Raw genomic sequence first — 144,179 nt, forward strand, 5'->3', positions numbered from 1 at the left:
AGTGACTTTAACCTTTCTAATTTATTTCTTCTGGAATGTGTTTGTTATTCCATATATAACAACATATTGTTGTTATTACAACAATCCAATGGATCTGAATCCTGCTGTAGTGTTCCTGCAGGGAATTCCATCCATCTTAAATAGAATGGCTGGAGATCTGAGAGGCTAGATAAGGCAGACAGGGATGTAAATTGGGCCTTCCAAAGATTGTCCAAGATTAAAATCAAGTGGCTGCATTGTGGTAAAATCTGGTTGTTGATACTGGTAGGACTAAGGCTACGTATATGTATAGCCTGCATAGGCAGGAGTCATAAAAGGGTAATGCATCAAGAAGACATAAAAAATATATTTTCATTTCAAATGACAGCTTAAGCATTTCTCCATGTAAATTTAAATGACTATGATAATCATAGATGTACCATTTACCTTGTATTGTTGTGCCTTGTATTGTTTCCAATGTTGTATTACAAATAATGGCTACAGAGGGTGCAAAAAGACATCTTAATATTTGTGTTATTTCATGAGAATAGAGTCCCTGGGGTAAAAGTTCAAGTCAAAGAATATGAAAATTGTAATGACACATATACAGTAGTGTCTAACTGCCAGACTCACAACAATTTAACTTACTACATTGATGCTTGAGATGGCCCATCTCATTCCTTCCTCCACCTCCCTTCTTACTCTTCAATCTCAGTTTGATAAATATCTAAAATGTATAAAGAACTCATGCAAATCAACAGCAAAGAATCCAAACAATGTGATTAAAAAAATGGGCAGAGGAACTGAATAGACATTTTCCAAAGAAGACACAAATGGCAGGTAAATGAAATGAGGTTCAATATCACTAACCATCAGGGAAATTCAAATCAAAACCACAATAATATATCAAGCCACACCTGTTAGAATGATTATCAAAAGGACAAGAGATTACAAGTGTTGGTTGAGATGTGATGGAAATGTAAATTGGTACAGTCACTATGGGAAACCAGATGATCCAGTAATCCAACTTCTTGGGCATATATTCAAAGGAAATGAAAACAGGGTATCAAAAAAGATATCTGGACTCCCATGTTCATTACAAACTTATTCAAAATAGCTAAGATATGGAAATGACACAAGCGTTTGTCAGTGGATGGATAGATAAAATTTGTGGTGTATCTATACAATAGAATAAAATTCAGACATGAGAAAGAACATCCTACCATTTGCCACAACATGGATAGAGTTTGAAGCATTATATTAAGTGAAATAAGTCAGAGAAAGACTGATACTGTATGACATCATTTATATGTAGATTCTAAAAATGCCGTAGAAACAGAGACTAGAATGGTGGTTACCAGGGGCTGGAGGATTGGGGAAAAGTGGAGATGTTGGGCAGAAGATACAAACTCCAGTTCTAAGGTGAGTAAGTTCTGGGGATCTCATGTAAGGCATGGTTAAGAAAGTTAATAATACTGTACTATGTACTTGAAAGTGGTTAAAAGATTAGATCTTAAATGTTCTCATTACAAAAAAGGAATGGCAATTATGTAATGTGATGCAGGTGTTAGCTAACCCTATGGTGGTAATCATTTTGAAACGTGTATCAATAACCTTAATACCTTAAACTTACACAATATTATATGTCAATTATATCTCAATAAAGCTAGGAAAAGTATTTCTATCCTTTTGTGAATTGTTGATTAGTGTGGAAAATATCCAATCCTTAATAATTTGACTCAATCCACTCAATAATTATCTCAATCCACTATCAGACTTGTAGTAATATTGCTTTCAGTTTTATACTTTGCTTTTTAATATGAATTATGTTATCTTTATAGAATAAAAATTATTTTATGAAGTCAAATTAATGACCATTTCCTTTATTTCCTTTAAATAAGGCAATTAATCACAGGTAATAATGCAAGGTCCTTTAAATAACTTGAAGCTACCATTACCATCATCATGACCACCACCACCATTTTAGTTTGGAGAGTACAGAGTGGAAAGTGAAACTCTACCTCAATCCTTCTCCCTCATCCAAACCCAAAGCAGAGGTAATAGCCAGCAGTTTTATGTAGATCCTTCAAAGCTCTTCTTTTACATAAATTTAAATCTCTGTTGTTCTCAGCCTTCTCATCCTTTTGGTCATTGAGCTCAGTAGAGGCAACTTTAAAAATACATTTGGAATTCTCTATTTTTTGTTTCCTTTCATTTTGTTTTCTAGTCTCGCAAATTCCACTCTGTCTTCCCAACAACCCATTGTATTCACAGTGGTCCAAAATGATCATTTTAAGTTGTACTTTCCTTTAAAACCATTGAGTGGCTTTCCATTACAATTAGGTATAAATAAGCATCTTTTGCTAGCTTATTAACGCAGGGTTTGGCTATTGTCTGTCTCTGCAGCCTCCTTCATTGACTCTTGTGCTAACCAACACTATTTTTATTTTTCAGACCCTTGAAGCTCTTTTCCAACTCAGAACACACATTGTTCCCTCTCCTTAAGGTTTTTTCCTTCCCCACTTCCCTTGCCTAGCTAACTCCTCATCTTTCATGTTAAATATCACTTCTTCTGATGTGTCTTCCCTCAGTTTCCCCAATATACATAGTATTTCTCTTTTGGCACTTATAATTTTTCACTGTAATATTGATATAAATTGTTAATAACCACTTGTGTAATTATTTACTTAATATTTATCTCCCTCAGGGGTGCCTGAGGGACTCAGTGGGTTAAATGTCTCACTCTTGATTTCTGCCCAGGTCATGATCCCAGGGTAGTGGGATCAAGCCCTGCCTCGTAGGGCTCTGTGCTGAGTGTGGAACTTACTTAAGATTCTCTCTCCCTCTCCCTTTGCTCCTCCTCCATTCGCATGCATGCATGTGCACACACTCTGTCTCTCAAAAAAAAAAAAAAAAGTGTCTCCCCCAATAGACCATAAGTTCCATGAGAGAACGTGTCTGTCTTACTCACTTATTGAGAGGGGAATATTATCTAGGAGAGAACACCAGGGAGACTTCTAAAATGCTGAAAGCATTTCATATTTTGATTTGGGTGGTGGTTATGTGATTGCACATGCTTATTTTTACATGTGCACAAGTGAATAAATTTGTAAAAACTCTTAAGTTTTATAAAGTTTCTCATGTATATATGTTATTCCTAATATTTATATTTTCTTCCATTTAAAAGTTTAATAAATTAAATCAAAGATATGCACTTTGAAAGTTTCTCATAGTACATATCAGATTGTCCTTCAAAAGCTGCAGCAATTTACATTTCCACTAACAGTATATAAGGGCACTCTTTTATCCCCATGTCCTCATCAATGCTTTTTCCATCAATATGACAAGTCAAAGACAATATCTCACGGATGTTCAAATTTGTTTCCTTCATTATTGGCGAAATTGAGCTAACCCATCTGGGATTTATTTAAATACATAAGAATTAATTTTTTTTTCCTATCCAGTGTTTCCAGCACCATTTAGTGAATAGTCATTCCTCTCCTCTTTAAATGTTATGCCATTAATATTTATCATATTTTTGTGATGTCAATGACCTTGATAATATAATAAATTCTTGTGTACCGGAGGATCTGTTTCTGAGATATCTGTTCTCTCTATTCATTTGTCTCCATATTGTTGCACCAGCACCATGCTGATTAAATTAACATAACTTTTTAAAAACCTCATTAATCTTCTTTTTCAAATGTAAAAAGAATCCAGATACTTCAAATGATATCTAAAATGGTTTTATCAGAGGGCGTCTGGGTGGCTCAGTCAGATGGCTCAAGTTATGGTCCCAGGGTCGTGGGATTGAGCCCTGCTTCAGATTCTGCACTGAGCCATGGAGCCTGCAGGGGAATCTCTATTCCTCTGCCCCTCTCCCCTTGCTTGCACTCTCTCTATTTCTCTCTCAAAAAATAATATTAAATTAAAAAATCAGAAATCAGTTTTAAAAAATACCAAGGTTTTGTTCTGCAATTCACCTTGAGTGGGGTTCCTCAGGGAAACAGATATCAAGATGGAGCTTTGCGTGCACCTAGTTTAATTGGGAGTGCTCTGGGAATAATGCGTGGGAGAGACTGGGTGAGGGGTGCAATGGAGAAGCTGAGCTGCCACGAAGTTCCAACACAGGCTTCAGTTGATCCCTGAGGGAGCTAAGTGCTGAGATGATACTGCCAAACTGACCAGGATTGAAACAAAAGTGCTATATCAACCAGTAAATGGTTACAGGCTGCCTCCAAGGAAGAAGTATAGTGGTCAAGGCCAAGGATATTTCCTGGAAAAGAACTCAGCTAGGAGCTGACAGTACCACAGTACAGGCTGTGTACCACAGCATCCACTACACAATTTTTATAATACCACTTCCTCTTTCAGGAAAGTGATTAGCTTTTCCTTGTATTCAATTATTTTATATTTTAAATAATGCACCCAGGCTAAAAATACAAAAACAAACAACTGGAAAAACACAGTCACTTTTCTGTGCAGTAACTGGTAGTCAAAAAATAAACTCAGTAGCCTGAAATAATGAGTCAAATCAACAAGTGAACTTAAACAGTGGCCATCTCTTACCCAACATTAGCTAGAAGAATACTGTGGTTCTTACAACAAAGCACAACAAAACAAAAGCTAATCCTTCCCTTTGCTTCACTTTGGTTTTTCCAAACTCTTCATCCTCCTTGAGCTCCAAGTCAACTTCAAGACCTTCTCTCATTCTTCCTGCTCACACTGTGCATCTTTTGACGCAGCTGACCACCAACACCTGGCATTTGTCCGTCCAGTTGTCTACTGAGCACCTCTTTCATGTCCGTGTATCTTTTGTCCCCAAACCACATCCCTCCCTGAGTCTCTTGCCATCTCCAACTCTGGTCTCATAACCATCTTTCAGTTTGTGGTCAGGACCTAGCACGTCTACGTGTTAGGTAAGTCTGAACCTGCCTCTTGTTTTTATTCTCAATGCTATGGACAGAGTTCACATCAACACCATTTGTTAAGTGGACTGGTGTTGTAGACTTCTAACTGAATTCTGAGTTTCCAATCATTCCTATTTATAACCAATTATGTTACTAACAAACAGTCATCACCACCTGTGCTGAAACACTTTGAAGACTTATCTATCCCTCATAGAATGAAAGTTAAGTGTATTTAACATGAAATGCAATGCTTTGTGTACTTTCGGCCTCACCTGACGTTTCGTTCTATAGCTTTGTTGGGCCACTTGCATTCTCCTTCTTGTTTGTACTGCTTCCCTATGTTTCCTTTCTCTATCTATAAATGTAATTCTTTTCCTGTCCCCCCTAAAGACACTGTATTTATCTTCATGATTCAGCTCAAATGCTACCTCAGTGAAGTATTCTTGGATTTCTATGGCAGAAATTAATTGTGCATCCTTTTATTTCCCATAGTGCTTTGTTTATACCACTCTTACAACATGTATCTTGTTCTTACATATTTAGATGTTAGTGTGTTTCCCTGACTGGATTGGGTTTTAGAAGGCAGAAGCTGCTTATGTTGTTCTTCTTTGTATTCTTCACAAAGCCTAGCTAATACGAGTCTTCACTGAGCAAAATGTATGGTTGTGGAATATAATTCTGGCATTTAAAAAAATAAGGAGACAATTCTCTCATTCACTTGATTCACAATTGGCCAATACGGTACTCGCCAATATGGTAGCTACTAGCAGCATGTAGCTATTTAAATTTAAGTGGATTCAAGTGAAATGAAATGAAAAATTCGATTCCTCACTCACATTAGTCACATTTCACAACCTTTATAGCCACATGTGACTAAGGGCTACCATACTGGACCTCACAGATATGGAACATTTCTACCATCACAGAAAGTTCTGTTGGGCAGTATAGTACTCTACCACATTTGCACCAGAATGCTTTCAGCTACAAGTCATACAATACCCAACTTGTCTTAATTTGGGTTCCTCAAAAATAGACCCTGAGACAAGGTCTTATGCACATAAAATTTATTTAAAAGGTGATCCCAGGGGCGCCTGGGTGGCTCAGTCGGCTAAGCGTCCGACTTCGGCTCAGGTCACGATCTCACTGTCCGTGGGTTCGAGCCCCGCGTCGGGCTCTGTGCTGACGGCTCAGAGCCTGGAGCCTATTTCAGATTCTGTGTCTCCCTCTCTCTCACCCTACCCTGTTCATGCTCTGTCTCTCTCTGTCTCAAAAATAAATAAACGTTAAAAAAAAATAAAAAATAAATAAAAAAATAAAAGGTGATCCCAAGGTCAAGGAAAGCAATTTGAGGGGAGAAAAAGTGAGCAAAAGAATGGAAATAAGCCAGCAAAGATTGTGTTACTAAGTGGGTTTCTACTTTGGGCTATTGGGACTCTGCTGGACTCCTCTGAGAAATGGTGTAGAATGCATTTCAGAAATGCCCCACCAGACTGTGGAGTGGCTTGATCCCCAACTCCATTAAATCCCATTCTTTGTTGATTGAGGGGGTTAGAAAGCAGCGGCTAAAACTTATCCTCTCCCATCTCATCATTGCACCTTCAGGAAGAGAAGAGGTGTAGGAATTTGAGATAGAAAAACATCAGAGTGTTGACAACTAGCTGTTATAGCAACAGATCATTTCAGGTGGGCAGAAGGGATGGGTTGGGGAATCAACAGATTCTGCTACACATTTAAATGGAGCTTAAGCAATGACTACAATTGATTATCCTGCATAAGAATGTCTGGAAAAGGGAAAAATGAATGTTTGTGAATTCAGTGGTTTCATGGATAAGGAGCTATGGGTTGGTGGCCTTACAATAACCTTGATTTTTCTCCTGCCATCATCTCTAGTTCTCTGTAGCAGGTTCAAACTTCACAACTTCAGAAACAAGCTTCCCACAGACAGGATAGGGGTTAAACCTAGACTTGGGAGTTTTCTAAAAGCTTTTTTTAATGTTTTTTTACTTAGAGAAGAGAGAAACAGAGGTGCGAACGTGGGAGGGGCAGAGAGAGAGGGAAACACAGAATCCAAAGCAGGCTCCAGGCTCTGAGCTGGAGCACAGAGCACAGAGCACAGAGCACGACACAAGGCTTGAACTCACAGACTGCAAGATCTTGACCTGAGTCGAAGTCAGAAGCTTAACCAACTGAGTCACCCAGGTGCTCCTAGGGTCTTTTTTTTTTTTAATTTTTTTTAATGTTTATTTTTGAGAGAGACAGAGTGTGAGTGGGGCAGGGGCAGAGAAAGAGGGAGACATAGAATCCAAAGCAGTCTCCAGGCTCTGAGCCATCAGCACGAAGCCTGATGCGGGGCTCGAACCCACAAACTGTGAGATCATTACCTGAGCCGAAGTTGGAAGCTCAATGGACTGAGCCACCCAGGCGCCCCTCCTAGGGTCTTTTCTAAGGAGTAAGAACTTTTTAAAAAGCCCCCCTAACGACTTCCTTTTATATCTCAGTGGCCAAGACTCCATCACATGACTGTGAAGAAGGCAGGGTAATAAAATTGCCATGATTGGCTTAAACTTGTTAATATTCACCTCTTGGTTTTGGGGGTAAGGCTGAGGGAGGCTGCCTTTCTTGAGCACACCACCCTCCTACACCAGAACCAAACAGGCTTCTGCTGGCAAAGAGAAGGGTCAACAGGAGTGGGAATGTGTACCTAGGCAAGAGTCTGTCAATGATATAGACTCCAAATTTTGAGGATATTAACAAAGTCAAGGGAATCTAGTAGAAAATGACCAGGATTTCCAGGGCCTGGAAACTATATCATATTTGAGTAAATAATGGAACCAGACACAATCCAGAGCTCTAATGTCATTACATAACTGAACCAATCCTTGAATTTTCCTCTCTAATAGATAGAATATAAAGCTTAAAGGATATCATGATAGCTATCATTTAATATTTGAAGAAATAACATTAGATAGAGGATTAAATTTAATTGTGATGCATGAGGGGACAGAGTTAAGACCAGTGTAGAAATTAGATTTTTTTTCATATATTGGACAGACAGTTCCCTTTAAACAATTCATAAAATAACATGATTAAGGAAAGTAATATCCTCACCAATGAAAACTCAAGCAAAAGCAGAATCATACTAACAATTCACATTCCAGGGCACCTGGGTGTCTCAGATGGTTCAGCATGTGACTCTTGATTTCGGCTCAGGTCACGATCCCAGGGTTGTGGAATGGAGCCCCATGTCAGTCTCTGTACTGAGCATGGAGCCTGCTTAAAATTCTCTCTCTCTCTCTCTCTCTCTATTTCTCTCTCCCCCCACTCTGCCTCTCTTCCCATTCATGCTGTCTCTCTTTCAAATAAAGAACAATTTATATTCCAATAGTGCTATATGTATAAAAAGTATAAATTTAATTTATACTTTCATATATTTATATTTATAATTTCAAAGTATAATTACATTTAACTAGCCTCAAATCCTATAAGGTGGTAATGCATAGAGATACTATTATTTCTGTTGTCCTTACTTAGAGAATAAAACTCCACAGGCTTAATGTTGCTCAAGATCAGGGAGCTAATAAATGGCATGGCTGTGATGCACACCCAAATTTCCTGATTCAAAACCATTGGCAATTCCTAAAACCTTATAACTATTAGGTTTGGTTCTACTGCCTTATTTCTTACTATTGGCAATCTGTTCCCAGGAATGCCCATCACTGTCCTCTCTCCTCTAGATAACTTAAACTTAGATTTCTTGTCCCTGCTGCTGTCTTTCTATATCTTGTGGATTCTGCCCGTAATCCCCTTTAGCTGGCGATGTTTTATTTGGTATTAGTCACTATGTAGATTTTTGCCTTTTCCAGTATGCTATTGGGTCCAGTTTGTGAATAAACAAAAATAGAGCTAGAGAAAGTCAATCCTGTTTCTCTCCTTGATCAATCTGAATTTTCTTTCTTTCGTGGAGTGTTCTGGTGTATTTCATGACTCAGTGGAACACAATAAACTCTGTCATTTCCTTTGTATTAGGTATTAAGGATTAGAACTATTGTTTCAATTACCCCCTCTTCTGCTTTTAACTTCCTTACTGGGGAAAATCCAGTGACTTCTCTATAGCCAGCACTCAATGAATGCTCAGTGAATTCTCTTAAAATAAATTATGGAATTCTAACCTGAGTTGTGAGAGCTTTTGATCTACTTCTGGATGTTGCTTTTTGGTTCTGTTTTTTACATTAGCACAAATGTACTGTTTCTCTAGTTCTTGTGTTGAAAATTTTAACAACCACCAGGTCTCCCAGCTCTGTAGGATTCGAAGCAACTATCTCCAGTTACCAAAAATTAAAAGTTAAAAAAGAAATTTTAAAAAGAAAAATATTTTGTATCTCAAATATGCTTGATGCAGGATTTTTCTTCAATTCCTCATGTGGACCAATTTTTAGCCAGTAAGAATGGTTGTTGATATTGTTCTGGTGACTTCAGTTTGTGTTATTTGGGAGCTACTCCAAAGAATGCCTAAGAATTCTTAACTCCAGAAAAATAGCAAAATAATGTCAAAAGATACAGATTAGGTAAATGACTTTACAATTGCTGTCAGGATGGTTGTTTGTTTCATAATGTTCAGTTCGATCCACTATTTCCTACTAATTAGTGCTTTATTTTGCATTAGCAGTAACAATAATAATAATAAACAACAATACTGAATAGTTATTAAGAGTTTACTATATCCGACACTGGATTCTGAGCATTTTATAAATTTTATGCAACAACTTTGTCAACAGAGTACTATTGTTATTCTCATTTTACATATTTGAAAACTGAGACAGAAGAAGGTTAAGGAAATTATCCTAAGTCACACAGTTATAAAGCAGCAAAGCCAAGATTGCCAGCCAGCCAATCTAACTAAAGAACCCAAGTGCTTAATCCCTATGTTTTCATTATTATTATTATTATTATCATCGTCATCATCATTAATTGTGCTCACAAAGTTGAAATTTTTAGAGGGCTGGCAGGAAAGCATAAAAAAACCCCTCATTTCTTATAATGCATTAATGTATTTCTTCATTCCCTTCAAACAAACTCTTGGTGTTTTAACTTGCATGTTTAAGTATTGTCCAACTTTATTTCATTTCTATAAATTTCTACTCCTTGCTATCTACCTATAGAATATATGTGTGTGCGTGAGTGTGTGTATATATATATATATTCTGTATATATATAATGTATAATGAATATAGAATATATATATATTCTGTATATGTATAATGTATAATTAATATATATAATTTACATATGTATACGTATGTTTCATATTGTTATATTAGCTATATGATATTATATATACATATATATTATATATACATATAATAAATTGTTAGGGTAGGTATTTCTGAGTAAATTCTCTGTTCAGACTTTAAAATCTTTGAGTCTAGAGACTGTGCCTTGTGAATTTTCTGAAGGGCTGACTTGACCTGTCTTTGAAGGAAGTGCAAACTAAGAAGTAAAAGCAACTGTGAGGAACAAAACTAACCAGAACAGTGAGGAGAAGGATTCTTAAGGACAATAAAAGACATGTGAATAAAGGAGATAAGAGGTTTAAATCACAAGCCCTGAAGGAGAAAAGCAATTGAAGTAGTATAAATATAGAGGGAGTAAAAAATTAGGAATGTTTAGATGCTAATCTATAGGGCCAGAAATTCCAGATTAATTTTTATAAATTAGAGGAAAAAATTCAATTTCTACAAAGAGATACAGATCTATACAGGAAAGAAATTGAGATTATTACTACAGAGTCTCTGAACAATGAAGGAATAAAAGGAGCAAAAAGTCAAGGAGATGGATACAGAAAAAGTGTGGCAAAGCAATGAAAGAAAAACTAGAAAGAAAAATATTGAGGGAGCAATAGTCACAGAGAAATTCCTATGGTTTTTAATGACACAGATACATAAAATGTGAGAGAAAGGCGGCAGAGTTGAGTCATTCCTACAGCTGGCTGCTGAAGTAAGGCTGCAATGTTTCTTTATTATGACAATTGATCGGCCAGATAAATTATGATTCAGTAAGTTACAGGTGTGGGAAATGGAGTGGAAACGTACAAGGGACTCAGCAAACTGTAAAACTGCAGTGGCTTTATCAGTGGACTCCTGTTGAGTCCATCTAGTTGATGAACATCTCTATCAGCCAGCAAATATAAATGACTTATGGGAATAATATTTCAAGGCATAATGACACAGCTATATCTAGTATTCTTCTAAGATCTGGGTTATTAAATATTAAATATCAAAGCTGTAAATTATAGTAGCAGCTTTATATAACTAAATTAAATTCAAACAAAACCTAATTTCCTTAATCATTGGCTGTAATCCTCCAGGAACATATGCTATTAACTCAACTACAAATGGCACAGAAATTGTATGACTTCAGTTAAGTTATTTGATATCAAATTCTAATCCAGGGCAGACTTCTCTGTAAATCTCCTACAGGGATTTTAATACTTCTACAATCATATTGGCTTTTTTTACAGAGTAACTAATCTTTTCATACTCTTATTTCTCACTCCTTTATCCAATTTCTTTTTCTTTTTTTTTTCTCTCAGAGCACATTCTAGGTCAATTTTTTTAAAACAAATGTCTTGTGGAATTAAAAGAATAATATTGAAAATTATCACCAGAACTATCATAACCTTAGATCCTGCACAGAGAACTAATTAAACTTAACTGGGAGTATTTACAGATCCAATTAACTGTCTGTGGCCATGTATGTCAGTGTAAACCCAAAATAGTAAACAAATGATCGGTATAAGTTGCCTCATTGTCCCCATGGCCAAATGTTTATTATGGAGTTTGTTCAGTGAGGAAGTGCATTGTGTCTATTGTAATTATGAACAAATGGTTTAAGTGAATTTATTTTGTGCTCTTCTTGGACAAATGTTAGCCATCTTTTTGAATAGTCCATTATGGGCATAGACTAAATAAATATATGATTAAGAATCTAAAATTGCTTCAAGTAAAAGAGTTTGAAGGGGAGAGAGGAATCAGTTCATATTATGGGGATTTACACAGCAGTAAGGAGATGAGAGCCTTGGCCAAAGTGGATGCCTGGGAAATTTGGGCTTCTGTTCATAAGCAAGGTAAACAGTGATGTGAGGCATGGAGAAATTAGTCTTGACAGACACTAAGAAGGAGGATGGTAATTAGTTTAGGCTTTAATCCGAGATGTCAGGCTTCTTGAACGTGAGGATGGGGCAGTCCAAGACTGCCTTGAATTCAGCAAGATGGTAATTCAAGACAGTGGGCAGTTCTGTGAGAGGGGAGGCTTGCTTTCCCCAAGACTAAAAGGTCATACCTATCCCCTTCTGCATCTGTATGCTGAAGATTCTTAAATGTCATTTTCCCTAGCCCAAACTTTCCCAGCCTTAGGGTTTCTCCAGACTCATTTTTGCTTGCCTATTTATATCTTCACTTGGATGTCTTATAGGAAAATCAACAAGAACATGGATCCTATCACACTCAGGGTCTCATCATGAAGCAGATGGAACCCTCAAAAGGTTAACTGAGACAAGCCTAATGAGAAACAGTTTACAAAGGTGTTGGTAAAAATAAGAGTCAATACAAGGTGCTAAAGCACCCGGGGATTGGTAACATTGGGAAGCTGTTATCTCCTTCAAGCTTACATGTAGGAACAAGGACAAGAAGCCCAGACAAAGCTTTGAGCCATGAAACAAAGTCCATCAGATTGAAGCAGCAATCCCAGAAAGAGTCACTGGTAGAAATGGGGTGACACTGGAAGGAATCAGAGGGAATAAATTCTTTTAAAATAATATAAATTTTATTTTCTCCTGCCTCTTGCTGTTACCTCACATATATGCATCTGTGATATCTATCATCTATCTATCTATCTATCATCTATCTATATAGATTTATGTAGAGAAAGAAATTCTTCATTCATATATGTACATCTCTATATATGTCCATGTAAGTCCACTTTGTTCTGTATTTAAAGTATACAAGCATCAGTGTTTTTACTGGTTACTATAAACAACTGTGTTGGGGACTGGTTTTGAGCTCTTGCTTCTCCTAGGGTCCCTCCACTGCCTAACTACAAGCGTTCCCAAAGGCTAAATCCTCAACCCTCTACTCTTTCTCCTTACCTCCTATTCCCAGAATTCAACTATTGTCTTTATACTACTGTGGGTTCTGGCGTCAAGGCACAAGTTTTAGTTCACAGGGATAGTATTTGATTAGGAGTGCAGAATTTAAAATTTTTTTAACGTTTATTTATTTTTGAGACAGAGAGAGACAGAGCATGAATGGGGGAGGGGCAGAGAGAGAAGGAGACACAGAACCGGAAGCAGGCTCCAGGCTCTGAGCCATCAGCCCAGAGCCCGACGCCGGGCTCGAACTCACGGTCCGTGAGACTGTGACCTGAGCTGAAGTCAGACGCTTAACCAACTGAGCCACCCAGGCGCCCCAGGAGTGCAGAATTTAAAACAAGGTCCTCTTTTGCTATGAAAAAGTGTAGAATTAAAAATTAAATAGACTCACTTTTGCCCTTTCTTGACTAAAACTGAAACAACCCAAACGAAAAAATAAAAAGATAAAGGGAGCAGGTGGTCCATCAAAGAAGTAGTAAAGGGTCTAATATATATTCTTAAACGAACCTTGGTTTGCTCTATAATCTTTTTTTAAGTTTATTTATTTTTGACAGAGGGAGAGAGAGACAAAGCGTGAGTGGGGGAGGGGCAGAGAGAGGGAGACACAGAATCCGAAGCAGGCTCCAGGCTTTGAGCTGTCAGCACAGAGCCCAAGGTGGAGCTCAAACTCATGGACTACAAGATCATGACCTGAGCCGAAGTCAGACACTCAACTGACTGAGCCACCCAGGCACCCTATATAATCTTAAACAAGTTTTGATCAAATGTGTTTTAAGATGTAAGAAACTCAAATGTTGCCTGGACTTGTGGCTTTTGTAGCTCTCCAGTTTGCAGATAAAGTCACCAAAATTCTTCCCTCAAGTCCCTGAGGGCAGGTGGATGCCCTGCATATCATTTGTACTTTATTGAGTGTCAGTGTCCTTTCGACAGACTGGGGCTCCTGCTCTGGCTACTCATGTGGTGGTGTTGATCACCTGCTGATATCCTCATCTGGAGCATCATCAGGTGCACACAGCCTTTGGAGCTCCATCGCCACTTGCCTTTGGCTCTTTGGTTTTCTTCCAAAAGATAGTAGGAGAATGCCTTTCCCTTCTCACACCTATGCTTCCAGGTGATGTGCCATGGTGGAGTGACCTGTTTCCTTAGTGATGGCTGGTTGTGGTACTCACCCAAAGCATGCAGGTGACTCAGGGCGGGAGTTACAGAACCACCTTGTAGAGCACACAGGACTGTTCTTCCCTCACCTGCTCAGACTGTTCATCTGAGTTTGACTCACAGAGCCAGAAACCTTCATCAGTTTTGGCGAATGATTTCTCTCAGGGCCCTCCTTGTAGTAGCTCTCCTACCATGTGTCTCTCATTTTACACTCACCTCCCATCAAACTACATCCCTGCTGTGTATGGAATTCAAGTTTCTGAGACTTATGGGTCCCACAGAAGCCTGGGGCATGACTAGGTTTACTAGTGGGGAATGTGCAGTGTGAGAGTAGGGTAGTAAGGGAAGAATAAACAGTCTCTTTTTCTCCAAAGGCAGGAGAACAAGTTTCCTTGGGTCCAATTGGAGTGAGACTGGGAGCTGGGAGTAGAGGCAAAAGGATACAGAGGGAGTTTGAAATGTGGAGGAAAGGGACCTGTCATCTACCTCTGATGCTAACATGCCCAAGCCTCAACTCTGGCCTCCAAATTTCTTGATAGGTTTATATGGTCAGCCATACCAAGATCTTCTTTTATCACAATCTATGTTTAGCTAATTCCACTAAGGATATCTTCATATGTGAGTAAATTTTCAACTCTTAGTAGTTTTAGAAAATGATAAAAATTGTCTTAAATGTCCTTGATTCAAAATTGGATTGGATTGGATCATAGGCTATTTTTGAAGTTTCTTGAACTTCTTGTAAAGAGTACCACTGTCTGTTAACCTGCTCCCTACTGTTTCCATTCATCATTCATCACTCATTTTACCACCACAACCTTGAGAATTTGTTGTCGTCATTGTTGTAGAAGTTGATAGAAGTTAGTAACTTAGCCGTAGCTGTGTTGATATATGATTTTTCCTAAGGGTCTATGGGAAACATAGGCAGCATTGGTGTAATTCTTAGATCTTGGGCTTGTTAAAAAATTCCAATTTTTCCCCCTATATTGAGGGTTTGAAAAGATGAAACACTAAGAATTACAGTCAATTTCATACTCAATACTCAATTGAAGAATATTATGGGCTGAAAAATTCTGTACCAGAGGCTTCAAAGAAAAAAAAAGTGGGTCATTTTAAAGACATAAAGCTTGCCTATTCCATTAGGTAATTTGGCAAGTCCAAATAGCTGCAGCCATTGCTATGAAGTCTCCACAATTTTCTGAAGAGAGTTACTCTTCAAACCACAACTGCTGTTCAATAAAAAGAAAAGATTCTGTAGCCATGGAATTTGTGCAATATTTCTGCTTTATCAACTTTTGATATAGAAAGAGGGGGAAAAAAAACCCTTTAGTTTCCCCAAGGAAAGTCTGTACCAATCTATTAAATGAATCTAACATTGTACCTATTGGAGAGTTCAGAAATTGTTTCACAGAAAAATTGTATTGCTTTTATTTACAGTTTCATAGGCCATCTCCAAAATCTATGAATGCAGCACAGTGAAAATTTGAAACACCTAGTGTTGTTATAGACCAGACTTTGTTTGGCTTTTCCGTAAGACATACTGCATAAAGGTGTTATATTAACATTGAAAGTATTTCAAGAGCTCTCTCTTCAACTTTGTCAAAAAATAGTCCAAAGAATTAAAACCACCTCCATACAAACATGGGCCTTGCAACAAATTAGAAGTTGGCTCTGTAACTATAATTTAAGTAAATTTTAAATTACACACACACACACACACACACACACACACACACTGTCTTTGATGGCAAATTCCTCAGACCTAAATCACACTTTTTATAACCCAGCTGGTGGCATGAAGTCGAGATGTCAAGGTGATCAAACTAGGGCATCTGTTACTCCTGGTGATGGCCAAAGATGATAAGTGCATCATTCCCACAGCCAGAGAGGAATAACCTCCAATTAAGCCTATTCACATAGCTGGGCTCTCTGCTTGACCCTCCAAATAAGCCCTTTAAAATCAGTTTTTTTTTACCATGACAGCTTAAAGATTCAGAAGAAGGGGACACCTGGGTGGCTCAGTAGGTTAAGCATCCAACTCTTCATTTTGGTTCAGGTCATGATCCCACGGTTTTGTGGGTTTGAGCCCAGCATTGAGCTCTGTGCTAGCAGTGCATAGTCTCTTTTGGGTTCTCTCTCACCCTCTCTCTGCCCCTCCCCCACCTAATAAATAAATAAAATTAGAAAAAAAAGATTCAGAGGAAGAAATACTCTATCCCTACCCTGGAACCTAAGGCACTCACTAGAACAGTACCTGAGGATGGGGATAAAGTGTGTCTTTCCCCATTTTATCTACCAGGCTCAACATATGGTACACACCCCATAATATTGACTGACTCTTCTCTTTCATAGTCATCCTCCTACTATTAGAAATTTTGTTGAAGAAACATGGGAAGATTTAGAAATTTATAATTTGCAATCCAGCCCTCAAAATACCAGGAAAGTATGTCTTCAGATACCCTTTATAAAAAAAAGCCTCATTTAGGGTTTGTGCCCAGACTGGAAGTTTAATGGAATGGTTTAAGACATACAGACAATAATTGGACTGATATACTTCAAATAAATTCCCTCTTCTGTGAGAGTAACAAATATCTCAGGTTAGGCTTGATCACTGTAGTAGTCAGCTCAGGCTGCTGTGAAAGATAACGCACACTGGGGTCTTAGACAACAGAGTTTTACTTTCTCACAGTTCTGGAGGCTGAAAATCCAAGAACAAAGTGTCTCCAGGGTTGATTTCTGATGGGACCTCTCTTCCTGGCTTGCAAATGCCACCTTCTTGCTGTGTCCTTACATGGTCTTTCCTCTGTGCATGTACAGATTGAGAGAGAGAGAGAAAGAGAGAGAGAGATCTGGTGTCTCTTCTTCTTACAAGGATACCAGTCCTAACGGATTAGAGTCCCACCATTATGACCTCATTTAACTCTAATTCCCTCCTTAAAAGTCTTCTCTAAGTACAGTGACATTGGGGATTAGGGTTTCAATACAGGAATTTTGAGGGAATTCAGTCTATAACATCTAACTTCCCAAGTACTTAAGTTATGAGATATCAAAGAGAAGAGTAAATATCACTCAAGGGCTTTGTTTCCTCTTCTGGGAAAAGGGTTAGAGTATTTTGGGTTGTACCCAGGATAGTTATATTGTGTTAGGTAGAAGAACGATCTTGCTATTTGCCTTATTTTAAGATTAAGTATGGTTTAAGGAGAAATGTCAGGGTGACAAGTTGACAAGGGTGGACTGGTGGTGACTAATTAAAAAAAAATTCTTAAGATTTATTTATTTCTGAGACAGAGAGAGACTGAGCATGAGTGGGAGAGGGGCAGAGAGAGAGGGAGACACAGAATCAGAAGCAGGCTCCAGGCTCTGAGCTGTCAGCACAGAGCCCGACGCAGGGCTCGAACTCACAGACCACGAGATCATGACCTGAGCTGAAGTTGGACGCTCAACCGACTGAGCCACCCAGGCGCCCCTGGTGGTGACTAATTTTATGTGTCCACTTGAATGGGCCCAGATTTTTTGTCAAATCAAACATTATTCTGGGTTTTTCTGTAAGGGTGTTTTTAAATGAGATTAACATTTAAGTTGATAGATGGAGTAAAGCAGATTGCTCTCCATAATGTGGGTGAGCCTTATCCAACCAGTTGAAGGTCTGCATAGAACAAAAGGCTGGACCTCCCTCAAGTAGGAGTGAATTCTCCTGTCTCATGGCCTTCAAACTGGGACATCTGTTCTTCCTGGTTCTTTAGCCTGTCATTCTTTAGATTCCAACTGGGACACAAACTGTGCAGATTTTAATCTTGCCAGCCTCCATCATCACACAAATCAGCAGTTTATAATAAATCTCTTTATGTATTTTTTTCTGGAGAAGTTGACTGATACAATAATCCCTACCTTTCAAAGGTCAGCTATCTCCAACTTATTGTCATTTAATCGTGTATGCACACATTTATTGTAAATGTCTCCTATGTAGTCAGGGTTACAGTTTGTTGTTGCACAATTTAGGAATCAGAAAATCATAGCCATAGTTCTTACAGTTTTCTGACTCCTAATTTGAGTCGGAAATTTGAGTGATTACAAAATATTCAAATGATGACAAAATATTTCCTAAATTCTCTAATTTACTGGCTGCATGACCTAGCATGAATTGCTTATTTTTTTCTGAAATTCAGTTCCTCATTTGGAAATGGGGATAAAAATACATCCCAGTTTTATCTCATGAAATCACTTTAGAGTCTCATGTGAAAATTCTTCTGAAGATACAAAGCATCATCATATGATTGGATGTATTACTATTACTGCATAATACACATGTTCATTTGTTACTGTACGCTGATCTTAAATTTAAAATTCCCAACTTTAGGAAACAGATCTTATTATGAAAAACTCTTTTGGTTAAACCAGGGATCATATGCTGCTACCCTCCATGCCTACTCTTTGGCAAACATATCAAACCTACCAACAAGGCACTTTCCCACAGAGCTTGTGAAGAACTTTGGGATTCTTCTAATGTCTCCTATTCCTGGCAGACACTATCAGTGGACCTGAGTAGGCACACAAGTTGATACCTTGCTGTCATCTCTGAATTAGTTACAAATCCAGCAATTCTGCAGCCCAGCCTGCTCTGTCAAAGGAATGTGTAGATTACTGTTAATTTATGTAATGCAATATGGATCTGTGGATGAGATGGAGAATATATATCCAATCTCAGTGACTGCATTTAGCAATAAGAATCATAACTTCTTCATCTGCTTTGCAGCAAGCACAACCCCCACCATCTTTAAACTTTGTGGTCAGAAATGCAGACAGGTCAGCTGTCATCTGCAAATTTCATTGCAAATGGGAGTTGTCTTTGTAGAAGAGAGTTGTTTGAAAGGGAACAAGAAATCGGATTGTGTGCCAAGAGAAGAAAATAAGCTAAATTATCCACATTCCTCACCACCTTTTTCTCACCCTCCTTCCCCATTATAGGTACAACTAGTCCTTCTGGGGATGTTTTCTCAATTCTTCTTCAGATTTCATAGAAGAAACCTGAGGTCTGTGATTAAAGTAAGCAGAAGGTTTTATGTTTCTTTTGTCACTGAGTCGTAGAGAAGAAACAAAACAAAACATGTTCAGCTCAATCTCAACCAAACCAATCACATAGCTTTATTAAACATAGCATCAACAGAAAGAAAATATGAAGTCCTTGCCCAGGAAGGATGGATGCCAAGAACAGAGTAATTTTCTGGCTATGTCCTTGATATCTATAAATTTTATTCTTTGTGCAAGTCACTACGTTCCTATATAGCTGTTGATATTAGACATTGGGGGAAACTTACAAATGGACAGTGAAATGCATTAGGGATTACCAGATGTTAGCTAGCCACACTCCATGAGAACCCTATTCACATCTGTTTTTGACCTCCAAAGTACATAAAGCACTTTCTTTTATCTTCTATTATTCGATCTCCTTATTTTTGTGGCCAAATATATATTGGATGCAAAAACTTTTTCAGACCAAAACTTGGCATGTGAACTCTTGATTTGGCTGCAGTTGGGTTACCACCAATTTGCAAAATAAAGTATGAATAATAATCCAAGCTGTAAGAGTGCAAAGTAAAATAAATCTTTACTTTACCATCTTATCAGAGAATATAAATCAATCTGGCACATACGTCAACCTTAATTTCTGTGTAAAGGTTCCAGATGTAGTTATGATTCTATTTTATAAATATAACCAACATGTTATATATAATGAGAATTAAAGACCCCATGGATCTCATGAATGGCCCTTTCCTTATAAACACAATCTAAACCCAGAGCCATGGAATTCTATTGAGCTCACTTGACAGTGTTGCCTCCACACAGGTTTTCCTCATCTCTATTCCTGCCACTTCCTCAATTCAACTTCTTTCCCCTCTCCTTATTTCCTACTGTGTCTATGCCTCCTCCCTACCTGTGGACAAGAGATTAGCCCTTTGGAAAACAATCAGGGACACAAAGGGAATTGTTTTTAGAACACATATCTACAGAAATGATCTATGATGTTGGCCTCTCCCATGTTTTGTATCTCAAAACAGCCTTCAATATTAAACTCTTGCTTACTGGTTTGGAAACCAGAGCCCTTAGTTATACCAGAACCTGCCACTGCTACTCTCCCTGCCTGGCACCAGGGCAGCAGCATGGGGCTCTCTGCCCACTGGGGCTTTCTGCCCACTGTGTGCAGGCCTTGCATACACAGGCCAGGCCACCAGGACGCTCAGCCACACTCAAAGTTGAGAAAAAACCCACTGGCTCCCACCTAGTATGTATCTCCCACTTACTGTGGTACAAGCGCTTGGCCTTCTTTAGGGCCACAATAGCCTTTGAGAGCAAAGCTCTTATAAGTGAGGACAGGGAGGCTTAGAGAGTTAATGTACTTGCCTGTAGTTAACAGAGGTAGGTTGGCCTGATCCCAAAGCCCATGCCTTCAACATGAACTGATTCCCTCCTGGCCACATTAGAAGCAATCCCTTCTAGCCATTCTTCCCATTTCTGTAATCCTTGGTCACTAGGCAGAAGGCATCTCCACCTATCTCCTCTTCTTGCTACATTTCCATCCCTTACTGCCTTGCCATTCTGCACCCCCGACAGCACCAATACCCAGGATGCATTCTCCTGGCACCCCATTGAGTTCTTACCCTCAAGTATTATTGAAGTCAGTGTCACCTGGGTTGAACGGCCTCTGCCTCTCTCAACTCTCTGGGCATCTCATTTTATTTACTCAGAAGCTTCATACATTGATTGGTCTTATTTTCTACTAAATTTTCTTTTAAGAGATTTCTTTTTACTTGCCCTTATCCCTAGAGAGACATCAAATGTCTTGCTACCTCAATTTTCTTTTAGTCCATTGGCTTCTTCAATATCCCTTTTTGCCCTGCCGATTCTGGACTTTACAGCTGATGACTGAACAACTGATACCAGCCATTCTTGGCTCCTTTATATCCCTATAGTCTGCACATCCTGCCTGGGAGTACTGAACCCAAGATCCACTTCCTCTGTACCTTCTCTACACTTGGACAGCTGAACGCTGCCAAAGGAAATTGCTTATTCCCCTGTTTGTGTTCAGACCAGCTCAGAATTGTTCACTAGCCCTTTATTTACCTTTTCTTACATTTGACTTTTCCTTCAGCCACAGTCCAAATCTTTATCACTCTCCCCAAGTTGCCCACTCAATTCAGCACACGGTCTCAGATCCTACTTCACTGTGATGACTGGTGTCCTCAAGGCTGATCTCGGCTGACTTCCCATTGCCCTTCAACCCCTGCTTTATCTAAACTCACACACTTCCTTCCTTCCTTGCAATCTCAGAGGACAAATTACTTCTGCCTGGTATCCCTACCTCCTTTCTCTCCATCTGGCTAACTCCTCAATTATCTTCTAAGGCATCTAGGGTGGTCATTCTTCCATGAAGGATTCCTTAAAATTGGTCCTGTAGTTGGGCTAGGTGCCTCTCCTTGGAGCTTTCTCGGCACCTATGTCTGCCCCTGTGCTTGTCAGGTTCTAGGGTAAAGCCACTTGGGTGTTTGCTTCCTAGACCAGGATATGAAGTCCTCAAGGTTAGAGACTGGGTCTGATCCCCTTTAAATCCTCAATGCTTCCTGCAGACCTGTCACATAAAAGGGGACACAGTTTTACTTACTTGTTTTTGTTCTCAAACTTCCTTCTTTAACTTAGCTGGATGTGTTTCCTTAAGAGTTTTAAGACTCTTAAGGAAACAACAACAACAACACCCCCACCAGATCAACAGACTCACTAAGGAGACTGTCTTATGCTTTTACATTTTATTTCTATTAAAAAGAAAGATTATATACATAATTCACTATATGATATATATTATGTATGTACATATTTATACACAAACACATGTATATATTCATATTTCTTAGTACTTTACATGCAATAAAAAAATATTTTCTTTCACATTCTTACCACCACGAAAAACTAAATGAGTTGTGATTTTGGACAAGTCACCTGCCCATTCTGGGCCTCAGTTTGCAAAGTGAGAAGAATGATAAGCTCTGTGGTCTCCTCAGCACTGAGATAATTTTGTCGATGACAATGATAATAAAGCAGAGATTCTAGTTATGGGAGATGACAAACGAATAATTGACTCTGCTATTCTGAAAGTATTCTCACATTATCACATAATTCCTTTATCTGATATTTTTAAAGTGAGAATTTGAATTTTTAAGCTACTTTGAAATAAAATGAAATAACCAAATAAAATATTATAAGCATTTTAAAATAAACTTTTTAATATTGTAATAGTTTTAGATTACATAAAATTTTCAGGGATAATTCAAAGACTTCCCATATACCCCTCATCCAGTTTCTTTCTTCCTAACAACTTATGTTACCATGTTACATTAGTCACAACTACAGAACCCACATTGATATATTACTAGCAATCAGACTGTAGACCTTATTTGGATTTCACTAGTTTTTCCAGCAATATGCTTTTTGTCCCCATCCAAGGAACTGCATTACATTTAGTTATCTTGTCTGCTTCCTCTGGTCTGTGAGAGTTTCTTAGTCTTTTGCTTATTCTTCATGACCTTGACAATTTTGAGAAATACTGGTAGGGTATCCAACAGAATGTCCCTCATTTTGAGTTTGTCTCATGGTTGGACTAGGAGTATGGGCTTTGGGGAGGAAGACCTCAGAGATAAGGTGCCATTCTCATCACATCACATCAAGGGCACATACTATCATCATGACTTGGCATTGTAATGCTAACCTTGACCCCAATGTATTTTCACAGAGCATCTTCATGTTCATTTCTTCATGTGATTCTTTTCAGGATCATGGAGTGTGCAAGGCTGGCCCTTTCAGCTTGATTTTACAAAGAAAGACCCCAAGGCAGGGCTAGAACTAAGGCATTAGGACTGCCACCTCATCAATCTCTTCACGGCACCCTACCCACCTTCTAAATCATATCTAGAAGAAGCATTTATAGGAAGTAACACATTACAATGCTTTTCAGTGTAAATTCATGTTAGTGTTCCTATGGTTAATAATTTCCATGATTAACGTGACCCAGTAATTCCACTTCTTGGTATTGACCAAAGAAAACAAAAACACTAAACCAAGAAGAGACGCGTCCCTCTGTGTTTATAGAGCAGCATTATTTACAGTAGCCAAAGTATGGAAGCATCCTAAGTGTCTATTGATAGATAAATGAATAAAGAAGATGTAGTATATATTCACAAATATTACTCAGCCATAAAAAATGAAATCTTGCCATTTATAACAACATGGATGGATCTGCAGGATATTATGCTAAGTGAAATAAGTCAGATGAAAAAAAAATTATCATACGATTTCACTTATATGTAGAACCTAAAAAACATACCAAGTGAACAAACACAAAAAAGTAGAAACAGACTCACAAATACAAAGAGCAAATTACTGGCTGCCAGAGGGAGGTGCATAGGGGTATGGGTGAAATAGATGAAGTGGAAAATAAGGAACAAAATTCCAGTTATAAAATAAATAAAATAAAAAGAGAGAGATGGAAACAAACCATAAGAGATTCTTAAATACAGAGAAGAAACTGAGGGTTGCTAGAGGGGTGTCGAGCAGGGGGATAGACTAAATGGGTGATGGGCATTTAAGGAGGGCATTTGTTGGGATTAGCACTGGGTGTTATACATAAGTGATGAATCACTAAATTCTGTTCCTGAAATAATTATTACACTATGTTAACTAACTTATATTTAAATGAAATTAAAAATAAAATAAAATAAAATAAAATAAACAAGTCATTGGAATAGCAAGTATAGCATAGGGAATGTAGACAATAATATTGTAATAACTTTGTATGATGACAGATGGTAACTACAATGACCAGGGTGAGCACCAAATAATGTATATAATTGTTGAATCACTGTGTTGTACACCTGAAACTAATATAATATTGTATGTCAACTACACATCAATAAAAAAAACTTAAAATAAGTTTTCATGATTAAATACTATAGAGTATATTCAAATCATAGCTGTAACCGTAGGCTTGTTTGAAAAAATTTAAAATGGGTCAAAATGCCCACTTAAATGAATCAAGTACATGAACTACATAAACTAAATATCATGATATAAATTCATGTTTTGAATAAACTTTCTTTTTCAAGCTGATTATATTGTGTTTGATAGTCATACTTTACTTTTGTAAATATTCAGGCTTTCTTACCAAACCCCAAAAATCATTCAAAAGAAGGTTGTTTTCTCATCCATAAAATAAGCTTGTGATTACAAAAGGATGTGACATTTTGTTTCAGAACAAAAGTGTGAATCACTTTTCAATCAGATGGGGAGGGAACCTGATAACTGTCTCTCTGAAGACACTAATAACAGCAATAATAAAGATCACTTTTTATAATTATAGCAATAATAATAATAATAATAATAATAATAGCTAACATATTTAGCTCTGCCTGTGAGGCAGGCTTTGTGCTAAATGTCAATCTCATTTCATCCTCAAAATCTATGGATTAAGTCCTACTAATATCCTCATTCTGCCAATGAGGAAACTGAGGCTCAGAGAGAGAAACCTACCCACCCACGTTTACAGATATCACATGCTTGAAGTGTTTAGTTTGCTCAGGCTACTGTAACAAAACAGCACAGATGGGGTGGTCTAAAGAGTAGACATTTACTTTCTCACAGTCTGGATCGCAAAAAGTCTGAGATTGGCAGGTTGGGTTTCTTCTGAAGCCTCTGTCCTTGGCTTGCAGATGACTGCCGTCTTGTTATGTCTTCACATGGTCTTTATTCTGTGCTTGTGCATCCCTGGTGTTTCCGTGTGCCCAAATTTCCTCCCTTTAGAAGGACACTAGTCAAATTGGATTAGGACCCACCTTAATGGCTGCGATTTTATTCAATCACCTCTAAAGATATTATCTTGAAATCCGGTTACATTTTGAGGCACTAGAGGTTAGGATTTAATATGCAGACTGGGGTGGGGGGCATAATTCAGTTCATAATAGGAGCTGTGATTCAAACCCAAGACCTATGACTCCAGAGTCAAAATCTTAATTACTCAGCAATCCTGGCAGATGAGTCTCACACTATTCCAGGCAGTAAAAAACACCAGCATTGTCAGACTTGCTGTTATCTTCACAACCAACCATGCAGTGACTCCACTTATCTGTCATCTCCTTCAGGAATGAGGCCTTGAGCTCATACCAATGACATTTACCAGCTTTATTACTTACCGTATCATTTACAAGCAGCTAGCCCTAGAAGAAGACCCAGCTATGGTATCTACCAGCTGGGCAGTCACACAACTCTGTTTTAAGGTGTTGTTTATTCAACCCTCATGCATATCTTCATTTATTTATTCAACAATTATTTACTGAGTGCCTGCTATATTTCAGGCATTTTTATAGGCACTATTGAAATATCAACCAATTTAATCCTTACAATAAATACAAAGGTACTATCATTATTCTTATTTTATAGAGAAGAAACCAAGGCTCAAGGAGATTAAGTAATTTGCCTACAACTGCATCACTTAGGAGGTGAAGCCAGAGCCTGAAGAAAGCAGTTTGAAGAAGGCAACCTTCCTCCAAGTCCTTCACCTACACTTTAGATTTATCTTCCTTGCTAGCTTTTGAAGTGTTTGAAAAATGGGGGGCCTGGGTGGCTCAGTTGGTTGAGGGTCATGATCTCACTGTGATCTGTGAGTTCTGTGAGTTCTAGCCTTGTGTCGGGCTCTATGACGACAGCTCAGAGCCTGGAGCCTGTTTCGGATTCTGTGTCTCCCTCTCTCTGACCCTCCCCCGTTCATGCTCTGTCTCTCTCTGTCTCAAAAAAATAAATAAAGGTTAAAAAAAAATTTGAAGTGTCTGAAAATTGATAATTACCACTGAAATTTACTTAATTTTTTAAAGAAGAGTAATCATTACTATTACTGCTAACTTAATAGAACTCTCCTTTTGCTCCACTATTGTACATAATGTGAAACAGTTGCTGTTCTATTTAATCCACATATTTCAGAACAGCCAAGAAATCTGAGTTTTTGGATTCAAATTTTGATCTAGAAACTAAGATTTCACCTTTGAAATGGTAGAATTAATTTTTAAAAACAAAGAGGACACAATAAAAACAGTACTGGAAAAGTGTGAGGGGGTGGACCAGGACTTTTGAGGACTTTCAGGAAGATAGAATTGGACAGGCAGGATTGGTGTCAGTGGAGAAACCAGAAGGGAAGAAAATAGCCTGAGCTAAGCAGAAGTGAGCACAGGCTTTCTGTGAGAGCCCCATAGAAGCTGAAGTCATACCAGCAAGAGCAAACAGAAGTTATTCTCAAGGGATTTACACATTAACTCTACTCAGGACAGTGGAAATGGTTGAGGATCTTCTCTGCTTCCTTACTCAGAGTCATTGATGATGTCAAGCTAAAATCTGAGAGCTGTACTTTTGAGAAAGATGGGAGTGGGGTGAGACTCCTAGTAAAAGTATAAAGAAAATCAGAGCATTCATGAGGAGTGGATATGGATATTCACAGTAGCCAGGGCTGGGGAATGACATAGAGAAGATAAATCAAGGATGCTCTATCAAGGACTGAATGAATACCCTAAGCACCAGCTCTCAGAGGAACTCTCCTTACCTTGACACCACAGTCTGCTTCTCCTCACTGAATCCCACAGGGAAGCTGATCTGACAAATGTATCCTGCCCTAGTCCTTAGGTCCATAACCGACTCTCTCATTCAGTAGACAGCAACTCAGAACACCTCTACCAAATTTGTCTCCTGGCCAGCCTAGTTCATTGTTTGCAAATATAAATAGACAACAAAGAATCATCCTATTTTTTGAAGATCACCAGATTATAAAACCCTGAAAGTGAAAGAAGGAATGAATAAAAACTGAGCAATCAATGAAGTGAAAGCAGAAATGATCATCAGGAAAGATAAAATTATGAGTAATAGTAAAGGAATTTTAAAAGCTATTGCATCCATCAAATGATAACAAGCTGCTATGAAAAAAATGGGATATCAATTAATTAATCAGTTAATAAGAAAGGCTTGTTACAAAATAAATGGGCCAAAAGAAACACTGATAGAGTTGAACAATAAGATAAAATCATCCGAAGATTAAGTCAGACATCGGGAAGAGAAAGTTAGGAAGCTCTATCAGAACATAGATCAAAAAGACAAAAATGGAACATATAAAGCATTCCAGAAGGAGAAAACAGAAACAATAGGGAAGAAATTATCAAAGAAATAACAGAAGATCGACTTTCCTAAATAAAGAAACAAGACTAATCTGTAGGGTAGTGTAAATGGAAAAAGTCCAATATCTATTACACACATTCAAATGATAAACATTCCTGGGATTTGAAAAAATCCTAATAATTCCAGAGATTAAAAAATACTTATCTACAAAGAGAAGACAATGAGATGTACATGAAACTTCCTATCAGTAATACTGGATTCTGAAAAATAATAGATGTTCTCAAAGTTCTGAGGAAAACATACATTGCATATGAAAATTACATTGAATACTAACTACATATTTTAAATATTTTGTGTTGATTTTCAGTTTTTAAGACCAATGCAATATATTTAATTATATCTAGGGAGCAGTATGTTGTTTCCATAGACAACATCATCTCTAACAAAACTTGGGAAGTAGAGGTGGATTGAAGAAGAAAGAAAATATTGTGGGAGTATCAGACTCCCCAGCTTTCAAATTTTGTGAGTTGGCAAATTAAGAAACAGAGAAATATAAGGTATACTTTAAAATATATAATTGTAACTGCCAAGAAAAATGCAAATGGAAGGTGTTAATTGTGAACAATTTCTCTGGGGAGTGGAAGTGTACTTTCCTACAGTGTATGATTTTTACCATGCATCATGTCATATACATACATACATACATACATACATACGTATGTATATGTGTGTGTATGTATATGAGTGATGTCTAAAGACCAAAATGGAGCCAAGGGAGGAATGAACATTAATTGGAAGCTGTGGCTTTTGAGACCCAACTGCAGCTTTGGTGGCTTCTGGAGGCAGATGTGATTTTGGATTGCATTGCTGTTTGGAGGCCATAATTTCAGTCCCACGCTGGGCTCTGTGCTAATAGCTCAGAGCCTGGAGCCTGCTTCGGATTCTGTGTCTCCTTATCTCTCTGCCCCTCCCCTGCTGGCACTCTGTCTCTTTCTCAAAAAGAAATAAAAACCTTAAAACAATTTTTTTAAAAAAGCATCACTCTTGACTTCTGCTTAGGTCCTGATCTCATGTTTTGTGGGATCGAACCCCTCATCGGGCTCTGTGCTGACAGTGTTGAGCCTGCTTGGGATTTTCTCTCTCTTCTCTCTCTGCCTCTCCCCTACTCATGCTCTTTCTCTCTCAAATAAATAAGTACACTTTTTTTTTATAAAAAGAAAGAAGAGTAGGATTTTTTTTAATTGCTTGTTTTCTTTTTAAAAGATGTGTGATCTATTTGGATTGGAGATCTCAAGATAGTTCTCAAAGCCTCCAGTCTTCTAAAATGAGCCTAGGAACAATATTTTTTAAAATAATCTTAAAGTTATATTTAATGACAATTTTGTTTTTCAGACCCCCAGGTAATGGAACTTAGACTGAATCTAAACCTTCAAATCAAGAAGCAATATAGATGTTTGGAAGCTAGCAGAGCAACTCCCTTCCTTGGTAAACCCTTCTCCTGGAGCCCTTCCCAGGAAGCTTGAGAAAGAGGAGAGAGGCAGCCAGGCCCTTCCATCCTCCCGTGAAGACAAAAATTTCACAGAACATGAACATCAAGCAGGGCCACTCTGTGAGGCTGATGGAGTGAGACAGAAGTAGGATTACTGGGCAATTTTGTCTGAACTCAGACAAAATATGAACATTGCCCAAACCATGGAACTGACCTAACTGACCCCTAACTAAATAAGCTTTATTAAGACACCCCATCATAGAATTAACCCCACTTCCTGGGAGCATCCAATTAGAGTAGCACCCCACTTTCTTAGCTGTCCTCAAATCACTGAACAGAAGTTCAAGCGCTAATAAGTGAGTCCTTTCTAATGCCTTCTTCCTGAGATGCCCTCAGTTCTCCCCAGACTGTGCTCTCTTTCCTTCAAAGAGCAGTAAACCTCACTTGTTCAGCAACAGATGTGTTCCTGGTGGCATTCTGCCGGGATTTGACAGGCCTTGCGAGGGTCACATTCATTGCTCCACTCTGAGTATTAATTGTCTCAGATCGTCAAAGACCAACTCCCAGAACTAACTTTCTTGGTCCAGGCAAGAATCATCAGTGATTACCAAGCACGTCTTAGCTGCCAGGTTCTTTATATGGATTGACTCATTTGATCCCCACAATGGCCCTATGAATTGATGAGTTTAGTACCCCATATACAGATGAGGAAACTGAGGTACAAAGTTTATAGCACTACGAAGTGACCGAGCCAGGAGTCTAAGACAGCCTGCTGGCCTGGCTGTAGGGCACCGGGGTCCACACCACCCTGCCCCCCACTGCCCTAGTGCACAGTGCTCTTGTGTGCCACTGAAGAGTGTGAGGTCACTGGTCACTGTGCTATCTGCCTACAATGAAAAGCACTATAATAGGCGATCCCAGAGATTTCACTGCTGGGTTCCCTGGAAGATATGGAAGAATGCACATCCACAGGGTGAAGAAAATCTTCCTAATAACAGTTATCAGAAATAACTGAGCTTCTAAGCAACTGGATTTTTTTTTCACCTAATGAACACATGAATCATAGAATTCAGAATTTGCAAACTAATTTTAAGAAAGGTATGGGATGATTCTAAGCTGAATAAACCTAACCAAGAAAAATGTTCCTTTTGTGTTTTTCTCTCAATTTTACTAATGCAGTTGAGAGAACATTCCTGCTTGGTAGTAACATGACTACCATTTATTTTTCTCCCCAGAAAGAGGGGTGCTGAGGTACAAGAGCCTTAGAAGGCAGTACTTAATACTTAGTGAGATTCCAATAACTTAGTTTCATTTTATTTTAATTTTGTAATTACCTTCCATCTATGGCCTACTATACTGTTTTTTTTTCCATTTATGAGTGATATAAAGTTTCATTGAAAATTATTTCAGTATAAATTTGAGTTCATTTAAATAAAAATGTAAAATAAATAGTGATACAGGTGGTAGGAAACCAAACAGGAAAACAAAAATCATGGGGCACCTGGGTGGCTCAATCCCTTAAGCATCCGACTCTTGATTTCTGCTCAGGTCATGTTTCCTGGGATCCAGCCCTGTGTTGGGCTCTGCGCGGCAGTGTGGGGCCTGCGTGGGATTCTCTGTCTCTGTTTCTGTCTTTCCCTCTGCCCCTCCCCTGCTCACACTGTCTGTTTTTCTCAAAATAAATAAATAAATAAATTAATTAATTAATTAACTAACAAACTTAAAAACCTTTTTTTTTAAATCATGAAGGTGTTTTGGGAAACCCTGACTTCAGTGTCCTCTTCGCCTTGGATGCTGGAACACCAGAGTTTAATTCATTGGTCATTGATCCCCAGGGCGCAGTTCCCAGCTGCATGAATTTCTCCCTCCAGTCCAACTCTTGTCTTTATCTTCTACCTCCTCCCTCACTTTCCCCTCTGTCTTCCTGTCTTACTACCCTCCCTCTTTCAGATGAAATTAGTGGAGGCGGGCGTGAGAGTAGGGACGACTTAATAAAGAACATCCCTTTGCTTTGGTAACACCGTGCCCAAAGACTGCAAGTGACCTGGACCACCTGCCCCCTAAATGCGGTGCGGGGAGCTCTCAGAAAGCCCCGGCGGATTCCCTCCCGTCCCGTGAAGTTTTCATTCTCCAAGCGGCGCAGGAACAGCGTTTCTAAAACTGCTTGGACAGCGGATTCTTTGGCCCTCCTGGGTTCCATCTCAGAGTCACTGTGAGAGCGTGTTCCTGTAAGAAGAGTGAGTGAATTAAACCACTTCGGCAGAAGAGCCAGGGAGCAGATGCCGCAGATGTGGCCCCCTTCCCTTTCCAGACTCTGTAGCACCTGGACCTTCACTCCCCTCCAGCCCTCGGAGAGTTTGGGGGAAGCCCCTGCGGGTGGGATGGGCTTGAGGGCCGGGATGGAGCCTGACTCCCGGGATTGGGAGGGCAGTGGGCAGCGCTGGGGAATAACGCCCCGGACCCGGAGCCCCGGCGGCACAGCCCCAGACTTCCTGGAAAGCCCAACAGTCTAGACGTGCTGGGTTTAGATTCTCCCCTCTCCGAGAGTTCTCAGGAAGTTTGGGGGAGGGGCGAGCCGCTGTCTCCCCTTCTGGCGCGGGAGGCTGAGCCGGGACTGCGGCAGCGGCGGGTCTCCAGCTGTCACGTCCCCGCCCACGGGCGGGCTCCGGGGCTCCCGAGGGGGGCGGCCGGGCGCGGGCGGGGGGCAGCGGCGGGCAGAGCGCGCGGGCCGGCATGGAGGGACTGGTCCTGCTCAACGCCCTGGCCACCCGGCTGCTGTTCCTGCTGCACTCGCTGGTTGGGGTCTGGCGAGTGACCGAGGTGAAGAAGGAGCCGCTGTACTGGCTGCTCGCGCTGCTCAACCTCTTGCTCTTTCTGGAGACTGGGCTCACCCTCAAGTTCAAGCGCGGCAGAGGCTACAAATGGTGAGCGCACCCCGGGAAAGGGCGGGCGCGCGGAGTCCCTGGGCGCTGTGCCCTACAGCTCGCGGGCAGCCCAAGAACCCATCTCCCCGCAGCCCGCCGATTCCTTACTCGGGTACGGACCCTCTTTGTCCTCGCCCGGAGCTTCCTAGGAGCGCGAGACCTTGCGCATCTCTGGGACCCGCCGGAGTACCTCGCGGTCCCAGGGCTACACAGGGAAGGCTCAGTTGCTGCCCGGTGTCACCCGGTCCCAGGTTTGGTAACTTGGGAGATATGAAAAAAGAAAGGAGGCGCTTGCCTGCTCTACAGAAGGTGCTCCAGAGAGGGGGAGTCGTGCGGCAAGGGGGTGTTAATATGCCCTGCTCCCTGGGGTGTGCGAGTGTGCATTCGCATGCAGGTGTGGGGATGGCTCCAGAGAGGGGGAGGTGTGGGGCAAGAGGGTGTCCATGGGCCCTGCTCCCTGGGCTGTGTGCGTGTTCATTGGGGAGTCATGGGGCAAGGGGGTGTCCGTGGGCCCTGCTCCCTGGGGTGTGTGCGTGTGCATTCGCATGCAGGTGTGGGGATACGTTTCGCTGGGCACCAGCGACTTTTGTGAGAGCTTGTGTGCATAGAACAATCTCCCAGGGTGAGAAGTCCCTCGAAGCACTTCTGTGCCTCTTCGCTTCCTTTAGCCGGGGGCCCTGACATGGCACCCGCTTCAGGTGTCCTGGTTCCTTCGGAGCTTGGTTAATGGTAAGTTCATCTTGTCAAAGAAGGGTTGCCACGCAACCTCAACCTGCAAGAACTGCCTGACGTTTTATTTGCTCCCTGAAGATTTGAATGGCAATAGAAGAATTGAGAAAAAGATTATTTTGCCATTTACAAAGAGTTTCCACCTCCATCCCTCCACTCCCAGGAGGTTTTCATCCCAAAGTTCTCCAAGTTAGGCCTCTTCCTATATTAATTTTTAAAAACTAAAATTATGGTCACATAAAAATTCAGTAAAATGTATGCTATATACATTAGTAAAAACAAAACAAAAACAAAACAAAACAACAAAAACCACCAGTAAGTCTGTGTTTTCATATGTCGATACTTTTAAGAATACCTAATCTACAAGAAAATATTATTAGTCAATTCAAATGTTACATACACGATGGCATTATAGTTAGCCACCAAATTAAGGGGGAAGAAAACCCCTCTCTATAGTTTTATAGATTAAGCTGCAAAAGGCTGTGTATTTCGTGACAGTTCAAGGATGAGATCCTGTTGTCTCTTAAGATGATGTGAATCTTGCTTAAATTTTCCACTGTTGAAAAATTTCTGGAATTATCAATGAGAAAATTATTCAAGTAGAATCCTAATATAACAAAATAAGGATTGGAATGTTACTACCCCTCCCTCTCACTATGAACAGCTTGTTAAGCAGGAGAGATTTGAGGTACTTTCCAATGTACCTTTTAAGAACCTCAAAAAAAATGGCATTAGCTTCCCCCAATAAGCCTTAGGGTTAAAGAAACAGAAGCGGAGAAAAGTGTTCACGCAGCAGGTCATGTGAGATTTATTTAGTTTTTTACTGATCAGTTTTAAGATGCTAGGGTAGAAAATACCTTCTGTAACAGGAGCATGAGGTCTGAGGCTGAAAAGTGTTCCATGAAAGATAATCTTGTCACCAACTATCACAGCTTCTGGGAGAAATGTCAACCTTAGAGGAAGGACCAACTCAACCAGCCCTAAAATATCCTCCCTCAACATACTCCCTCCAAATATACTCCCTCCAAGAGTAAACCAGAGGCCTTAGCTCATGTTAAGTCAAAATTCCTCTTCAGTTGTATAGAAATACTGTAGCCAGTTGAAACTTTACCCCCATGTCTATACCATCATTGGCAGCTGATTCAGACTGGTATGTAACTTACCACTAAGAGAGGAAAGAGATTGGGGCAAAAATGGGTGATCAATGTGTAGAGTTAAATAGGGAACTGGGGACGTAGTCATGTATGGTCTCAAGATCAGAAGAAAAATGGAGTAATGTGGGCTTTCCCACTTACTTGCTTTGAGGCGTTGAGCAAGTTACTTAACTTCTCTCACCCTTAGTTTCCTCATCTATAAATACATATAGGTTGTTATAAATCAAATGAAATGATATATTTGATAGTCAATGAATAAAAAAGGAGTGTTTTTTTCTAGATCCTAGGGTTTTTCTTCTTTTTCTTCTTATTATTAAAAAACACTTTGTGTCAACTGGACACATTTTCTGTCTGTACAAGTCCAACAACTTTACTTGAGGGACTGGCCAATAAACCATTGATTCAGAATCAAAAAGTAAAAAAAATATTCTCACCTTTATTTCAGAACAGTCCAATGATGTATACTGTGTATTATAGCACTAATTCAGAAAAATTGTGCTGGCTCCATATCTAGACTAACATTTTAAAATAAACAAAGAAAACAGTAGATTTGGCTTATAAAACTTCAGGAACAAGTGAGTCCTTATAAATAATGTAAATAGAAATGTGATTGATAATGCTTTGTTCTACTGATCTTACCAAATGCTTTTTTCTATGAGTCTGCAAATGTGGTCATTTTTTGTGGTGGACAAAGTTCACACACTATTCTGTCAAAAGGAAAAAAGTCAGAAGATGGGATGCTTAAAAAATATAGAAAAATATAGAAAATTATCCCTGATATAACATGGTAACAATGAAAAAGGATTTGATTTGGGACATATTTCTTTTCTGGGCTGAAGTTTTCTGAGTAAGGCAAGGCATAGTTTTTGTTATATTAGATTGTTAAAAAACAGTTTCAATCAGAAAATCAAGACTGATGAAATAAAAAAAGAGATAAGTACATGTTATGACAGTGTCTATATCTGTATACAGGAAAATGCAGATCTATCCATCTATCCATCTATCTACATGCAGATCTATATGTTATATGCTTTTTGATTCATTGGCCTTACATTTTAGAACCTACCCTATAGATCCAAAAGTACTCATATGTAAAGGCATATGTACAAAATATTAATTTCCATTTTGTACATAGAAAATAAAGCTAAAAACAACCTGATTATCTATCATGACTGTTTGAAAAATTGTAATATACTCACACTATATATAGTTTACTGGTATTAAAAATAATGAGCTAGAGTTTAGCTATTGACCTAGATGGATGTCTATGGTATGTTGTCAGGAGAATAAAGTTACAGAATTATGTGTATTATAGGCTAAATTTTTAAAAAACTTGTTAAAGAATTATCCTTTGTATCAATTGAATAATTATCCATTTATAAGTCAAGAAGAAGAATAAGAAGATGAATCCTTCCCATACTTAAACTCAATCAACCAATAAAATAATGCCTGAATGGTAGATTAAGGTCTGTATACACAAGAGGTGAATGATTCTTTTCTGGAACATCGGATCCATGAACTCCATTAGACTACTCAGAGCTAGTTTGAACATTGTTCTTTTTACTAAAATCTGCACGTGGCCCCAAGTAAATCAAACTCACAGAAATCATGGAATGATACATTGAGCTATAGAGGAAAATGTGAACAAAGTTTCCTAAAACATAGCAAACATATTACACTTGTCCAAAGAATGTTTCTTTAGCTATCCTTTGGAAAGGAAACATGGAACTAGCACTGCTGAGCTCAGCTGTCGGGGGACAGCAACATTACATCAACACTAATAACTTACAGTTGGACAAGTTTAATGTGTTGGAATCCTATAGAATAGAGAGGGCAAGCCAACGGACACATCCCCTGTTAAGCTCAATAAATGTGTGCTAGTAGAATTCGCTCCTTTTCACCTGGTATTTATTGATTTCATGTGCATATTCACTTATATTTCTTTAAGATGGAGACTAGTATCACTTGCTGTATTGTTTCTTGATTTTATTCTCTATGGTCCAGTTAACAATTCAATAGATCCATGAATTACCATTTAGGTAAAGTCAAGCACAAGACGATGTTTCTGTTGATTTTTTGCCAATACCGATCAGGTATTTTTCAAGGGTTAGAGAAATGACCAAGACTGTGACAAGTTTGAAGCCTGTTCACATGAAAGCAGGAGGTATCTAAGAATAAATAGAAATCTAAGTTTAATTTATTGGTAAAAGTACAGAATTTTAAGCACTGAGCTTTCTTCCTCAGAATCCTAAGCATATAAGGTAAATATAATTGAGTTAATAAAATACCTCACTTATTTGGTCACCTTTCTTCATTATCTCTCTTTCCTTTTTCCTTTATTGAGTTTAATCAGATGTCTGTTTGTTGAATCACCTAATAAGTACATGCAATACTATGCTAGACACTGTGTGAATAGGCAAAAGAAACTGAAAACAAACACACTTGAGATTTTAAAATAAAGGGTAGTATTTTGATTAAGTGCTCAAATGTGTGGGAATAAGAATAATTATGAATATTTAGCATTTGTTGACGTGCAGGCTCTTTTAAGTGTCTTACACAGATTAGCCCACATGACCCTAATAGCAACTACAACGATTTTCTGTTTCTCTGTTTTCCCCCATTTTTAGATGAGGAGACTGAGGCACAGAGCTGTGAAATCAACTGAAGGAGGAGAGGTATTAAGAGTCCAACAGTTTAGAGGAGAAAAGATGTGACGAAGTGTACTGGGGATGGGGTGGGTAGAGACAAGCGATGTCATGGCATTTGAGCTGGATCAGGAAAAATGGGTAAGAGACAGGAGTGCAAAGGCTGTGTAGGTAAAGGACATCCTGAGGGAGGTGAATGTAGGGAGACTTGAGCAGATTTCTCCGGAGGAAGCACACAGCCTTATCATTCTCGATTCAACAAAAATATCTGAAACAGCCAATATGTGTTAGACATTGAGTGTCAGGAATATGGAAGTGAATAAAACGGGTGAAATCCTGCCCGGAGGGAACTCACATTTGGTCAGGGGACTCAGAAAATAAGTAAATAATAAACAAGTGAGCTAGTAAGTAACAAATGAGTGATCAGAACTCTGGAGGCTTGAGTGGCAGGAGTTCCAGATGGATGAAGCAGCAGGGGAAGATTCCAGTGGGTGGTCAGAGCCTCACTGGGGAGGCAGCATCTGAGCTGAGTCTGTTAGGAGGAAAAGCCAGTGTGGGAAGAGCCAGGGAAACACAAAAGAGAGAGGGAAGAGTTAAGTGTGCCCTGGGACATTTCTGACATACCCCCAGAAGACAAATAAAACCTGCTTTCTTTTCTACTCTTCCTTATCTCTACTCTTCCCCATGTCCTTTGCCAACACAGAAAAATTCCCTCTGGATTTTATACTGTTACCATATCTTATCTGAAGCATCATGTGTTAGCAAATATCTGGGTATCTCCGAACTCAAAATAGGAAAGATGAATTAAGAATCAGAAGGGATTCTATCCTAAACTGATTTCAAATTCAAACCAATTTTGTAAAAAACAAAAACAAAAAACAAAAAAACAAAAGCTCAATGAAATCTGTTTTGAATACTCAATTGTATTTGGAAGGTTCAACAGCAGTGATGGAAACCTAGACTTGACAGATGCCATATGAAGCCTGATCTTGAAGGAGTCTTGGGTAGTGTAGGAGAAATTCTTTGTCTGATGTAATTCTGTAGTGTTCGACAAATTGTTCATCAAAATTGTTTACAAAAATGCCAGCGAGAAAGTTGGGAAATAAAAGCAATCTTCTCCTGCTCATCTTTTTGGCTATCAGAGAGGATGAAATAAAAGGGTTTAGAAGCAGACCCTGTGATTTCCATATGGCCAACTTGCACACTGGAAATTCTCCCTGCAGATAGACTATTTCTTTTATTGTTTGCACTTGCTGTCCCGATTTCCTGAAACCTCTCTTTAGCTTTTTAGTTATTCTAGTAACACTTCCGACAGTGCACTGGGTTTATCAGCCCTGTCCGCAGTGTGTATACAGTTTTACAATACTTGTTGTCTTCACATGTGTTTGTGTGTGTGTGTGTGTGTTTTATATCCTGAACCTTGAGCCCAATGCATGAGGATGACTTAAATTTGCATGTTTTTGGAGGCACACATTGAATGTTAGCAGCAAATGACTTTGTTTTTAGTGATCTGAGTCATAGGTTGAGAAGAGTCTTACCCTCACTTGAATTAGCCGTGCTTCACTCCCAAGAAAAAGGCGTATTCTCTTCTTTTATTTCACAGTGGACTTGGGACGAAAGCAATAATTGTGTCTGCATAATTAATAATAATTCTAAAAGAATGGGACCCCCAGGAAACTGAACCATTAAGTGATGCCCATGCTTTTTCCATGAGTATGTTCAACTGAGACATTTAGAACTGAAAATTATGGTTATAATATTTTGTAACTTCTTGTACTTGACAGGAAGAGAAGCAAAGTGCAATTGGTGTGGGCAGCTCTCATGAGTCAGTATAAATATATCTTTACTTCTAAATTCCATGCACTTCCCTTTCTCATGGTAGTGCCATTATTTGCATTCAGCATCAGGACAAATCTGAATAGTTTAACTTCTTTTCCAACAGTGGAACATTCACTTTTCCATCAAGGTTTATCCGCCTCACGTGCACATCCCTCACTACTCCAGAAGGTCCTCTGAAGGACTGTTATCAGAAGAGTTAGATCTAGGGTATCTACATTATTCTGTTAAAAAAAATCAGTGTTTTGTTTTGAAATAAAATAGGGTTTTTATATGCAAGTATCAAAAAGTGTTCTTTGAAAGTCACATGGAAATAATATTAAGGACATACAGATTGTTGGTATAAAATGCTAGTGTGGGGACTGATTTTATAAATTTTTTTAAATGTTTATTTATTTTTGAGAGACAGAGAATGAGCGGGAGAGGGGCAGAAAGAGAGAGGGGGACACAAAATCCCAAGCAGGCTCCAGGCTCTGAGCTGTCAGCACAGAGCCTCATACGAGGCTCGAACTCATGGACTGTGAGATAATGACCTGAGCTGAAATCTGATGCATAACGGACAAGAGCCACTCAGGCGCCGCCTGATTTTGTTTCTTTTCTCTGAGTATGAATCCACAGTAGTTGTTTAGGAAGGGGTATTATATTTTATCCTCTATTTGTCTGACCTCACAGAGCCAGCTGGCATACAGCTAACAATGTTGTGCACTTATCAGAATAACAATTAATATTCCTTAGGGGGGAAAAAGTCCTCTCTACCATCAGTGCAGCTGCCAGCCCTTGTTGGGTCCTTCAGTATTCCTTTGCTTTCTTATTTCCCTGAATTAGCCTCCTATCTCACACACCTGTTTTAATCCACCTCGAATAGCTTCCTGATAAATTGGCTGTGCCATTTTCTGACAGTGCGTTAACAGTAGTGATGAGTATGATGATGAAGGGGACGGTGATGGTGATAATGGGGGTGGAAACAGTTATCAATTACTGAGTACTAACAATACTGCAAGCCTGCTTTACATCCATTATCTCCGGGAATCCTCGCAATAACCCTATGAGTTAGTTTTTATCTTTTTTTTAAAGTTTCTTAAGGTTTATTTATTTTTGAGAGGTAGGGAGCACAAGTGGGACAGAGGCAGAGGGAGGGGGGACAGAGGATCCAAACCGGGCTCTGTGCTGACAGCAGCGAGCCCGATCCGGGTCTTGAACTTATAAACTGTGACATCATGACCTGAGTTGAGGCCCCTCACCATCTGAGCCATCCAGGTGCCCCATGAGTTAGTTTTAATCTTCATTCCCATTTTATGATGAGGATATTGCTGCACAGCAAGACTCCATCACTTATCTAAGGTCGCAACTAGTTATAAAAAAATCAAAAAACAATTCTAGCATCCATTGAGTCCTCACATTTACTGAGCCAAGAATTCACATTGTCCACATTACCTGATTTGGTCCTCACCATAACCCCAGAGGTATTATTCTTGCTTCTCCTGGCAAAGGAGGAAGCAAAACCTCAGAGAAGGAGTCTCCATCCCAGCACTGAACTCCATCAGCCTATTTCTTGTGCTCTGCATTCAACATCAGATTGGGTTTTCTCTGTGGAAAATACAACTACATAGACTTTTAGGATCAAGGATTCCCGATAGCAAATAAAGGGTCAAAGTATTTTTCTATTTTTCAAACTTGGGTTGGTAAAATTCTGGGGGACCTGAAAATGAGCACTGGGATGATTTTGCCTAGTGCAGACTTTGGGAAAGTACAGACTACACACGGACGTGGCTCAGAGACATACTTGCACAAGCAGACATACTTGTAAAATCAAAATAGGATGTAAAACAAAACAGAAGAGGAGGAAAAATCTCAAGTGCCTTTATTTTGGGTCCCAAAGTAAAGAAACAATCTCTTCTACAGACCAGAAATAAATACCACTGTCTTTTATAGAATGAAATAAGCTAAAGCATTACATAAATACCATCCATCATGCATTTTATCCTCTCAGAGACCATTACAATTCCTGTAGTCATTAACATTTAAGTTCACTTAATCATTAAACAATCATTTATTGTACTAAGTGCTATAATGATGTTTTTGAAGGAATATAAAATAGAGGCAGTTATATGGGAACAGGAGAAAACAACACTCTGAGAACAAAATAATTTTCCACGAATTAAGCCCAAGACTGCAGAATGTCTGCAGAATAAAGATATGATCAGTACAGTAGGCTTGTTAGACAAGGAAAATTTCTCAGGTAAGTGATTTATGTACGAGCTTCTGTAGTAGCTGGGGGTTTTACAAGAGTGTAGAGAAGAGAGAAGGGCTTTTCAGGTGGAGGCAATATCATGATGGCAGGGTTTTAGTTGGAACCAATTCATTTAAGAAGATGCCATGATTTTCTTTGCCTCGGAAATTTTCCATGAGAAAAATAATACATAGATCCTAAAATTGATGCAGATTTTGTTTAGTCATCCTAAAGCACACTGCTGAGTTTTGAACGTGAGCGACTTCAATTTTAATAAAGCTTGTTCTTGCTTTAGGTAACCTTTTGGAAAATTTTAAGTGAAGTATATAGTACTAATTTTGCTGCCAGCTTATATCATAATTTGGGAATATGACTTTATTTAAAAAAAACAACCAGCAGCAGCAATCAATGAAAATTACAATTAAGAGCCCTAATATTCACCTTTGGAAGTATTCTCTTTGCAAAGTCTAAAAGTGGGCATTTTTTAAAGGGCTTTTGAGGTATGAAGAATGGTTCCACTGCAGGGGGTATTTCCAGCCCTTATGAAATTCCTCCCAGGCTCTCTGTTCTTGTGCTTAGTCCGCTCTCTCATAAGATCAGACAGACAAACCCATCATCTGATTTTGGCACCTATTAAAACACGCACACTCCTTGTTAAATTTTTCCTTTTAGGGGCAGGTCTCATGAGTAAATGCCCAGTTAGTTTTGGCCTCCTCCCCTCCCTAGTGGGCGGGCACAGGCAAAGGGCTCTGGGAGGGAGGTGATTGTGAGGTTATGGTAAGCTAGTTAAGAAGGCCACCAAAAGGGTGGGGGCTGGAATTGAACTAGTGACTTCCCAAGTGTTCAGAGGTTCAGTGGTCTGCAAGAGCATTGGGCACATTTGGAGGTTTATGCTGAGGCTGTCATATTGGCCACTCTTTCCTGCTCTGTATTGACACAAAGCCCTTGATGAGCAGCCCAGAGGGAAATCGTGGATGTTAAGGCCCACTTGGAGAAAGCAGTCTGCGTGAAAGAGGGCAGACAATCCTTAAACTGTGAGATACCCTTTGGGGGCTTGTGAAAGGGTATCTTGACCCAGTTTCTTGCTTTCCATGAAATTAGGCCTATTATTATAAAATGCCCTGGAAATTTTATTGAGGATACTCAAGGCAGTTGAACGTGAGATTGTGAAACTAGTATCCTTACAACTCCAATCCACCTTTCTAGAGTAGGGAATACTGAAGAATGAGATACAAGGAAAATCATGATCCACATTGAAGTAATCTTGGAGCATTATTTTGCTTCACTTAAATATTATCTATTTTCTGATTCATGCGTATGATTAGAAGACTAGAATCCTCATTGTTTGCAGAGAGGAAAGCTAAACAGGGTCGTGGGCAATAGGATAGTTAATTTTTCTATTTGCTTATTTATATTGTGATATGCTTCTGAGATGAATGAATCTTACTTTCTCAATAAGGAAGCACTAACTCATTTTTAGAAAAAATAAAATGGAATCCTGATTTTAGACTAATGGTGAACTAAGGTAAATAAGATCCCTTTGTAGGGCCAAATTATTAAATGTCATGAAATAATCATTTTGTGAAAAATACTGTAATTTGTTGAAATGACAACTTTTTATGATAAATAATATTTTTGGATGAAACGAACTTAAAAAAAGCTTCCCTGACCTTTAACAGCTCAGGGAAGTGTCTAGCATGTAGGAAATAAACATCTCTACTTGGTAAACAAATGAGCACATAAACAAATAGAGGGGAAAAAAAAAACCTTCAAGATAGGTGATACTCCTGCCATGTACTTTAATGAGAACTGATAGGGTGGATAAACCCTGAAGTTTCAAAACCAAAACTAAAATACCAAACTTCTGTGGAGAGAAATAATATATTTAGGAAGATATTAATTTAAAAAATAGCTAATTCAAATAATGTCACTAAAGTATTAATGTTGCACACATTCGGTATTCTGACAGAGTAGTAGGAATTGGTATTATAGTAAAGCTGAGTCTCTAAGGGCAGATAGTGGATTAGTAATGGGGTAGTACACATTTTATAAAAATTTCCTGCTTGGACATATCTTCTGAATTTGATCATAAGTTTATCAGTTTTTGTTAGCTTGTGAATAAATAGTGTATCTTATATTTAAAAACAAGTATCCAGAAACCTGACTTAAGTTATTTCTGGGTTGGCTAGATCCTTCTATGGTATTAGACTTCGTACAAAATACTTGGCATTGACTTACTTCTGATGCCATTAAGACATAAAGACTGGAGTAAAATTATTTGGTAGCTCCTAAGAAAAGGCACACAATTTGATTAATTACATAGAAAAAGGTGGGGTCAGGTCTAGTTTTTAATTTTTAGAGTTCAGATTCTCCTTGGTTCCAAAAGTGAATTGCACTGACAATGCATGATCAAGAATATAGCAAACCTTCTAACTAATAAGTAGTGGCTAGAGTGTCACCTTGAAATATTAAATCTTTCATAGTAGCAAAACAATATTATATTCATATAAGAACAGAATAATTAATTTCTTCAGTAAAACTTCTGATAAGATTCCATTTATGATGATATTTTAAGATGAAATTTCTAGCTAAACCAGCAACAGATTGTCAAGAAAATAGAAAACAGAAAAATCAACCAAGGCCTTATCAAATCAATAAATATTTATGGGTAACCCACCTCGGGCCAGGTACTGTGGGAGGACCTGAGGGTATAATGATGCACTCACACTTTTTGTGCTTATACTACCTACAACTGCCAGGAGACAACTGATGGGAAACATGCACATATACATGCACACACATACAGTCATAAATTTTGAGGACTTATAAGGAAAAAGTGAAGAGTGCTAGACAAGCATGACAAGGAAATCTAATTGAGACTGGAGGGACAAGGAAAGTTTTTCTGTAGAGTTCCATATACCTGACATGAGCTATGAAATGGAGATACACGGGTGAAAAGTGGGAGTAAAGAGATATTTCAAGGGAGAGAAATACATGTGTGAAGACCTGAGTTAGGAAGACACATAGGTTTTTTCCAGAAATGAATGAAAAGCAATGTTATAGGAGCACAGTGAGGAAAAATGGCAAACAACAAAGCCCAAGAGTTAGGCCGGGCCCCGACCGTGCAACATTCTGTAGGTCATCATGGGCAAATGGCCATGCTTGTATACCACAACTGTATAACAGTAATTGCCTTAACATCGAATGTGGAGTTTGTCCTCAGCAGCGCAAACAATTTCCTTTGATTCAAGATGTCTTAAATAGCTTTAGTTTGGGGAATTATAGTTTGAAAATAGGATTGATTGTGAGTTGGTTGAAGAAACAGTCTTCTGAACTGGTGCCCTCTGGGTAGGTACCAGTTATGTAGCTGTGAGTTTACTTGTAGAACGGAGGCTAGACAAGGGAGTAGCTCACATGTATTAAGCATGTACGCCATCAGGCCTGTGGCACACACTGCCTCATTTAATCCTCACACCCATCCTAGGAGGTGGGTGTTATGGTCTCCATTTTATAGATGAGGACACTGAGTCGCAGGGAAGGTAGTGAATTCCACTACCCTGGAAGAGACAAGATTCAAATTTGGGTCTCCTAGGTTTGTGAAATTTCTACTGCAGTGTAATAATTCCTCAAGGGACACACTCCGGGAGCATACTAGATCTCATGGAATGGGAATAAAAGTCAGGTAGATGCTAGTACCCTTCATTCCCTCCATTTGCTTAGTCCTCCCATTATTCATAAATTCACAGATTAAACATTTAAGGATGTGCTTAGTAAGCATTTATTAAAGACTTAGTAAGACACCTGATACCACTGAGAAGAGGAAAAGATGAATGAGAAGTAAGAGGGAAAGGACATAAATATATAGAAGACTCAAAATCTCCCTTCAAGGAGACTTTATTAGGAAAGCTAAGGCTTATATACACATAACCATGAAATAGGGGAGAATATGTTGGGTCACGGGAGAAATATAAGCTAAGATTAATTCCTGCTATGCTTCTGAAATACAGGTAGGATGTTGATGGGTAGAGATGTAAGAGGACAGCATTCCATAGCAGGCAGTCATAATTTGGGAGGACATTTGCTCTAAAACCATTTCAGAACCTCTCTTCTCAGATTAATCAAGCTAACGGAGCATGGAACACTTTGTTCTATATATGGCTAAAATGTAATCCTCATATCCAAAATACAATATATTTAGACACATTTTAACACTTCCCTAGATAATTGAGACTTCTATTTTCTCCATAAGTTTTGCTGTTGTTTTAATTTAATTTCAGCTGTACAATGACCACTGCCTGCTGCAGGGAATTAGAAGGAGAGGAAGGAGAAAAGGGACCTCCTGATGCTGCTTTGCTATTATTTACCTTGGGGTGCTGTGCATTTCATCAATAACTCTACCTGGAAGCTTCCTGAAATTCCAGCAAATCCTCTCAGGTGTAGGGTTAAGAGGATGGGACATGTGAGGAGAAAGGCTATGGACTGAGTTGAATAGGATAAATTCTTGGGCTTTCGGTGCGATTGCTTCTTTCTACCTCCTTTTCACTTACGTCAAAAAAGTCTGTGAAGATGAACTGAAGTGAGGGGAACTTTAGAGAAAACATTTTATTTTGTTTTGGGGCTATGACACAGGAAGAGAAAAGGGAAGTGGAAAGACTAGAATATCGAGGCTTTGAATATCAGATTACAGAATTTAGATTTTCTGTGGCAGGCAACATAGAAAATCTTGGATCTTGAAGTTTTTAGTTTTGGTGTTTTGATATAACCAGATTCCTAATTAGAGGAAGTATCTTGAAATGGGATAGTATTTTATTTTTCAATTATAGAAATAAGCCTCATGCATAGATGTTAAGAGTTGTTGTTATCTGTTTAACCTTGTTTAAGAGCTATCATATGTTCAGTCCAGAATTTCCTTAGATATTATTGTAATGGCATTGTTAGGGGAGTCAGTCTCAAAATTAATCCCAAGAGAGTCAAGAAAACTGCAGTCCGGTGGACATTTGACATAGCAGAACAAACATTTACATATCCCAAATGTCCTTGCGACTGGAAATCATTTCCTTTCTTAGTCACACAAAGGAAATACTCTCTCCTGATGTTTCCCTTGATATGTAAGGTCAAGGAATTAATTCCCCCCCCCCTTTTTTTAGGCGGATGTTCAACCATGGGGCTTTTGCTATCTCTCCATCGCCCAGCCATCTGCCAAGATTTCAATAATATCATGACCTATAGCCTTTGTTTCAAAATTGGTTCTTTGCAGGAAATCAAAGATGGAGGAATTTCTATATTAAATACTGATTTTTAAAGAATTCACTTTCTTTTGTCCTTTCTTTCTTCTCCCCAGAAGTTAAAAGGCAATATTAGTGAAAGGGTTAAGAGCCTTTCTTTAAAAAGTCCATTCTAGATGTTTTCTTCCACTTAGGTCTGGTCACTTTTCTCTCCTGGGTTACAATAATATGGTTTTAATACCAATTCATCTTGAATAATTATATTTATTGAGGAATTAGCATTTCTAATTTTTATGTCATTTTAAACCACCACATGCATATACTATAAGTATTTTAATAAAATTACATTAGCTTACAATTTTGACTTTGAGATGGTCTATAAAGCAATAGTCCAATCTAAAATGAAGTGCAATTTGAAGAAATAAATTTGGAAAGTATGCTATTTTTCTCTTATTTCAAAGTTCTAAGGACACATTTTCATTGTATAATGTCTTATAAAAATATTAATAGTAGTTACCTGTTATGGTGTGCCTACCTCTGCTAGGCATTCTTTACAGAAAGTATAATAAAGACCTCTATGGGATAAATGTGACCACTATGGACTGAATTCTGTTTCCCATAAATTCATGTGTTTAAACCCTAACCCCCAATGTGACTCTATTTTGAGATAGAGGTTTTAGGAAATGAGGTCATAAGGGTAAGATCTTAAGCCAATAAGATTGATAGACTTTTAAGAGGAGAAGAGAGATCTCTCTTTCTCTCCTTGTGAAGTACATGTGCCCCGAGGAAAGGCCGTGTGAAGACACAGCAAGAAGGTGTCTTCTAAAAACCAGGAAGAAAGACATCACCAAACTCCAATCATCTTTGAACCCCAATCTTAGACTACCAACCTCCAGAACTGTGAGAAAATAAGTTTCTGTTGTTTAAACTACCCAGTCTGTGGTATGTTGGTATGGCAGTCCAAGATGACTAATACAGTGACTGTCCCCATTTTGTGAATTAGGAAGCAAACTGAGAGTCACTGGCAAAACTGATATTTGAAACTGATTATTTTTTTTTATAAAGGCCCACTATTTGAACTGCCCTCGGAATTTTGAGCCAGAAATAATGAATGTAGATAGCTTTAAAAAAAATACCAAGCACTTCATGTGTTGTTGTTTGTTTGCATTTTTATTTTCACTAGGCCTAGCAGATACAGTCAGTAGATTTTGCTCATTCCTATTCATTATCATCTGATTTTTGTGTTCTAGCAGGATGTTACTATTTGAGCTTTCAGAATTCTAGGTTAATATTAAAAAATGCAGCCAATTTTCCTGAAATTGCAATGCTGAGAAATCCAATAAGATTTACTGTTGCTGTATTTGCTATCTGTAAAACATATTAAACACAAAATATCCAGTTTGTGCCTGCAACTAGTTGGCAGTGTCCCATTAAACCATATTAAAATTAACTTCTATTAATTGGATTAGAAATTCAGTGAGAATGACAGCTGCTAGTGCCTTTTGCAGTTACTTTGTTTCTCTATAATCCATATGGCAGAAATCACATAATGCTTTTTTCCCCATTGAAATGAACACTTGAGATAAGGAGGATTGACTGGATGTGATCAGGGTATGTGCATTTGTTTTGTTTTCTTTAAATTTTTTTTGTAAAAACTAAACTATCTTTTTCTCTTCTTCCACAGGTTTTCACCAGCCATATTTATCTATCTGATTAGCATTGTTCCATCATTATGGCTTCTTGAAATGCACCATGAGACCCAGGTATGGCCTTTTGGAAAGTAGGAAAGTGGAAAATTCATCAATAAACTACTTTCATACTATAATCCAATTTGTTTCAGAAATGCATGTCTCAGAGGAATTGGAGTTATCAAGAATTGAATAAGTAAGAGGCCATTAGCAAAAGAAAGTGAATTCACAATCTGTCAAAACCAATAAAAATGTTACATTTGTTTAAGATTTAAAATTGCATAATTAATTAACAATTTATGTTAGAGATCTTGTTCCTAAGCACCCCCTAACCTCCGAATATGCTAGAGTTTATATGGGGGGGCAGGCTGTGTGTAAAAATTTGGTTTTAAACTTTACAGATTTAATGAGTTTCTATATTGTACCAAGAATGGGCAGGGCTCAATAATCCAGCATCCTCTGAAATATTTTTAAAAATAGAAAAAACAAAATAGAAACCCATTGTCTATACCCTGCTATGTAAATACAGTCAAACTTGGAGGGTCTATTTGAAATAGTCTATCTTAAAATTTAGGCCTTACAGATTACAAAAGATTCCCTTTTGAGAGTCCTAAAGTCCTATGATCTGTTTTAGTGAAATAGGAATTCTATTCTGGAGCCAGACATTCAGGGTAAAGGAGAGGAGTATGGCACCCACCATTGGGAAAGGTGGACTATATGTATGAGGACCACACTGATTTAAAAAATAAACAGTGGTTTCCAATAAGAGTCCCTAATCTATATATAAAGAAAGAGCTGCTAAGCGAGTTGCTTCTCACATGGGCAACCCTAAGTCTCAGGCTCTGGAATGGTCTCACAATCTGTTGTTATTAAGGCTCCATACTGTGGATGGCAGATCCCATCAGATTCCAGACCAGACTTCACATCTTCAGAGCGTGGATAAAGGAACTAGGTTACAGATGAACTTTAGCTATGGTATAATTTTAGTACCTTTACTGATAAAATGCTTTAGTCAAGATAAGACTTTGCCCCTATACAGATTTCTTTCCTACAGTCAATCATTTTATAGTAAAGTTAAGCCTCTTGTGTATGTTTCAGATATTCAAACTGCATCTGGAAAATGTTCCAAATTTTAGGTACACACAGGGGAATTTAACTCTATGGACTATTTTTGAAGAATTCCACAAGCACATACCAATAAAACAGGCATAAAGAAAACATTTATCTGCCTTAAATCTCCTATTTAAAAAGTATTAAAGTCATAGGCTATCTCTATGTCTGTGGCAAAAATATTTTTGTAACAATAGATAGACTGGTTCAAGTTATCATGGTTTTTAAAACTGTACCATGAGGAGTTAGGGGACTGTTTCAATTTCCTTACTACTTACAACTTTCAGGGTTATGGAAATAAGCTCTGGTGATTTGAATCATTTTTTTCCTTCACATCCAATTCTATAACATGACTATCATCCACAATAACAATTCATTTCCCCAAACGCTTTTATAATATAAATGCATTGCACAGTTAATTGATATACAGGTCAAATCCCATTACAACAAATAGCATGCAACCAAAAGCTCTCTTTTTAATAAAAAAAAGATTTTTGAGCCCCAGGCAGTACCTCTCTAATTTTCATACTACAAAAGAAATTGGACCTTTAGTAGTAATGGATTTGACTCATTTTGACACTAAAAATTAAAATGAATGCCCAAAGATTGATTTGGGCAGGGTGGGCAGAGATGGAAGTAGAAAAAAGTAAGAGAAAGAGAGACAAAACAGTAGTGGAATTGCATCTAAGGAAAAGAAATGGCAGAAAAAAAGGAGGCACAGCAATTGTCTTAGTCCATTCATTTAAAAATGTTTGGTTGTGATAATAACCACTTTTCTTTATATCATCCTTTTTTTTCCCAAAGTATTTTCAAATACATTTTCTCCTTTATGAACTCAGGAACTCCATAAGTTAAGCACGGTATATATATATATATATATTTTTTTTTTTTTTTTTTTTTTTACTTTATAAAAGAGGACGGCTAAGACTCAGAAAGATTAAATAATTTTTTCAAGGCCTGCTCAGCTAATCAGTAAGAATTCTGGGGCTTAGCACCTAGGCCTTGATCCCTGCTCTGTTAACCCACACTGCCTTTCTCAGTTACATGTTCTATGTTTTACAGGAGTTTTGAATCAAAATCATCTGACTTTTTTTTCATGACAGGAAAGAATAATTAGTTTCTTTTCACATTTTCCATGTATTCTACATCCTAAAAGTTCTAACCTGTGTTTTGGCATTCGTAAAACATCTTGACCTATTTCATGAAGAGATTCCAAATCTTAAATGATCAATTCTGTGCCTTTGTTTCTGAATCTGGCTAGGTTTACATAGCTGAAAACAACTATGACCGTAACTCTTAAGTCTATTTACGAAGTGGCAAAATTAAAGCAATGAAAAGTTTCTAGTCTTGAAGGTGTTTTAGTCTGGTTTGACCCAAAGGAATATTTTTGAAACTAGTAAGAGTTTTTAAGACATAGCCCATGAAAAAGTGGTTTGTTGGTACCCAGAACATCTACATGACTCACCTATACAATGCGAAATGTAAATAATATTACCATAAAAACAATACAAGTTGCGTTAGGTTGTAGGCATCAAACCAGTTGGTTTTTGCTGTCCAAATGCAGTTGCCACTTAAAGGAAAATTTCATCATTTTGTAGTAAGTAGAATTACAAGGATGGAATGGGACTCAGATAGGTTGTAATATCTTAATATGGACTACAAAGCTATTTGCTACTGCAGTGCAGATGACTTTATTTAAATAATATGTCTATGGATTTTTGGTGATAAGGATGTAAAAAAACATATGAAGGTCACCATTTTTAATATACACTGTGCTGTCATGCCTGCAAATAAAGTGGTCAAAATTTGTTTCCTACTGCCTATTTGATTCTCACAAAGCTACTATGCAATGAGGATTTGTTGCTTGGTTCAAAGATTGAATTTTTTATCTTCATTATCTTTTCTTGGAGCCTTAGTTGTACAGAAAAAAATAGTGTGCAAACAGCTGGATTTTTGCTTTTAGAGATATGGCACATGGCCATTTTTCCTAATTATTCTTGTCATTTCACTCATAACACTAGTTGTTTTGGGAGAGACTAGAAAAAAATAGCTTCTTGACATTTCTTTTTACTTTTTCAAGTGGTTTATTTAATGATCGATGCAGTATCCAAAATAATTAAGAAAAATATACTTCTCACAGCGTTAGCATTTGAAAAAAAATAGTTTCTCTAAACCCAAATACGTGAGTGTGGGTATGTGGTGCTGGTTGGTGGTGGTGATGGCAGTGCTGTGTGCATCTGTTTGTTTATGTTTCAAAAGTATGTTAGCCCTGCAGATGTTTAAAACAAAATCTTCAATCTTTTTTTTTAAACAGTGTGTGAAGTAATCAGAGGCTACCACTACATTTTCAAGTGCCACCCCTTTTCTCTCTTATAAATCTTTTCTCTACCTCAGATTCCCAGCATCTGGATAAAAATCATGCACAGTCCACCTGCAGAAATTTACACACAAAATGAAAGAGTGAGAGGGGGAAAACATTTAGTTTAGGTCTTTGTCAAATATTTCGTAAACCTAAGTTGACTTTCAAACTGCCACTAAAATGTATATTTTGATGGGTGAACATGATAATTCTTTTGATTGTTACAGTGCTTAACAGGCAAGATTGAATGTAATTGGATTACTGACCTAAGCAAATGGTATTTTAGATAAAGAGCCTTCTGGACAAGAAATAAACTCTTAGAATCAGCACTTTGGCCAAGATCATACATGTTTTAATGCTGTCGTTGGTTGTTGATTTGTTTTGCAATTGTTCCAGGATTCAAGAAAGGAAACCCAACTATGACTCCATAAATTGTACAGCTCTCAAATACCAACAGCAGTTTTCACAGAACTAGAACAAACAATCCTAAAATTTGTCTGTATCCACCTAAGACCTCAAATAGCCAAAGCAATCTTAAAAAAAGAAAAGCAAAGCTGGAGGCATCACAATTCCAGAGTTCAAGTTGCATTACAAAGTTGTAGTGATCAAGACAGTATGGTACTGGCACAAAAACAGACACATAGATCAGTAGAACAGAATAGAAAGCCCAGAAAAGAACCCACAACTATATGGTCAACTAATCTTTGGCAAAGCAAGAAAGAATATTCAATGGGAAAAAGACTGTCTCTTCAACAAATGGTGTTGGGAAAACTGGACAGCAACATGCAGAAAAATGAACTTGGACCACTTTCTTACACCACACACAAAAATAAATTCAAAATTGATTAAAGACCTAAATGTGACACCTGAAACCATAAAAATCCTGGAAGAGGACACAGGCACTAACATCTTTGACATTGGCTGTAGCAATTTTTTTCTGGGATTTGTCTCCTGAGGCAAGGGAAACAAAAGCAAAAATAAACTACTGGGACTACATCAAAATAAAAAGCTCAGCACAGTGAAGGAAACAACAAAACTAAAAGGCAACCTATTGAATGGGAGAAGATGTTTGGAAATGACATATCTGAGAAGGGGTTAGTATCCAAAATTTATATATATATATATATATATAACTTCTAAACTTCTAAAACTCAGCACCCAAAAACCAAATAATCCAATTAAAAATGGGCAGAAGTCATGAACAGATATTTCTCCAAAGAAGACATACAGATGGCCAAAAGACACATGAAAAGATGCACATCACCACTTATCATCAGGGAAAAGCAAATCAGAGCTATAATGAGATATCACCTCACACGTGTCAGAATGGCTAAAATCAACAACACAAGAAAGAACAGTGCTGGCAAGGATGTGGAGAAAAACGAACCCTTGTGCACTGTTGGTGGGGCTGCAAACTGGTGCAGCCAATGTGGAAAACAGTATGAAGGTTCCTCAGAAAGTTAAAGCTAGAACTACCTTAGGATCCAGCAATTGTACTATGAGGTATTTACCCTATTAATACAAAAACACTAATTCAAAGGGATATATTCACCCCTATTTTTATGGCAGCATATTTATAATAGCCCAATTATGGAAGCAGCCCAAGTGTTCATCGATAAATGAATGGATAAAGAAGAGGTGGTATATATATTCAACGGAATATTATTCAGCCATATAAAAGACTGAAATCTTGCCATTTGCAATGACATGGATAAAGCTAGAGAGTATAATGCTAAGTGAAATAAGCCAGTCAGCGAAAGACAAATACCATATAATTTCACTCATATGTGGAATATAAGAAAAAAACAAATGATCAAAGGGGGGGAAAAAGAGAGACAAAACAAACAAACAAAAAAACTGGACAATTATAGAGAACAAACTGATGGTTACCAGAGAGGAGCTGGGGTGGGGGTGGGGGTGAGTTAAATAGGTGATCAGGATTAAGGAGTGCACTTGAGATGAGCACTGGGTGATGTATGAAATTGTTAAATCACTATATTGTACACCTGAAACTAATATAACACTGTATATGTATTAATTGGAATTAAAATTAAAACTTAAAACATTCTACAGCTCTGCACAATGAACTTGGAGCTTCTACATCCTCATAGACTTGTGGGAAAGTAAAACATGTATAGTTGAGTCTGTTCTCATATTAATTGAAAAGTGGTTTTCTATCTCAAGACTATAATCTGATTTTTGGAAATGTTTATGCATGCTGTGTAAACTCCACATATCTACTCATAATTGCTTAGATAATTGAAGCCACTTGGAACTCTACCTATTGTGTTGTTTTTTTTTTTTACATATTGCCTTTTTACAAAATTCTTAGCATTGCAGTAGCCAATCTGAAGGGATGTCACAAAATACCAGCAGCAAAGAAAACTTCAATCAAACTTTGATGTCAAGTGAACAAGCCAATGGAGCAGATGATCTCATTAAGACGGTGAGAGCTTTTTCCACTGTATTTTAAAGGATCTGGCAAATCACCTTTTCATTTGGTGAGAATAACATGCTCTACACCTTGCAGCTCATTCTTTCCTAAGGAAATTTGCCAATCATTTAATCGTTTGCTCAGGATTTTGCAAAACAATTGTATTTTTATATTTATTAAACACATTTAACATGCATAATAGTCATATATATCTAATATACCTGTATATTAATAGGTATATTTAACTTGCAGCATTAAGTAACCTATAACACTTAGGTCAGACAATGTATGCACAAAGGGAGATACATATTTTTGGTAAAGGAATGATATAGTTAAAAGATTGGGATCTGTCCTGTATATATTTTAGGAGTTTACATTAATAAAATAGGGGAGATTTTCAGCCAAAATAGAATTACTTCTTTGTTCTTCACATGCCTGATATTTGTCAAACTAACCATGGCCTATTAGGAAATGATATATGGGAGAGACTCGAGGCCCAGGCCAGTACCAATGAGCCATGGTTTCAACAATAAGATAGATTATTGATTCTAAGAGATTTAATTCAGTCTAATTCATGGATTCTAAATCAAGCTCCCGTCACAGCTGACTGGCATCACTTTGAAAAAATCACTTAATCTCTCTGTATCTCAGTTTTTCATCTGACAGTTGAAAGTATTAATATCTACCCCACTAGTATGCTTCCTATAAGAATTAAGTAGGATGTATGGGGCACTTGGGTGGCTCAGTCGGTTAAGTGTCTGACTTTGGCTCAGGTCATGATCTCGCGGTTCATGAGTTCAAGCCCTGCGTCAGGCTCTGTGCTGCCAGCTCAGAGCCTGGAGCGTGCTTCAGATTCTGTGTCTCCCTCTCTCTCTTCCCCTCTCCCACTCACACTCTGTCTCTCTCTCTCTCAAAAATAAATACACATAAAAAAAAAAGAATTGAGTAAGATGTATATGAAGTCTCATAGAAGAAATATGAAATAGTGTGTAAAGGCAAGATCACTGATCTTCATGTGTGGCTTCAATCAGGTTAGCATCCTGCTTTGTCTTATCCTGCCTTTACCTGTACATCAGTAAGTAATTGAGAGGAGTAAATAGATTTGCACAAACATAGTCAAGTTACTTGTATAAATCAGAATCAACTATCCAATCCACTGGAGACCAACATTCCTGTAGTCTTTAAAAGATTATAGCCTCTGAGGGCCAGTAATATATTTTAAAACTGATTTAGAAGTTAAACGGGCAAGAGATATCATTCAGAAAACAAGAAAGGGGTGTAAATTTTTCTGAGAGTCCAAGATTAAAGGCAGAATAAAATTTGGTTACTAGCTTATAGATTTTTCAATTATGTTAAATGTTCAAAATAAAAATAGTAACTATAGTTAGTCTCTTTCTTTACATTTACGTAATTAATAAACATTATTATACATTCTCTCATTTGATGTAGCAGTGTTTTAGAGCAATAAAAAACAAGGGATTTGTACCATGTTAAAATATTCCCAGATTACTAAATTCAGACTTGAAATCTCTGAAAGAAAAATACAAGGATTTTTTTGTGATTTTAATATGGTATTTAAAAAGTTTTGCTATGTGTTGTGTCATACATTGTTACAGAGAAAGTAAAATGAGAAGTGATCTTTAAAACGTCATCAGATTGGCTCTTTAAATACCAAATGCTACAATCCTACTAGCAAGTGTGAGGTTTAAATTACTTCTTATAAGGCTGCCCCATTTTAAGAACCATCTTAGCTTTTTTTCTCCAGAGTCTTCAGTTGAAAGGAGCTTTATTTTCTTTAGTAGGTGAAGAATCATTTTTATGAAAATGACCTTCCACAAAAACTGTGGATTGAAAGCCATGGTGAAGATGGCATCACTTTCCGAGGTGGCAGCTCATGGTCCTTCTCTCTGTATGACATTTCTGTTACACAGGCCAAAGTTTTTGTGAATAACTTATCTACAGTATGTGAAAAAGTTTGGACTTTGGGACTCCATCAGACATTCTTGCTAATGCTCATAATTGGAAGATGGCTTCTACCCATTGGAGGCGGGATCACTAGGGACCAACTCTCTCAACTTCTCCTTATGTTTGTGGGAACAGCTGCTGACATACTGGAATTCACAAGTGAGACCCTGGAGGAACAAAATGTGAGGTAAGTAAGCGTGCAAGGTCAGGCCCTCATACGTGTCTATTCTTTTATTTACAGAAGAAATATAAGGATTTCCAGTCTATCATATGACCGGTGATACAATCATAGAATTTCCTGATGTTCAGGTTTAGGTACGAGCCCAGTTTATATATACGTGAACTTCCTGCTAAGGAAAATGGGCAAATAATATTTCCTTTGGGTGAGAACAGAAAGGCTCTACATGGCTGCATGACCATAGCTAACCTATGGGGCTGTGGTGATCAGAAAACCTAGAGGTAGAGTCACCATCCATAGCTCCTCTCTCATATTCTCAAATGTCCAGGAATGCCCCCAATCATAAAATTCTCTTCTAGAGCAGAGCATAGCTACCGTTCCAGGAAATCACCTAGAAAAGACATAAGGAAATCTCTCCTCTACCCAGGTGAGAATTTATATTCCCTCGTGTGAGTGGAGAATGGGGCAAATTAGGTTGGGGTTTTTTTTTTTTTTTTTTGGTTTTTTTTTTTTTTTTACTAAATTTTATTTTTAGTCAGTTTTGTTCAAAGTGCCCAAAGGCTTTCTGGTGGAGATGCCTATAAATTAAAACTTATTGAGTTGGTACTTTTATTTTTGCCACAAGCAAATAAACTCAGAATCCATGATCACATCTGTTTATGGAACTACTTTCTTACCTTTAGGGATTTAAGTCTGAGTGCCTGTATGTACTTTCAGCTTGGGTTGTTTTGCACTGTGCTATAAAAATAAATTGCAATGAAGCTGGCTTTTAATGCTACACTTTACTTTATGCTGTGTTTCTCAAATAACGAAACATAAAGCTGAGCAAAATGCACTAACTTACTGAGTAAACTTAATATCCCAATTATAGCACAAAGTATATCTGTAACCATAGGTTACCTGTATATAATCATTTCCTATTCCATTTGTACTGATTTTTCTTATACTTTATTAAGTACACATAGAATTTTAACAAGAATTCAATTTAAATTGATCCATTGTCCTCAAAATGTTGATTTCAGTTTTGTATCTTTAATACCTTACATTTAGCCAGTGCTTTACATTGTATAACAAATTTTCAGATACTTTAGGACACCTATGACACAATGGGATTACAAGAAAAACATGAAAAAATCATGACCAAGCACATAAAAACAATAAGTAACTATATAGGCACAGTGACAGGGCCATAAAAATAAAAATATGACTAGCCAAACTGTATAGAAATAAACACATACATGCTAAATATCTAGGGAGATGGGAGGGATATAGGGTAGGAAATGGAGTATTCAGGAGGAATATGTTTTGTAGGGCTGATAATAAAAATGCGAGAAATGGGCACCTGGGTGGCTCAGTCAGTTAAGTGTCTGAATCTTATTTTGGCTCAAGTCATGATCTCATGGGTTTGTGAGACCAAGCCCTGCATCTGGCTCCACGCTATCAGTCTGGAGCCTGCTTGGGGTTCTCTCTCTCCCCCTCTCTCTGTCCCTCTTCTGCTTGCATGTGTGCTCTCTCTCTCAAAATAAAGAAATAAATATTTTTTAAATAAAATAAAAACATAAGAAATTACTAACTCGGCTGTCTTAATGGTCTGTTTATTAGGTCCATCCAGAAATGACACCAAGGTGCATTTAACAGATCAGTGTTTGCCAATAGATGTTAAATATTCAATAGGTTAGTCATTAAAATCTTAATTCCCCTAAAAAACTTTGAAAATCATGAGGTACTCATTCATTCATCAACTGTAGATTGATTATCTAGTGTGTACCAGGCAATGTGCTAGGTGGATACTGAAGAGCAAAAGGTGAGTAAGTAGTGAGAGAAATCCTGGACACACGGTCGTATCCCAATCCAGGTAATTTCAATTCAGCAAATTCTCCTGCCACCTACAAATTAATGTGAACATTTCAAAAACCTTTTTTTTTTTTCTTATTTTAAACTTGTATTATGTCATGAGAAGGGATCAAATAAAGTATGCCCTGGTTATTGTTTTAAATTTTTAATTTTTTTAATGTTTATTTATTTTTGACAGAGAGACAGAGCATGAGCAGGGGAGGGGCAGAGAGAGAGAGGGAGACACAGAATCCGAAGCGGGCTCCAGGCTCTGAGCTGTCAGCACAGAGCCCGACATGGGGCTTCAACTCACAGATCACAGGATCATGACCTGAGCCGAAGTCAGACACAACGGACTGAGCCACCCAGGCACCCCTGTTTTAAAATTTCTTTTAGGTTTCATGGTTTCAGACTGAAGTTTTTATTTATTTACTTTTTAAAATGTTTATTTATTTTGAAAGAGAGAGAGAGAGAGTACATGAACAAGAGAAGGGCAGAGAGAGAGGGAGGGAGAGAATTCTAAGCAGGCTCTGCACTGGGCTCCATCCCATAAACTGTGAGATCATGACCTGAGCCGCAATCAAGAGTTGGATGCTTAACCGACTGAACCATCCAAGCTCTTCTCGTTTTATTTTTGATATAACTACATGGTGTCAGTGACCTTCTGTAGTCTCCTCCCACACGACTCCATCACTACTCAGACTCAGAAAGAATTTAGAATTTTTTCTCCCTCTTAAAACCCACCTTCTGAGTTTTGATTTTGTCACCAGTATCTTCTGTACTGCAAGGGTAGACACTGCAAATGTCTATCTCTTCAGAGGAGAGACTTAAACCCCTCCCACTGGGGTATAGCCTTCCCCTTTGACCTTAAAAAAGACAATCATGAAAAATAAATTTAATGTGTTTGAAAGATGTTCACGTGCAATGGTAAAGGAGGCTACTTCATTATAACCCACTTAGCATTACCTATTTTTATAACATTTTATTTTCTATTTTTATTTAATTCCATAATTTGGACTGACAGATTTAGGAGAAAACCTTCAATAATGTGTACACCACGATGATATCTAGCTCTTTTTCCTGCATCCTGGCTAAATATCTCAAATTCAATTTTTTAAACTTAAACCAATTTCTTTCTGTATGCTCACTTTAAGTTAATTTGCCTAATAGTTATGAATTTACATGGACTTGTGAGATGCTGCAAATTTTTCTTAAGAGCTTAACTTTACACACCATAAAATTCAACTATTCTAATTCTGTGGTTCGATATTTAGTAAATTTATTAATGTGTAACCATAATCAGAATCTAGATTCCTTATAGCTGTTTGGAGTCAATTCTCACTCATTCCTACAGCGAACCCTAGGCAACCTCTGATATGCTTTCTTTCTGCACAGTGTCCTTTTCTAGAAATTTCATGTAAAAGATATCATAAAATATGTAGTGTTTTGTGTGTAGCTTTTTCACCTAGAATGTTTCTAGGGTTCATTCACACTGTTTCATGTATTGGTAGTTACCCGCTTTTTAATTGCTAAATAGTATTCCATGCATATACCACATTTTATTTATTCATTTAATAGTTGATATATGTGTGTACTGCTATTATCTTGCTATTAAGAATGAGATGGCTATGAACATACACTAAAGTCCTTTGTATAGATCTTTTTTTATTTCTCTTGGGTATATACCTAGGAGTAGAATGACTGGGTTTATGTTAAGTACATGTTTAATTGTTTAAGAAACTACCAAACTGTTTTCTAAAGTGGCTGTATATTTTTATATTCCATTTCTTCTCATTTTCACCATTTTTTTAGTATTTTGATTATAAACATTCTGTTATGTTCTTGTGGTATCATATTACAGGGTTTTATTTATTTACTTTTTAGTTTCATTTTTAAATATAATTTATTGTCAAGTTAGCTAACATGCAGTGTATACAGTGTGCTCTTGGCTTTGGGAGTAGATTTCCATGATTCATCACTTACATGAAGCACCCAGTGCTCATCCCAACAAGTGCCTTCCTCAATGCCCATCACCCATTTTCTTCACCCCTTCCATCCTCAGTTTGTTGTCTGTATTTAAAGGTCTCTTATGGTTTGCCTCCCTCTCTGTTTGTAACCATTTTTTTTCCTTCCCCCACAGTGCTCTGCTAAGTTTCTCAACTTCCACATATGAGTGAAAACATATGATATCTGTCTTTCCCTAACTGACTTATTTCACTTAGGATAATACCCTCCAGTTCCATCCATGTCATTGCAAATGGCAAGATTTCATTCTTTTTCATTGCCAAGTAGTATTGCATTTTATAAATATCCCACTTATTATTTATCCGTTCACCAGTTGATGGACATTTGGGCTCTTCCCATAATTTTGCTATTGTTGATAGTGCTGCTATAAATATTCAGGTACATGTTCTCCCATGAATCAGCACTCCTATATTCTTTGGATAAATTCTTAGTAGTGCTATTGCTGGGTTGAAGGGCAGTTGTATCTTTAATTTTTTGAGGAACTTCCATACTGTTTTCCAGAGTGGCTGCACCAGTTTGCATTCCCACCAACAGTGCAAAAGAGTTCCCCTTTCTCCATCCCCACCAACATCTGTTCTTTCCTGAGTTGGTAATTTTAGCCACTCTGGCCAGTGTGAGGTGGTATCTCAATGTAGTTTTGATTTGTATTTCCCCGATGATGAGCCAATGTTGAGCATCTGGATGTCTTCTTTGGAAAGTGTCTATTCATGCCTTTTGCTCATTTCTTCATTGGATTATTGATTTTTTGGGTGTTGAGTTTCGTAAGTGCTTTATAGATTTTGGATACTAACCCTCTACCCAATATGTTATTTGCAAATATCTTCTTCCAATCCGTTGGTTGTCTTTTAGTTTTGTTGATTGTTTCTTTTGCTGTGCAGAAGCTTCTTATCTTGATGAGGTCCCAATAGTTAATTTTTAATTTTGTTTCTCTTGCCTTCAGAGACGTGTCAAGTAAGAATTTGCTATGCCTGAGGTAAAAGAGGTTGTTGCCTGTTTTCTCTTCTAGGATTTTGATGCTTTCCTGTCTCACATTTAGGCCTTTCATCCATTTTGAATTTATTTTTGTGTATGGTCTAATAAAGTGGTCCAGTTTCATTCTTCTGCATGTTGCTGTCCAGTTCTCCTGGCACCATTTGCTAGAGACTGTGTTTTTTTTTTTTCCATTGTATACTCTTTCCTGCTTTGTTGAAGATTAGTTGGTCATACCTTTGTGGGTCCATTTCTTGTTCTCTATTCTACTCCACTATTCTATGTGTCTGTTTTTGTGCCAATACCATACTGTCTTTATGATTACAGTCTGTACTGGAGTACAGGCTAAAGTCCAGGATTGTGATGCTTCCAGCTTTGATTTTCTTTTTCAACATTACTTTGGCTATTTAGGGTCTTTTGTGGTTCCATACAACATGTTGTAGGTTTCTAAAATTTATTTATTTATTTATTTATTTATTTATTTATTTATTTAGAGAGCAGGGGCAGGGCAGAGAGAAAGGGAGAGAGAGAACCCCAAGCAGGCTCCACACTGACAGCATGGAGGGCGCCATCTCACATACCATGAGATTGTGACCTGAGCTGAAATCGAGATTCAGAGGGTTAACAGACTGACCCACCCAGATGCCCCCATATTATAGTTTTAATTTCTGTTTCCCTAATGACTAAACATGTTGAGCATCTGTCTATGTGCTAATTAGCTAATGCTATATTTTCCTTCAGTGAAGTGTCTGTTCAAATTTTCATCCATTTTTTGTTCAATTGATTTTTTATTGTTGATTTGTAAGAGTTCTTTATATTATTTATATTTGGACACAAGTTCTTCTTTAGGTACATAAATGTAATTTCCCCCTCTCCCCGCAAGTATACAGCTTTCTTTCATTTTTTGTCATTCAAAGACTATTTTTAAAAATTTTGATAATGTATCATATCAATTTTTTTATTTTAAGTAGTGCTTTGGGTGCCATATCTAGGAAATATTTTCCTCATCAAAACTGGAACTATTTCCATGTATAATAATCTGACTTAACTTTTTTGTGGTGTAATATAAGGATCTAAGTTTGTGTTCTGTCTTTTTTTGTTGTTGTTTTTTGGCATTGTACCAGAACAGTATTTTGTCCTAGCTGAGACCAATTATGTCAGCACCATTTGTGGAAAAGTCTTTCCCTACTAAATTGCCTTGATATCTTTGTCAAAAATCAACTGACCACATCTGTAAGAGTTTTCTTATATTTTCTATTGTGTTCTATTGCTCTATATTATCTATCCTTATGCCAATAACATACTATTGTGATACTGGAATTTTATGATAAGTTTGAAACTTGATGCTATAAGTCTTCTAACATTGTCCTTTTATAAAAAGTTTTTGGGTATTCTAGGTCCTCTGTATTTCCATTTAAGTTTGATGATCAGTTTGTCAAATTTTATAAAGTAATCCTGCTGCAGTCTTGGTAAGGATTGTATTAAATCTAAGCATCAATTTGTGAAGAAAGGACATCTTAATATTAAGTCTTTTAATATGTAAACATGAATCATCTCATCATTTACTTAGATGTTCCTTAACTTTTCTTATCAATGTTTTGAAGTTTTCGATATATGGGTCTTATTATGCTTTTCCTTAAGCTTATTCTTAAGTATTTTATTCTTTTTGACAAAATTATTAATTTCTTAATTTTTTTTAAATTTCTTAATTTCTTAATATGTAATATTGCTACTACATAAAAATACAATTGACTTTTTTTATTATGATCTTGTACCCAGCAACCATGCTGAACTTGTTTATTAGTTTTGTAAATTCCTTAGGATTTTCTACATGTAAGTTAATGCCATTTGTAATTAAGATAGTTTTCATTCTTTCTAATCTGCATGACATTAATTTCTTTTTCTTGCTTTATTGCAGTGGCTAGAATTTCTAGTTCAATGTTGAATAGAAGTATAAGAGTAGGCATTTCAATCACAAAGGATAAGCATTCTGTCTTTCACTATTAAGGATGTTGTTAGGTATAGGTTTTTCACAGATACGCTTTATAGATGCCCTTGATCAGTTGGAGGGAATTCCTATTTATATCTAGGGTATTGAGAGTTTCTTGCTTGCTTGCTTGCTTTTTTTTTTCTTTCTTTCTTATGGACATTGAGTTTTGTTTATTGATTTTTCTATTTTTATTAAGAATATTATGTAATGGTGTTTTGCATTCTATAAATGTGGTATATTACATTAACTAGTTTTCAGAAGATAAAACAACCTTGATGTCCTGAGTCAAGATAAGTCTCACTTGATTATAGTATATAATGGTTTCTAAGTATTGCTGTTATTTGTTTGCTAACATTTTGTTAATAATTTTTACAACTATGCCCATGAGCATATTGATCTATAGTAATATTTTCTAATGATATATTTTTCTTGCTTTAGTATTAGGATAATACTGCACTCAGTGAATACCTCAGGAAGCATCCCTTCTTTCTTTATTTTCTGAAAGATTTTATAAAGTATTGGTATTAATTTTTCTTTAAATATTTTAAAGAGTTTATCTATGAAGCCATCTGGGCCTAGGTTTTTCTATTGGGAAGATATTTTATTGCTAATTCAACATAATTATTTATAAGCCTCTTCAGTTATTCTATTTATTTCTGAGTTAGTTTTGATTGCATTTTTTTCTTTCTAGGAATTTTCCCATTTAAATAAATTATGTAGTCTTTTATATAAAGTTGTCCATAAAATGATTTTCTTATACTTGTGTCCATTTCTATAGGGTCACTTATTATGCCCCCTTTTACATTATGAATCGGTCATTTGTGTCTTCTGTGTTTTTACTTAGTCATATTTATCAATTTTGTTCATGTTCTAAAATAACCAACTTTTGGCTTCAGTGATTTTTCTCTATTGTTATTTTGTTCTCCATTTCATTGATTTGTGCTGTGATGTTTAATTTTCCCTTCCTTCTGCTTGCTTTGGATTTAATTTGCTTTTTTTTTCTAGTTTCTTAAGATGGAAGCTTATATTATTGATTTGAGATCTTTTGGCTTTTCTAACATGACATTCAAAGCTACAGAATTCCCTCTAACCACTGCTTTATGTGTATCCCATAAACTTTGATATCTTATCTTTTTATTTAATATGGTTCAAAATATTTTCCAATATCTCCTGCAATTTATCATTTGACCTATGGATTATTTAGAATGTAAGCTATTTAATTTCCATATGGAGATTGCCCAAATTTCCTTCTGTTGTTTTCTATTAATTCTGTTGTAGTCTTTAAATTATTTTGATCCTTTAAATTGATTGAGGCTTATTTTATGACCTAGCATATAGCTTATCCTGGAGAATGTGCTATATGTATTTGAAACGAATGTATATTTACAGGTTGTTTGCTTGAGTTTTCTGTAAATGTCAGTTGTGTCAAGTTGGTTATTAGGTTATTTAATTCTTCTATATCCTTACTGATTTTCTGTCTAGTTGTTCTATAAATTACTGAGAATGGGACATTGAAATCCTCAGCTCTAATTACTGAATTGTCTATTTCCTTTTTCAATACTTTTTCATATCATCTCTTACGATATGGGATGTCTTTTCCCATCCTTGTACTTTCAAACTCTTTTTATCTTTATATCTACACGGTGTCCCTTATAGACTAAATATAATTGGATTTGCATCTTTTGTCCCAGTCAATCTTTGTCTTTTTTTTAAAGTTTATTTATTTTTGAGAGTGAGAGAGTGAGAGAGCACAAGCTGGGGAGGGATAGAGAGAGAGGGAGACACAGAATCAGAAGCAGACTCCAAAGCTGTCAGCACAGAGCCCCACATAGGGCTCAACCAATGAACGACGAGATCATGATCTGAGCGAAATCAGACACCTAACCGACTGAGCCACCTAGGCGTCCCATTCTTTGTCTTTTAATTGGAGTGTATATTAGTTTCCCAGGGCTACCATAACAAAATACCACTAACTGAAAGTCTTAAAACAACAGAATTTATTTTCTTACAGTCCTCAAGGCTGAAAGTCCAAATCAAACTGTTGGCAAGGTTGGTTTCTACTGGAGGCTCTGAGGGAGGATCTGTTTGGTGCCTCTTTCCTGGATTCTGGTGGTTGCTGGCAATTCTTGGTGTCCCTTGGCTTGTAGACATAATCACTCCAATCTCTGCCTCTGTCTTCACATGGCATTCTCCCCAGTGTTTCTTTCAGTGTTTCCACATATTCCCCTCCTTACATGGACACCAGTCATTGGGTTAAGACTCACATTAATTTAATATGACCTCATCTTGACTTGATTACATCTGCAAAGACTATTTCCAAATAAGATTACGTTCTGAAGTTTGTATACATGAAATTTGGGTAGACATCATTCAACTTATTACAGTGTGTTTATTCCATTCATATGCAATGTAATGATTGATTTGGTTGATTTTTGTCTGCCATTTTGCTATTTGTTTTTTCTTTCCTAGGTCTTTTTTATTCCTGTGTTTATTCCTATGTTACTCACTTACTAGCTAAAAATTTTTAATAAACAATTTTAATTGATTTTTTGTATTCTTACTGGTTACTTTAGAGATTACAATATACGTTTTAAATCTTCACATTCTACTATAAGTCAACAGCTCCATTTATTCCCCCTATTTTTTACTATTATTGTATTATATATTACATCTTTGTATGTTATAAACCAAATAATACTGTTTTATAATTATTATTTTATAGACTTTAATTTATTTAAAGAAATTAGAAGAAAAGATAACCACACATTTATGTGTTCTCTTGTATTTGCCTACAATTTGAAGATGCTCTTTATTCCTTCTTGTGGATGTGAGTTACTGTCTGGTATCATTTCCTTTCAACCTGAAAGACTTCCTTTATTGTTTCTTCTAAGGCAAATCTGCTACCAACAAATTCTCCCAATCTTTGTCCAGAAATGTGTTTATTTTGTCTTCATGTTTCAAAAATAGTTTTGTTGTATAGAGAATTCATGGTTGTCAATTTTTACTTCAGCATTTTATTTATTTATGTATTTATTTAAAATTTTTAATGTTTATTTTTGAGAGTGAGAGAGAGAATGAGTGGGGAGGGGAAGAGAGAGAGGAAGACAGAGGTTCTGAAGCAGGCTCTGCACTAACGGCAGAGGGCCCAATGCACGACTCAAACTCATAAACTGCAAGATCATGACCTGAGCTGAAGTTGGACACTTAACCCAAAGAGTCACCCAGGTGCCCGTCAGCATTTTAAATATATCATTCCACTGTTTCTTCATTATTTCTGATGAGATGTTAACCATTGCTTTGTTGTTACCCAGTACAACTTGCTGTTTTCAAGATTTTCTCTTTCTCTTTGACTTTCATTCATTTTACTGTGATGTATGTAGGTATGGTTCTGTTTGTCTTTATTACTACAACATTTTTTATTTTGGATCTGTAAATTAATTTTTTTTCTTCAAATTTAAGAACTTTCAGCCATCATCTTTTCAAACATGTTTTCTGTTTCATTCTCTCTTCCTCCTTCTGAGACTCCTATCACAAATAAGTATGTTTAAGTGTGGTCCATAGGTTTCTGAGACTGTTATTTTTTCCCATCTGTTTTACTCTTTTTTTTTCAAATTGGATAATTTTCATTGATTTATCTTCCACATCACTGGTTCTTTCTTTCATCATCTTAAATCTATATGTACAGTCAAATTATATAGTTCACCTAGTGAATTTTTCATTTTGGGCCCCCTAGTTTGAACTGTAGAATTTCTATTTAATTCTTTTTACAGCTTATACTCCTTTATTTATCTGTTGAATCACTGTCATCACACTTTCTTTAATTCATGGAACATAGTTTTATTTTATTCTTTGAACATATTTATAATAGTTACTTTGGTGCCTTTGTCTGCTAATTCCAACACCTAGACCCCAATTTCTTTTTTTTTTTTTTTTTGATGTTCATTTACTTATTTTCAGGGTGAAAGAGTGGGGGTGGGGAGAGAGGGAGAGAGAATCCTAAGCAGGCTCTGTGTTGTTAGCACAGAGCCTGACACGGGGCTCAATCCCATAAACAGTGAGATCATGACCTGAGACAAATCAAGAGCTGCATGCTTAACAGACTGAGCCACCCAGGCACCCTTCTAGACCCCAATTTCTACTGATTTTTTTTTTCCTGAGTATAGGTTACACATTACTGTTTCTTTGCATGTTTTACATTTTTGGTGGTGACTGGACATTTTAAATTATATTTTGTACCAAATCTTATCCCGACTCTTCCCTTTTAACTCAGGCTTCTTCTTATTTTTTTGTTGTCTGAATAAATTGCCTGAACTTAATCTAAGGAATCTCTCTTCCATTGGATTGTAGCCACTGATGTCTCTGCTCCTTTTTCTTTTTTAACTCCTTCTTCTATTTATCTGTCTTTAGCATGGCTTATTAGGGTTATACCTACTCTAATCAGCCAATGATTTGGACAGGATTTGTGATCAAACACTTTCAAGCCATTATGACCTCCACCCTCTGCCAATGGATATGTATGTGTGTTGGATAGCACATTTAAATTCAGAAAGTTTTCATATATATTCAGCTTTTAATTCCCCTGGGTTTTCTTGGATCTTCCTGGCACATGTCTGGCATACACAGAGACCTTATCTAGCCCTTCTAAGGCTCTTATTTTCAAAATTTCTCCATTAAAATTCAAGTTAGTCTGCCAGTCACCCCAACTGAGATTGCAACCTCAGAGTAGCAAGGCTGTAGGTTTTCTCATTCATTTCCAACTAAGTTCATTACTCTTACTGACCACACCTCTAAGCATAAGATTTCACAAATCACTCCAAGCCAAGTCAGCACAATGTGACCATGAGGGACCTCTGGTTTTCATTGTCAAGACCTCTCTGGTAAAACTACTATTCTGACTGACCAAGACACCATTGACATTCCCCTCCTTTTGACTAAACTTTAAAAAGGTCTGTTGTTGAGTATATACTTCTGGCCTTCCTTTCCTTATAGCATTTACTTTAGAAAACTTGCAATTATCAATTCTTTTTCTGCTCCTTTGAGATTAAGTCTTCTCCTAGCCTCTTTCATGTTTTACTATCCAGGAATATCTTTGTAATGGATGTAGAAGATGTCCCTTTGAAATGTGATCATCAAAAAAGATAGCACCCCTATCTCTTGGTCTCTTTGGGGTGTTAGAAGCCTAACTTGGTTAGAAGTTAGAAATCAGTTTTGTTAGTAGCCAATTAGCAAACACAAATAGTCTAATCATGTTGACCAATCTCCCCTTCTAATGTCCTCTAGTACTTTTGCACTAACTCGCGTCAGTGCTTAAAATCTCTCTTGCCTTTTGTTTCAGTAGGGGTGAACTCAATATTTCTCTCTTATTTCAACAGAGTTGAATAAAGTCTTCCTCGCCTGTTTAACTCTGTCAAGTGCAATTTTTCATTGATATATCCAGGCTGGAAGGGTGTGAAAATCCATGGACAAGAATACCTCAGACTCTCACTATTCTTAACCGAAGCTCCACCAGTTTTTCATAAATAAATGTTACTCAATTTGTTGTTTGCCTTTGGTTGATTTCCAGAGATCTGAAGTGGTTGTTTTTGACAATTTGTCTAGTATGTATGTTTGTTGTAGAGAGGTTTTGCTGACCTTTTCACTCTGCTATAGCCATCCTCCAACATTTTTAACAATTCTGAATTTCAATATCATTGCCAGGAAGAGTTAACTGGTTATTCACACATTTAGAAATAATCTTTAATGTACAGTCTTTTTTTGAACACAGATCATTTTTAAAGAGAAAAACTCTATTCTCATAACATTACAGTTATTTCACTATATTTGACCACACAAAGGAGAATTTTCCTATTTTTACACTGTGTTTTCTGCCCATTTAGCTCTTTTTGCTTGGTAAAATATTTTTTCTGGGCTAGGTTAATACTTAATTTTCTCACCTTATTTTTCTCTCTCTCCTTTATTTTTGTTTTCCTTTTCTGAAGAGGTTTGTTGGATGCTTTTCTAAAAACTAGGTGAATTCTATCCATTGATCTCTTATCTACAGGAACATTTACACTTCCAAAAAGAAATCGTTAAACAAATTAGCAATGTATGACTCTGTTTTTACTTTTCATCCAGTAGATTTGGTGCACTGATCTACCAAAGTCCAGTCTTTTATCCCCCTAACTTTCCAGGTGGAGAAGTGATACTCACATCTATAATTATATTTGTCAAGATCTTTTGTCTCTTCATGAATAGAGTTCAGTGTCTGCTTACAAGCTTCTCAGTTGACATTTATGAAGACATTACACATGAGAAAATGAGGTGAGACAATTAGGGGAGACAGTTAGACAATGGAGATGATGTTGGATAAATTCACTCCAAAATTCCTTTACAAATTTTGAGTGATTGCCATTTAAGCTCAATGATTTATTTACTTTCCTTTTAACCTTTCTGAGTAACTTTTACTATCTGACTTAATACAAATTTATCTGCTTCAAAATTTTTCTGGCCATTTTTTCCAAAGTTATTTTTGATAAATTTACTAATATGTTTCTCAGCACTCACATTTCCCCATATTTTGTGTATACTCAGATACTTGTATATGCAAGATATATGTTTATTATTGTAAGGTTAGAATTTGGCTTACATAGGGCGAGGATTTATTTATTATTTATCCCTAGTTTGTGAAATGATAGAATTAAAACACAGAGTTTAAGAAATATGTTCAACATAATAAAAATACTACTGCTACCATTGCTGTTACTGCTGTTGATACTACTGCTACTACTACTGCTAGTACTACTACTGCTGCTACTGCTACTACTACTGCTAGTACTACTACTACTACTACTACAGCTACTATTACTGCTAGTATTACTGCTACTACTGCTGCTACTGCTACTACTGCTGCTACTGCTACTACTACTGCTAGTATTACTACTACTACTACTGCTACTACTACTAGATAATGTTTATTTATCTCTTGCTGTGACCCAAGTACTGTTTTAAGGGTTTTAATTGTGATAAGTTAGTCTTTATAATAGACTATGAGGGGGATACTATCATTATCACCATTTATAAGCTGAACTGTGGCAGGCGAGAGAAGTTGAGAAAGTCTCAAGGTTATAAGATAATAAAAAATAAAAAAATAATGCCTGCATAATTAGTCTGTTTCAAGTGCTGTTCTAAGAGCTTTACATGTTTAACATATTTTAACAACATACTTAATGAAATTATGCTGTAAAATCCAGTAGTTATTATTATTGTTATCTTCATATTGAAGACAGGTAAACTAAAGCATATAGATGTGAAATTACTTGTTCATGTTCATGTAGTCAGTAAATATTCTGGGATTGGAGGCCCACATCCTATCTCTCTAGTGAGGGCTGGAGCTGGTGTTTGAACTCCAGCAACTCAACACCAGACCTCATGCTTCACCATTGCTTTCTGCTGTCTGGCAGACAAATTGCACATGAGTTTTTGGTAGAATTATTGAAGTTTGGGATTAGAAGAAACTTCAAAAGTTGTCGTCTATTGAACAATCTATTTTACATCTGTTGCAAAATCCTCTCCAGAATTTTTTCTCAACAAGTTTTTGTCCAGACTTTCTTTGAAAATCTTCACTAATAGAGAATATACTAACCCCAGGCCATCTCATTCCATTTTGACTTGATATTATTAGAAAGTACTTTTCTCTATTGTGATAAAATTTGGATTCTTATAGGTGCCACTAAAATCCTTTGAATCTGAATTGGCCCTCTGAAGTCACAAGAAATGTTTAATTCCTTTTCCACATGATAGCCTTTAAGTATGTGAAATAAAGTTTTTAGGGACTCTTGTCTTGTTTTTAGTTTCTTGAACTATCCCACATAGAACATGGCTCTAAGATCTCTCACCATCCTAGTCTCTCTCCTTTGGACCAAAAACTTTATAAACTTTCCTCCTAAACCATGAAGCACAATACCTAATATTTCAGATATATTCTGAACATTATAGAATATAGCAGGCTAAAACTTTCTGTTTCCTTTATGTAAATAAGTTTAGCACAATGGTTAAAAGGGCGGATGCTGAAACCAGCTGTCTAGTTTTGATTTCTGCTTCCAACACTTAGAACCACATTACTTTGGACAAATTTCTACAATTCTGTGCCTCAGTTTCCTCACTGATCTAATAGGGATAAGTGTAACTATTTTGTAGAATTGATATGAGTGTGACCCTTAGAAACCCTTAGAAAACTTCCTGAAATAGTATGAGCTTCAGAAACTGTGGCAAAATTGTTTAAAACTTCAGGAACTTATTGGAGGTCTCTTATATATAGACATTGACATTGCAAAGATGGAAAAGTTATAGACTCCATTCCCTAGGTATCTCCACTTAAAATTCTAGACTTTATACTTCTTATGAAGAGACCTATGATTGCATTTGATCTTGGAAAATCACCAATAATCTCACACTGTGGACTTATAATTAGATAATAGTAAGGGAAAATCCTTGAGCTTTCTTTATGGTGGCTGCTGTGAAATGGTATCTCTTCTATCCTATTCTAGGTCATCCAGTTACAACTTGACAAGATCTTTTAGGATCCTGATTGTGTCTTCTGGGGAAATGGTTTCCCATCCAACCTCCATGTCTTATGTGTATATGAGAAGCCTTCCATCAATGTGCAACCAAGTCATTGGTGAAATGTGAAGTAGAACAGAATCAAAGACAGAGCCTGCAGCAACCCTCAGAGAGCTCCCTTTGGGGAGTCATTTACAGATTTAGAAATCCACCTAATTGTGCTCACACCCAGAACATTTCTTAATCTTGTTAATAAGAACACTGTGGGAGGCTTTTTTTACAAGCCTTATTTAAACCCAAATGTCTGATATTGATTTATTTATCATTACTTCTTTGGTAATCCTAACTCTATTGAAGAGAGAAAGAGAGAGAATGATCTTAGTATTTACTGAGTGCAATTGTTCTCAAGGAAGCTGTGCTAATTCCTAGTAATTACTGTCTTCCATAAGGGCTTTCAGAAATCTTCTAAATAATCACTTATATAACCTAACTAGGGATTAATAGTAAGTGTGCCTTTTGTATTTTAAGATACACTTCTGCTTCATTTTGAAAATTAAGACTTTATTATTTTTTTGTCTCCACCCTTGTCTCTGCCATTAACTGCCAAGATAATGATGGCTCATAGTTTTTGAGATCTAATTTTTCAGGGCCTCAATACTTGAAGCATTTAAAGATATCTTTTACAATCACCTCATTTCTTTTGGTTTCAACTACTCTTCCCTGATGCCTTTCTATTCCTCTCCAACATTAAAATCCCTCCTGACAGAGAAGTTGGCAATCAAATCTGCTATAATACCACTAATCTCAAATTGATAACTTCCTTTGTATTTTCACTAAAAAAATCGACTTTGACATTTCTATAGTATCCTTTGTATTTTTATAACATCTATTCTTTCTGACTTCAGTATTCAAGACCATTCTTTTAGGTCGATGACATTTGTATATTTGCCAAGTATGGATCCTTCTTCTGTACATTCAACAATTCCTTCCACAAATATTTGTTGAGAGTCTATTATTTTCCAGCCACTGTTTTAGGCCCTGGGGATACAATAGTGAAAGAAACTCTCATATTCCTTGACTTACATATTCTAGTGTAAATTTTTGATTATTGGATTTATCTTTCCACTTTTTTCTGACCTGAAGATAGTTTTCTTTTATATGCTGAGCTTTTCATTGTTGATCATCATCCAGTCCTTGTGAGATATATTTTTAAGTTAGAGTCTCATGATCTTACCAAAAAATTTCTCACTTTTTCTTGAGAATTCTTGAAATCAGCCCTCTGAATTTGTGAGTCGATGTCTAACATTATTCTTAGCATTTATCTCCAATAATGTTTCCATGATTTTGTAAAACTAAAGACAACAATATGGGACAAAGAAGCTTTGCCATAATTTACACAGATGTTGGCACATGTGGGAGCTGGATTTTAAGTGTCAGTTTTGCTTTGTGTGTTTTGTTTTTTTTTACTTCCTCATTATTCCATTATAATCATGCATGGAGTTTCATGGGTTTCTTATATCACCAAGATGTTTTGACAAGTCTCAAGAGGTTTATTAGTGCATACTCAAATATGGAAAAAAAGATAAATTATTTCTTAAAAATGATCATATTTTTATTACTAATTTAAAATTATGTCTGCATTTTAGGAATAGCCCTGCCCTAGTCTATGCCATCCTTGTTATATGGACCTGGAGCATGCTGCAGTTTCCACTTGACCTGGCAGGTGAATGTCTTGATGTTTGCTCAAAGAAACAGAAAACGATTAACTCTCGATTAAAAACTGTAAAAAAGCTAAGGAGGCATCTGAGAGGATTATCATTTTAATCATTTTGATATCCCAATGTTAATTCCAGTTCAGTTTAGAAGAAAAGTCAACTGAAACTCAGGAAATACACTAGTGGATCCACCCTGTTACATGGTGAGCGGGAGATAACTGAACGTTACCAGAGCACAGGTTTACATTCTCTTCAAAAGTGGTTCTATCATGTATGAGTTGGAAAATCTCCCTCAAGTTAGTTAAGACATCTGTGCCTCAGTTTCTCACCGATGAAATGGGGCTGATAATCATAGTAGCTAGGATTGAAGGTTGTTGTGATGACTAAATAAGGTATGGTTTGTAAAATGCTTAGCGCATTTGCTGGAATATAAATATTCCTTCTTGATATTTTAGGAGCTCATTTTTGTCCCTTTGTCAGAACATCACAAGGGAGTAAGAGCAGTTCTGGGGTCTCATGGAAAATTAAAATTCTTCTTAGAAGTAGTCCTTGGAATTCCATTGGCCTTATTTTAATAAATACATAAACTCCTGAGACTTTGCAAGAAGAAACTGTTTTCTAAGCATATCATACTAACCTAGAGTTGCATTGTCCAATATGGTACCTGCTAGCTACATGTGGCTATTGAAATTTAAATGAAAATTAATTAAAATTAAACAAAATCCAAAGTTCGGTTCCTCAGTCACACTAGCCTCATTTCAAGTGCTCCACTGCCACATGTGGCTGCTGTGGTAGGCAGTGGATTAAGCAGAACATTTTTACCATCACAGAAGTTTCAATTGGACAGCATTGATCTGGAGTCATCCCTTAACTTCTAGGAAGGATCCCTGGAATTCTGACTTGAGAATTCTCCAGGATGCCACTTTACTCTGAAGAAATTCTAGGATTTAGTAATTACATTTTCCTTAAACCTAACTTCTTTTTTATGGCACCCTACCCACTGGCATCAGGATTAGAATTAATCTAAAATAGGGATTTTTAATTTTCTCTGCATCTTTTTTTGGCTTATGTTAATAGGCCCAGAACTTTCAGAGGTAATTTTAGAATTTAGCAACCACTTTATGAAACAAAATTGTCACCAGAGTAGATGGAAAGAATGACTGTGGCTTTTTAAAAATACCCCAAATCTCATTACTAATTAATAATTACAAACAAATTTTTGCCAGTAACACACATCTCTCTCACACACACACACACACACATTTTGTCATAATGTGCCCAGTCTATACTTATTGATCAAGTGGTGTCTCCCAACAGAATATAAGGTATCATCACTTTAGATGTTGAATAACAGTCTTAGGAGGTCCCTTCAGAACCATTTCCTGACCTTAACATCTTAGGAGAGGCCACTATTGATCTTATGTTGGTTTTTCTTTTGTCATTCACTCTGCTGATCCTCACCCTTCCCTATCTTGTGGTTTATAGACTTGCTAAGAAAATTTTTATTTGGGAAAGAAATTCTGTAAACTTTCGGGGGTGATAATGTTATGCAGCTGTTTGAAAAACAAAGACCAAATGTTACTTCTGACTAAATCACTATTGTATTTTCCAACAAACAATACATTATGTTCACCCATATCAAAGCAGCTTCATAATATTTGCAGGCTCCAGTAGACGAAGGCATTCTTTGTTTGAAAATTCCAAATGGAAGGCTTCATTATTATAAAGGATTATATTATGCCCTTGACCTTGAATTAAATTAGCATTTTAGAAATTAAAACAAAAAGGTTCATCTGTTGATTGGGCCTCCTTTTGTTCAACTGGAAAATCAGTAATTATATCCAGTGTTTCTTGTAAACTGTGAAACAAAACCATAAGGCATTAGACAAAATGAAATAAGAATGGCATTTATTTTGGGCTTTTGTCCCCCCACCATTAGAAAAATATGTTCAACATGAACTGAGTTTCAATTTGAATTATAAACACTCGAATTTCCACAACATAGTTTATACATATGGCTGACTAAGTCAACCAGGAAACAGGTAGATCCCAAAGGGAGGATACAGAAGGATCTGGGCCTTGTATCTATACTCTGTTCTGTCTCCCAAACTCAGCAGTCAGATAAGTCATTCATTATCCAAAGGGAAAGAGAGAAGTGAGAAATCAGAGAGGAGCTAGTGGAAACAAAAAGAACTGGTGAATAGGGGCCCCTCTCCTCACAGACCTCATTGTTACCTCAGTTTTCACAGGAAGAAGTGGGCCCAGGAAGGTTAAGTAACTTGGCCAGAATCTTGCTAAAAAAAAACGAGGCAGCCAGTCTATCTGGCTTGAGGCCTAGAGTGCCCGGCTGTGCTGTCTCCTTATGCAGTAGATCCCAAGGACCAGACCCAGCAGTTTGTCTTGTTCTATATTCTTGCTAGCCTAATTGTGCTTTCCCCAGGATTCAGACTAAAAGGTGATCTAAAATTTGTTACATGGATAGAAACATGATGACTGGCTTTCTTTGGTGTTTTATTGAAATTATAACAGATTCTTGATTTTAAATATAAAATTACTAAGGATATTAAATAGTTAAGGGGTGACTAAGGGTGGTGTTAAATGTAAAGGGTGGTGTCACCTTTCCCCCCCAGAATTAAATTATAGAATCACTCCCAATTGTTAACTAGCACAGCACCCATTGTTAATGACTCTTCCCCATTTCATTCTGCCTTATACATTTCAGGGATGTGCTAATTGGTCTATCTTGTGTTCTCAGTACAGCATGTCGTCTGCCCCTTGTCTGTGGCAATGAGGGGGTTCCCCAGTCTGTTTTTTTGCCAGTACAGTGCCGATCTGTGGAACATTGGAATCAGCATCTTCATACAAGATGGTCCCTTCCTTGTCGTGCGTCTCATATTGATGACCTATTTCAAAGTGATAAACCAGATGCTGGTGTTCTTTGCCGCAAAGAATTTCCTTGTGGTGGTGTTACAACTCTATCGCTTGGTGGTGCTGGGGCTGGATGTCCGTGCTTCCTTGCGAAATCGGCCAGGAAGACTGAAAGCAGAGCACAGCTGCCCGTGTGAGCCAGCTGTGAGTGGGATCTCACCTGGAGATTGGGCGAGTGGCTCTAATGGGGGCTTGGGTACCCCCTTGCAGGCCTTGCCTGTCACCCCTCAGCACTCTCACCCCACACCGTAGTTCCTTACTGACAGCAGCATGCAGCTAGAACGTTCGACTTTCTGGTTCCTCTTACAGACAGAATCTACCCCCCCCCCCCTTCTTTTTTAACTTTGGCATGTAATAATTTTCAAAGGAACAACATAAAAAGTGATCTTAAGCCAAAGCCGAGGAATTTTCTTTTTTCGACTGAATGGAAAGAACTTTGATTAGTGGCTATCGCTACAACTTCTATGTGATGGTATCAGATGTTATAGTTGTTCAACGACTAAGTGATTTGTTTGTCTTGAACTGTTTGAAAAGCTATGGACAGGGTTACAGTGACATGCCCTCAAAAAGATTTAGTGCAGACAAACTGTCACGGCTGTTACCTGAAAATAGAGAAGCTTTGAACTTTGGCTCCATTGTCAGACTATCTCATCTGATCTTTTCTGCAATGTCCCTGACATCAAAAAATGTACATTCAGTGAATGCAGAACAAATGAAGGGAAAAGTGCTTTTAAAATTACCTCACTGTGAGCTGGAAGCAGTGAGAATCTCTGCCCAGCTTCCATGGCATTGAGAGCTCTCTTCATCGCTGCACAGACCTTCCCAGGAAAATCATTTTTCTGGGCTGATGTGGTATTCTGTCATGGCGCATATGCTCTTACAGAAATTTTATTGCTTTTGGCTTGGGCACTGCGAAATTCACAGCAAGCCATTTCGGTTGTGAGGCAGGAAATACTGGTAATGCTAGCAAAGTCACAATTTCCACCCTGAAACATGATTTGCGGTATTCGTCAGTATTTTTCTTAACTCTACTTTACCGTTTTCTCCATTGCCAAGTCGAATTATGTGGGTTGAAGCAAGGAAGCACTGAAGCAGTGAATAAAGGTGTTTCAGTCCCTTTAAGTGTTACCATAGTTTCTGGAGTCCGCCAGTGGTAGGCAGAACTCCTCTGAGCTGCCACTATGGAGCCCAGCCTGCCTTTGGTCTCAGGGAAGGTACTGGGGCTGGAGGCTGGCATCAGCCCTACACACAGCCAACAGCCCTTGATTAGTGACAGGGCTCAGAAGATGCCACAGCATTGTGGATGTCAGAAAATTCGCTTTTCTTGCCTGCATTAACGACTTCACTTCCCCAGTGTTGAAATAGCCATACGTTACCCTTTATGCACATCTGTACTTTCTAGATGGAGGTCATTCAGAACCTTTTGAAATGATTTTTGCTTTTAAGATGCAGTGTGGAAAGTTACCTGACTATATAGCAGTAATTACATGTGAGGCAAGCAGTTCCAAAAACTCTTCTTTTAGGGTTCAAGGCACAATTCCTGCTTGTTAGTATGCTGAGGAATTCAAAGGGACATGAAAGATAAGACACAGTATGACCTTAAGTTGGGTGTGGCTGTGTGACAACCAATCAGAACAATTTTATCTATAAATCTGTGTGAATGATATCTGCTCAAAGCACTGGGTAAAAAGTTTCCTAGGCAAATTCTGTTTTTATACAGAGAAATTGGTATTTTCCACTTCATGGCTTTGGTGCCTCATAACGCGTTTCTGTTTCTTCCTTTTCTTCCTTGTGTTTCTAATTTTAACAAGGTGATGATTATAGAACTTACATGTGAAACTAACGGAGTACATTTGTAATTTTCATAATAATTTTGTGAACCTTAAGATCAGGAAATTATATTTATATAAAGAACTTGACAACTTTTAAGGGCGTGTTATTTAAAATGCTTAGCAATTGGAAGCAAAATAATAACTGCTACTATTTATAAGAGTGCCTCGTGGAATCTGTTTTTATGTTGACTGTTTTATGTTGAATGTTTTCCTCCACAACATGTATGTGCTGCTTATTACTGCAGAGTTGCTCATGGCATACTTTTCATGTTTTAATTTTTTTTCTCCCAGCAAAACAAACATTGAACATCTAAAAATAGATAAACTATAAAGTAGTACGAGCTGTTGCAAGGATATTTTTAAATGCTTTCAAAAATGAGACTTGGCTGGGCTTCGTGAATGAATTCCTAGTGTTTAAGTAAAGTATTTTGTAATTAGCACTCCTCCAAAGGCCTGGGAAATGGGAAGTCCAGAGTCTTGCTTTCCTTAGAGTGCCAGGATGGCAGAGAGCACAGAGGACCGACTCGGCAATGAATAGTGGCAAAAATAGACACACGCTGTACAAGGTTTTCCAGGAAAATCTGTTAAGGGCAGCATTTGTTAACCTAACTGCCAGTACGCTCACTCTTTTCGACTGTTTTTATAGCAGAAAAAAACCTATATTCATTTCGTTTATTTAAAAACAAAACCTAAATCCAGGTTGTATCCCTAGGACCCCTGATGGCAAGAGTTAGAATTGTATTCATTTAATTGTATACTTTTATTGCAGATTGCTAAACGTTGGAGTGTTTGAAAACATCCCAGCCTTTGCTATGTAAAGTGGCTAGGTCAGTAGTTACCGCCCATATATTGATTGACAGCCTGGGACTTGCTTCCATTTTATTTCTAATCAGATAACGATTTGGACCTACTGTACAATGTGTTGTAAGCCATCCCTCTCTACAGCCTTGCACAAGACACGTGACACACTAATCCCCGGCCACCTAAGAGAGTGGCTTGTTTGTGGTGCTGTGGTTATTGTTGTGGTTGTTGTTCCTGAATGGCTTGATTGAAGACCGATCAAACGTCCTCCATAAAAACATATTCTCCTTGTGAGAAAACAGTGTACGTGTTTCAACAACGCTGCGTGCAAACAAACCTTATAACCATCTCGTGGGTTTACTTTTCACCTTAGTAAGATAGGTCTCAAAGGACGTGACTTCATAGTGCAAGATGTCTAGCTGTCTTTGTCTTTCATCATTCTGTTAATTTTTATTTACAGATAACATAAACTGGAACTAACATAAAAAAATAAAAATTCGTATCGGCCAATAACATCCTCTCTAATCTTCCAAAACGAAAAATCTTGCAGATCTAGCAGTTGGCTCTGCAGTGCTTCCATTCACATGCGGCAACATTTCAGGCCTTGTAAGATCAGAAAGAGCCAAGAAGTACCAGGATTCACTATTGTAATACTAATTGTGAATTTTTTATTTATTGGAAAGTTTCCAAAGCCCCGGAAAGGCATGCATTGTCTGTTCACATGGTTTAGGGTTTCCTCCCAAGTTTCAGAGTTCAACGTTGACTTTTTTCTATTCTCTTTGGCATTTAATTTCAATGATTCGGGATCCATTCTCCTGTTAAAAGAGAGATAGAGCGGCAAAAGGCCAAGCCTCTGTCCACCTTCACTCTACTTCAGCTCTAGGAAAGTGGAATGTTGAAATATACTGCAGGGCCTTAAAGATGCACATAAAAAAAAAAATCTTGAATTATAAGAAGAGACTGTTCCTTTTGTTGTTCTTGTTTTTTCTAACTTCTTTTTACTTACTGGACATTCTTATCCACTCTTGCTAATATCTGATACAAGGCAGCTGGAGAACATTTATAGCCTTGAGGCTTCAAATAACTTTCCCTATGATGGGAGGAACTTTAAACAATGTTCGAATAATCAACTGTTGCAGCCTTATATTTTACACATGTCCCTCCTCTAAATCCTTCTTTCTAGAATATTTTGTGAGAATATTTTCTCTGAATTATTTATATTTATACTATTTTGCTATGAATGACCTTTGTATTTTATTATACACATTAAATAGTGTGTGTAGAACCTTATCTTGATGTCTGTTATCTGTCTGCATTTCTTGTCTTTGTTGTCTACTGTCATTAGTTTCATTTAATTTTTAAACTTGGATTTAAAAAAAACACATCTATTTAGAATGTGACTAAAGTGGCATTTCAAACTAGCGAGGAAAGACTGACCAATTTTATAAATGATGTTGGGAAATTTTGTGAACCATCTGGAAAAAATAAAGTGAGATTTTTATCTCACGCAATATATAGAAATAAATTCCAGATGGATTAAAGAACTAAATGTAAAAGTGAAAACTATAAAATATTAGAAGAAAATATGGAATGTGTCTTTAGCATTGGGGAATGGGAAAGTCTTTCAAAGCAAGACATGAAACCCAGAAGCTATGAGAGAAAAGATTGACAGATCAGTAAAGGTTTAAAATTTCTGAATGGCCAAAGGTGTCAGAAATACATCACTATCATTTTCTGGGGAATGATGTCAGTGCAGTTATACAAGAGAAATGAGAGATATAGAAATTAGAAAGAAGTCAAGTTTACTATTTAATTCTAGAAGATTGAGTCTTGAACATCCAAGAAAAACATGCAAAACATGCAAAAACATGCAAAAATACGGTAGTATTAAAAATAATAATCTAACATCATGCAAAAACCAATGCTTTTCTCTATATAAACATACATCACATAAAATATGTATTTGAATGAGAGATTTCCATTACAATATAAACTAGAACCATAAAGTACATAGGAATAAACTCAGTAAACTTGGTACAAGATTTATGTAAAGAAAACTTCAAAAATGATTTTGAAGACCTCAGTGGATAATTTAACATCATAAGTTACATTTCTATTGGAGAACAGTTAGCTGCCTTGATATTTTAAAGAATTTCTCCTAAATTGATCTATAAATTTAACACAACCACCATAATGACAGCAATAAGATTTTACTTTTTAATGATTACCCAAGCTAATCCTAAAGACTTTTTGATAAAGTAAGGATGAAAGAAAGCCTGGAAAATACTGAAAGTAAGAAAAAAAAATGAGAAAGAGCTTTCAGTATATTTAAATATATTATACAGCTACAATAACCAAGAGAATTCAGTTCTGTCAGGCAGAAAAAAAGGAACAGAATAAGGTCAAGAAATAGGTTGAAATACGTAAGGGTTTTGATATATGATAAATCATGAGTAGAGGGGTGACAAAGTATTGTATGTGGTTTAAGGTTTTTAAAATATCAAATTGAATACCTATCTCAACCCTTATGTCCAAAATATTTCCAGATGGATCAAAGAGTTAAACATTACAAATTTTAAAAATATATTATAATTGCAATTGTGAGAATGTTTTCTAAGTTAGATATAAAACTAGAAACCATAGGCAAATAATAAATTTCCACTTGTAAAATTAAAAATTTTAGCATCATAGGGGCACCTGGGTGGTTCAGTCACTTAAGCCTCTGACTTCAGCTCAGATCATGATCTCACAGTTCATGGGCTCGAGCCCTGCGTTGGATCTGTGCTGACAGCTTGGAGCCTGGAGCCTGCTTCAGATTCTGTTTCCCTCTCTCTCTGACCCAACCCCACTCATTCTCTCTCTCTCTCAATCTCTCTCTCTCTCTCTCTAAAAAAAAAAAAAATTAAAAAAATTTAGCATCATGAAAAAACCGTAATTGAATTCAAAAATTGAATAATGAACTAGGTAAATACTCTTGCAACAAATGTAACAAATTGTTATTTTTCTCATAATGAGCAAACAGCTCTTACAAATAAGAGAAACAAATCCTTTGGAAAAATAAGCAAAAGATATATGATTCAATGCAAAAGGAATAGTTAAGGAAATGCAAATCAAACCACAATGAAATACCATTTTTCAAATGCAGACGAAACCACAAGATACCATTTTTCAATTATCAGGTTGGCCAAGATTCAAAAATGTTTTAGGATGTTGTATTAGAAGGACTCAAGGGAAATGGGCGTTCTTACTCATTGCAAGTGAGGATATAAATTGGTATAACTTCTTTGGAAGATGATTTGGCAATATTAGTCAGAGTTAAAAATACATTTGTTATCTGACCCAGCAACTCAGCTTTCCAAGGAAGTATCCTACAGATAATGTGCACAAAAATGTAGGTATAAAGCCATTCAAAGCAGTATTTTCTATAGCAGTAGCATAGTGTCCATCCATAGGATCATTATTAAATTATGAAATAGCTATACTACATAATACTGTGAAGCTTTTTAAAGGAATAAAGCAGATGCATAAGTGCTGCTAAGGAACAATCACTTCAATATTTTGCTAGGTCAAACTACGGGAACAAACCATGAGGTTAGTATGTCACTCTTTTTATAAATGTTATTCATCTTTACAAGTGACTGGTAAACCTACAAAATGATCCCCAAGTTTCTGATGATCATAGATGTTCCCACCTTTTCTATTCTTTTTTTTTTTTTTTTTGGCTGCTTTACTTTTTACAATTTGAAAGTCTTAAGTATTCATTATTTTAGTGATTTTATTTTTTTAACAACACTTGCACATCCGTGAGCTTTTTTTAAATATTTATTTATTTTTGAAGGAGAGAGAGAGACAGAGTGTGAACATAGGAGGGGCAGAGAGAGAGGGAGACATGGAATCCGAAGCAGGCTCCAGGCTCCAAGCTGTCAGCACAGAGCCCGATATGGGGCTCGAACCCACGAGCTGTGAGATCATGACCTGAGCCGAAGTCAGACGCTTAACTGACTGAGCCAATCAGGCACCCCTATTTTAGTGATTTTAAAAACAATTATTAATAAAAAACAAACCTCACCAGCTTACAGAGCCTTCTGCCACGTATAGACACTCTAATATCATTCTGCAAATAAAGCAAAAGCACATCAATCATTTTCACTCAAGAAAATATAGACTTTGCCATTATAACTAAGAATGATCTTTAGACGCTTTAGATGAATCAAAGGTTTAAACCATGTGAAATTCTGCTTGCCTTATGAAGCTTGAAACCTTGGGAAATTAAATAATGAATAGATCTATAAGACCACAGAAAAATCAAACCAACCAAAACAATTCAATGGCTCTTGATGCATACCATGGAGAAACTTTGAAATGGCCAGTCTGACACTTTCACACCTCCTGACATTTATGAAGCCACCAAAACAAACCACAGAGTTATTTCACATTGAATTACAGAGTCAAACTGATTTCCCCAGGAGAGATAGAGAACTGAAGAGCCCTGAAAGAAAACTCGGAAAGAATCTTTGCATATGTTTACAAGTCCATATTCATAGTCCATCTAACTTGTGTATGTAAAGCTGTTTAGGGTTTTGTCAAATATTTACTCAGCTTAAAATTGATTGTGCTGAGTGATCAAATGGATCATATACAAGTCTGATCATATTATTGAGGAAAACGAAAATTCCTAAACCAACCATATGTCAGATATCATATAGTCTTTGTATCCAAACTAAGAATTTCGGGCAAGGAAACTTGAATCTACAAGACAAAATATGTTTTCTCTGTGGATGCTGATTTTCAGCGTCTGCCAAGTGCATAGCTGGAGAATTCAGATGGTTGTGGTTCTGGGATCTTGGGGATTGTTTCTACCTTCTGGCAAAGAATGTTCTTCCCTATTATTCAAACGTTCCCAAATGACCTGAGTGACAGCTAACAGCTGGGTCAAAAGCTGTAATTATTTCATCAGGTCTCTTGGTTTCAACTAACTTCTATAACTTGTGGGGATTTGGGGTATCTAATTTCAATCTCTTTCCTAGATTCCATGCCTGGATTTGCACCTCCCCTGGCCACTCTGCAAGCCTCTCACACTCAGTATATATAGAACGCTTATCTGACCATACCCCAGTCTCAATAGACTCCCCTCCATGTGTTCCATATAATGGCTAGCAGTCTTTGCCGGCCACACAGGCACCCACATGAAAACTGGAGATATCCTTGACCCATGGCTCTTCTTTCTGATCCTTCCTACTCAAGTAATACTCACATTCTTTCAGTTATGCTGTTCATAATTCTCTTTAAATCTTTAACCTACCCTTTCTGTTTCAACTGCTAATGCCCTCATTTAATGTCTCATCATTTCTTGCATCAGGGACTCTTGTCATTTTTCAACTGGCCCTCCACCCTCCTGGTTTAATCCCCCCTAAATATTCCAAACTTCATTCAGAGCCGTTCTAAAATGCACAGTGGATCATGTCTCTCTTGTATTCAAAATGATGATGCCTCATTTCCAACAAGATCAAGCATAAAGTCCCAGGAAAGTCATTGAAGATATTTTACAAGCTGACCCTAATTTGACTTTTCAGCTTTGTTTCCCATCACTTTGCATATGTGGGTGCACATACACACACACACACACACACACACACACACACACATACACACACACATCCCTTCCACCATAACATAGTACTCATGCCTCATGCTCCCCTAAACATGTCATTATCCTTTACACAGCAATGTAAAGTTTGCGTACTTTGCTATTTCTTTTTTTAACAATGCCTTTAAAGGTAGTCCTTTAGCAATGCTACCACTCTATTACTGATTCTTTGTCTACTGACCCCTTATCTCTTCTGGGTGGCCCATTTTCCCATCCAGAGTTGATGGCTAAAGGAAGGAAGAATGGTCCCATTGGCCAAGATCTTCTGTAGCCTTTAGGAACTCCAGCAGAGTGAGTGCAGGTATTGTCTGAAAGTAGAAAATGCTCCAGTCTCAGGTCTCTGATTTCTAGGGTTTCCTTCAAAGAAACAATGCTAGGTAGAGCTAGGGGATTTATCACTTATCATGGTCCCAGACTAGAGGCTACAGGAGAAGCAACAGGTCAGTGATTCTCGGAAGTTTTCCTCTCTTCTTCTCAGGTCTTCTCAGCTGACAGTTGTAGTTTTTCCTGTATTTATTTATTTATTTATTTATTTATTTATTTATTTATACTTCTGTTTATATTGCCTAAGTGATGCCTTCCCCTGCTCCTTACAAAGATTCCCCCTTCTAGCAATACTTCCCATCAGTGGTCACCAATCTTAGCAAAAAAATAAAACAAAAACAACAAACAAACAAAAACCCCCAGAAGCTTCCAAAGGCTTAGCTCAAAGATCACATCTATCTGCTTATGGAACTAAGTGACTCTCCTCCTTTACTGTGTGTTCACAGCACTTTGTTCTTGTCTCTGTCCTCATGTTTATCATAATGTATGTAATGATTTGTTTGTGTGTCTGTCTCTTCCACACCTGTGAGCTGTTTGAGGGTATGGGCCATGTCTTATAATATAATATAATAACCACACAGCTCCAGACACACTGAAATTTTGTCTGCTCCCAGAAAACACCAAGTTTTTTTTTTTCTGTTTTGGGGACTTTGTTCTTGCTGGTGCTTCCTGAAACCTTCACCCTGGATCCTTTTTATTTGGATTCCAACTTAAATGCCAGGTCCTCAGAGAGCCCATCACTTTTTAACTTCCTCAATAATCTCCATGATATCGATCTTTATTTCTTTTTCCTAGCATTTTTCACTAGTTGAAATCATCTTTACTGTCTATCCTACCTGTCGTGAAAATGTAAAGGTCAAGGGTATCTGTCTTGTTCATCTTTTTGTCCCCAGTGGCTAGCACATAGTAGCTGCTTAAAAACTACTGTTGAGTGCATTATTTTTTCTGTTTATTTATGCCGTTAATTCTTTTACAAAACTAAAATCATACTATCGATCTATTTATTCTACTTTGTTCATTTACTGTCATTTCTTGAGCTTTTCCTAAAGTTAACTATTCTTTGAGAACATGATGCTTACCTACTCCTATGCGTGAACATAGGGAAAACCTAATCACCAAACACAACAGACATTCCCAGCCATCTTCCTCCTTAACACTCTGCCTTGGGTGCTGTGAAATGCCTCTTCCTTGTGGTCCCCTCTACTCCTGTGGTGCTGTGAGACCCTCACTTTCAGTTCTCATATTCCCTCATTGTTGGTTCCTTCTCCATCCATGGGTCTATTGACTCTTGCACTCTCTAAATGTATAAATTCTATCTTTTCCATCTGGGCTCATCTCTCCCTTTGCAATTTCACTCCTACCAATGATCTCTTCTGTCTGTACTGCCAGCTTTCCCCCAAGCTTCTCTTCCACATCTCCATGCAGATGCCCTTCTGGCACTTCCAGGTCAACATGTCCACACTTGGATTCAGAGCATGCCCTCTCCTAAATCAGTTCCTTTTCTTGAACCTTCTATTTCTGTTAACACAACCACCATCATTCCAGCCATTTTGGCTCAAGCTAGGTTGTCATCTTTGATTGACTTTCCTCATTCATACATTTGCTGAATCCTCTTTCTTGTTTTGTGTAATGATGTAATTATATTGCTTTTCTGTGATATATAAGTCTTATATGTTCCATGTAATGATTTCAAACATACAGAAAACTAAAAGGAAGAGGGTAAAAATCACAGAGAACCCCAATCCCCTAACTACTATGTTCATAATTAATAATTTGGAAGCCATTCATTTGTGAATATTTTATTTTGGGTAGAAATATGATAGAGAGATGATATCTGGATAGATAAACATAAATAAGACATCATATTAATTAAATCTTTAAAGATTCAAAGCATCAGAAGAGTTCCAAAATTGTGACTTAATTTATTTTTTAAATTTTTAATGCTAATTTATTTTTGAGAGAGAGAGAGAGAGTGAGCAAGGGTGGGGCTGAGAGAGAGGGAGACACAGAATCCCAAGCAGGCTCCAGGCTCTGAGATGTCAGCACAGAGCCTGACGCTGGGCTCCACCCACAAACAGAGATCATGACCTGAGCCAAAGTTGATACTTAACTAGCTGAGCCACCCAGGCCCCCCATACTGTGGCTTAATTTAAATTTGTATGATGAACAACTTCAGGTCTAAATCTTGTCAGTATTACCTCTATGAAGGCATATATAACCTCATGTGCAAAATTGAAAAATGTCTGTATTTTAGGCCTTTTGTGAATTTGAAGTCTGGACCAAATGGTGCCCCTGTGTCAGACTCTGGAATTGGGACCTTATTTTATTCATCTTTTTGTGCCCCATGGAGACTCTCATGGTACATGTGGACTAATTTTTTGCTCTGTGAATGATCAATGGCATCAACAAATATCTTTTAATATCTCCTATACACAAGCCACTGCTAACCATGTGAGATATACACAAATGAATAAGACATTCCCCTTGCTTTTGAGGAAATATATAGCCATAGTCTTTCCAAAAAAAATGCCCTATGGCCTCCTTAAACTTTGCTACCTCCCACCTATCTCCATGCCTGTGAAGAGCTCCTTTTGGTTCTCTATGGGTTTTGTGTAGAACCTGAAGTCCCCGGGCCTTGCTCCCAACACACACTTTGAAATATGAGAGGGGATGCAAAAAAGAAAAGAGATCTGAGAAAACTGATCTAAAAGGAATGAACGTTGTTTGTTTTTTGAAAACATGTTTTGTAGGTTGATGGCTCTTGATCACTGTAGGATGGCCACTGTGGGATCCCTCAAACATTGCAAGAGCTCATCTCGGTCATATAATGACTTTGGCTATAGTCTGCTGCCTTCTTTCAAAGGATGCCGCTATTCTGCAGAGGCTTGTGTCTGAACTCAGCCATATTTCTAGGCTCAAGGTGGTGGGACACCATTCATGTGAAAGCACCATGGGAGACTTAAAAGCATCATGTGGACCTTCAGGATAATCTAAAGTATTCCGAGCAGATGTCCAAGGCAGAAGATGCTCATTTGGTACATGGGAGGGAGCAGCGAGATTTATTTTTAAACATTCATTGGCCTGAAAGGAAGAACACTTGGGGCCATCACATTCAGCAATCTCAATTACAGCAACACATCTTAGAAGGAAAACACGCCTGCTCTGTACTTGAAGATCAGATCACAATGTCTCCCTAACTCTGCAAATACTGTTCAAGAAGTTTAAAATTTCACGCAAGTGATATATGGCGTGAAAGCTTTAGAGAAAATGCTAGCTTGGAGAGCACGTCAGTCATTTTTAAGAGCAGATGTCCACCACTTCTCTCTTTGGAGGAAGCATCCCAGTAAGCCGCATGCTGCTGAATCAGATGTGACAAAAAAGTTCAGTCAGCCCAGTTTATTTTGGCTTGAGAGTCAGCAGCCATGAGTGGGCAATGGCTGGTATTTCTGGGTCTGCTGCTGCTTCTACTTCAGAGACTGTTGAGTCAGACCTGACTGAACTCACAGCCGTCTCTGGTTCTACGGCACACATGTGCCTCTTCACAGCCTGAGTGCTGGTGATCTATAGCATCCTGGTAATTTGTGTTTTAAAATGGCACACCTACCTGCACAGATGTAAAATCGGCACCAAGCAAAATAAGCTTACCCTAGAATGTTGGTCTTCTGTGTTCCTCCATAGAAGACCAAACACCCAGGCGCTGATCTGTTTGTTATGCAGTACATGTCGTCTCTGGGGGTGACAGCAACATTCATCAAAGCTCCAGTCTTTCGAAAGGGATAATGTTCAGGAAATATTTGAGCGGCTATCAGAGAATGCATCCTTGCCTTATGGCTTTTCTAAAATGGAATAAAAATCCTGTTTTCAATCAGAATCTTCCAAAGAATACAGACCTCATTTCTCCAACTTCTTGGAGAAGCCCAAGCAAACATCAACTATTAAAATTTCTACTTTTTAGCTTCAAGTGCCTCACTTAGTGTCATACTGTTGACTTCCTTTCAGATGTTGTCCACATGAGGATTTTACTCAAGGTAGATTAGATCTATAGATTCTGCTCTCTATTTGTACTTTGAGCTTGAAGGGATATTATATCACCTTACCTCTTTGAAAGTGAAGAAATAAAAGCAGGGTCATCTTAGACATACTCTATTGAACGGGAAGCTTGAGACCAAAATGACCTGCATAAAAAAGCAAAATGCAAGCAAAAACATGCAACAAAACCAAAAAATTAAACCTGTTTACTTCTCTGCCAATAACACATAATATCTCTAATACCCTTAAAATAATCTCACTTGCCCAACATTTTAGAGTTTACACAATGCTTTCACATCAGTTGTTTTAATCCCTCACAACTGCTCTAGAAACATTTTTTTTGTATCTTGAGCAATGAGGAAGTGAACAGAGTGGCCAAAACACTTGCAAAGGTCAGGTCTTTGGGTCTGAACAAGTTTTTGGGTCTGAACAGAGGTTCCGATTCCTGGGCAGGAATGCTTTGTGAAATGATTCTATTCCACAAGTAAGCAGCACTGAGCACAAACCAACTTAAAAATCTAAATAGATTTGCTTTTCCCATTGGTTTGAAATTTTCCAAACTTAGCTTTGACCAGCAAAATTGTCCTGTTGTCCCTGGAAGTAGGTCCAAAGCCACATCCATAAAATGACAACATCTGTTAGCATAATCAGAAAGGGATTAAATTACCACTCTACTTCCTTGGGCCCTGAACTGGTTTGCTCCCAGCAGCTTCCAACCTCAGTAGTATTAAAGTAATTTGACTGCCTCTTCCCCATGAGAGATTGGTATTGTGCACACTTGTTCAAAGAAAACTGTTGCTGTTGTTTCTGTGGTACTGGGATTAATTATGTCAGAGTGATTTCTTTTGTCTCCTTTTCCATATTTAATGGAGCTGGGAAATCTAAAACTCATTTATCCTCTTTCCCACACTGAAACCTTTCCACGTTTTCTAAAACAATTAAGATAATAAAAGAAAAACACAGTGACAGGGAAGATGTGGGGTTCTTTTACAGAAAGAAGACCTTTTGAGTTTCCATGACCCACTTCTCCCTCCCACCCCTCCTTCCCTTGCTCCCCTCCCCTCCCCTTCTTCCCCTACCCCTCACTTCCCTTCCAGGTTCTTCCTTTTCATAGAGGCACTTTAGGTCAGGAGAATGTGACTCTGCAGCAGGTAAAAGTGAAACTAAAACAGTAAGTCTTCCTTTCTCTTCCTCCTCTGACTTCTTCATCTGCATAAATTAAAACCCATTCTAAACTGTCTTCTTTCCTTTGGCATGAAAATAAGTTCTGCAAGCCTTCATTAAACGCCCAGTCACCTCATCCTGTTTTCAGCTTCCTTAACTTTTTGTCCCTCAACTTCTCCTGGATATCTATTGTCAGACTGGTATGATTTTTTTTTTTTTCTGTGAAACCTGAATTGGTAACCTTGGAAAGTCTGAATTGCATCCAAAAGGAATTCATTACTGAGTGGGGGTGACTTTGACTTTCATGAAAATGAAGGCTCCGAAATCATCAGCTTTAGAAAATAATTCATTATACTTTTTTTTTTTTTGGTGGTGGGGTGGATAAAGTACCTTTCATAAAAACATCTCTTGTATGAGTATCCTGTGTGACCTATCTCTTATGAAAGAAAATGTTAGGACAGTCAGCTATTTGGAAACATTGTATGTGCAAGCTTTTATGCTGACTTTCAGTGAGAACAAGATGAATCATGAATACTTAAAATTCCTTCCCCATAGTTCTGCTTGAATCCTAGTTGAATTGTTTCAGAGTATGCACCTGGGAGACACTGTATACAATACGGGGTTGGAAGTCAGAACTTCCAAAAATGGCCCAGCTTAGTGGTCAGTGGTAATGTAGCTCCCTGGAAATTTCATCTCAGAGCTCTCCTGTCTCATTATTTGGGCACATGCTTGCATGTCTCCCTTTCGTGCAAGGCAAAAGAATACTGACCACTAGCCTCGGAATGTTGAAGGTTAACAAAAGTGGTGATTTTCCCTTAATTTAGAAAAATTACATAAAAGAACTGAGGATGACATTTATGCATCTACCACCCAGATCAAAACAATTTTAATATTTTGCCACATTTGCTTTAGATTTTTTTCATATTACATACATAAATAAAGTGGGGATTAAGTAAAAATCCTTTTTTGTACTCCTACTCAATTATATTCTTCTTTCTCCCTCTCTAGAGGCAAACACTTCCATAAATTTGGGATATAATTTCCCAGTCCGTGTTTTTACATCTTTATTATTTAGCTTTAAACATTATGTAATATTTGAGGCAGACAATTCTAATTTCCTACTTAATCATTGTCACATTGCCTTCTAACATTCTATCAGAACCCTGGTCCTGTCCCAGGAAGGTGTTTTCACACCCCCTCCCAGCCTCTAGTGCAGCTAAAGACTGGAGGGATGAGTAGGGACAGATTTGACATAGTTTTGGTCAAGAAGCTTAATGCAGAAGTTTAGAAAGTGAGGCCTGTAAGAAAACCACTGTTTTCTTGGTGAAAGTGGGTATATTCAGATTCAGATCTAAAGCATGGGTGCAATGTGTGACACGGAAGTTACCATCTTGTCATCTTGTCCATGGAAGAGCGGAAGATAGAATGGGCCATGAGCCGGGACCAAACAACCCTGGATATAGGCTTCAGCATCTCTGAAAATAATTTGTTGAGTCCTCTAGTAAAGGTGGACTAATTAAACTTATTTAGACATGTATATACCCTGTTCCCCTTCTGGACCAAGGCTGGTTAACTGTACAACTGTCCCATCCTTCACTTTGTGGGACTTGACTGGTGGCACCTTGGAGCCACTGGTATCTGGATCACCTTCAGATGAATTCTTACAGGACAAAATTATAAGCTGCTATTTTTGTTAAGCCACTGTCATTACATTTCTTTAAATACAGCCAAACACCACCTTAACTGGTAATGTATTATTTTGTTTTTAAAAATTTTATAGAAATGACATTAGCTTAACAACCTGTTTTTTTTTCACTCAAATTATGCTTGACTTCCAGCCACTTGATACATATTTGGTTCATTTACTTTTATGATTATTTTTTCCATCATCCATTTTTTTCAATGGGTATTTAGATTTTCTAACTTTTCACCATTACCAATGACATTGTTCTGCAAAGCCCTGTAGACTCACTCACGCAACAGTTTCTCTAGGATGTATGTTAGATGTAGACTCTGAGCATCTTATTGAGATTCTTAATTTGGGTCTAAGTGGCCTTTCGAAAATAGACCAGTTCATGAATTTAGCGGCAATTCAGGTGGGTAATGGCAGTCTCTGGGACTCTTTAAACTTTATGATGTCACATTTCCTTATTTTTTTTACCATATTTTTTAAGCTTCTGACAAAAGTAGAAACCAAAATTTAAAAAAACATACAGAAACAGCAGTAACTGAGTAAAAAAGATTCTGATATCCATCAGCTCTATGCCAATTCCTTCTGTTATTCCCCTTTTGGACACAAAATTCTACCCTAGTATTTTTCAACCATGGCACTATTGACATTTGGGGCTAGATCATTCTTTTATTTTATTTTTTATTTTTTTAAAATTTACACCCAAATTAGTTAGCATATAGTGCAACAATGATTTCAGAAGTAGATTCCTTAGTGCCCCTTATCCATTTAGCCCATCCTTCCTCCCACAACCCCTCCAGCAACCGTCTGTTTGTTCTTCATATTTAAGAGTCTCTTATGTTTTGTCCCCTTCCCTGTTTTTCTATTATTTTTGTTTCCCTTCCCTTATGTTCATCTGTTTTGTCTCTAAAAGTCCTCATATGAGTGAAGTCATATGATATTTGTCTTTCTCTGACTAGTTTCACTTAGCATAATACCCTCCAGTGCCATCCACGTAGTTGCACATGGCAAGATTTCATTCTTTTTGATTGCCGAGTAATACTCCATTGTGTGTGTGTGTGTGTGTGTGTGTGTGTGTGTGTGTGTGTGTATATACCACATCTTTATGCATTCATCCATCAATGGACATTTGGGCTCTTTCCATACTTTGGCTATTGTTGATAGTGCTGCTATAAACATGGGGGTGCATGTGTCCCTTCGAAACAGCACACCTTTATCCCGTGGATAAATGCCTAGTAGTGCAATTGCTGAGTCATAGGGTAGTTCTATTTTTAGTTTTTTGAGGAACCTCCATTCTGTTTTCCAGAGTGGCTGCACCAGCTTGCATTCCCAGCAGCAATGCAAAAGAGATCCTCTTTCTCTGCACCCTTGTCAACATCTGTTGTTGCCTGAGTTGTTAATGTTAGCCATTCCGACAGGTGTAAGGTGATATCTCATGGTGGTTTAGATTTGTATTTCCTTGATGATGAGTGATGTCGAGCATTTTTTCATGTGTCAGTTGGCCATCTGGATGTCTTCCTTGGAGAAGTGTCTATTCATGTCTTTCGCCTGTTTCTTCATTGGATTATTTGTTTTTTGGGTTTTGAGTTTGATAAGTTCTTTATAGATTTTGGATACTAACCTTTTATCTGATATATCATTTGCAAATATCTTCTCCCATTCCATTGGTTGCCTTTTAGTTTTTGTGATTGTTTCCTTCACTGTGCAGAATCTTTTTATTTTGATGAGGTCCCAGTAGTTCATTTTTCCTTTTGTTTCCCTTGCTTCTGGAGACATGTTAAGAAGTTGCTGCGGCCAAGATCAAAGAGGTTTTGCCTGCTTTCTCCTCAAGGATTTTGGTGGCTTCCTGTCTTGCATTGAGGTCTTTCATCCATTTTGAGTTTATTTTTGTGTATGGTGTAAGAAAGTGGTCCAGGTTCATTCTTCTGCATGTCGCTGTCCAGTTTTCTCATCACCACTTGCTGAAGAGACAGTCTTTATTCAATTGGATATTCTTTTCTGCTTTGTCAAAGATTAGTTGGCCATACATTTGTGGGTCCATTTCTGGGTTCTTGGGCTAGATCATTCTTCATTGCAGGGCCTGTTCTGTGCATTGTAAGATGTTTAGTAGCCTCCTTGGCCTCTCCTTATTAGATGCCATTAGCACACTCCTCCCCAGTTGTGACAACCAGAAATGACTCTAGATTGCCAAATGTCCTGGAGAAGCTGGGGAGGGGGTGGGGGGGAAGGTGCAGAATCACCTAGTGGAGAACTACAGCTCTGCAGCAGCTAATTCCTGTGGTATTTAGGCTGAATATGAGCAAAGAATCCCACAGAGACAATGGCAGACCATGCATTTAAAAAAAATTTAATATTTATTTATTTTTAAGAGATAGAGAGCAACAGAGAATAAGAGGTGAGGGTAGAAAGAGAGGGAGACACAAAACCCAAAGAATCCAAAGCAGGCTCCAGGCTCTGAGCTGTGAGCACAGAGCCAATGTGGGGCTCAAACCCATGAACTGTGAGATCATAATCTGAGCCGAAGTCAGATGCTCAACTGACTGAGCCACCCAGGCACCCCATCCATGCATTTTTTTTTAACAGTCATTTTAAGCCCAATTAAGAGTCTACTATAACACCAGTTTTGGTAAACCTATATTTCCATCCCCTAAGTTGGGGAAATTAATGTTGGATAATTATAAAACCTTTTTAAAATAAGTGTATAAGGAATAATAATAATATAATTACATTTTACTGTGCAGAGAATTTTCCTAAATTTGTTATATATGCCTGCTTATTTAATCTTCACAATACACTTGTGATATAGGTACTATTTTATACCCATTTGACAGATAAGAAAACTGAGGTGCACGAAGGTTAAAATTTGTTCAAGGTACATGTAATTACCACCATGTTATAGATGAATAAATTGAACAGGGATTAAGAAAGTTAACAAGGATCTCACAGTATTAAACTTGGAGGTGATGTTCAATTGTGGCTTAAGATTGTTATACCCATGGACATCATACAAATTAAAGCTATTTATTGTCAAAGCTACTTAACATTAAGGATATTGATCCCTTAAGAGGAATTTAGTTACCACTTTTGCAAATTTAGAAAAATTAGATTTTGTAATTTGTCATTAGAAGATTGTATTTATGTCTAAGTTTTAACAATTCAATTTTTCCCCTTTCTTTTTCTTCCCTTACCTCCCACATTTTTCCAGTAAGGATGTGGGTAAGGCAGCTAACCTGATGTAGAAAGCTAACATAATAAAACATCCTGGGAGCTTCAAGTGGATTCAGAAATGATAACACAACATGTCCTAGAAGGACCCATCCATGCTAGGCCTGAACATGAGAAATTGACTCCTTCTCAAAAGAAACCTGGTCAGGGGCGCCTGGGTGGCTCAGTCGGTTAAGCGGCCGACTTCAGCTCGGGTCACGATCTCGCGGTCCGTGAGTTCGAGCCCCGCGTCGGGCTCTGGGCTGATGGCTCAGAGCCTGGAGCCTGCTTCCGATTCTGTGTCTCCCTCTCTCTCTGCCCCTCCCCCGTTCATGCTCTGTCTCTCTCTGTCTCAAAAATAAATAAACGTTAAAAAAAAAATAAAAAAAAAAAAAAAAAAAAAAAAAGAAACCTGGTCAGTTACACAGTTGCAAGAGCCCATTAGAGAAAAATAAACCCATTATTCAGAAGTACACTGCTCTGGGTGCTAAGATCAGACAGCACCTTCAACACCATTCAAACAATCTCATCCAGTGATGAGTTTCCTAAGTCTGGGTAAGCCCAGTTCAGGAAAAGAATGGTTGTCAATTATGACCTGTCTTTTTTATTTTATTTTATTTTATTTTATTTTATTTTATTTTATTTTATTATTTTATTTTTAATTATTTTTTAATTTACATCAAGTTAGCATACAGTGCAAGAATGATTTCAGGGATAGATTCCTTGATGCCTCTTACCCATTTAGCCCATCCCCCTTCCCACAACTCCTCCAGTAACCATCTGTTTGTTCTCCATATTTAAGAGTCTCATGTTTTGTCCCCCTCCCTGTTTTAATATTATTTTTTCTTCTCTTCCCTTGTGTTCATCTTATGAACTGTCCTTCTTATGCTGACTGTAATTTGAGTCTCTCATGAATACTTCTAAAGTCATTACAATATCAAATTTTATAAGAATTTTATACATTATCCTGACCTTCTTGTATTTTTTCCCTGATTCTCTGGAATCTTCATTAATCTCCATATGACACTCCTGTTTTAAGTGTTTAGACAAATATACTAATTTTTAAAAGTACTTTCTTTTTTCAGTTTTGAAAATTCCTGATTGTGCCTGTTCTCCTGAAACTACTATATTGAGCCATCGTAGGGTCACTGTGGTTTGTGCTACTAACTTAATAGCGATTTATGTAACTTTATTTCCCAAGCCTGCTCAGTTGCTTCTATTCTGTAAGGCTCAGGGCACTTTATAAATTAATAATTTTTAAAAAGCCTACAATAATAGTTGCAAAACCAGCAAAACCCACAGTGGGCAGATTTCACTTTCTGTTCCAAATTGCTACCTTAGGTCTATTAACAACCAGAACAATGGTGAGGGTTATTATGGTTTTTCTTGCGTTGTATCTTTAAAAGAAGATTCGGCAGAATAGGTCGAGGTGAAAATGGCTGAAACTTCTAGTTCCTGGCGTAATTTGGAGAGTACTAATATTTATTAGTAGTCATATTAATAATAATATTATTATTATTATAATTACAAATAGTGAAAGTAGGGATGCATAAATAAAGTCTGCCCCAGGGGCAGCCCGGAGCTATATTCCAGCAAGTTCTTGTGCTTCAGTATTATGAGAATTTTTATCCATCATCAATAAAAAATGAGCATAGCAGTTATTATGGCAGTTTCCACAGTCAAGACTGTTTCTCCTATTACATCTCTTAGTAAAAGGGTGATACACTCTCCATTATACGATGTCAATTCATCCACCTTTCCGACATTAAAGTGTAACGTACAATCTTTACATGGATTCTTCCCTACTAAAGTCACATTTCAATGAACTTGGGGCAAGGACACAATGGGGCTAAATTAACTGTGGGCAGAAAGTAAAGTAAATTACATTTTTTTTTTATAAACCAGTAACAGTGCTGAGCTACCTCCATTCCTTTTTCAGGAAGGAATGAAGTTGATACAAATTTGACAAAATAAATATTTTACAGAGCAGGCCTATGCTCACCAGTGGTGGAATTCTGCCAGATCAATGCCCCTGATGTCCCGCTGGGCACAATCTCTGGAACTACATATGAAACAAATACTTCTCTAACCCCAAACTCTCCAGTACCGTGGATATGAATAAACCATCTGGGCAGACTCACTGGCTGCTGCAGCCATCTTTCTAGCAACATGGTAACTGGGGTTGGGTTCTCAGAATATCAAAGTCCCCATCTCTATATGCTGATTTTTTTCCTTCCCCTAAGCCCCGTTAATTTTATTTTATCTTTTTATTTAACCTAACTACTCTTGCTTACAGTTATCAAAGGGCTACAAAAGCTTCACAGGTAACTCACTAGAGCATATGTGTGGGGAAATTTGGGAAGCCCAAGATATGGAGCAGAAGACCCCAGTCAAGTCCAGCCTCTGCCCCTCCTTACATGTCTTACTTTGGGAAGATGTCTTTCGTGTTTTTTAGTAGATTGTTTTAAGGTTATCTAACCAGCTCCAAATGATTCCCACGTCTCTGGGAAGCCACGCTTGTCTGCATACTCCTTGGATTTTATCCATCAGTCTCCTCACCACCCCTCCCCCCGACCTCCAAGCAGAGTTGATGAAAGGTAAGCTGTGAAAAACATCTTTCTGCCATGTGAACAAAGGAGCAAGAAAGCTAACCTGCAGGAATAAAATAATGTGGTGGAAAGGATGAAAGAGCATATAAGGAAAGGAAGACTGAATTTTGATACTTCTTAACCCAACCTAGGGAAGGAGAAAAAGTAATCTTGACAACATTCTTGTCCCACAGCCTCCACTTAGACAGACGTGGCTGCACACCTACCCTCTGGTTCTGTGAGACATCATGGGTCTTAGTGCTGGAGTTCCTTGTATCGTTTGTCTAGACTTTGTGGGTCTTTGTTACCTGCGACGGCGAGAGTCCTAAAACACTCTTTGAAGTCTTAGTTTTTCTTTTTCTACCACAAAACTAAAAATTCCTGACCCACTATCATCAAGGGTTTGTGGAAACATAAAGTGAGCTCACAACAATATTTTGTTATTAACCATTCACAAGCTAATTCATTTGGCCAACAAATGTTTACAGGCCTCCACTATGTGCCTGACACTGCCCTAGACATAAGGGTAGAGCACTGAGCCATAAAATAAAATAAAATAAAATAAAATAAAATAAAATAAAATAAAACATTGCCAAATGGAATTCATGTTCTGGCAGAGGGAAATAGAATGTAAAAATTTAAAAAGCAAGTAAATACATTGTATGACAGATAATAAAAGGAAGTTTAAAAAAAGTACTGTAAAGCTGGCAGGGAATGATAGACGTGAAGGTTGTTATTTTAGGTAGATTGGTTAGAGAAAGCTTCAATAAGGCAATAACATCTGAGGCATGAAGCAAATAAGGGTGTGAGATAGGGAGCCATCTGGAGAACAGCACTGCAGGAGAGGGAAGAGAAATGCAAAAGCTCAGAGCGAAGTATAGACCTGCTTGAGGGAAAGAAAGAAGACCAGAGTGACACAGTAGAAGTTGTTGGGATCCTGGAGTACCTGCCATGGTATGGTAAAGTCTTCTAATTTTACTCCTACTGAGGTGGAAAGCTATTAGAGGCTTTTGAAGGGAGACTTGACATGGTTTGACTTCCATTTTTTAAAGTGTATTTATTTTGAGAGAAAGAGGGTGCGAGCATGCACACACATGAGCAGGGGAAGAGCAAGGAGAGAGAGGGAGAGAGAGAAAGCCAAACTGTCAGCACAGAGCCCCACACGGGCCTCAAACTCAGGAACTGTGAGATCATCACCAGAGCCAAAATCAAGAGTCGAGAGCTTAACTCCCTGAGCCAACCAGGAGCCCCTTGACTTCTGTTTTTTTTTTTTTTTTTTAATGTTTATTCACTTTTGAGATACAGAGCGACAACAAGAGCAGAGAAGGGACATAGAGAGAGGGAGACACAGAATCTAAAGCAGGCTCCAGGCTCTGAGCTGTCAGCACAGAGCCTGACACAGGGCTGAAACCCACGAACCATGAGATCACGATCTGAGCTGAAGTTGGATGCTTAACTGACTGAGCCACCCAGGTGCCCCAGCCCCTTGCCTTCCACTTTGAAAGGATTCTTGAGATACTGCACTAAAAGCAGACAGTCAAGGGGAAGGTAAAGCAAGGAAATCTACCTGGAAGTCACCACAGTGGCCCAGGGGAGTGATTTGGGTGGCTTGGAAAAGAATGGTGGCTACAGAGGAATAATGAAGCCCCACATTTTCATTTAATTTGAAGGCAGAAGCTACAGGGCTTGCTGATCATTTCAAAATTTGAGAAAAGATGGGGTTAAGGACAGGGCAAAGATTTTGGCCAAATAGACAGATGGAACCATTGTTGATGAGATGGGGGAGATTACAGTATCAGAAGCTATTGAAGTGAGGAAAAAAGAGTTTCATTTTGGATATGGTAAAATTTAAACAATGATTAGATAAGCAAGTAAAAAAGTGAAGTAAGAAGTAAGGACTTGGGTATGAGAGTTTGGAGAGACTTCTAGACTGGAGAACTGGTTTCTAGTCCTGCCTCCTCTGTCTCCCAACTCCTGTTCACCTCCGGAGGAGCCTCCCCCTTGGGCCTGCTAAAATATTGATGCTTTCAGTTGGAGGATTAAGAATTAAGATTACAGATGGCATGATACTTTAAGATCAAAGTGTTTGGAAGGGTAGTGAGAGAATTTCTAAAAGCCCCAATTGACTTTCTTGGCTTTGTATAATTAATTTGGGTCAACATATCTTTTATCTTGGAACAAAATACTATCAGCAGCAAAACATTTTATATCTATAACTATGTTTATTGAAAACATTTGGATCTTCTGAGTCAGAAAACAAATATAGAGATCATTGAGATAATAATTAACAAATTATTCTCTGATGCATGAATTGTTGGACGAGCATATCAGTCATTGAACATTTATGCTGAGAACAGCCTAACAGGGCTAAGAGTATAAAAGTCCCTGCTGTAAAGGGGCTTGGAGCAGAGAGCCTGAAATCTGGCATATCCAAGGGGTTGGTGAAGGCTTGCTTAGGGAGTCTGAGAGGACAAGTGGGAGTTCACCAGGCCAAGAGACAAGAAGGCCAATTCTGAGATTTCTAGCAGGAAGATCTAACAGGAATGATCTTCTTGTTAGATGGAAAAAGAAGAAACAACAATGGCCAGCAACATGAGATTAAGTGTTGTTAGAATATAAATTTCAAGACAGGGAGTCATGAGAGTTGCAGTGGGAAGGATAGGCTAGAGCCCAGTTATGGGGTCTCGACATGTGACTAATCCTTTTCTTGCAAAGAAGCCATTCTTCCCTAGGCCAACTCAAATTCTTCATTTTTGGAAGGAGGCAGGGGTGGCTAGATCATGTCAAACAACTAAAAACTAAATAATGGACTTTATACAACTTTAAAATTTTCTTCTTTTACATTTTCCTGATGCCTGGAGAGAAATGATGCAAAAGGCAGGAAAATAAATATTATGGAAATTAATTAATTAGGATATTGCTTGTTATATTTAAAAATTATGAGAAATAATGATCCATGCTACAAGCATCTTTGCAATGATTATTAGAGATTACAATCAAGAAGCATAAATATTAAGTCAATGACCTCTGGGGTCCCTTATAACAGTTGCAAAATTCCAATATTATGACCTTGCTTTTTTTCTCGTGTCTGAGGAATTGCCAGAGGGGAAGTATCTCTAAAGGAGGAATTAAGACCTCAGTTTCAGCTTGTGTTGCAACATCTCTTTGTTCTTAGAGCTCTCTTTGGAGCAAACAGTGGGTTTCTCAGAAATGATTTCAAATTTCATGAAAGTACATTATAGGAACTCAGGAGATTAGTCAGACAAAGTCTTATAAGACATGCAAATTACATAAAAATATTAATTTAAGTAATACAACAAATTAAGCTTACTTACTATCAGTGTATAAGGATAGACATATATGCAAATATATAAACTATACCTCTTTAGTGCTTTGTATGATGTGTCTGATTCTATGACTAAATATATATCCACTAGTACACATATTTTTGATCTGGTACATTTCTATTTTAAAAATCGTTCCCCAAATCCTATAATTACCGAGATTGCTGACTAGTGCTATTTGAAAACTCTTTGTAGTCCAGGTTACTTATCATCATGTTGGATAAAAATAGGCAAATGACATCTGTTCCCTTTTAAGAAATAGAGTTCCTGGTTTCATGGAACCTAATTAACTGGTTAGAGTAGCCATCCATAAAAACGGGAGCTAGCACTTCAGGGCCCATTAGCATCGCCCCATGAAGCTGTTCTCCTTAGCTGGCTGATTTTTCTCTTTCCAAGCTTAAGGATCCTGACCCTGAATATGTGGTAGGTCCTATTCAAGTTTCCTTTCACTTTTAATCCTGTAAGTGGTTAGAGTAGGTTGCTAATGAGGTTAAATAATGGACTGAAGTCCTAGGCAGATTTGTCGTTATTATTGTTGTTCCATGAGTTCATACCTTGACTTGGTTAGTTCCATCAAAATTAAGATAAGGGTCAGATGTAGTTTATATCTCTAAGTTCTTTTCTAAAGAACACATTCTAATTTAAAAACAGATATTCAGACACTGAATTTTAAACTTGTTTCATAGAATACCAATTTTCAAAAAAGTATTCCTTGAAAAACAAAGGAAGGGAAGCTTCTAGATTAACACTGCATGTTGCATGTTGACTTTACAAGTCAAGGTCAACACTTGAAAGATTGCATGGATGGCTCACTCAAGAAAACTTCTCAGCATTAGCACATTAAAGGTTCTGAGATTTCTAGCAAACAAACCTGCTTCCCCTTATTTAACCAGAATAGTCAAGCTTATCTGATAAAGGAAGGTTTGTTTTATTCTGATAAATATATATTGCTATTCCATGGAATTCCACATTTTTAGAAATAAGAAATATTAAATCAGGTTTTGGGGGCCACAGTGTTCAAACTGTATTCATTTTATATATCTACAACAAATCCCGTTTGGCAGATAACTTGAGGGTCACAGATGTTATTCCAAGACTGGCTTACTGAACTTGCAGAACTGTAAGTGGCAAAAAAGTTTCCTTATTTCCATTCTAAATCATCTCATTGTTACCAATAATTCTTGGTTATTTGCTCGAAGATATTCTTCACTACTTTTTCTGGAGGCACAACATACTTTCCACCAAATTTGGAATAGGTGATTTATGATTCTTGATCTAATAACAAAATTTCAAACACAACCAAAATGGAGCAAAGTTTACATTTTTACCACATGTAGATTTCTAAAATCTTAATAACAAGAGGTAAAATATAACAGTAGGCATTACAAATGTCATAATGAGCGCCTTGCCAAGATAAATCCTCATAGAGACAACAACAACAAAAAAGAATAAAGAAACAAATTGGTAAGCAAAACTGAATCCATGAGTCCAGATTCAGGTTGTACATAGAAGTTACTGAAAGCTAAACTTTGAGTTCTAAATATTCATACCCAAATTGAAAATGGGGCCCAAGGTGTAGAGACCTTGCTCATCAAAAAATAAAGCTGGCGGGGGCTAGGAGGACAACTAATTGTGACTTATACCTGGAAATACCGTGTATAGGAATGAGGGGGAAGGTGATGACACAATCTCAAATGAAAGAATAATTCCTATCTTCCCAGAGCAAGAATCTATAAAACATAAATATACATAAATGAAATAAGCCCAAGGGGAGATGAAACAGACTGAAGCACAGACTGGAAATAAAAAATATTGTCATTAAAATCAAAGGCTAAAACAACACCCATGAGGTGAACCAATTCTAAAGATGAAGCAACACTGTAGAGAAGGAGAGAATTAATGAATTTGACAATTATACTGAGAATTCACTGAGAATATATCACAAAGAGCAAAACAAACTTCTAAAGGATAAGGGAAAGCAGGTAAGAGATGTGGATAGCTGATTTGAGAGACTCCAGACTATGAGAACAGAAGGAAGGGGGGGAAAACAATATCTGAACAGATATAACTGTGAATTTTCCAAAAGGGAAGAAAGAAAAGTATGTTTGTGGCAAACTGCTGAGTTCTGAGAAGTGTGCAAGAGAAACATAAAGCTAGTACTAAAATATTCAGGATATTAAAACTAATCCTAAAAGCTGGAGGCAAAACATCTGCAGAAAAAATGGCACTTAAATGTTCAGATTTCTGTTTAGCAATAAGAAACCCCAGAAGACAGTGGAGTTATATATTGAAGTCACTGAGACCTAGAATTTTATACCTAGTTAAACTATGAGTGAAAACAAAATGAAAACATTTTCAAGCATAAAAACCCTAAGATTGCTAACTGCTACAGATAATCTGCTGAAAAAAATTAAAGACTGTCATCAAGCAGAGACGCAAACTCAACAATTGATAAAATGTTGCTAAATTTGTTTATTGACTCCAAAAACACAGCTTTATTCAGTTTTGAAAATTTTAAATGTAAATCTACTGAAAATAATGAAACAGTAGGTTGAAATGATTAATGCACAGTTGTAGTATGATAAGTCCTGTGTTGTGTATGAGAAAAGGGAAGAAATGTCACAGAGTTGAAGCGTATGTTAAAAATAAAATTCACTGTATATATTTTTAAAAATTCCAGACACCTAGTAAAATAATAATTAATTAGAGCATCCAAGACTGTGCAGGAAAATAAAAAAAAAAACTATTAAAAAATGTTAATTCAAAAGAAAACAGTAGAAAAAAGAAACAAAACAGGAATGTAAACAGAAAATGCAAAATAAAATAATAGAAATAAGACTAAGTAAAGCATGATAAATTTAACATTTAACAAGCTAACAATTACCAAAAGTCTGTGATTTACTAAATTAAATTTAGAAAACAAAATCCATCTAAGACAAAACTACCTTGAGAAATTGAAGAAGCTAGTATATAATATAGTATATAATATAAAAGCCTTATGCTTTTGGCACTTATTAATCTTGACATGTATAGCCCTAGATCATTCATTTAAACTTCCGTGCTTACTGTTTGCAGACTATTGCCTGATATTAATAATAACTGTAATAACTAACAATTTACTGACCCATTCTCTTTTTGAAAGCTTTTAAGATTATTTCCAATGTTATTGCTCTTAGAAACAATGGTACTATTTATACATTTCATCTGACCATTTTGTGCATGTTTGCAAGTTTTTGTTTCTAGATAATATGTATAAAGGAAGAATGTGGCATCATTAGCTGTATGCTTCTTTACTGTTTTGGATGTAACCCAACGGCTAAACAAAGTGTTTTCGAGTTGTAGCAATTTATACTCCCACTCAGGACCGAAATTCTAAACTTTGTAAGCTTCTTTCTGCTTTTGTCAATGCTAATGTTGTCAGATTTCTTAAATTTATCCACTCTGGATGTAAAAGTGTTCTTCATTTTTGTTTGGTATTGTGAGGTTTAATATCTATTACTGCGTTTATAGGTTTTCTCTTAAGTGCATTGCCTGCTCATGTTATTTTCCCATTTTTCTATGGAACTATTTCAAAGTTGAATGGTTCCTTATTTATTAGACCGATATTAATTGACTATAACATGTGGATAAATAATTTAATTTATTTCCCAGTATTTTATTTAGGAACTTTGTATCTGTGTTCCTAAGTTCACTGTCTTTTTCTGCCCTTGCCTGGTTTTGATTTCAAGGTTATAACTTGTCTAATAAAATGAGTTGGTGACTGACTTTCCCTCTTTTTCTATTTTGTCAAATAATTTGTATTTGTTAGTTTTTTGAAGGTTGGAAAATTCGCCTTGAGAATAGTCAGGTTCTGGAGTTTTTTTGTGTGTTTTGTTGGATGAAAAGAAAACAGAAACAAAGACAATAATTTTGACTATAAGTTAAATTTATTTAAAAGCTACTGGTTTATTACACTTTTCTATTGTTTTTTAAAAAACTGTAAAATATTTTTCTAGAAATATTTATATTTAAGCAAAGTTTTCAAAATTTTATATTTTTATATATTATATATTTATAGTATTCTCTTATGGTTTTAAAAATTGGTACAATATCTGGGGTTGTGTCCCTTACTTCGTAATATTTTACTTTTTTTGGTTTTTTTGATGACTTTTGTTGGAAGTGTGACTCTTTTATTAGCTCATTAAAAATACTACTTTTAGTTTTGTTAATCCTCTCTTTTGTTTATTTGACGCATTTTACATTCATTTTTTATCTTATTTTTGAAATTATCTTCTCTCTACTTAAGAGTCTGTTCTTTGTTACTTTCTTAGCTCCCTGTGTTGAAAAAGACACTCATTTCCAAATATTCTTGTTTTCTTAATAAAAGCATCTAATGCTATAAATTTATTCTAATTGCAATCTTAGTTAGATACTATATACATTTTTATTATTTAATACTCTTTATTTTTCAACTCTAAATATTTTCAAATTTCTATTAGAAATTTAAAGTGCCTTCATGAATTTTTTAAAAGTTATTTATTTATTTTGAAAGAGTGAGAGAGACAGCATGCATGCACCCGTGCATGAGGGGGGGGCGGGCAGAGAAAGAGAGATAAAGAATCCTAAGCAGTCTCTGTGTTGTCAGTACAGAGCCCAATGTGGGGCTCAATCTCACGAACTGCGAGATCATGACCTGAGCTGAAACCAAGAGTCTGGCACTCAACTGACTGAGCCACCCAGGCACCCCAAGAAGTGTCTTCATGAATTTTTAACACTTGTAATTTTAATCAACTTGTCATTGAACTATTAATTTAATTTAATTTTCATCAGAGAGTGTGAAATGCATGAGCTGAATTTTAATAGATGTTTCTTATATACTTGAAATGAAAGTATATTTTCTGTTTTTTTGATATAAAGTTTTCCCTCTCTGTGTGTGTCTCTCTCTCTCTCTTCTTCCCTCCCTCCCTGCCTGCCTGCCTTCCTCACCCCCTCCACTTTGTATTTGTAAGTGTTTCATTCAAAATGTCTATATCCTAACTACTCTACTTTGTGCTGATTGGTCTATGGAATTTCTTACAGACTTGAGTTAAAACATCCCATATGATTGCTAGTTTGTGAAATTTAGCTTTAAATTCTGTCAGTTTTTGCTTTATGTTGGTAAACATTACATTTTTAGTTTCACACACACTCGTGATTCTTATGTATTTTTTGTGAATTCTTCTCCTTTTATTATTTTCTGTTCCCATTCAGTTCTTCTTGCCTTATTCTGTTTTATCTGATATTACTAATTCCCTGCCAGTTTTCTTTTGGGTTAGCATTTATATGGCATCTTTATAAATATGAACTTATATAGAATAATATAAATTTGACACAAACAGAAAAATAGCATACATTGTTTACAGATCCATACATATGTAGAAATAGTCAAAAATAGTCATAGAGAACGCCCCTGATGATAATGGCAAACTAGCAATTTGGATAAATACACCTGTATGTGTGTATGTATATATGTATATATGTACTTCGGAAGAGGCGGGTGGGAATTTGCGGGTCAAAGAAAAAATAAAAAGGAAAAGTAGAATATATTAATATATTTTGAATTAATGGCAATAAAGACTACATATCAAAACTTGTTTGCTGCAACTAAAGTCAGGTCAGAGGGACATTTTTAGCATTAAATTTGTATGTCAGAAAAGAAGAAAAGCTGAACATCTGTGAACGAAACACTCATCTCAAGAAGTTGCAAAAAGTAAATTCAACTCAGAGAAGTGCAAGAAAGGGAATAATAATGGTAAAAGCAGAAACTTTTATGAGACTGGAAGAAAGAAATGCATTTTTCAATTAATTATTTGATGCCAAAATAACTGATAAAAAAAACAACTAAGATATCAAAAGAGAAAACCTACTTGCCAGTTTTACTTATGATAGATGCAAACGAAATCTAGCAACACCTAAACAAAGTAGTACATCATAAAGAAGCTGACATAGCCCATGAATGCAAGGTTGTTTAATATGAGAGCATTAGAAGTGAAGTCACCACACACACAGCATAAATAAGAACATATTATGAGCATCTTGATGCAAAGAATTTATTTGATAGCATTTATTATCTGTGGTAGGCTGAAAAATGCCCCTCCAAAGATGTACATGCTTTATTCCCAGAACCTATGAATATGATACCTTGCGTGATAAAAGGGACTTTGCACATGTGATTAATCTAAGGATCCTGATATGGGCATATTATCTTGGATTACCCTGGTTGGGCCAATGTAATCACAAAAGCCCTTATAAGAAGTAGGTAGGAAGGTCGGTGTCAGAGGAGATATTGCAACAAAAAGTAGTTTTGGAATGAGGCAAGGCCATGAACCAAGGAATGAAGATGGCCTGTTGAAACCAGAAAAGGTGAGGAAACATAATCTCCCAGAGCCTTGAAAAGGAGAACAGCTCTGCTGACCCATTTGGGGCTTCTAACTTCTGGGTCTGTGAGAAATAAATCTGTACTAGACTAAGCCACTAATTTTGTGGCAATTCGTTACAACAGTAATAGGAAAGTAATATATTATCATTTATGATTTTTTTATAAACTTAGTAATTAGGAAAAGAAAGGAATTAGCTTAATCTTAAAAGCATATCTACAAAACAATATAGTACATACCTCATCTTTAAAAGTGGCTTGTTGAAAGCGTTCTCCCTGAAATCAGACAAGAGACAAGGATGCCATATATCACTTTTTTAATTTGAACTTGGGAAGCCCTACCCAATGCTATAAGGGAAAAAATGATAAAAAGAGTTCTAAATAAATATGTGAAACCTCCATTATTTGCAGATTTAATGATTTTGTATATTAAAATCCAAAAGAATCCATAATAAATGCTAGAATAAAATAAAGTGAATTCAGCAAATTAGGAGAAAACAGTTCTCCTTAAAGATTTGGCTAACTCCAAAGTCATTACAGAAAAGTAAAAAATGAGTCTGGAACATCTTGTTACGTCGAAAAATAAAGACGACTTCCAAAAGTGAAAGAGACATGTCAAAATGATACAGAGCCAACTTGATGAGGCTTCCTACTGGCCATTCCAGGGGCAAATTTAGCCTCAAAATGAATAATGACAGTAATTATTACTGGATAAAATAATAATCCATGAGTTCATGCTGAAAGTAAGTAAACAATCACATAAAGGAGAATTGAAAGCTCTTTTTTTATAGTAAAGTGATTATACACTAATTCACACAAGAATCATTATTGAGTATTGAAGCCTCTGGATGAATGTTTAAAGAGGAATAGGATATTTATTTAATTTCAAAGCCTTTCTCTTTGGTTGACTTAATTAAAAATGGGAATAAATGGTAAAGAGAAATAAATGGTAGCTATAAATTGGAACAAATCATGGGGCACTACCTTAATCAAATGATCAAATTAAACATCACTAAAATGGGAAAAAGTTAAATATGTGTCTTCTGATGTACTGAGAAGGAGAGGTGTTTTTTTTTTTTTTTTGTTTGTTTGTTTTTTTTTAATATATGAAATTTACTGTCAAATTGGTTTCCATACAACACCCAGTGCTCATCCCAAAAGGTGCCCTCCTCAATACCCATCACCCACCCAGCCCTCCCTCCCACCCTGCCCTCCCTCCCACCCCCCATCAACCCTCAGTTTGTTCTCAGTTTTTAACAGTCTCTAATGCTTTGGCTCGAGAAGGAGAGGTTAGATAGGTGATAGGTAGCTAGGTAGGTAGGTAGACAGACAGACAGACAGACAGACAGATAGATAGATAGATGATAGGTTGATAGAACACACATGAATACATATGTCTGTGTGTGTGTGTGTGTGTGTGTGTGTGTGTGTGTGTCTGGAACGTACTAAAAATTGGTAAATCTGGCTGAGAAGTAAATGGAAATTATCTGTACTAAATAAATATGTAAAATATCTGTACACAGAAAATTTAGAAAATTTTAGAAAAAGACCTAACTACATCAAAAAGTATATCATAATTATGAATTAGAATATTCAATGTCATAAAAATTTAAGTTATCCTCAGTATACCAATTTGTTCTAAGCAATTCCAAATGAAATTCCTAGCAGATTTGTGTGTGTGTGTGTATGGAAATTTATAGGGATGGTTTAAAATGTATATACAAATTCAAGTGCCAAAAATAAACAATCCTCTCATGAAGCCTAAGTTCCCTCATCTTTTTGTCTTGTATAAGAAGAAAAATGTGAGGGAAATTATGCCATCAGGTATCAGAGCTATAAGACTACAAAGTGTAAGCTACAGTAGCTAATTAAACAATGTAGTTTTAACACAAAGATGGGCAAATAGTTCAGAATGAAGAAAACAAATCTTCTCATCTATGAGTTATGATAAACACACACTGAAGAGAACTGGGTAAATATTGCCCTTTTCAGTAAGTGTTCCTGAGTCAACTGGATAGCCATGTGGGGGAAAATGAAACTATCCCCCCACCTCACATCATACACAAAAATCACTTATAAGTAGGTTGAAGATCTTAATGGGAAAGGAAAAAACAATGAAGAGTTTAGAAAAAAAACATGAGGGAATATCTTCATGACTTTGGGGTGGGGAAATATTTCTTTAGTAATATAAAGAAGCCATATCCATAAAGGAAAACATATAAATTGCACACACTAAAATTAAGAGCTTTTATTTATCAAATAGAAATGTATATGAGTGCAAAGGCAAGTTAGGGAATATATTTCTAATATATATCATTTGTCAGAGGGTTGATGTACATAATAAAGAATTTCTACAAACCAGTAAGAGAAAAAAGAGACAAACTAATCAAATATCTGACAATACACTTGAATAGACACTTCACCTGAATGAGGAAAATGTGGAAATGTAGAACCTCATTAGTCAACAGGAAAATGCAAATAAAATCACAGTAACACTTTATTTTCATCAAAATGGCTAAATGAAAAGACTCATAATGCCAAGTACTGCCAAGGATGTAGAACAATCGCAACTGCTAGATTTGTGATTGTTAGAATCACTTTGGAAACTGACATTATTTATTGAATTCACAGTATCTTATGTTGATGTATACTCAACAGAGATCTATGGAGAAGAATGCTTATAGCAGAATTATTAATATTTGGAGACTAGGTACAATGCAAAATGGTATCAGCAATGGAGTGATCCAATCAATTCCAGTATCTTGATACACTGATACAATATATTGATACAAAAAATTCAAAGCAACAAAAATGATTAAAGCCACATGCAACAAGATGAATCTCACAAACATCATTTTGAGCAAAAGAAACCAAATACAAGATGTTATACGGTTTGATAATAAGTTCAAAAAGAGGCAGAACTGATCGATCGTGGTAGAAGACAAAATACTTTTTAAGGAGAAGAGAAGGGGACAGTGGTTATTAAGAGGCGCAAATTTCGGTGGGGGTGGGTACTTTGGGAGCTAATGTTCTATTTTCTAAACTGGATAGTGTTCACATGAGCCTCTTCACTTTGTGAAAATTAATTGAGCTGTACACTTGACATTTATACACTTCTTTAACATATATTTAAAATTCAACTAACAAGGAAATTTGTTTAGTGCCTGGGGATAACAAATATCAAAATCTTAGTAATGGTTACTTCTGGAGAAAGAGGGAGATAACAGATTTGGGAGGAGTTGGTAGGGGCAGGAGAGAGTTCAACTCTCTGTCCTGTTTCATTTTAAAAGAATATAATGCAAATATAGCAAAAGATATAATTAAGCTGAGGGCTTGTTATGTAGGTGTTCGTTATAGTACCATTAATCTGTATATATACACTTCTGTGAATTTAAAATCTTTCACACACACACACACACACACACACACACACATACAAAACGATCAGTGAGGTTATCCTAAATAGTATGTTCATCAATGCAAGAATTACTTCCAGGATTATGCCATCATGATCCCCAAATTGTTCTCAGAGACTAGAATTGGGCATCTAAAGATGTTGAAGACTGTATTTATTACATGTCACAGAACGCACTTCATTAAGCCTGGGAGAAACTTCTCCCTGACCTAAGTCCTGGGAAAATTTAGGCTTCCCTTGCCTTAAGGGAAATAATAGACATTTTGAATTCTCATATAATTGCTCTTATTTTTATTTTTGCATTATTAATTAGATTTCAGAGCCAAATTTGTGATTATTTCCTTATAGTATGAATTTTTAATACTAATCTAAATCTTAGTTACTTTTGTTTATTTTAGTGTTAATTACTGTTTGCCCCTATTTTTATTTTATTTAATCTTCAATATACTTCTTAAAATCTTCTAGAAATATGACTGGTTAAAAATTTTTAAACACATGATGATTTGCTTCTTTTCTTTAGATGTTTATTTATTTTTGAGAAAGAGAGAGAGAGAGAGTGTTTGTGTGAGCAGGGTAGGAGCAGGGATAGAGGGGGATAGAGGACAGAGGATCTGAAGCAGGCTGTGCTCTGACAGCAGTGAGCCTGATGTGGGGCTTGAACTCACAAACCATGAGATCATGATCTGAGCCAAAGTTGGCAGACTTTAGTCACTGACTGAACCACCCAGGCGCCCCTAAACACATGATGATTTGACCCAGTGATTTTTTTTAAACGTCCTTTCAATTATTTATCTTCTATGTTTGTAAACATGAAGAAATTTGCATGACAGAACAGGTTAAAGAGTAAAAAGCAATGAGCTATTCTGTCCTCTGTAGGGAAAAGTGAAATCTTGGTGACTTTTACTAGGATAAGCACCTTTATGAAGACTTTATAGGATCCTCAAACCCTTCTGCATGGAGAAAATTCACACATTTACATATAGTTGATAAGGAAGGCAAAACTAGCTTTCTGACTTTCTTAAATATCTGGTATTGATGTCATGTTTGCCATTTTGTTACATTTGTGTTATCTTTTATTTTGTTAATTATTTTATTTCATTATTATTGTATAACATGGATTTATTGCAACTAATTTATAAGTGATAGACATGCTGATTTCTCCAGTTTCCCTATATTTCTTTCACTGTACACACACACACACACACACACACACACACACACACTTCTTTCACATAACCATGGATGATTTGTAAATTACTTCTCACCTCGTTTTCCATTTCAGTCTCATTAAAATTTCCAGGGTCTGCTCTAGAGTTCAAGCTTTCTCAAAGATCAATGCAAACTTCACTTACCATTGGGTTTTGTTGATCCATCCTTCAAGAAGCTAATTTAAATTTCTCCTCGCCAGGTAATATGGTAAGTCACTACTCTATGTCAATATTTGCTTTAAGTTCTTTTCCACTTGATGGAGTTCATGAGATGTGTAAAGCATTTACTTGGCTCTTCAAGAGTAGGTTATATATGTATGTAAAAACAGAAAGGAAATGAGTGTAAACTTTTCCAAAAGGCCTTTCTGAAATGAATGATCATTTTATTATTTTCTCAGATAAAATTAACTCAGTCACTTGAAAGAAATACAACACTCATATTTAATGCAAAGTATTGAGATGAGAGAATGAAATATATCTGTATTTATAATTCATCATAACATTTTACATTCAATTTTTCACTTTGCCAAAATGCATCCATCACTGCATTTTAGAAAAATAGAGGGATTCTTAATACTTCATGAATGAAAGTCTTAAGGGAAAGAATTCCCTCTGGAAGCAGTTTTATTTCAATACAAGTTGTACCTTCAATACTTTGATGCAGACAAAAATCTCAAAGAAAAAGTTTAAACGTTGCAATGTCCTCTTACTATTTATAAAAAAAGTAATTCCCTATACTTAGAAACACAGCTCCAATAGTCACCTCCCACCTCTGAGCCCATCAACTTTAGGCCCTGGCTATAGGATGACAGGAGTTGACCAGTGAAAGGATAACATTTCTGAGGGTTCATTTTACTCTCGAGTCACTTTTGCATGAAATGATAGCATGCCTTTCGGGGATTGGCCTCAATGCATCTCTTTGTAAATTACTTACTATATATCAGTCTTGATTCAGTAGACTATAAAATATAGGGGTTTTTTTATTGGCAAGAACTTAGGGAATTTTTACAATGGAAAATAATGCTCCCCTGCAGGAAAACTTAAAAGAATTAAGAGTTATGAGGCTACAAGGAGAAAGTGACCAGGTCTTCCCTTGCAAAGCCTGCCCTATCTTCTATCCAGATCTCCCATGTACGACCTTCTAAAGCTCCTACCGAAAGAAAGAAGATTGAAGCTGTAAAAATAATTTTAACTCAAACTTCTTTGATTCAATTCACATAATTAACAATGGCTCAAGGTTTCTTTTTCCCTTAAAAGCACAGTTTCCTAATTGCCTGATTTTCTAATAGGAATTGGAAACTTCCATTTGAATCCTCTCAACCTGATTTCATCTACGTCCTATGTTGGAGACTAGAAAACTGGATTGCATATTAAACTTACCCTGCTTTTTTATTAAACTCATCTCAAAGCACAGAGCTCAAGTAATTTACACCAGAAACACCAACGGTGGAGATGCCCCAGCTGCTGGTGAAGATGCATGAACAGATTCCACCACCAACTGTACATTTTGGAAAATAAAACTTTACTAAATCAAAAAAAATAATAAAAAAATAAACTTACCCTGCTTTTAAGCTTCTTGAATTAATATCTATTGGATATTAGATTCCTTTAGCAGCTAAGAACCCATGGTGATGACAGTACATAATGCTCTGATATGATCAAACAAAATCAGTCTCCCTGCTTAACTATTCTAAAGCATTTATCTGTGAAATAATATTGTGTATCTGGAGCATAATTCTGGTTTTTAAAATGCTATTACTGTGTTTAATTTTGTGGTCATTTAAAGGGTCACAGTGAAAAAATGGACTCACCCTTTATGGAAACTGTGGCATAAGCCGAGATAGACACACACACACGCACGCACACAAATGCAGAGAGGTTCAACAAAGAGCCATTTAGGGCAAATGAGCTCTTAATAAGGTATAAATATGAATCCAGTCTGAAAATAAAAAAAAATGGTAATGTGGTTCATAGAGGAAAATCTTCACCTTTGGAAAAAGATCCTCATGAAAGAATCACACTGCTAACCAAAGTATTTGGCCTCCTCTGTTTTCCTTTTTTGTTTTTTCTCTTACCATGAAGGGGAAGAAATTGAGCAGAAACCAGGAAAAGAAGTAAATAAGACCAGAGGGGACCTAAAAAGTTGAGAGCAAAATGAAGAAAATAAGAATCCTTAAAACCAGATAATGAGACAAAAAGTTAAAGGAAATATGATAGCTACTCAATATCTTCATTCTATCAAGATAAATTTCAGACAATAAATTGCCTGGAGCTGTGAATACAATGTGTGGCTTTAAAGAAGATAAAAAAACTTTTCATTTCATAAATGAAAAAAAAAGCTGAATTTAGTAAAAAGGCACCAATCATGGAAAGATGTTCAGCAAATCCAATCCTGTTATTAGAAGAGAGAATGAGGATCAAAGAAACTCAATGACGTACCCAAGTTTACACAGCTTATTAATGATGGGGCTGGGACTAGAACTCATACCTCCTAGAATTTCCATTGGCACCTCAATACCCCCCAATACTTAAAAAGTTGTGCACCTTTAACTTTGCTCTTAATCTGCATTCATTCTATAGTTAGGTATTTAGCATTTTCTCTGTGCCAGGAATTAGGTTCAGTGAGTGTTTGCACTCATGGAGCTTATAGTCTTTGAAGAAAACCGACATCAAACCACGTTTCTTTACAAAATGAATTACATCTAGAATGAATGCTACAAAGAAGTGGATGATAAAGAAACATTTTGGAAGTACCAGCTACTTACCTACTGCTCTGCTGCGATTCCCTCATTAAGGCCACTAGGACACATTTCTTTCCTCATTTTACCTGAACTCTCTTCAACTTTTGATGTCACTGATGGTTTCTTCCTCTTGAAGCTCCCTCTTCTCTTGACACAATCATTTTTTTTCCTGGCATTTTATCTACCTTCCAAGCAAAGTAATACAAGGGTTTGGGGATCCAAGCCAAGCTAGAGAGTTACTGCAGGACAGGCTTATGGCTGCAAACCTTGGATAAGACAGGAACTCAAGCACAGCTTTGGGGCTGAGGCTTCAGTGGAGTCAAATGTATGGTAGTAAAAGTTACTGAGAGCACGCTGAAGGAGTCGTCAAGAATGAAGCCATGGGAAGAATAAATAACCTAGAGAACATGAGCGTGGGGCATGTGGACCCAGTGAACATGTCCCCAAAGATCTTTATTTTTCAGAAGTGTCTAAATATACCTATAATTTTGTCTTATAGTACATGAATTCCTAAAACAAAAGTGAATTAAAAAACAATAAATTAAGGAATATGATTTTCATTACATAGAATGCTTGAGACATGAAGAGGATAAATTAATGTTTAAAATATTAAATTGATATGTTTTCATGTCCCCCTTAATCATTTTTGCCCTGGGTCTTCTGCCACTATGGCTCTAAGAAAGAGCAAGATGTGATGCATTCAAAGTCCCTGCCAGTCAAAATGCTTCCAGTTACAGGAGAAGAGAAGAAGATGGAAAAGAAAGGATAACAAGTCTGAGGGGAATGTCCTGTTCTCTTCAGAAATGAAACACGCTACCAGATGAGAAGAGCAGAAACACCCACGTAGGATGTGTGTGTGTGTGTGTGTGTGTGTGTGTGTGTAGGGCTGATGGAGGAGAGTAAAAGGACAAAAACAATACCTGTTAAAATTCTCAGAGAGATGGAGGAAGAAAATTCAAGTAGATGTTTCATTTTTCTAGCACTCCCAACAAGGCTCCAGAGTGCCAAAATCACATTATTACAGTACTGTCATTAACGTGAGGGATGAGCCTCAGAGTGTCCTGCTGGTTTCCTCTCTCTACATGTTGTACAAGAGAAGTTCAGAAATCTGAGTACTTTTCCCAATCTAGAAGGCTGAGATGCAACCTTGCAGGCCTGCCTGGGAGCTTCTGTAATAATAGGCAAAGTGTCTCCAGTGTGGAAACTAAAGGTGAGATCAAAGACAATGGTAGAAAGTGACCTGTAGGCCAGCAAGAGTGGAAGTAGTTAAATAGAGAATTACCACATGACTCTGCATTTCCATTCCCAAGTGTAGACCAAAAAGAATTAAAAACAAGTCTTCAAATAGGAACTTGTACATAATTATTTATTGCAGCTCTATTCACAATTTTCAAAAGGTAAAAACAACCCACATTTCCAGTAAGAGAGAAGTGGAGGAACAAAAAGTGTTATATCCATAAAATGGAATAGTATTCAGCCATAAGAAAGGAATAAAGTACTGGTACATGCAACTACAAAGATGAACTATAAAAACATTATGATAAGTGAAATAAGCCAGACATAAAAATCCATATCTTGTATGATTTTATTCATATGAAATATCCAGAACAGACAAATTCAGAGACACAGAAAATACATTAGTGACTGTCAGAGGGTGTGGGGGAGAAGGAATGGTTATTAAGTACATGGTTTCCCTTTGGGGTGGTGAAAAGCTTCCAGAACTAGAGAGTGGTGATGGTTGCACAGCATAATAAATGTATTTACTGTCACTTGATTGTATACTTTGGAAATTGGTACATTTTATGATATGTGCATTTTACCACAAGATAATAATAGTAATAGTAACTGTTATAGTAATGATAATGATGATAATAATAATAAGAAGAATAGTAATAATAATAGAAGTAGAAGTAGGGCCTTGGCAGCAGGGAGAGATGGCTTATTCCCCTGTGGAACGCTCAACAGGCTTTATCCATGCCAAAGGAGCAGAATATGAATTTCACTGAGTAAGATCTTCAGTATTGGGTACCAGAGCTAGATATCCACAATTGGTCAATGGAGATCCAGAGTATTAGGACCCTGGACCCAAACTATTCCACTGTCAGGATAGAAAAGTAACCCTTGAAGCCAGGAGCAGCCTTGGGGAATGGGATGAAAGAGGCAAATTAGACTGGAATTGAACTTTGAGTTGCCTTAACAATTTCTGAAATGGGACCGTTGAAACCAAAAAGAATGATTTGAAACTGGAAAGGTGTGAGATACTGTAGTTGGCAAGTTTAGAAGTGTTTTTTCCCCTTCCATCAACAGGAATGGGTATCTCAGAGTGAGATGGAAATAGTTATAGAAAATAAAAGGACCACTTTTTTGGCGCATAGTATAGGATGTATATTTTAGGTTTTAATGAGATGGAAATCAATGTACAATACAGGTGTGCTTATAACCCATTTCTCTGTTTGAGTGATGTTATGCTGTGTTCATCTTAACAGTGATGAGGAACGTGACAGAAATGTAGAAGTGCTGTATCAGTGGCAGTGTTTACGGCGACAGAAGATTCTACTCTTGAGCAAAAATGTGTATGAAGCTAACACTCCATGATGTTTAGGTGTAATAGCTTTACACATATATAATGAAAAAAGCCACGGTTACTGTGAAATTCCTACAGGATAAAGACGTGTTGTAGAGAGTCTGAAACTTGTGCACATTTAATCTCCGCATTCCCGCTGAAACAACTGTTTTTATAATGAACTTTTTGGTGACGTGAGATTTCCAATGGCACAATTACAATGTCATAGCACAGAGGTGGCGCTAGGATTTCTCAAAACAGTTTGATTACTATTTTTAATATTTTTCCATTCGATTATTTGAGAGAGAGAGAGAGAGAGAGAGTGAGTGGCGGATGAGGGCAGAGGGAGAGAGAGAGAATCCCAAGCAGGTTCCAAGCTCAGCTCGGAGCCTGAAGCAGGGCTCCATCCCATGATCCTGGGCCCATGAGATTAGTCAAAGCCAAGAGTTGGACGCCCAGCCAACTAAGTCACACAGGCACCCCTGATTACTAGTTTGAAGAATTGGGATCTTTTACATATATGTGTACAGATTTTGTGTTTTTCTTTAAAATTTCGCAGACCTTGGGTTGGTGCATGGAAACAATCAGAACTGAATCTCCAGCTCAATGGAATCTTTAGCCTTCCCTTTTGTCTCCACAACAGCAGTGCCACTTCACTCATTTTAGATATCTTGATCCATGGGCACTGGTGTTCACCCTGTGCTACAGCCAAGTGTGTGTTATTATGTCCCAGGACAGAGATCGCACTGGTGAATCATGCTGTTTGGCTTAAGTGGCAAAATCCCAGAAATTGTCATCTCTGGATATGACAAACCACCAACTCTCTAGCTCAACAGGACTGAAGTCATAGTAAGGATGCCATCACCCTGAAAACAGAATTGTTTACTAACCAAGAGAGCATTATGTAAATTAGATTGTAAAGTGCAAAGTGGTATACATATATAAGGCATTATTACAGTGTTGTTATTAACAAGTATTCTGGAGTTTTGCCAAAGAATCTGGACTATTTGATGTTGATGACTTTGGTACAGCAAATATAGCCCCAGAGACCTTAGATTAGCTACAAGCCATACTGGGAAAACTGAAAAAGACTAAGACATGCATTTTAAAGATAGCATTTGAAGTCTCTACATTTGTGTTAGAGAGTATACAGCCTTCCTAGCACACAGGTCACTAAAAGCATTAATTTGGAAATATAGGTTTTTTTAATCTTAGTGTATGGATCTGTCTTCTTAATGGCCATAGGTACTTTTAGGAAAACAATGTTTTCGGTCCTTCTGGCCTCTCTGTTGATTTTGTGGCTTAAATGAACTCTCATTTTCATACATAAAGTAAAAGTGAAACAGAGGGATTAAGCAACTGGTTGAAGTTTACACAGTGACTCAATGAAGAGAAAAGAGGAACTGTGTCTCTTGATTCCCACACCAGTTTTACATTGTGACCTAATTCTTCCCAGGTACCAAGACCCAGCTAAATAAGTTTTCGTTTCTCATTTTATAGAAATTGATTAAATAATGGCTCAATATTGTCACTGAACTTTTATTATTTTAATTGCATCGCTATCAATAGTTATGTAGAGATTCATAAAAGATTGTTCTTGATGTGTGGAAGAATCGATTTTCTTTCAGACAAACGATCACTTAGAATTTTGAGTATGGAAATCTTTTAGAACTGTACTTTGATTTCTTTAATAGGATTTGGTTAATCTCTTGATGAATAGTAATACACAGTCCTTTATACATGGCTTTCTGTTGAATAGTTGACTTTGTTATCCTCTCTTACAACATGTTTTCTCTGGTGCTGTTAATACGTACAAGTGTGGAGCAGGCTGAAGATCTCTCTCACTGGCCTGCTGACTGAAAAGTATGAGGACAAATAAAATGAAAACAAAACCATTTGCTATTTGGTGTAAGATAAACTCACCCTAGGATATCAAAAAAGACAATTTAAAAGATTAACTTGAAAAATCTACTTTCGTGGACATTTTCGGCCAGGGATAGGCTATGCAATCATTCATCATCCCTGTGTCCTGTAGGTTTTACTGATTTCTGGTAAAAAAAAAAAAAAAAAAACAAAAATGTGACAGTGGGAAACAGTAATTGAGACAATGGTAAAAACTGAAATTTGGAACTGTGGCTTGTCTTTGTTTCAGCCGAGACACAGCTGAGGTTTTCTGCTAAGTGTAGTGGAAAATAAAGGAGAAGGAATTATTGCCAAAAAAGTAAATACAGTGATGGCTGAATATATATATTAAATTATTTTCCAAGGAGCTTTTGTGTGAGAGCCTGTCTGAGAGTGCACTTCAATGCATTTACATCTTGGAATTTTAAAGGGTCTGTCTATCAGTGTGCTTTCTGAATGGGTTTTCAATTGCACAAATGGTCTCTATCACATGAAAAGCAATACTGTTTTTTGAAAGGCAATGTACTTATTGTGCTACCCACATGGGACTATCAGTGCCTATTGGCTACCAACAATTACCTTTGAAATGAAAAATATTGTTTGTATCAAAGAACTGTTTGAGTCAAAAGAAAAAGCTTTGCAGCCTGCCAATCATCCCCATATCCTGAGGATTATATTGTTGGGAGTTTTATACAATTTACATGCAGAACCTGAAAATGACTCCAGTGAGTTATATAACCCCATGGGGTGTTTTCACTCTGGTTAGGTTGCATTTCCTGACACTGCTGACATCAGATTCTTTTTGTGCAACTAGGAACCAATGTCCTTCTATTTTTAGATATCTTTAGTCTGTCCATCAGTGATTACTTGGAATGCCTTTTTCCTCCAGAAATTTCAGAAAATCACCTTTATCAGGGGATTAAGGAAAACAGTTATTATAAATGTCTCCCCAGATTACTGGTTTGGAAAAGCAACAAATAGAATAGTTAGTGTCATCTGGGTTACCAGAATAAGTTACCAGAGCTACTAAATTCCAGTAACTAAAACAAGTTCAGGGATATTTGTAAATCAGTATTTTAGAATTATTTTTCTAACCACAGTTTTTGAAAAAGCTTTATCATTCATTTTTTAGATCATGGAGCAGAGCCAGGCTGTCATTCCAAAATTCATTCCTTGCTCAAAAAAATGCATCTATAATTTCTTTATAGTGTGTGGATGCCATGGCAGGAAACTGCTCTGGAGACAGAAGACATGCCAATGTGATTAAACAACCCATATGTCTGCCTAATGCATGAGAGTGAGTTATTGTAAAGCTTGATATAAACAGATATGTTATATGATAAATATATAATAGGATATTTAGTGAAGGTTTAAGTATTACCAGACACTCATGGGGTCTCCTAGGCATATTTCCAAAGGAACTCTAGTCTTAGCTTTGTCTGAAATTAATTCTGATTATTAGCAGAAAGAAAATTTTTATTTTAATCAAAAACATACAGCCTTTATATTTCAAAAACTGAGAAGCAAAAAGAGTTAAAGGGAAAAGAATTAGGGAGATGCAGAGAATATCCTTGCTCTCATTTATAAAGTAAAACATATTGGAGCTACAAATGTTCACTAGCACACCATTAGTAATATTGGGTGTGTGTGAGTGTGTGCATGTGTGTGGGTGTGTACAGTCCATGTGTGTGTATAGTGCGTGTATGTGTGCACATGCATGTCTGTGTGTGTGTGTGCACATGCATGTGTGTGGATGTACTTATTTATCTTTTGTATATATATGCATGACTACAAGTACATATATCATACAAGTACAAGTAATCATACATTTTATATATATATATATATATATATATATATATATATATACACATATATATACATATATATAATAGTAGGTTTGTAGTAGAGAGATAGTAGATACCTATTTGACATGTCATGTTATTATTTCATCATATTCCCAAATTATCGAGAGACCACAGTTCAACAATAAAAATCCCCAAAACTGTTTAGTCCTTGGGAACCTGCTTTTACTTTCACATAAATCGCAAGCCACAGACATTGGTCAAGTCAAATCAATGAACACTCACTGGCCTATTGAGTGTTTAGGCTTTTGCTGTGCACTATGACTAACAGAAACACAAAAAGACATTAAAATGAGAAAATTCAACCCATTCATTTAATTTTTCAGTATAACAGAGAAAGATTCCCATTATTTGTAGTTTGCAGTGGAACGCATAGGCACCAGTGAGAGAGAAGCGTAATTTGAGAGCCATTGTGGTAAGCAATGAATTTTGTGGATTCTTAAGTGATAAAATTATAAAGCAAATCTTTTTTGACAGCAAGTGCATATGGATGCTGCAGACCATGGATGGTAGCTAGATAAAAGACCAGGTGGCTTGGAGGTAAGTGTGGGTCAAGGTCCGAATCAGAATTGGTCAGGAGAGTAGGAGTTAGGAACAAGTAGGTTAACTCTGAATCAGCATGAACATAACAGGAGCAGAGTCTGTACTACCCTCTCTTCTTACTGGATTTTGTTTACCCATTTATCTACTTATGACCTTCCTGATTTCTGAAAAAAAAAAATAAGGTGTTACAAAAGTAATGAGGTGAAGACAATTTCTGAGAAAGAGAAAGACTGGAAACATTTAAACTCTGTGTTCAAGGTAATGAATGGCAGGGAAATTTGGCATCTGGTCAGGATATTGGTAACCAAGTAGATGACAAGAGTGGGGGGAACAGAGATGGAACGGAAAAGTCAGGGAGATTAAACCTGGCTCTTAGAAACCCATGTAAGGAGGTGGACCCAGTGTGAACAGAAAGAAGACTGGACTATAAGAATGTTACAACTCTCACTTCCATCTCTTCTTAGAAAGAAGTCTGAAGCTGAAGCAATGCGATGGTTCATTCCAGAACATTTGATATGATTCTTGCTATGTCATGGACAAATCCTCCAGCCTGTTGGCATCACAGGCAAGACACATAGCTGTACGTGGATGAAGTGGGGAAGAAGAAGGATACAGGGGATTTCCTAGGAAGAAGATAGGTGGGAACAGGAAGAGATTGATGGCAAGGATACAGGAACAAACTGATGACAGTGTAAACCAAGGGGTGAGGAGTGAAAATGGGGTGGAAAGGAAAAGGAAATCTAAATGAGAACATGATATAGATGCTGAAATAGAGTTCAATTAATCTAGAAAAGGTCAAGAAGCAAACACATGCTCCATTTGATCTTTTGCTTACTTTAACACCCTTGACTTTTATTATCATACAGGTTGCCCTAGAACTAATTGTTCTGTTCCTTTCTCTTCTATTATTTTGTCCCCTGTCCTATTGTTGCTTAGGATCTTTTGTGACAGTCTTGGAGCCATTTGGGAATCTTAACATCTCAATACCCAAGTTGAAGTGTCTGTATATCACAACTATTAGGATTATATTACAAAATGATAGTTTTCAAGATCCTAAACATGAATCAATGTCTTGTAATTCTTTACATGAGATGACATTAATACATATATATGTGCATGTGTGTGTATGTGTGTGTATATATATATATACAATATATATGTCATCTCATGTAAAGAATTATATATATATATAATTTCTCCATTCTCCATCTGTGTTTCTTCTTCATGGTAGTGCATAGGCTCAAGAAATAGAATTTCTTTTGCTATATATATAGCATTATTTGAATGAAACCAGAAAATCTTGAGGCTAATTAAAGGAAATACAAGCTTTTTTATGTTTTCAGTCACCTCAAAAATTTAAATTGAAGATATTCTGTCACCCTCTCCCACCACTGCTCTCTCTTTTTTCCAGCATTTATTAATTTCTTATAGTGTTCCAGGTCCTCTGTGGGGTATAGGGTGAGTTTTACTAAAAATACCTAGTATCTTCAACTGTAAGTGCTATCAAAAGACAAGTACTGCTGTGGTGGGGAGTTGGGGAGGAGAAAGCATCAAGATAGACTGTCTCCAAAAAAATGTTGTTTAAGCTAAAAGTAGCAGACAATAATTTAACAAAGTTGGTGTGTTGGGAGGGAGAGAAGTCCAGAAGACCATGCCAGGGAAAAGAAACATGCAGATGTGTGAAAGCAAATTTTTAAAGAATGGAAAGAGGTTCAAATAGAACCAGCCTGTTGACTGTGATTGTTAAGGGAACTGGCAAGAAGTGAGACTGGAGAGGTAAGTGAGGGCCAGCATTATACGGGAAATGTGAAGACGGTTTGATCTCCAAAAGTATGTTAATATAATACATAATATTTAACAATAAAAGAGAAAGTTCAGTATGTTCCTATCAATAGATGCAGAAAAAGGTATTTGATAAAAGTTAAAACTCATTCAGGAAAATTTCTCAGCGAACTAGGTTCAGAACAACACTTCCTTAATTTCACATTGGGTTTCTCTCAATAAACCTAAAGCAACATCTTATGTGGTGCTAAAACATAAAAAGCATCTTCTTTAAAGTCAGAAACAGGGGTGCCTGGATGGCTCAGGCAGTTAAGTGTCTGACTTCGGTGCAGGTCATGATCTCATGGTTCGTGGGTTTAAGTCTTATACTGGGCTCTGTGCTGACAGCTCAGAGGCTGGAGCCTGCTTTAGATTCTGTGTCTCCTTTTCTCTCTGCCCCTCCCCTTCTCATGCTCTCTCTCTCTCCCCCCGCTCTCAAAAATAAATTAAAAACATTAAGAAAATAAAATAAAGTCAGAAACAATGTGCTATCTACTTCCCCCATTCTTTTACCTGATAATGGCAGTCAAAGCCAAGCAATTCAAATTACAAAATAAGAAAGAAATAGGGTATGAGAATTGGAAAAATAGTATAGGTGATGCTTTGCCTGCAAAATTTTCTTTGCAGCTACTAAACAATTGATTGGATTGTGAAGGGCTAATCCAACTTTTCTTTCTATTGAGATGCTAATCAAAGCAAATATGTCAACCCAGAAAACACCCCAGTTGATAATACAGCTTAAATGTGGTAATAGCCTTGTGTATGTGAATTACTAACCAAAGTAAATGGTCTGTTTGTCTTTCTTCAGTATTTTTTAGTATCTAATCTGTCTTCAATTTTCTTGCCAGTTGCATTTCAGCTGTTACTTGATGTGTGCATGCAAACTGTAAATGATTGTGGGAGCATAACTTATCAGGGTCATTTTTTTCTTATAGTGTGCCCAGTATCTGGTTAAAAATTATGATGACAATGAGATTTGATTTCGACAGAGCCTTTCAAGAATGGCACAAGAAATTTTATAACAATTGCCCTCCCTTAGATGCAAACAACAACAACAACACCCATCCTAAACAATGGTTTTGAATATTAACAATTATATTGAATATGTAAATACCACAAAGGCTATTTCTCCAGGCATCACCGGCTCTTTGGCCTCTAATTAGTTTTCCTTACCTTATTAGCTCTGTTTGTTGGCATTTGTCACAGTGAGACCAAACTTCACAGGAAACACTGTAAATCTTAATGTCACAGGTACTTTACATTTTATATAAATAATGGTAGGTTTATAAAATTACACTATGAGACCAAATGTAGTATTATATGCAATCCATGGGGTTATATATTTCAACTCCTTGCTATACTACTTATAAAATCTGTAATCTAAGTAAGATTTACTCCACTTCCTTAAGGCTCAGTTTATCTGGACAACGTGCTTGACAACACCTACTTTATGTGAATCTTGCAAAGACCCAGCGGGATAAGCACAGCCAAGTCCACAGTGGCTGATACTTGGCGCTGAGTAAATGGGAGTCTCTTGCCTTTATTCTTTCTGTCTATAATATCAAATAGTAACTCATGCCATGGCATCAAACCCTTAGTGTGCTTTCCAGCCTCTCAAACTATCCACGGACACAAAGAGAACAAAGCATAATACCTGAAACTGGGGTCATCGTTAGGAAGGAAACCTCTAAAGACACAATTTTTGTGAGGTTAGGGACCATGCCTTTTTGTTCATTATTGTGTCCTCAGAATAGACACATTATGTTTTGTGTAGTGGAGGCTTCACAGAAATTTATTGAATAAATGAATGAATGAACAAACTGTAAGCGTTCTTGAAGATCGTCTAATACAACAAACATATTTTTTATTGAGATAAAAAGTTCATAACATAAAATTCACTACTTTATTTTAAAGTGTAGAATTCAATAGCTTTTAGGGGGTTCACATTGTTCTGCAACCAATGTCACTGTCTGATCACTTTCACCACCTCCTCCTAAAAGGGACCCTGTACCCATTGAACAGTTCCACTCCTCCCCCTCTCAGCTCCTGGCAATCACTACTCTGCTTTCTGCTTCTACCAACCACCTTCTACTTAACTGAAGGGAAGCTGAGGTTTGGAGACATCACGTGACCTCCCAGGTTGCAGAGTCTGTAAACCTCAGAGCTGGGGTGTCAATTCAGGTTCAATTCAAGCTAAGGTTCCTCTCTAGAGCATCACTGTGCTTCACATACAGATCTTTTGAGCAGCATCTTCATTAGGAAGTGTCGCTCACTTTCCCTCCCTTAAATAATATTCATCCTGACCCTCTCTGCTTAAGTGGATGATTGAAAGAAGGCTCTCCATTTTCCAAAATGAGTTCTAAGAGTAACCATCACTTTCTTCCAGGCACTGTTCTTAAGTGTATTACAAACATTAGCTCCTTTCATCCTCACCACACCCATGAGATAGAGACTAATGTCCCATTTTTCAGGTGAGGAAATTGCAGTACAAAGAATTTAAGTGACTCACCCATGATCACAAGCTAATAAACTGATAATCCAATGATGATAACAGGATTTAATTTTTAAGATGGGAGGGATTGGAAATAACATAGTTTCAGGGAATGTGGAAATCAACAGTTAATTAATCAGTGCTCTACACCATAGGATTTCTTCTCAGAGCTTCTAATGATTCAATTGCCTCTAATGGATTAAGAGTCTTTAATTGATTAATTATGAATTTCTGAGAGGAGAAGATAGGATGTAATATTTCTCAAACATATTTGAACAAAGGAATATTTATTTATTTATTGAGATGTAATCGACATATAGCATCATATTACTTTCAGGAGTACAGCATTATGATTCAGTATTTGTATATACTACAAGATGATCACCACAATAAGTCTAGTTATCATCCATCACCATACAAAGTTAAATTTTTTTTCTTGTGATGAGAATTTTAGGATTTACTCTCTCGGCAGTTTTCAAGCATGCACTCCAATATCATTGCCTATAGTTAGTGTGCTGTAAGTTACATCCCTAGGACTTATTTATTTTGTAATTGGAAGTTTCATCCATTTTGGGTGTCCCCAGTCCCCCTCATTGTTCAGCACTGCCCTAGATCTTGGTTGTCTTGACCCTTTGTGATGGAGCCCCTGATTTGTTCTTGATAGGTCTCAGTTGTTGAGGATGTGCCAAGACTTGTCAGTGTTCAGAGGGAGGGACCTCAGGCAGCCCCTAGTTTCAAGGTGATTGGGAGTCAAACCCTCAGGCAGCAGCTTTTAAAGTTTGCAAATATATATAATCATGTGGGACTATAGTCGTAGACCCTGAGGCCATCCAGACCAGGTGATCTGGAGGTGTCCCCTGGGCAACAGTTGCAAAAACTGAAGCAACAGATGAATGTATAAGCTCCTTTCTGGAAGGTACTCGCAAACTGTAGCAAGACCGGGGGAGAATGCAAGGATCCTGTCTCCGGGCCTACATCCCTTGAGAGCAGTACCATAGAGTCTGGATGTGTGGCCGACCTGAAGCCTGTCCCTCAGGCTAAAGCTCCAAGACAAGTAAATAGGTCTTTTTCACAGGAAGACTGTGGAACATTGCCTTCTGCTGTCTGTACAATGCCCTGGGGGTGGCAGTATGCCAAGAATTGCATCTCTGATTGTTACAGTCCTGTGGGAGTCAGGAATAGGAGTCCCCATGGCCACCAGAGCCAGGTGCTCCAGGAGAGCCCCCCCCGTGTGGTCTGTGTGCACCCCACAGCCTCAGCAAGACAGCTGAATACAAGAATTGTGCATGTGCATTGGCTTTAGTGAGGCAGCTGGAAAACACAAGGGCAAGGTGTGCCTGCTGGCTTTAGCAGGGCAGCTGGAGAGTGCAGGAACTGTCTCTGCCTGCCTATGCTAGCAAGGTAAAGGCACAGTACAAAAATGGCACCCACCAGGGCCTCCCTCTGGGAGAGAGTCCCAGCAGGGCCTTTCCCATCAAGTAGGCTCTTTAAAATTAGTAATTGGATCTCCTTCAAAAACATTCTAGGCACTTTCCAAACTGCTGCTTTTCTGTTGCGACTTAGAGAGTCTGCATGTGAGCCTTTTAAGAACAGTATCTCGATTCCCTACAGCCCCTTGGGTCTCTGGACATAAGCCCCACTGTTTTTCAAAACCAGATGTTTTGGGGGCTTGTTTCTCTGGTACAGGTCCCAAGATTGGGGTGCCTGCTGTAGGCCCACTCCTCAGGGAGAAGGTCTAGATTTGTGAGATTTGCTCAATTGTGGGTTGCTGCACTGGGGCCTGGGCTTTTGGCAAGACCTTATCTCTTCCTCTCCTAGCCATCTCTATGTGGTCCTTCTTTCATTTGTTTTAGAGGAGTTGTTCAATTAGTCTTCAGAGGGAATTTTCCCATCTGAACTATGGATTCAGAGTGTCTGTGGGAAGAGGAGAGTTCAGCATCTTCCTATGCAGCCATCTTGGATTGCCCCTCCAATGTTTTTAAAACCAACTTACTGAGTTACAGTTTACATGCAGTAAGCAAACTTATTTTAAATGAACACTTCAGTGAGTTTTAACAAATGTATCTACCACCATAATCAAGGTAGAGAAGCATTCCATCACCCTCTTCCCAGAGAAGTTCCCCAGCTCTGGCCTCAGACAACTACCAGTCTGTTTTTAATATGTTTTCACAATAGATTAGACTTGTCGTTTCTAGAATTTCATATATGGAATCATACTGTATGTACTCTTTCACCTGTCTTCCTTCACTTGGCATGAATTTTAAGATTCTTTGGCATTTCTGCATATTATATCAGTAGTCTGTTCCTTTTATTGCATTGTATGGAAACACTGTAATGTTGTTTATCCACTCATCTATTAATGAATATTTTTGTTTTCTCTTACTTTGATGGAACATCTTCTACTTTGGAAATCACTGACATGAATTCTGGCTAATGTCAAACTCTCAGATACTTATGGACTCTTTCAGAGAAGTAGTAACCAGAGATGTCCTATAGGAAACACTTCTCTTGGTTGTGTGGCAGCTGTGACATCAAAAGGGGGGAAATACATCTGGGAAACACCTTCTTTGTGTCTGACATTTTATTGGGAATTTAACATACCTTACTCAATTTAATCCTAAAATGTTTGGAAGTCATTCTGAGGTCCACAGTCAGACTATTTTGGGGAAAGGGTGTGTGTGTGTGTGTGTGTGTGTGTGTGTGTACACAGGCATGCTATATTAAATACAACAGAGAAGTAAAAGAAATCCTCACCTCTCTCTGGACAAATTGAGCAGGTTTTTGTGACAGAATATTAATCGAGCTTCAGTCTGTAGATTGATGGCAAGTGCTTTGTTGAATGTAATTAATAAATATGAAGGATTAGATGTTGAGCCTGATATCTGTTGACCTTGTAATTCTGCAGAACTTACAGGCAATAAAATGTCCCTGTATGTTGTACTGAATCTGTGTCTTGTTTTCCCAATTATCTTTGTAACCAGTCTTACTCAGTTACCATTCCAGAGAGCCCCTCTTCCTTATTACAGCACTAATAAATTAGGGGTTCCATAAGTGCCTTTGTTCAAATTCATTTTCTTCTTTCAGTTAATGAACAGCCATCTGCAGCTGCTCCTCAATCTTAATCCATCTGCATGGAGATGCCATTGTTATATACAGCATTCTATAAATATTGCTATGTTGACAAGCTGACTGCAGATGGGGGGGGGGGGATATTTCTATTATTATTATCCCTGATTAAGAGAGAGGCCAGATTGACAACACAAGGGCTCTGAGGTCCCTTCTCTTCTGTAAATTGTCTGTTCACATAATTATATTTCTAGTAACAATATTACGGTGTGCATTACAATCATCATTGTAGCTGTTATTTGTTATTCGCTGAGTACCACTTCTGCATTCTGCAGTGTATAAGGCACAGCATGTAGGAAGCCAGAGTTCAGACTTGAAAGGATTAAATATTCTTGCTGTAAAAAGGAATTTTACCAGCTTAACAGAACTGAGGCTTTAAAGTAGATATGGTGTCTTGTGCCACATTTACAGGCCAAGGACTGTATAGTGAAGAAGTTGAGTTGCACCATCTATATGTCAACCCGTCTCTTAAACAATGAGATTAGTCTGAGGATCCTAAAGTAAAGCAGTGCACTAGAAGAGAAATATCTTCATTTAAATTCAGAATATGAATGCTTTTTTAATGAGACAGCTTGGGAGATGACAAGTTCACAATTAGTGGGAAGAACTTTCATTACCAATGACTTAGGCTATTTCTCCCCAGCAAAGTGGGAGAGAAAGCAATGATCCAGTTGGGTTGAGAGGGAAAAACTCTTACTTTTTGTGTGCTTAATATATGTTGGGTGCTTGGAACACAGCCGTGGACAAGACAGACAGGTTTCCTACCTGTGGGGAGGTTGTGCTCCAGTGGACCAACATAGAACTTGAACAGGTAATCACAACTGTGATTATGTTAAAGTGAAAGATTCTATGGAGCATGTAATGGGAGGACCCATGGGGATAAAGGCAGTTGACCTGTAGCAGGTTGGATGATGGGCCCCAAAAGATAGGTCTTGCTAATCCCCAGAACCTGTGAATGTTGCCTCATTTAGCAAAAGGATCTTTCCATATGAATCTTGAGATAAGGAGATCATTCAGGATTATCAGGTGAACCCTACATCCAGTGAGAAATGTCCCTATGAGAAAAAGGCAGAAGAAGATTTGAGACAGACAAAAGAGAAGACACAGAAAAGAGGAAGAGGCAATGTGTGACCGTGGAGGCAGAGATTGGAGTGATGTGGCACAAGTCAAGGAGTGCTGACATCCACCAGACTCTTAGATCAGCAAAGAACAGACTCTGTCAGGAAGTGGACTGTGCCTCTGTGATTCTTCTTTGTTCTGCAAGAGAGAGTGCAGTTCATCTGACACCTGGACTACAGGCTGTAAGACCCTGAGGAGAGGATCTAACTGAACCATGCTTAGAGTCTTGACCCACCAGAACTGCGACATAATAAATGTGTGTTATTTTAGGCTAACTTTGTGGTAATTTAAAAAAATTTTTTAAATGTTTTATTTATTTTTGAGAGAGACAGAGACACAGAGTGTGAGTGGAGAAGGGGCAAAGAGAGAAAGGGAGACACAGAATCTGAAGCAGCCTCCAGGCTTTGAGCTGTCAGCACAGAGCCTGAAGCTGGGCTTGAACTCATGAGCTGTGAGATAGTGAGATATCTCTATCTCACTGAGGTGAAGTTGGATAATTAACTGACTGAGCCACCCAGGTGTCCCTGTGGTAATTTTTTACACAGCAATAAAAATAATATACCCATTGAAAGAGTGTTGGGGTTGGGTAGAGTATCCAGGCAAAAGGAGTTGTGAATATAAGAACCTACAGCCAAAAGAGGCATGCCATGGTACAAGAATGGCCCGGCATGACTGGCGTCTGCTGGCTGAGGAGAGTGTCTGCTATGAAGGTGAAGAGGGGGCACAGACAAATCGTGAGGGCTCTGGAACTCAGGTGAGGGATTTTAGACTCCGTTGGTAGAAGAACAAGTATTTGAGGGTTTTAAAGCAGTAGAGCAATGAGATCAAACTTGAGACTTTGTGAGATTTGTACTAGTGTGCTATTGCTGCTTAACAGATAACCACAAATAATAACACAAAACAACACAAATTTATTTTCTTACAGTCCTGTAGGTTAGACGTCTGACATGGTCCACAGTGGGCTAAAATCAGGGCCATAGCAGGGCCAAGTTCTTTTCTCGAGGTTCTAGTGAGCAATCTGTTTCCTTGCCTTTAGAACTTCAGAGGCCACCTGAATTCCTTGGCTAACGACCCCTTTCCTCAATCTGCAAACCTAGTAACCTACATGTCTCTGACCATTCTTCTGTAGTTATATTTCTCTCTGACTACAGCCAAGGAAGTTTATCTTGTTTTAAGGACTTGTGATTAGATTGGACCCACCCAGATAATACAGCATAATCTGCCATCTCAAGGCCCTTTATTTAATTACATCTGCAAAGTCCCTTTTGCTGTATAAATTTACATAGTCACCATTTCCAGAGATTAGAACAAAGACTTTTTGGAGGCCATTTTTCTGCCTACCACAATCACACAGACTGCCTGCGGAGAATGGAACAGAGGTAGGCAACATCGAGGTTATCCCAGTAGTGTGAGAGAGACCTCATCTAGAGTTCAAACCAGAGTGGTAGGGTAAGGCCAGAAAGACCTCATCATATCTGTAAGATATTTGGGCTGTATTTGTACTTGAGGTGGACGAAGGAGCAGAAAGGAAGAAGCAATGAGAATGACTCAGGATTTTGGTTTCAGGATTTGTGTGGATGGTGGTGACATTTGTTGAGTTAGAGATGGAGGCGAAGCTGGCTTGTGCTTCACACTTTCTGTATTGTGCAGTGTCCTATTACTCTTTCAGATTTAATTTCCTCCTTTCACAAGTCTGTTTTCTACCCCAGGAGGTGACCTTCATGTCCTACATCGGTAGGTGACTTTGCCTTCTCCTTCCAAATCGGTTCAGTGAATGGGGCAGAGGAAAGAGATCAAAGGGAGAGAAGAGAGTAAGGATTGAATATTTATTCCACTGTGTCTCTTCCTGCAGGATTTTCTTGGGGTGGCTCTGTCCCACTGTCTCTCAGACACCTCTCTTCATGCATTTCTTGTGTTTTTTCTCTCCCTGTGTGTGTGTGTGTGTGTGTGTATCTGTATCTCATTCTGGCTACTTGTAACTACCTCCTTCCTTTGTCCTGCAGATCTAGGAGTGCTAATAGCTTCCTGCTGTTACCAGGCCTAAGGTAATGCATCAACTTTTGTTGCTCTTTCTAAACACTGTCCATAATTTTGCAAATAAATCCTTTATTAAAACTTCTGTTTCCTGTCAGAAGAGTTCAGTTGTAGACATACTGATGACTGTAAGACATCCCAGTGGAGATTTAAACATATCAGTCTGGAGCTCAGAAGCAAAGTGTGAATTGGAAATATGAATGTGGACATTACCAGCATAAAGATAATAACTGGAACTTTGGCACCTGATCAGGTCATTTAAGAAGGAAGCACAGAGTTAAAAGAAAAAAAAATCTTAGGAGAGAGCACAGAAGAGTTCTAATATTTAAAGGCTGGTGAAGAAGCAAAGGAGACTGAGTAGAATTAGCCAGTGAGATCAAAGAGAAATCAAAGAGAAAACAATGTCATAAGAAAGGACAAAAGGAATCTGTATTAGTCTGTCTGACGGCCGTTATAAAAACCATAGACTAGGTGGCTTAAATGACAGAAATTTACTTTTCACAGTTCTGGACACTGAGAAGTCCACGATCAAGATGCCAGCATGTTCAGTTTCTTGTGTGGAGAGCTCTCTTCCCAGCTTGCAGTTGGCTGCCTCCTTTCAGTATCCTCACATGGTGCAGAGAGATGAAGAGAGCTCTCTGGCATCTCTTTTTATAAAGGCATTAAGCCCATCATGGGGACCCAACCCTCATGACCCCATGTAAACCTAATTCCCTCACAAGGCCCCATTCCCAAATACCATCACATTGGAGGTAGGAGTTCAACATATGAATTTCGGGGAGGAACATAATTCAGTTCACAGCAGGATTTAAAATGGGGAAGTGGTCAACTGTGTCAAATGCTGCTGAGAATTAAGTTACAAGAAACACCAAAAAGTGCCCATTTGATTGTACAATGCAGATTACACTTTTGATCAGTATGTATTAATAGCTTAACTTTACACAGTAATTTATTAGGCAGTAATGGCATCTAAAGTATAACTCAGTCCTTTGAGCTCAAGAAGTTTCCCATAGAGCTGCAGAGTCAAGTCATAAATATATATCAATTTAAATACAGCAGTAAAATAAAGAATTAGTACAGAGCTCTATGAAGGTCTGAAAGAAAAAAAATAATTTCAACTCTCATTTATTGGGGTATATTTAGATGTCAGACACTATGCTAAGAACAACACATATATTATCTCCTTCTAATCTTTGCAAAAATGCTACAAGGTACCTATCATTATTATTCCCATGATTACATTTTAACAGGAAAGGAAATTGAGCATTTGAGACAATACGTAATTTTCTATGACCTATGGCTAGCAAATGAAAAGGCTGAAATTCAAGCCTATTTGACATCAAAACCCAGGCTCTTAACATGGATTTCGGGGTGTAAACTCATTAAAACAATGTTTTTCACCTTAAGAATAATTAATAGGGGCGCCAGGGTGGCTCAGTTGGTTAAGTGTCCGACTCTTGATTTCGGCTCAGGTTATGATCTCACAGTTTTGTGGGTTTGGACCCCATGTCAGGCTCGTGCTGATGTTGTGGAGCCTGCTTGGGATTCTCTGTCTCCCTCTCTCTCTGTCCCTCCCCTACTTGTGCCGACTCTGTCTCTCTCGAAATAAATAAATAAACTTAAAATAAAAAAAAGAATCATATATAGTCTATGGATTTCACATAATACTTGAAGGCTTTTAAAAATAATTTTATATCAAAATAATTATAGATTTATAAGAAGTTGCAAATGTAGGGAAAGATCTCCAGTACCCTTCATCCTCCAATGGGCATATTTGATAGTACTATGTGCAATATCAATGGATAACCAGGGTGTTGACACGATACAAATGTGTGTGTATTCTATTTTATCTTATCACACCTGCACATTCATGTAACCATCATGACGGTTAGGACACAGAGCTACTCCATCACCTTGCAGACCTCCCACATGCTATCTCTTTACAGTCATATCCACCACCCATTCTGCTATCATCCCTAACCGCTAGCAGCCATTAATCTGTTATCTGTCTCCATAATTTTGTCATTTTGAAAGTATTGTGTAAACAGAATCATACAGTATGGGACACTTTTGGACTAGCTTTTTTCATGAGGCACAGTGCCCTGAGATCCATCCTGCTCTTACATGTTTATCAACCATCTGTTCTTTCTTATTGCTGAGTAATATTCCATGTTATGGATACACCACAGTTTGTTTAACCATCCACCTATTTTTTTTTTAATTTTAGAGAGAGTGAGAGAGAGAAAATGGGGGTGGAGCAGAGGGAGGGAGAGAGAGAGAGAGAGAGTGAGAGAGAATCTCAAGCAGGCTCCATGCTCAGCACAGAGCCTGACAAGGGGCTTGATCCAACAACCCTGGGATCATGATCTGAGCCAAAATCAAGAGTTGGATGCTCAACTGATTGAGCCACCCAGACACCCCAACCATCCACCTATTGAAGGACATTTTAGTTGTTTCCAGATCTGAACTATTACAAACAAAGCTTTGGTGTAGATGTAAGTTTTATTTCTCTGACAGAAGTTCCCAGAAGAACAATGGCTTGCTTGTATGGTAAGCATATGTTTAGTTTTTTTAAGGAAATGCCCCAGTATTTCCCAGAGTGGTTGTACAATCTTACATTCCCATCAACAATGTATGAGAAATCTAGTTTCTCAGCCTCTTCAGCAGCATTTGGTATTCTCACAATTCTTTATTTTAGCTGTTATAATAGGTATACAATAGATAAATAGATCACTATGGATTCATTTGCATGTCTCTAATAGCTAGTGGTGCTGAACATCTTTTCATGTGCTCAGTTGTTTTGCTATTTGTGTATCTTGTTTGGTAAAACATCTTTTCATATATTTTGCCCATTTTCTAATTGGATCACTTGGGTTTGTTTTTTGTTTTTGTTTTTGTTTTTTTTGTTTACTATTGTGTTTGAGAGTTCTTTACATATTCTAGACACAGTTTCTTTATCAGATATATGATTTACAAGTATTTTTTTTTTTTACCAGACTATATCTTTGTATCTTGTCTTTTTATTCTCTTAGCAAGGTCTCTCATGGAGTGAATGTTTTTTTAATGTTTGTTTATTTTTGAGAGAGAGAGAGAGAGAGAGAGAGAGAGACAGAGACAGAGCCCAAACAGGGGAAAGGCAGAGACAGATGGAGACACAGAATCCGAAGCAGGATCCAGGCTCTGAGATGTCAGCACAGAGCCCAACATGGGTCTCAAACCCACAAACCACGAGATCATGACCTGAACTGAAGTTGGACACTTAACCGACTGAACCACCCAGGGCCCCTGGAGTGAAAGTTTTTAATTAACTGCGTATTATATGTACATATATATGTATGTATTATATATATATATATATATATATATATATATATATATATAAATTATAATCCATAAGACTGTAGAGACATCAACTTGGAAGTCTTTCTCAATGATATTGTCATTTGGATCAGAGATTCTGCTAGAGTTTACAAGTCATGTCTTGGCAATAGCACACAAAATAGCAAATGTCATGGCTTATTCTGTATCAGGCACTTTAGAAGAATATGCATCCAAAAATGCAGAGAAGCATGTGGGCAAGTTTCTACTAATCCATGTAAACTGTACATTAAAATGGCCTACACATTACAAGATTTTCAAAACACTTTCATTCAAGATAGTAACTGTTTCATCAGCAGCATGAGGGATTTTCAGAGTCTGAGATTAACAAAATTGGAAGATGGCATTGAGGGAGTTAGATGTTATGCAATACAATTTAATACAATTTCTGTAGGTATCAAAGTTTGTAGGAAGTAGCTTGTTACATTTAGTAGTTGATTGATTTAAAATATATACACTAGAAAGAAAAACTTAAACGTTTAAGGACTGTATTCTATAATGTGCTTTTGAGAAATATCCTTAGAAAAGGTACACTCTATGGATTACTAGGTTTATTGTAGCAGTAAAATGAAATAAAGACAACTGTCTGGCTTTTTAAGTGTCTAGATTTTATTTATTTTTCTTGATTGATTTAAATTTCTTCATGAGTGTTAAACAAGAAGATGAGTATTTTCCCTTTTAAGTATTAGATTCTGTGTTATCAATACTAGGCTTCAACAAGTAGGTAAACTGTATATTGTAACTATATATGGTATTGCTTTAATTACTGACTGGCTAGAGAAGTAAGTAATTTAAGCCTATGAAGGTCTAATCTCTTAATCTCTATTAGTTGAGGGGAAAGTTTTCCTTAGCATTTTTTTTTAATAATCACAAAGACTAGCTGCAGGAATAACAAAATACTCTAATTCTAAAATCAGCTTGTCTCTATGATATAACTTCAATATTTTATTCAAAATGTGTTCTTAATATGCATCTAGAAAAAATACCTAAATTTTTAATTTAATAAAAATAATTCAAGTATTCAGAGTGCTATTGCTAGGAAAAAATTTTTATAAGACGTTTGTTTGAACTGTGAAAGAGAGGCAATTTTAAAATTAATGGATTTGCAGCATATACAATATTCCACAAAGCCACTCTTCTTTTTCTCCCTCTCTCTGAGCTGCCACCTTTGGACAAAGAAACTTTTATGGCAGTGACTGACTTGCAGAATCACTCAAGACCACCCTCTCCATGAGGAAGAGGTCAGCAATTAGATAAGGTGATGGTAGATTGACCTTAACACCAGGGGCTGTCCAGCTGGAGCTCAGTGTTCATTCCATCCTTTCAATTAAGTTCCTAACAGATTCTTGAGGAAATAAGGGGGAAAGGGCAACCTGGCTTAAAAATCAGAACATACAACAGAGGGCCAAAAAAGCACAGGAACAAAAATATATTCCAGATAAATCTTTCTAAAATCAGCAAGCCAACATGTCATGGAAAGGGCAGACTTATCAATGGCAAAACAATATCCTCTCAGCCCAATGATATAATTATTTACTTTGGTTAGTGGCACTGAACTCCAGGAGTATATTTTATAAATTAAATACTTATAATAAAACTACAGCACAATTTATCCCAAGAATGTCTTTGGAATCTCCCTTCTCTCTCTCTTTCATGGCGAGGAGAATGAGGCTGATGGCAGTTTGCCATGGTTATGTGATATCCTGGCAAGAAAATGCTTCATTTTATATCACAAACATATGGTCTGGTAATGGTTTTATATTATATTCCTTTAGTGTTTTATTCCCATTTTTAGGAGACCTCTTCTAGACAAGAGCAATATGTTTTCTTGTCGACCTATCACATCAACTGTTAACACATGTCTCTACTTTTAGAGCTCACAATGGTTAAAAAGTTAAAACTTAACCTTATGTTGCATATAACCTAAATTTTGATTATGCAGTAAAGTTGATCTCTGATGCTCTTCTGTGTTGAAGTTACTGTTTCTATGTTTTCCTTTCAATTAAGGAACTCTTTCCCTTTTTTCAATGGTTAACCTTACTCAAGTTACAATGGACTAAATAAAAATGTGTACAAAATGTAGCAACCAGGATAGTAAAATGACTCTAAACTTAAGGTTTTAAACTAGCATTTCACAAACCAAATCTGGCTCACAGATGTGGGTTTTTGTTTTTGTTTTTTTGGTTTATGGAGTGTTTAAATATTTTTTAAAAATTAGTTGCCAACATTTAAAAATTGGGAGATTTCAAATAGAAATCTTGAGACTTGGGCTCTTTTAAAATCTCCCCAACAGCCCTGACCCAGACTTTCACCCAACAAGTGGTGGATGCCAGGTAGTATCTGCATCTTCCTTTGGGTTTTCCCTCTCTGGTTCACTTCGGTCCCACCCAACATGCTCTCAACTTGTTTACATTCAATCTCCCGCCCCTGTCAACATCTGAGTTTGAGACTCCTCAACTAGGCTAGATGGGGAGTTTGGAAAAAAATTGGTGACATGTGGTCTTGGGAAATAAATAGTCATGAAAGACAAGTAGCTGTCCTCAAATATATGAAGGATTACCCCTGGGCGAAAGTGATTACTGTCAAAAGGACTGTTGTCTCAGTAGGCAGAAAAAATCTAGAGTAAGGTAAATGTTGCCTAAATGTAACAATAACATCTTGAATAAAACAAGCCAACAAGGAAAAAAAAAAGCACTACTCTGGGTAGTAGTAGTGCTTTACTACTGGAAGTGTAAGCACTTTACTGGAAGTGTGCAAGCAGGTGTAGGCATGGTGGGATGTTCAAGGGAAGAAATGTCAACTGAGTTGACCAGTGATCTGTCTCCAAGGCCCCCTCCAGCTCCATGAGACTGTGAAATCAGCTATTTAAAATCATCTTTTGGGGCCATAAAGTAAGGACTATGCTAACTGGAAAACAAGTTTGAATTTTAAATATTATACGAACATATAGGTCTTTGACATATTTTTGGATTCTCTGGGATAAGATTTAGTGAATGCCAACTTATCCTTCTGAATCACAGGCGGTGCCCTGATTAGGTTTGTTTCAGAGTGCTGGTTTCTAGTTACGGGGCATTTTATTTCCTTTTTAATAACACATGGCAATCAGATGTACAGTTTTTCTTCTGGGGAAAAACATTGATTATTTTAAAAACAGTAACATCAGCACAACTGTCAGGGAAAAAAAAGCACAATGGTTTTGAAAATAACTCTGAAGTTTTTTATTTGCTGAAGAGATTAAAGAAAATATATACTGCCCCTAAAGTATATATAAACCACTGGGAAAAAATTACAATAATTGCTTTGCAAAGAAATAGTTACTGGGAAAGCATAAGATTGGTGTGGGCATCAATAGATTTCAGCCTTTTCTCTGCTAAAGTTTTTCCTTTCACAGATTAGGGATTGGCAAACTAACAGCCTGGGAGCCAAATCCAGCCCACCTTCTGTCTTTGCAAATAAAGCGTTATTAGAACAAACCATACTCATTCATGTACACATTGTCTAAGGTTGCTTTTGTGCTACAGTGACAGTTGGGTAGTTTCAACGTAGACAGTCTGACCTCCAAAGCCTAAAATACTCTACTATTTGGCCCTTAAACAGAAAAAAGTTTGTTGGCCCTCTGACACACACTAGCTAACTTATACTATTGATATCCATAGTTCTTGTCAGTGTAGCAAAAAGCTGAGCTAAACCTTAATGTTGCTATAGAAGAAAATACCACATTCTCCTGCTTTGGTGGTAAGCAAAAGAGCTTTTCTTTCAACTTCTGACTGCTGTCTCAGTTTTCACCTTGCACCTACTGAGACACAAAATTCAACATCTTTTTCAGTTTCTCACAAGGAATTCACTCATGTAGAAGTATCAGTGAACAATGTAGCCTTCATTAAAGTGCTTGGGGGAAGGGTGATGGAACAGAGGTGCTACATTCCCCATAGTAAACACTTTTAAAGTCCCCTTGAAAACTTTCTCCAGTGTTCTTTCTGCCTGAAATTTGTTGAAAACTTAGTGAATGCAAGTGTGTGTGTGTGTGTGTGTGTGTGTGTGTGTGTTGCCAATTTTGATTATCCCTATGATAAATAAAGGAATCAAAATAGGAAGTCATTTTCTTAGAATTGTCTTTGTTTTAGCTTTCCACTTCTTCTGAATAAAACTGCACTGCAGTTTAGAATCTTTTTGAAATCTCTGGTCAAAACGTGGAGATCACTGCTGTAGAAGACTAACCTAGTTCACCACTGTGGTATCTCCTAGTCCCTTTAAGAATATATTTTGCACATATTCTAGAAAAGAAACAATATTACTTATGCTGCTGAGATTTACAACTATAACACTTATCTTAGAAATTCCATTTTGGATGATGGAAGGAGAATATATTGTTGCTAAATATAATTTGTATGTACAGTATAGTGAGTGGCTGTTGTTCACAATTTAAATATAGGAAGGACTTCTGTTGCTGGCATTATGAAAATATAGATAAAATTGTGGGGAAAAAACTAGCTCCAACACTTTGAAATAATGGATAAGACACAAACATCTCCTTTATTTTTTATTTTTAAATTTTTAATTTTTTTAATGTTTATTTATTTTGAGAGAAAGAGCGGGGGAGTGGGGCAGAGAGAGAGAGAGAGAGAGAGGGAAACACAGAATCCAAAGCAGGCTCCAGGTTCTGAGCTGTCAGCACAGAGGGTGACGTGGGGCTTGAACCCACGAGCTGTGAGATCATGTCCTGTGCTGAAGTTGGACGCTTAACCGACTGAGCCACACAGGTATCCCTCAAACATCTTTAAATAAAAAGTTGAGCTCAGGAGCAAAGGAAACCCACTAGAGCCAAAACCTAAGAGAGAAGACTCAAGAGTTGTCCTCTCGTATCTATCTTCTATGTGGCACACAGCTTCCTGGATTTCTCCCAGGGGATGTAAACTCTCTATTATGAAGGGCACTTTAGCTTACCCAGTCCTTACCATCATAATTCCATATAAAATTTCCTCAGGAAGAAAAGTTAGCTCTCTAGTAAGACCTCACCCTCTTCAGAAGGTATTTTTGTGACTCGTGCCAGATTGTCATCTTGCCATCTACCCAACACCATCCCAAACCGGTTTCAAAGTATTTCTTCAAACAAATGCAGTGTTCAGCCCAAGAAGAACTCTGTTATGTGGAATTTTCTCATTCAGTTGCCAAAATTGGAAAAAGAATCTTGTGAATAGGCAGAGGATAGTTTCCTATGAGGCAAAACAGATATGCCATGATCCGTCTCTCCCATGAAAATAGGGAGGACATTCAGAGAGGCAGCAAGCTGGGAGCAGAGCTGGTCAACACACATCTAATTGCTCAGAAGCCTTCCTTTGCATGTATTACAAAAGCTTTTTTCTACGCCTTCCACACACTCATTGAAAGGTGCCACTGATGATGACTTTGTAGACTGAAGTCTACCAATGAGCAGTGCGAAGCAGGAATCAGTCAATCTGAATGCAGAATGAAGGATCATGAAAAGGAGTTTTAAGAACATATTAATAACACAGAATGCTATTAGTGTCAAGAGGGACTTTTCTGGAGTCCAAGTGAAGCGTGAAATACCTTAAGGTACCAATGGGGAATTTAGGAAAATCAAAGGCTTTGTTAAAATATTTAAAGTCTCTGATACTGAGCTTACTTCATTCTGACTCATCTTTTAGATCTGAGCTCAAATATCACTTCTTTACAGAAGGGTTCTCTGTCAGATCCCTCTGGTACGCAGTCTGGCAACCCCTGAATTTTTTCCTAGTGTCACTGTGACCATTATAATTTCACAATTAATTAGTTGTGCAATTCCTTGAAGGGGTATACCTTAGTTACTGCCCTATCTTCAGTGCCTAGAATTTTCCAGGCATGGAATTTGTTTTGCTAAATAAAGAAGTTATAAAATTACTGCAATGGTATGGTTATTGTCATTATAATATTATATCTGCTTACAATGCACCTTTGAGATGTTTTTTCAAACTTTTAAAAACTGCCATCCCCTGAGAAACATGTTATACATCCTGACATACATACATGCATACACAAAAAATTAAACAAAAATGTTGCTATAAACAATACTGACAATCATCATGTGCAACTCACTCTGAAAGTTTCTAATCTCTTCTGTTTTAGTCTTTGAGAGTGCTATTCATGACCTCCTAAATTGATTTCATAACCTACTTATGAATTGTAACCTACAGTTTGGAAAAACCCTGCCCCAGGGCACTTCATAATCGTAAGACGCAATTGAATATTAAATGTGTTTAAACTTTGCCTTCATTCATCTGTCTCTATATGTGTCATAGGATTTCGATAAAATATTCTTTGCAGCTGCAGCAACATATTTGTCAAGGGCTCCAAAACTCCTTAAATTAACATTCAGTTGGCAATGCCCCACTGTGGGTACTTACAGTCAAAGGGCATTATGGGAAGATGGCCAAACATGCCAAAGTCCACTGTGTCCTAAGGTAATAACTTACTTGCAGAAAGAGTAATTTACCTAACATCCTGATTGCACATTTATAATTAGATTTGTATTTCTTGCCCGGTTTTACTACATCAGACTAACATATGCTGTGCTACAGATGGAAGTCCCGGGTTATTCAGCATCAGGGACCCTGGGGTCTTGTGATTCCAAATTAAACTTGGGTGTGTGCATAAACCATGCAAATTAGGCTTTGGCCACACGCTCAGCACTGCTGAAAAGAAATCAGGCAACAAGTCTAGAAACAAAATGCACTGGAGGCTGCCTCCTCTTGTTGGAAAAGTTTTTATTAGGCTTGGTGATCAAGGAAGTTTGAAAGTAAGCACTTAACTCAAATTGCCATGACTAGATGCACATGTGTCCTTAACCACCAAACAGGCTGGCAGGCAAGGCATGTTTTACGATGCTCATCCATGTCTACTGCATGCAAGTAAACTTAGTGAACTGACCAGAATTTCTGTGGGTTCAGTATCTGGAAAATGTTTTCACATGTGGACAACTGGAGTTGTATTCTTCCGTGGGTGATGCTGTATCAGTTGGAGGAAGACTGTGTTCTTCTCCCTCTTGTCTGGGTGACACATCCATTGCCTAAGACCTCTCTACCCTGAAGTTATCCCATGCCTGAGCTCATTTGAAAGAGTTCATTCTTTCATAGTTTGAAACTGGTTGCAGGGAAATCAGGATAGCCCTAGCACAAAGGGTGATGGGATGTCCCTCTCTATGGCCGACTGGCTTTACTTTCCTCTTCCCTAGGATGTCATGCCTTCAACTTGTGAGAGTAAACTTTGTATTGAAAAGTAAATTTTGTAAGTAAACTTTGTAGAGAAAAATGCAGAAATCACAAGCATAGCTTAATAAATTTTACAAAGTGATCATACCCATATAACGAACACTCATATCAAGAAACAAAACATTTCCAATCATTATCTGTTCCCCGTGGGTAACTGTTATCCTTCCATCTAATAGGATATATGACTTTTTCTTGTCTTTGAATTTTATATAAATGGACTCCTGTAGAATGTACTTCTTTAAATCTGGATTCTGACATTTCACTTTATGTTTAGAGATTAATCTATGTGGTTGTAGTTGTTTGTTCATTCTTACAGCTGTGTGGCACTTCAGTGGATGAATGTAAAATAATTTTTATACGCATTCTACCATGATGGACATTTTGGTTATTTCCAGTTTGTGGCAATTGTAAATAATGCTACTGGGAACATCCTTGCACATGTCATTTGGTAAATCTACGTACAGATTTCCACTGCTATATCTCACAGGAGTAGAACTGTGGGAACATAAGACATGAGGATATTCAGCTTTAATTGAAATCTGTACAGTTCTCCAAAGTGACTGTGCATTCCCACCAACAGGGTGTGCAACGCCCAATTGTTCCATATTTTCATATTGTCCATCTTTTTAGTTTTAGACTTCTGGTGCGTATTTTTAATTGGAAGAGCATGGACTTGGAATTAGAGAGATATGACTTTTATTCCTGCCATGTCACGTTCTAGCAGCTTATGTGGTCTCAAGCAAGTCACGTTTCCTCTCTGAATCTTATGTTTCTCATCTGCAACATGGCACTAAAAATATTTATCACATAGGATAGCTGCAAATTATAAATGAAATATGTGCAAATAATAACTATTCTTTAAGCATCTACCATATGCCACTGTGTTAGGTACTTACCTACACCAATGAGCTTAAGATATAGTCTTTATGAACAACACCAGTAATAATAGCTCTATTCCCCACCATCATCCGGCCTTCTACAGAGACTCTGAGTTAGTCGTACCATTGTGCCCAGAAGATTGGACTGCTCTATCTCCCAAAACAAAGGACGTGGAATCTAGTACTTTATAGTCATCCAAAAAGTGCATCAGGATGTCGCTGGGGCAGATGTGATTTGATTATTTCTGTCTGTGGTTGCAGGGCTCAAAGTCCCAACATCATACCACAGTGTCATGATGGAAATAGTTTACTCTAGGGTAGACAAAGAAACTAGCAGGTAACGACATAAACTTTTATTTTTCACCAAATTAAGAACAAGAAATGACTGGGGATATCATATGTGTTTTCCAAATGCTTTTACTGGGGAGTCTATGTATGAGTGTATTCATTTTTCAAAACTTTGCCATATCATTTTTTTTTGTAAAGAGGTGTCATGTTGCCTTAAGAATTGAAAAGTAAAGGTGTTTATTGTCTGTCTTCCTACTCAACTTATGGAAACTAAAAAAGGCTTCAGTTTTAGAAGAATGTGCCCATGATTTTCAGAAGACATGAAGAAACTTTTAGGTTGGCAGATATCTTTCAACAATTGGTATCAATCCAACAGCTCTTCAATTGCCAGGGCTCTGTCTACATAATAGGAAATTAAACATTTAAGCAGAAAATAAAACATCACAGAGAACTGTTAGTTGCAAATTGAAAGTGTTCCACATGTTCTCCCTCTGTTACTGCTGTATTACTTGGGGGAGGAGGGACATGGTGATTTCTCACTATCTGTTAGGGACCCACTCCCATCTGGGTTCATGAACATAAGCCTCTTGGTTCTTACTGAACTGTGTTCTGTGTTCTCACTTGTCTTTAGGTTTAACAAATAATCATAGTGTTCCCCCAGTACGAGGCTGCTTAGAAACCATGGAAGAATGATTCCCAAGTTAATAAACCTAAAACACATTTGCCTGACATAGTTCCTTTAATTTTTAAAGGCTTGTATAATTTAAGGGAATTTAAATCCATGTGTTTTTTATTCACTTGAACTGACATCATCAAAATAGCCCTTTAAACAGCTGGTTGAGCCCTTTTTAATAAAGTTCTCTTATGACTTGTTTCTTTTTGAAAACAAGATTTTTTTTTGCCAAAGGCAAATGAACTTAAATGCCAAAAGACCTGGATTTCAGTCAAAACTCCAAACCTGTATATTTTGAGGTTGAAAATTTTGCAAATGGGCTCCTGAGTCTCCACTGAAATTAGGTGCAAAGAAGGAAAAAGTGCCATCTGAATGAAGTTCATGGTCAAATCTAGTGTCAGAAGACTAAAGAAACATCTATATTTGCTGCTTAATTTGTGCCAAATCTGAAATGAATCAATGTACAATGTGTATTGGATTATTACAGAAATGTGATCCACTGCCAAG

The 144,179-nt window shown here is 37.3% G+C and overlaps 1 protein-coding gene across 2 annotated transcripts; it reads left to right on the forward strand.

The window, feature by feature from the left end:
• Window positions 1-30,996: 30,996 nt before the first annotated feature.
• Window positions 30,997-77,556, forward strand: TMEM26 (transmembrane protein 26). Of its 2 annotated transcripts, none has more exons than XM_060642677.3 (6): window positions 30,997-31,794; window positions 47,298-47,376; window positions 53,103-53,216; window positions 55,136-55,356; window positions 72,349-72,425; window positions 75,178-75,597. In XM_060642677.3, exons 1-6 carry the CDS (start codon window positions 31,604-31,606, stop codon window positions 75,480-75,482), a joined length of 987 nt encoding a protein of 328 aa, XP_060498660.1. In that variant the 5' UTR covers window positions 30,997-31,603; the 3' UTR covers window positions 75,483-75,597. The 2 variants fall into 2 exon arrangements, with proteins under 2 accessions (XP_060498660.1, XP_060498659.1); XM_060642676.3 differs by having other exon boundaries at window positions 30,999-31,794; window positions 75,173-77,556.
• The last annotated feature ends 66,623 nt before the right edge of the window (window positions 77,557-144,179 follow it).

The sequence above is a fragment of the Panthera onca genome, chromosome D2, assembly GCF_046562875.1.
Source record: "Panthera onca isolate mPanOnc1 chromosome D2, mPanOnc1 haplotype 2, whole genome shotgun sequence".
In the NCBI taxonomy this organism is placed as follows: domain Eukaryota; kingdom Metazoa; phylum Chordata; class Mammalia; order Carnivora; family Felidae; genus Panthera; species Panthera onca.

What these genes read in the sequence shown, in the direction of transcription:
- TMEM26 (XM_060642676.3), top strand. Translation starts at nt 31,604, where the DNA reads ATGGAGGGACTGGTCCTGCTCAACGCCCTGGCCACCCGGCTGCTGTTC. An exon ending in AAATGCACCATGAGACCCAG is followed by an intron (nt 47,377 to 53,102) that starts GTATGGCCTTTT and finishes CAAAATTCTTAG; the next exon opens with CATTGCAGTAGCCAATCTGA. An exon ending in CTGGAGGAACAAAATGTGAG is followed by an intron (nt 55,357 to 72,348) that starts GTAAGTAAGCGT and finishes TCTGCATTTTAG; the next exon opens with GAATAGCCCTGCCCTAGTCT.